The 144,179-nt window shown below is 38.4% G+C and overlaps 3 protein-coding genes across 4 annotated transcripts; 2 read left to right on the top strand and 1 right to left on the bottom strand.

Annotated features, from left to right (window-relative positions):
* The first annotated feature begins 172 nt into the window (after positions 1-172).
* On the top strand, positions 173-10,960 carry adora1b (adenosine A1 receptor b). 2 transcript variants are annotated; one of them, XM_053625146.1, is made up of 2 exons: positions 173-1,235; positions 10,009-10,960. In XM_053625146.1, exons 1-2 carry the CDS (start codon positions 1,171-1,173, stop codon positions 10,691-10,693), a joined length of 750 nt encoding a protein of 249 aa, XP_053481121.1. In that variant the 5' UTR covers positions 173-1,170; the 3' UTR covers positions 10,694-10,960. The 2 variants fall into 2 exon arrangements, with proteins under 2 accessions (XP_053481121.1, XP_053481120.1); XM_053625145.1 differs by having other exon boundaries at positions 1,165-1,973.
* An 8,080-nt stretch (positions 10,961-19,040) lies between these two features.
* On the top strand, positions 19,041-26,436 carry dclre1b (DNA cross-link repair 1B). The gene is made up of 4 exons (XM_053625143.1): positions 19,041-19,389; positions 23,388-23,553; positions 23,701-23,883; positions 24,593-26,436. The coding sequence occupies exons 1-4, from the start codon at positions 19,198-19,200 to the stop codon at positions 25,816-25,818; spliced, it is 1,767 nt and encodes a 588-aa protein (XP_053481118.1). The 5' UTR covers positions 19,041-19,197; the 3' UTR covers positions 25,819-26,436.
* A 16,129-nt stretch (positions 26,437-42,565) lies between these two features.
* LOC128607891 (copine-5-like) lies at positions 42,566-142,741 on the bottom strand. The gene is made up of 20 exons (XM_053625142.1): positions 142,206-142,741; positions 121,781-121,821; positions 121,203-121,249; positions 108,141-108,244; positions 106,503-106,542; positions 105,324-105,400; positions 89,064-89,127; positions 78,508-78,611; positions 77,736-77,840; positions 72,765-72,806; positions 72,579-72,654; positions 64,122-64,175; positions 58,983-59,044; positions 53,772-53,818; positions 52,920-53,101; positions 52,292-52,419; positions 51,039-51,141; positions 46,647-46,704; positions 46,216-46,289; positions 42,566-43,388 (listed from the first exon to the last, which is right to left on the bottom strand). Exons 1-20 carry the CDS (start codon positions 142,313-142,315, stop codon positions 43,200-43,202), a joined length of 1,707 nt encoding a protein of 568 aa, XP_053481117.1. The 5' UTR covers positions 142,316-142,741; the 3' UTR covers positions 42,566-43,199.
* Positions 142,742-144,179: the final 1,438 nt, after the last annotated feature.

Here is a 144,179-nt window from a genome sequence, read left to right as displayed (position 1 = left end):
GGTAGAGAGTTGGTTATAAATTGTTGATAGCAATAGATAGGCTACATCTTAATAAATATATATATATATATATAAGTGCAAGTTCATTGTGGGTGTCCCTAATGAATTGTCAACATGGTGTGTAGTGTATAACTCACTCTGCAGAATTTAGTAATAGTCTAGAAATGCCATTTAGCATTCCAGATAATAAAACAGTAGGCTTATAAAACAGCCTAACAATATGGTACTAAATTAGGGAATGTCCTATGCTAGAATTGATGACTTTCCCACAAAGATTATCCCTTGATGACTTTCCATCAATGTCACTCCCTGCACACTTTTCCCTTTGAGAAGTGCCCCTTGATGACTTTGCTCAGCTGGATCCCCACCACCACTTAAAGGCTGTTCCTTTCCTTTATGAGCTCAAGTGAGGTTTGTGAGCGATAAACGTTAGATGAGGGGTCTGTTTGTCAGTTCTGCTATCCATCCATCCATGCATCTATGACTGTTTCCCTGTCTGTCCATCCATCCACCCATCCACCTCTCACTATTTCATTCATTTGTCAGCTTTCAGGAGCATATCTTTACCCAGAAGGCATTGTAGTCGGATGTGTTTTTCAATATTAAACAGCGCTCATACTGTTACAGTTTCACAAATGTACTAAATGCTCTACTGAATGAATTCATTAGCCCCACGCTACTCCTCCTTCTATGCTAATGTATTACAGCAATATCAGAAGCATAGGAAGCGCACACCCTGGAGAAGGCTGGACCGGAAACGCTCTGTTAAACACGCTGTGAAGGAAACATGCAATATTTGCTGGAAACTGAATTTAAAAGAGTGCTGACAGTAAGCTAGGGCTCTCAGCTGGGACGGCCCTGATTTTTCCCCCTTGTTCTTCTTCTTCTTCTTCTTCTTCTTCTTTTTCTTCTTCTTTTTTTATATAATTATTCTCCTGCCCCAGCTCAGCACACGCCTCTCTGCAGGCTTCGGCTCGAGACCGTTTGGGACTTTGCTCAGCATGAAAGGGGCGTCGGGTGCGTTCATGTATTTTAATTCTAAGAAATAACGCCAATAAACGAACACAAAGAAAGGACAGACTGATCTGGGACACTGTATACGCGGTGGCTTCTGAGGACCCAGAGTAGCTCCAGGATTACAGTGGACGGATTGCGTTTTCCAGAGCAGGAATGAAGCGCTCTCTCATCCCAGTTTTGAGGTCTTGGATGGTGGGACGACTGTATGACGAATGCAGGTGACAAATGAAAGCGCAACCTAACTGTTTTCCACGGACAAAGACATGCAAACAGCAGGACATGTGCAGAAAGCGCAGGTGGATCTGATGAAGAGACGCGTTTGGGTTATGCGAATATGGTTCCATGATCGGACATTTTTATTTTACGAAAACGAATAAAAGCACACATTCTGTGATGCCTTTCATTAGATATTATTCATGCATGTATTGCTCTCTTTATACAAAGCATGCTTGGTGTGCCAGAATAGCCCCAAGTACTCCAAGCATTTTGATAGGAGGAATTTTATGGAGTGCAGCCAAGCATTTAAACGTTCCTTCTTTCTGAAACCCAACATCCATTCCAAACTTTTATTTATTAAATAAGCATTTTATTTATTGCACCCTATAGCCTACGACCATGCCAAACGACTACGACGCAGCTCAAGCCCTCTACATGGGCATGGAGGTGGTGATCGCTGTGTCCTCGGTGATCGGAAACGTGATGGTGATTTGGGCGGTTAAAATAAACAGGTCACTGAGAGACACAACTTTCTGGTTCATTGTGTCTCTGGCTGTGGCCGACATCGCGGTGGGAGCTCTGGTCATCCCGCTCGCCATGACCATCAGTATCGGACTCCAGACTCATTTCTACAGCTGTTTGCTGGTGGCGTGCACAGTGCTGGTGCTCACTCAGAGCTCCATCCTCGCCCTGCTCGCCATCGCCATTGACCGATACCTCAGAGTAAAGATCCCGACCAGGTAACACACATCCTACTCATTCTATTGTAGTGCAAAGTTAAAGTCGAAAGAAATTCAGTTTTCTAACGTGCACCGCTTAAGTGGTGCTCTCAGTTAACTCCCAGATGGCTTTTTGGGTTTAGATGTTGAGTAGGACTGTGGAAAACCAATTTTTTTTTAATCAGATTTTACTAAGTGACCTCTTTTCAAATTTCCTACTGTTTATAAAGGCATCCAGTTTAAACGTGAGCCTAAGATAGAAGTGAACTATAACGAGTGTCACATTGCTTAACTTCTTAAAATATTACACAATATGTATGTGGTAGAAGATAAGTCTCAATATGAAACCATGCACTTAAATGAAAAAAGAAAAAAAAGGAAAGAACCTTGTTTCAGTCTATAAGCGTATTGTGGCTTAGGGCCCTGGGTCATCAGGGGGACAAGTAAGAATACAGCATTTAACACATCAATCTATACAGTATATCTCTCTCACTATCTCTCTCACTATCTCTCATTCTGGCTCTCTCTCTCTCTCTCTCTCTCTCTCTCTCTCACACACACACACACACACACACACACACACACACACACACACACACACACACACACACACACGCATGCACAGAGGGGCTAGCACTTTAAAACCCCAAAAGTAGAAAAACAGCCCTGAATGAAATTTAAACTGTATTATTAGAATAAACAACATATGAATATTGTGTTGATTTGGTTCAGTGCTTAACACAGCTTTATTCCCACTAGTTCTAAAGGTACATTAGTCTTTCAGCAAATCAATTAGTCCACCAACATTTACTGTATGTTGGTAACAAGTAAAGTAAAGACCTGGGGGGAAATCCCATAAATTTCTTTACCATATAAACACATTGGCAGTAGATATTCACCTGTGGAAAAACTCTTTTCTTGTTTGCAAATTTGTTTGCACACATTGCCTCTTGCCTACCACACCATTTGTTTACACACATTTCTTTTTACTGCTGCCAAAATACCACTAAACTTTTCTTGGTAAACTTTTTGATATGAGGCGCCGATTAGGGTTTAAGTCAAACTTTACTTACGCATACATATATGAAACACTTTCATATACATATATCAATTACTCACACGTACATATGTACTATGGAATCCTCAGACAAATACATATGAGATACCCATAAATACACACAAACTCCATACATGCATATACACTTATAAAACACTCACGCCTACATATAAACTCCATACATGAATATACACTTATAAAACACCCACACCTACATATAAACTCCATAAACCCAGCAGACTTCCTTTACCACAGTAAAGATTTATATTGGCTTTATGTTGGACATTCACTGTACATTCAAACTTCTCTCTTCTATTTCTCAAGAAATAAACACACAAAAAGGACAAAATGTCTTGCTACGGAATGGGCAGAGAATCAAGTACAACAGAACATATTTAAACATTTTCTCGCGTTAAAGCCAGCTGAAGCTAACCTTTCACAAACGCAGGTCATCAGCATTTTATAGTAATGGAGTCAGTAAGAGACCGTATGTATCAACAGACTGTATCATATTGCAATTGGTTTTACATGTGTAACTTGTATAGTCAAAAAGTTGTTGAATTTTTATTTTTTTCTCTATAAAAATTAAAAATATTAAAAACAGAGTTTTAAACCATGCATTTGGTTTCACACTCCTTAAGATTTTCACATTAATAAAGATTTCTAACCTAACCTAAGCAGTATCATAGTACATTTGCTTTTAAATATGTAACTTCTACAAGCAATAAGTTAATGAATTTTGATTATTTTTTAAACCCCTTGATTATTTTCAAAATAGAGTTTTTTTTTATTAGAAAAATGGAGTATAATATAGTGTGAATCATAAAATTGAAGTTTAATTTCTAATTGTTTACAGAGACATTTTTAGCAATGAAAACAGTGTTTTGCTGTAACCCTGGGTTTTATATGGCACAATAAGTTTATATGTGTAATAAAAATGTACATTAATAATCATTAATAAAATATATGCTATAAAAATAAACAAATACTGTATCTATACTGTACTGTATACTAACACTGCAATACATTAGATATACTGTGAAGTAGACGATTATAATCTTGGTAGAATCTTATACAGTTGCCCAGATCATGCACTTTTTTAGACGGTCCCTTACTGACTCCATTACTATAAAGCACTGATGACCTGTGTTTCTCAAAGATTAGCTTCAGCTGGCTTTAATGTGAGAAATTTTTAAAATATGTTAAATTATACTTGGTTCTCTGCCCAGTCAGAAAATAGACATTTTGTCCTTTTTCTGTGTTTATTACTTGAGAAATAGAAGAGAGAAGCTCGAACGTGCAGCGAATGTCCAATACAAAACCAACTTTACCACGGTACTTCCTTTTACACTGACGCGACTTCCTTTTACACTGAACCAACCTCCGATTACTGTGAGCATTTCTAGCACATTCACGTATAAAACCATTTGCATATATACACAGACTTTAGAGTCTGTTATGTATGCGTGAGTGTTTTATAAGTGTATATGCATCTATGGAATTTATATGTATGCGTGAGTTTTTATAAGTATATATGCATGTATGGAGTTTATATGTATGCGTGAGTTTTTATAAGTATATATGCACGTATGGAGATTATATGTATGCGTGAGTGTTTTAAGTGTATATGCACGTATGACGTTTATATGTAGGCGTGAGTGTTTTTTAATAGTTGTTATTCTTATTAACTTTTATAATGTTTTATTTTTTTCCGTGTACTGCTTATTTTGTATACAGCACATTGAAAAGCTGCTTTTAAAGGTGCTTTATATAATAAAGTTTATTATTATTATTATTATATTATTATTATTATTATTATTATTATTATTATTATTATTATTATTATAAGGGTATATGCACATATGGAGTTTATATGTACATGTGAGTGTTTTATAAGTGTGTATTCACTTATGGAGTTTGTGTGCATGTATCGGTGTTTCATATGTATTTGTTTGAGGATTCCATAGTACGCATGTAGGCTACGTGTGAGTAATATACATATGTGTATGCAAGTGTTTCATACAGTATATGTATGCGTAAGTAAAGTTTGATTTAAACCCTAATCGGCGCCTCATATTTTGATACAAAACATGCTGACTGCTGTGATTTCTTTAGCAGCCATTGATATAAACTGAGTCTTATCTGCTCCAAATATTCTGTAATTATCTGGGATATTCCAGTCTCATTTAGTCAATCAGTTACCACATGCTACTCTCTTCCAAAAACAAACTCAAGCATCTTCAGTTCGCCAGACACTACTGGAACGTCAAATGGGATCGGGTTATATGGTCAGATGAAACCAAAATAGAGCTTTTTGTCAATAAACACCAGAGGTGGTTACACAGAGAGGTAGCCATATGGAAAAGTAACTCATGCCCATGGTTAAATATGGTGGTGGCTATTTAATGTTTTGGGGCTGTTTGTTAGGATACATGGCATCAGTGACTACGTTTACATGGACAGCAGTAATCTAATTATTGACCTTATTCTGAGTAAGGCAATATTGTGATTAAGGTGTTTACATGAGTCGCTTTTAGAATACTCCTTTCATGTTCCCGTTTTACATGTTATAGAACATAGAGCGATTATTGGCACATGTCATTACGTCACCACGCCACGCCGTCCGACGTTCCCTCCAGAATTTCACGTATCAACATACAGTTGGTCTTCGTTATGGTACCGTATACAGTTTTGGGTGTTTTTATTTTTAATTTTTACGAACGCTTGAAGTGCGGTTAATTATTTGTCATGCTGTAGGTGCAAATAGACAACTGCTTGAAACCGTGGGCTGCGTCCCAAAGCACGTACTTACCTACTATATAGTAGCTGAGATACATGTATTTCACCTACTATATATTAGGTAAGTACGCGGTTTTGGATGCAGTCATGCTCTCGTGTTTGCTGTCAAACGGTTGAGCACTGCCGTGTGTGATCGTGTCCTGTCGCAATATGCGGTGAAAAGTCCCACACGACGTTAATGGTGTGATTAAGGTGTGTACATGTCTGTAATACACGTCGATAATGCGACTAAAACAGGAGTACTCCACATGTCTTAAATCGATTTGTGTTTACTTCGAGTATGACTTTAATTGGATTAAGGTAATGAAAAATTGCTGTTTACATGGTAGTTTCGTAACCAGAGTATTGTCGTAATCGGGTTAATATCAGATTATTGTTATCCATGTAAACATACTGACTGACTCTATCAAATATCAAGATATTAAATGAAAACCTGACTTCCTCTGCCAGAAAGCTTAAAATGGGCCATGGTTGGATCTTCCAGCTGGACAATGATCCAAAACATACAGTATCTCACAAAAGTGAGTTCACCCCTCACATTTTTGTAAATATTTGATTATATCTTTTCATGTGACAACACTGAAGAAATGACACTTTGCTACAATGTAAAGTAGTGAGTGTACAGCTTGTGTAACAGTGTAAATTTGCTGTCCCTTCAAAATAACTGAACACACAGCCATTAATGTCTAAACCTCTGGCAACAAAAGTGAGTAGACCCCTAAGTGAAAATGTCCAAATTGGGCCCAAAGTGTCAATATTTTGTGTGGCCACCATTATTTTCTTGCACTGCCTTAACCCTCTTGGGCATGGAGTTCACCAGAGCTTCACTGGTTGCCACTGGAGTCCTTTTCCACTCCTCCATGACGACATCACGGAGCTGGTGGATGTTAGAGACCTTGTGCTCCTCCGCCTTCCGTTTGCGGATGCCCCACAGATGCTCAATAGCGTTTAGGTCTGGAGACATGCTTGGCCAGTCCATCACCTTCACCCTCAGCTTCAGGTGTGGTTGGGGTCGTTATCATGCTTTAATACTTCCCTGCGGCCCAGTCTCCAAAGGGAGGGGATCATGCTCTGCTTCAGTATGTTCACAGTACATGTTGGCATTCATGGTTCCCTCAATGAACTGTAGCTCCCCAGTGCCGGCAGCATTCATGCAGCAGCAGACCATGAAACTCCCACCACCATGCTTGACTGTAGGCAAGACACACTTGTCTTTGTACTCCTCACCTGGTTGCCGCCACACACGCTTGACACCATCTGAACCAAATAAGTTTATCTTGGTCTCATCAGACCACAGGACATGGTTCCAGTAATCCATGTCCGTAGTCTGCTTGTCTTCAGCAAACTGTTTGCGGGCTTTCTTGTGCATCATCTTTAGAAGAGGCTTCCTTCTGGGACGACAGCCATGCAGACCAATCTGATGCAGTGTGCGGCGTATGGTCTGAGTATTGACAGGCTGACCCCTCACCCCTTCAACCTCTACAGCAGTGCTGGCAGCACTCAAACGTCTATTTCCCAAAGACAACCTCTGGATATGACGCTGAGCACGTGCACTCAACTTCTTTGGTCGACCATGGCGTGGCCTGTTCTGATTAGAACCTGTCCTGTTAAACCGCTGTATGGTCTTGGCCACTGTGCTGCAGCTCAGTGTCAAGGACTTGGCAATCTTCTTATAGCCTAGGCCATCTTTATGTAGAGCAACAATTCTTTTTTTCGGATCCTCAGAGAGTCCTTTGCCATGAGGTGCCATGTTGAACTTCCAGTGACCAGTATGAGGGAGTGTGAGAGCGATGACACCAAATTTAACACACCTGCTCCCCATTCACACCTGAGACACTAACAAGTCACATGACACTGGGGAGGGAAAATGGCTAATTGGGCCCAATTTGGACATTTTCACTTTGGGGTGTACTCACTTTTGTTGCCAGCGGTTTAGACATTAATGGCTGTGTGTTGAGTTATTTTGAGGGGACAGCAAATTTACACTGTTATACAAGCTGTACACTCACTACTTTACATTGTAGAAAAGTGCCATTGCTTCAGTGTTGTCACATGAAAATCAAATATTTACAAAAATGTGAGGGGTGTGCTCACTTTTGTGAGATACTGTGTGTGTGTGTGTATATATATATATATATCCACCCATCGATCAATCCGTTTTCTATACAGCTTATCCTCTTCAGGGTCACAGGGAAACCTGGAGCCTATCCCAGGAAGCATCGGGCACAAGGGGGTGGACAGGGTGCCAATCCATCGCAGGGCACAATCACATACACATTCACACACTTTGCACATGCCAATCAGCCTACCATGCATGTCTTTGGACTGGGGGAGGAAACCGGAGTACTCGGAGGAAACCCCCGCAGCACGGGTAGAACATGCAAACTCCGCACACACAGGGCCACAGTGGGAATCGAACTTACGACCCTGGAGGTGTCAGGTGAACGTGCTAACCACTAAGCCACCCATATATATATAGGCTTAGGCTTATCTTATGTTATCTTATGAGACTGGTGTACTATTTAATTACTCTATGTTGTAGTAGTGTGCCCTGCGATGGATTGGCACCCTGTCCAGGGTGTACCCAGCCTTGTGCCCGATACTTCCTGGGATAGGCTCCAGGTTCCCCGTGACCCTGAAAATGAGTAAGCGGTAGAAGATGGATGGATGTTGTAGTCGTTACAGTGCACTCCACTAAAATATATATATATATATATATATATATATATATATATATATATATATATATATATTTTAGTGGAGTGCACTGTAACGACTACAACATAGAGTAATTAAATAGTACACCAGTCTCATAAGATAATATGACCATATTACCTCAAAATATTACCTCTTACACTGAATACATGTTGGTCATCATATCTGCTTTTAAAGAAAGTTCACAGATCTTGTTGTAGCATGCAGTTTCTGAATTAGGTTTTACTTCATTATTAAACACTTCACTGTGTGTTGATGAAAAGTGTACATTTTGTAATTTACATTTTGGCTTGACATGAACTACATTTCAGATGTAGATGGAATTAAAATCTGAATAATTAAAATTCAAATAGGGCAGCACAGTGGGGAAGTGGGTCACAACTCCAGTAACCCCCATTTGATCCTGCTCTGAGATTATTGCCTCATGTGGGTTTCCTCTGGGTTCTCCGGTTTGCTCGCGCCTCCCAAAAAACATGCCAGGTGGTAGATTGGTGACTCTAAATTGCCCCTAAGCTGAATGAGTATGTGGATGTGTGTGTGCATAGTGCCCTGTGATGGACTAGTGTACCATTCTGGGTGTATTCCTGCTTCATTCCCAGCCAGCCTGACCAAGATAATACAAGTATTGAAGATGAATGAATGAGTAAAATCCATCCATCCATCCATCCTTCCATCCATCTATTTTCTGTACCACTTATCCTACACAGGGTCGCGGATTTACGGATGAGTAAAATTGTAACATAATATTTCATACCGTGAATCCAAACAGGATTAAAAATGGGGTTTTTACAAATGGGGAATTTTTTGTTATTCGTTAAAATGAGGAATTGTCCTGATAATATAGTAAGAAGAAGTAATGGCTTTTTGTATTCAGCTCATATGATTATAAGCTCAAAGTAATTTATTTATTTATTAATTGATTGAGGCTAGTAGCTCAAGTGGAACATGTTAGAGTTAATAACGCACAGGTGCTTTTGCAGACATAATTGCACAAACCACTGGTAGTGGAAAAAGTACATAATCTAGAAATAACCCCAGGACCAGTGATCTCATCTCCACCCGGATACAGCTCGATTTAGTGAAGTACATGTGTGATTAAATTTCCTGTGTGATGGTGCTCTGTGTTTTTTTCTGTAGAATTGGAGAACTGATTAGAGGAAGATACCTAGTGGCTGAGAAAGAAGCTGTTTAGCCCCTATTCTGCAGACTCAAATTATATTTCCAGCTGTGATTCTGTCAACTATGCTTGCAGCTGACCCTTAAAAGGGCAGTGGAGTTATTCAACAAAATGTTTCATTGTTTATCGGGCATTAAACTCAGACAGCCACACCATATTTCATATTTTAGAGACTAAAATATAAACAGTTGTGCTGATCCAAAAATGGACAGCCACTGTATCATGCAGATGGTTTGATTTCTTGTAAATAACTGATCATACTGATTGATGGTAACAAAACTAAATAATGTCATTGAATATTGTTGCAGTTACAAACGGGTGGTCACTCCAAGACGAGTGCGATTAGCAGTGGTCGCATGCTGGGCAATCGCCTTCATAGTTGGCATGACTCCTATGCTCGGCTGGAACAAGTTACACAACCTCCAGCAACAAAATGGCTCTCTCAGCAGTGACTTCATCATCACCTGCCAGTTTGAGAACGTCATCAGTATGGAATACATGGTTTACTTCAATTTTTTCGGCTGGGTGCTTCCACCACTACTCCTTATGCTTGGCATCTACACAGAGATCTTCTACATGATTCACAAACAGTTGAACAAGAGAGTGAGCACGAGCCACAATGACCCAAACAAGTACTACGACAAAGAATTGAAGCTGGCAAAGTCACTCGCTCTCGTCCTCTTCCTGTTTGCTGTCAGTTGGCTCCCGCTTCATATCCTGAACTGCATAACACTCTTCTGCCCCAAGTATGAGAATCCTATATTGCTCCTCTACATCGCCATCTTACTCACTCATGGCAACTCAGCAGTGAACCCTATCATCTATGCTTTCCGCATTAAAAAGTTTCGCATTGCATTCCAAAGGATCTGGAAGCAGTATTTTTGCTGTAAGGAGGCACCTCCCATCGAAATGCAAATGAGTGAACGAGTGGATAAAAATGATTACAGCCATGCTCCTCCACCTGCATTGCCAATGGAACACAATAACATTTAACTGGAAGACCAGGGACTTACTGAGCAGGCTGGCATTCTGTCACATATGAATGTAATATGAATGTAAATCATATGCTGACTGCAGTTGTCAGGGTGTGCCCCCATTCTGCAAATCAATATTAAACATTATTGTCACACTGGAATGGAAACAAGGGAGGGAAATTTGGATCATAAAGAAGGGAAGTATGATGTGTTGTACAGGAAATAAAAAATGTTTTATACTTGTAAAGATGTTTACTGGGTGATCAAAGGCCAGTGAAACCACAGGGAAAGTACCACACAAGTTTAAAAAAATAATAAATAATTATATATACATACATACACACACACACATTCATATATATATATTCATATATATATTCATATATATATTCATATATATATTCATATATATATTCATATATATATATATATATATATATATATCCACACTGGATCATTTGCATCATTGTGCTATACAAAATGTGCAATACACTCTGAAATGGTGCACCATCTCTTACACAGATGATATACAATTATATGAATGAACGTGAATGTTTACAGGAAAATGTAATTTGATATACTGAACACTGAAGCACAGATATCGTAAGAGAATGTTAGGAATGATAAAGAAAAGGAATTGTATATATTTCAATTTATTTATATTACCATTTAAGTAATAGTCACAAAGCAGCTTTACAGAAATCCTGATCTAGGCTGAAGCAAAAATGGTACTCATGAAGAAAACCCCCCAAATAAGGTTAAGCCCATTTCACACCAGACGACATGGCATGTGCAGCAAGCCACGATGCTTTTTAATTCACACTGGGCACAATTTGAGCAGCTGACCAGAAGTGAAATTTGAAATGTTTGTTTCTGTACTTTCTCTCCATTGATAATTAAATATATCATGTAACTGTCTGTACTGATCATCAGAGTATTATGAGCATGCATTACCACTGTATAATTTATTAACCCAATGAGAGTTTCACTCCTATTTAGAACTGTACAACAGGTTTCACAAGGCAAACGTAACATAGACTGAGGCAGACATCAATCTGCCAACCGGACATTGAACAAGTTTAGTAACATTTAGTGATGGTGATGTACCAATAAATGACCAGATAATAGATAATACCAATACCCAATAATGAAAATAAAAACAGTACTGGTAACTTGCTGGTCCTGATTCTAGATTCACACACATTTATTTATTTAAATAACATTTCCTCACTTTCTACTGAATAATATCGTGGAGAAATAATTTAATAAAAAAAGTGGAACTTTCATATATTCTAGATTCATTAAACATAAGGTGAAATATTTCAAGCCTTTTTTTGTTTTAATCTTGATTACAGCTTACAGAAGTGTCGCCGTGTTGCATTTGTAGTGTCAAGCCACTCCTGAACCAGAGACAACGTCAGAAGCGTCTTACCTGGGTTAAGGAGAAAAGGAACTGGACCATTGCTCAGTAGTCCAAAGTCCTCTTTTCAGAGTTTGCATTTAATTTGGAAATCAAGGTCCCAGAGTCTGGAGGAAGAGTGGAGAGGCACAGAATTCAATTTGCTTGAAGTCCAGTGTGAAGTTTCCACAGTCAGTGATGATTTGGGGTGTCATGTCATCTTCTGGTGTTGGTCCACTGTGTTTTCTCAAGTCGAGAGTCAATGCAGCATCTACCAGGAGATTTTAGAGCACTTCATACTTCCATCTGCTGACAAGCTTTATGGAGATGCTGATTACCTTTTCCAGCAGGACTTGGTATCTGCCCACAGTGCCAAAACTACTAGTAACTGGTTTGCTGACCATGGTATTGTGCTTGATTGGACAACAAACTCGCCTGACCTGAACCCCATAGAGATTCTATGGGAGACACCAGACCCAACAATACAGATGAGCTGAAGACCGCTATCAAAGCAACATGGGTTTCCATAACACCTCAGCAGTGCTACATGCTGATTGCCACCATGCCACGCCACATTGATGCAATAATTCCTGCAAAAGGAGCCCCGAACAAGTATTGAGTGCATAAATTAACATACTTTTCAGAAGGTTGACATTTCTATATTATAAATTCTTTATTCTAATATTTTGGGATACTGTATTTTTGATTTCCATGAGCTGTAAGCCGTAATCATCAAGATTAAAACAAAAAAAGGCTCGAAATATTTCACTTTATGTGTAATGAATCTAGAATATATAAAAGTTCCACTTTTTGAATTAAATTACGGAAATGTTTTCAAAAATTGAGATTCACCTTTATGAAGCATGAAAAAAAAATGCTTTCCTGGTGTATGCAGAGTGCAAATATTTTAACTGAAAGAAACTCTTGCATAATGACTTAAGTAGATTGATACAATAAAGAACCGTAAAGCTTAGCATTTTCACTTTAGCATGGAATTAAAATGAAAATTATATTATATGTATGCGAGAGCAAATCCCTTTACAGTGACAGTTTAATTTTAATTGCTTCAATATTTAGCATTGGAATGCCTTCAAATATTAATGTCTATTGAGCATACAAAATGTGTTTCTATAGCAAAAAAACACAGAAGATGAAAATTGCAATGCTTTCTTAAGTGAAGAAAATAACCAGAAAGCGATATAATGATTTTATCATCATTTTGACTGTTTAAGATTTGTTTTTATTTATTTTTCCCCACAGAGTTCATTCAAATCAAAAATGGCTTGCTATTCATTTTATATGTTCAATAAATAGATTGTGACATAATGGTATTGTCCATTCTAGTGCACTATATGTCTAATAGAAGGCCACATTATATGCATTTACTGAAAAATATTCAGCCATATTTAAGATTATCACTGATCAGCCAGCAGATTTCAACATTGAGGTATTATTCAGATGGTCAGATGATGAACTTCTTCTACACCTCAACTGCAAGGGTGTCTGCTGATGCAGCAGGACTATAAGTTGAAACGTGGCTTATATGCTGTTGTGATTATTGGTTGAAATACATACAATATACATGGCATGAATATTATATTTTGTAGTGTTAACAAGGTAGCTGGCTATGCTCCGTAGGACGTGAAACTTACATGTATAAAAACAGCAGCAAATCTGCCATGCACAGAAATATGTTTAGATCATGCACTCCAGCTCTATACTTTATTAATTTTATTTGAAATCGTGATCTGTACATTATAATTATGTGACCTGTGGTTGCAGAGCAAATTGAGCAGAAGTGTTAGTTCTGTGACTGTAAGTGTTTATTTCTTTGCAAAAAAAACAAAACAACAACAACAAAAAAACATATATATATAATAAATATAAAGGAACATTAATACAAAAAGGCAAAATTGCAACAATTTCTTGTACTTTCTAAAATAAAAAATAAAAAATATTGTTTCAGATGGCCCCCTTGGTATTTGTTCAAATCGAGCACCAGTACATCTTATTCACCGTAATAGAAACTGGGTATGTAAAAAACAGAAAATCCAGTGAAACAGCTAAAAAAAATATCTGATGAATGATAGCTGAAGGTAATTATGAAATCTAGTTAAATGCATTCTAAGCATCTGGCATCAAAGCTCATGCTTCAGCTGTGAGCAGACGTCTTAGAGAAATTATTTTGGAGGACAGTTTGAGCTAAATCTTTGGCAGAAAGGCATTGCAAAGTTTCATGCAGCAATTGTGATATTAGGCATTATTAGGCATGTTAGAAGGACGTGTAGGTGTTAGTGTAAGGCTGCATGTCTATAGGTTTGTATGAAACACATTGACAGCCCTGTCATGGTTTGGGGTATATTTTAGTTAATAATGTACAGGGCCTGGTTTAAAAAAAAAAGATGAATGTTCACAAAGGAAATACAATTTTGACTCGGTATAACGTACGTTTGGCAAAACAACAGAGTTGTAAAAGCTCTCACCATGATAATGACTCCACACCACAAACACAATTAGGACCTACTTACAGCAGTAAGTCAGATAAGACAATTAGAGCAAAAAAAAAAAAAGGTATAACAACCCCTTAAGGAGGCTTGGAAATACTTAGCACTGTGCTAACTACTGTGCATTAAATTATATCACATATATCATAATATAAAGGAGGAAAAAAACAATGTTACACTTTCTTTTTTCAGGTTGCAAGAATAGTATTGTATATTCTGGGTGGACATAGGATTTTAAAAAAATCTGGAACGTGATATTACAGTCAGTGCTGCGTGTTAGAGGGAGGGAGGGTGCATAGGGGTGAGAGAGAAAGAGAGAAATGGGAAAGGCACTTAACCACGTTTCTTTTTCAGTCTCTCTGTAGTTACTCAATATTTTATAGTTGTTGCTTAAAATATTTTAAAGAGGCAGGAATTAAAGGTTATATAAGGTCTATAAGACAGCAGGGTCATTGGTCATTTCTTTGCAAAATTTACACCCATTTAATTTAAGGTTCAAGGTTCCTCCAAACCAGTATTGTGTATATACACTGTATTATCCATTATTATAAAGGGAAACCTGGAGCCATGCATTCATCGGGTGATATTTTAAACCTTTTCTGTGTCATTTTTTGCATACATTGTACAAATCTCTTTTGTAAACATAAATTACAGTGTTTAATAGTGTTACTCACATGACTGTATGTGATGAGACATTTGCAAAAAAAAGTAATAAAAGAATCGCTTCTGTACAACTCGTATTTCAAATTAATCACATGTAGGATTGTAATTGTTTGAAAGCAATGGTCAAACTACCAATCATCTGTATATAATTTCTCTTGCTGCATAAATGGGAATTTTAATATTATTTATTATTTAAAATCTTTATTAATCTTTATATATATTTCTATATAACAAAAAGAAATGTTTTTTTTTTTTTATAAACATTGAAACAGACATTTCATCAAAATTGCTACATAATATCTTTTAATTAAAGTAGAGGTCCCATGATTAGTATGTTAGACTATAACAACATAAAGTTGAGGTAGCACACTTTGGGTCAGTGACAGTTCAATACAATATAAAAAATGACCCTTAAAGAACAGAAAAAAGTGCATGTTAACAACATAAATAATAATAATTAAAAAAAATAAATTAGTTGTATAAGTGATATTTAACTGCGATCTACATAAACGCTTGGATTTACTCTGAGCCGACATGCATGGATGAGTCTCTTTTTTTGTAGAGGGCTTTACGCTTGCAGTGTAATTTAAGCAAAATTATTCAATAGAAAACTCTTTTCTCCATCTGCTTTACTCTGTGTGAATGAGGCAGCAGGACAGGGAGCATATGCCTCTTCTAATATACTTGCCTACTGTATGTAGTGAACTGTAATAATGATGTATATCATAAAAGGAAATGAATTTTCTTAATGAAGCACAGACACCACAGGGCACAAAGACATGAATGCATGGATGCTAAAAAGGGATAGTTCACCCGAAAATGTAAATTCTGTCATCAGTTACTCACCTTCAGGTCATTCCAAACTCATAAGACTTCCGTTCATCTTTGGAACACAAATGAGGAGATTTTTAATGAAACCTGGAAGATTTCTGTTACAATCCAGTAACCAAAACATTCAAGCTCCAAAAAGTTAATAAATGCATCATAAAAGTAATCCATGTGACTCCAGTGGTTTAATCCTAATTTAATGAAGTGATAAAATTGCTTTGTGTGTGCAAAAAAATTTAAATGAAGTCTTTATTCACAAAATATCTTCCCTTCCGCAAAGATCTCCGCTCTCGTGTTACAACCAGACCCGGAAGTCATTGCACTGTTTACAGCAGAGGAAGAGGGACACTGTACACAAACTGAATCACATCTTTGTAACAACAATGTCTGCAGATTTACCAACCGAGCCTGTGTGAAAATGTATTTGCCCCGTAGTTACTAATTCCCCAGATCTATGAAACTGCATTCATAATTGGGTTCAGCTGGACTATACGCAACCAGGCCTGATTACTGCAAACCCTGTTCGAGAAATGATGAAGGAGAAGGTGATTCAAATACATCAGTCTGGGAAGGGTTACAAAGCTATTTCAAAGGCTCTGGGACTCCAAAGAACCACAGTGAGAGCCATTATCTCCAAATGGAAAAAAACAACCTCGGCATAGTAGTGAACCTTTCTAGAAGAGGCTGACCTTCCAAAATTCCTCCAAGAGCACAGCAACTACTCATCCAGGAAGTCACAAAAGAGCCAAGGGCAGCATCAAAGGACCTACAGGCCTCTCTTGCATCAATAAAGGTCATTGTTCATGACTCTGCTAAAAAAAAAACACTGGGCAAAGAATGGCATCCATGGAAAAGTGGTGAGGTGAAAACCACTGCTAACCCAGAAGAACATTAAGGCTCATCTGAATTTTGCCAAAACACACCTTGATGATCCTTGATCCTTTGATCCTTGATGATCAAACCTTTTGGGAGAATGTTCTGTGCATAGAGGAGTCAAAAGTGGAACTGTTTGAAAGACGGGTCCCATTACATCTGGCGTAAAATAAACACAGAATTCCACAAAAAAGAACATCAAACCTATGGTCAAGTATGGTGGTGGAAGTGTGATGGTGTGGGGATGCTTTGCTGCTTCAGGGTCTGGGCAACTTGTAATAATTGAGGCAAACATGAATTCTGCTCTCTACCAGAAAATCCTAAAATAGAATGTCTGGTCTTCAGTCCATAAATTGAAATTCAAGCGCAACTGGATTGTGCAGAAACACAATGATCCAAAGCATAAGAGTAAATCCTAATCCTAGACATAAGTGAAAGACTGATCTCCAGTTATCAAAAGCATTTGGTTGTAGTTATTGCTGCTAAAAGTGACACAACCAGATTTTAAGTTTAAGGGTGCAATAAGTTTTTCACAAGTGATAACTTACTTTGCTTCAATAATAAAAAAAAAAAACTGTATTGTGTGTTTATTCAGGTTGCCTTTGTTTTATGTTGTCTTTCATTTGAAGATCTAAAACTATTTAATATGAGATATACACAAAAACAGAAGAAACCAGTATGGGACAAATACTTTTTCACAGCACTGTATGTCGTATGTACAAAAACAAAACAAACAAAAAAAAAACTTGCTGTCTGGAGACTTACTGATATGCCTTCATTAGTACACAAACCTTAAAGCACAGTCTTCAAAAAATATTTTGGTGAGTTACTATCCTGACATCAGATATACTGTACATTGAAATGACACAACACTTAACTTCTGTCGCAACTTGCAGTTCTTATGGAAAGTTATGCAATCATATTCTCATTACCACACCATTTATATATTAATATGATTGGCGAGAAATTCAGCTGTGTTTGCTAGTCATGTGCCAGAAACGCCCAGGTCAAAGTCAACCAACTGACAGAAGGTGACCTTTTCCTAACCCCAGTTGCATTCAGTTAACAATATGTCCCTATTACAGTGTCATTGTGGCAGAGATACAAATGGCTCCATACTCCCTATATATAATTACACCACATAAGGTATAAAATAACGACGTTTATACCTTAATTAGCGCACTATACTGTATATACACCAAATAGAGTTATTTGGAAGGACGCATTCGGCGCTGCTCTTATGTCTTGTCGCCCTCTTGTGGTTACTGCGAGGATTACCATACTGCAACATAAATATCACATATTATTTGGTAATTGGTTTAAATGGAAGATAATGAATATATATATATATATATATATATATATATATATATATATATATATATATATATATATATATATATATTTAAAAATATAGGCCAGTTGTGTTTTACAATGTGAGTTTATTGTCAGTGGAATGCATGAAGTATATCATTATAAAACGTCTCATATTGTTTTGTTTACCAGCTGTCACACACTGCCTTAACAATTCAATAACAAACTGTTTTATTCAAAATTAAGTCAGTAAATAATCAAATGTAATGAATTATTTAATAGCTCAGCTTCTATGTTACCATGTGGACTTTTAGTGATGATGTGCCTTTAAGGGCTGCATCAGCCAACGGGAAATGTTTCATTTTTTTCTTGGCGGCCCAAACAAATCAGTAACGCAGCGAAGCGATGTATTTAGTGCTTCTTATGCACCGGGATTGTGCTTTGTTTTAAATAAAACACTGTAACGATAACCGGATGCTTCAAACGTTAGACTGCGAATGCATGCTTATTGTAGCTGGCTAGTTTAAACCCGATAGACAAAGCTGGATTTTCACCGTACTGCAATGCTAAGCTAGTTAGCACAGTAGCACCTTGATCTGTCCAATGTCATAACTTAAAAATGCGGTACTAAAAACACATAATATTCAGGCGTAACACATTTTTTGTTGTAAGTTTGTAAATAAATACACAGAATGGCATCACAGTTAGCCTTCGCTAACTACAGCTAATGAGAAATGGTTGATGTTGACTAACTGAACGGCAAACCCTGTATACACTGGAGGGTTAAGTCTATATCTTTATGACAACGCTAGAGAAGTTTCTATCTGGTATAATCATTGAGATAACTAAACGGCTGCAGCAAATGCTTGAATAAATGCTCTCTACTCAGCAGCACAAAATTGCCCTTTTGAAAGTCTTGAGGTTTCCCCAGCAGAAGAAGAGATGAATGGTAAAATCATTCCTCACACCCCTCTGGCTGTGGACTGCTGGCAGCTTAGAAAGTGCAGCCATGTCCGGCTTTTCTTCCTCTCACACATGCACTCAGATCACACCTGTGGCCTCACATCCACCTGGAGCCACCGGCCCATATACTGCTCTCCTCTCACCGCCAAGCTCCTCAAACTCAAACTACAGGTGAGTCCTGAGTTTCTGCATGGGGTATACTCTCAGACCTGAAAAATCCAGTTTAGTCCTCTATCAAATACAGACCGAGTTGTCAGACGGGTAGACCATCTTTGCCAGCTGGTATGTGCTTGTAGAAGAGAAACAGATTTGAATTACAGTTGCTACTGCCATGTCATGCACTCACTTTAATAAGAACACCTGTACTCCTGCTCATTCAGACAACTATCCAGAACTGGACAGTTGAAGACTGGATAAAGACCAGATGATGTTTTTGTGATCGTCCACTGGCTGACGTCCACCTCAAGGTTCAACACGCTGGCTGTGCATTCTGAGATGATTTTCTGCTCACCACAGTAAAGAGTGGTTATTTGTAGAGATGCACCGATACAAAATCTCTCAGCCGATAGTTCTGTCTTTTATGCCTTCTTTTTACTCAAATTAACATTAACATATTAACTAAATTCTGAAGATTAAAGTAAGATTTCTTAACTTATTGAATGTTATTAATTTATATTAATATTGACTGAATTCTTAAAAAAAAAAAAAAAAACTCCTGATAGTCTTCACATTCACTCACCACAAACAAAAGCATTTCTACTTCATCATTGAACATCAAACTGGTAATATATAATATGAACTTTTTTTAAATGATATTAACTCAATATTAACATTAACTAGATAAGAAACATACTACTTTACAAATATATTTTTCTGTAGAATATATACCTTTTTTTGTCAACTCATCTTCATTTAAATCTTTCAACCGTGTACTGGCGCTTTAATGCAGCGCGGCAAAAAAAAAAAAAAAAAAAAAATGACTTGACAGCAAAATTCCCGCTTTACTGCTGCAGCATCCAGTGTAAAAGCATTCATTAACATGCACGCCGAAAAAAAACGCACTGCTTCTGTTCTGTTGCAGCACGCAGTGTAACATTTTAACATTGCAGAGTTTACAAACTGCAGTGTTGTCGTCATTGTCACCCAATTCAAAGTAATTCCACACAAGAGACATCTTTACACACAGCAAGAATTCCATATGTTTTCCCGTCCTCTTTTGATTGACAGGATATAATCGGCCCTGATCGGCTGTTTTTAAAATATCGACAGATGGCCGAGAGCGTGAAAAATTGCCTTTATCGGCCGATACGGATTATTGGTCGATACATTGATGCATCTCTAATTATTCGAGTTGCGTTACCGTCCTGCCAGCTTGAACCAATCTGGCCATTCTCCTCTGACCTTTCTCATCAATAAAGCATAACCCCTGCAGAACTGCTGCTCACTAGATTCATTTTTTTTGTATGTATGTTTGTTTGTTTCTCTAGACAGTCCGTACAGAATTTCACTGGAATTTTTCTTGTAATTGTTGCGACCAAAAAAGCTTTTTTTGCTTTGCTGCTGCTTTTTTTTTCTAAATTTGTGATCCGACTTGCAGATTTTTTTGTGCTTTTCTTGAATTGGCAAAATTGCAGTTGCACAAAATTGTTTTGCACGGTCTTTCGCAGTGATGTTTGTTGGTAAATGAGTCCTTTTAGCTGTACTCATGTTCGACACATATGAATCGAAGAGGGCTTTGGGTGAATGCGTGTTGTGATGCCGTCAAACAATGCATCTTGGCCATAATCTGCGGTAATATTGAGAAATTGCAAGCTCCTCCGATAATTGCGGAATTGCTTGATTTCTGCAATTGCAAAATCACAAAATGCTAGAGGGATTGACTAGATACTTGTGCATCGGTATCGGCCGATAAAGGCTATTTTTCCTGCTATCAATAGTTTAAAAACATCCGATGGTCAGGGCTGATTATATCCTGTCAATCAAAAGAGGACAGGAAAAAACATTGATTTTGTAAAGTCGATGTTTCTTGTGTGGAATGATGACAAAACTGCATTTTGTAAGCTCTGTAAGCTCTACACTACTAAAAATTTTACATAGGAAGTAGCAAGAGTGAAACCAGTGAACCCCCACTCCCCCACCTGCCACTACTAGCATTGCTCGTTCTGAATTAAAGGGCCAGTACACCGTTGAAAGATTTAAATGAAGATGAGTTGTAAAAAGGTATATATTGCACCGAAAAAGATTTGTAGAGTAGTATATTTCAAATGTAGTTAATGAGTTAATATAATTTAAAAAAAGGTTTATATTAGGCCTATGTATTACCAGTTTGATATTTAATGATGAAGTAGAAATGCTTTTGTTTGTGGTGAGGAAATGTGAGTCTATCAGGAGATTTTTTAGAATTCAGTCAATGTTAATATGAATTAATAACATTCAATAAATTAAGAAATCTTACTTTAATCTTCAGAATTTAGTTAATGTGTTAATGTTAATTTGAGTAATGTGTTTTCTGTTTATGAGACCAGTGACTGTGAAACAACTTGTTGAAATGGAGAGGATGAAGTTTTTATTTGCATTTCCTTCAGAATTGTGGAATTAATTATTATTAATTTAAAAGAAGGCATAAAAGGCAGAAGTATCGGTATCGGTCGATATCTCTCTCAATAATCGGTTATTGGTATCGGCTGAGAAATTTAGTATCGGTGCAACTTTAATGAAAACTCCATGACTTAATCAGCGTCTGAAATACTCAAACTCAAAACATTGATTGATTGATTGATTAATTGGAAGAACAAGAAAAAAAAACTGCATGAATGTGCTGGTGTTCCTAAAAAAGTGGATGAAGAAAATGTAAGAAAATAACATTAAGGCGATTAGAAAATCTCAAACGTGTATTGATTTCTTTAATCAAATTAAAAGGAAGCTACAAAATAACATGGTCTACCAGTTTGTCCAACTCAGTCTGTGCTTTAGCAGCTGGCACCTGGTGAGACTAGGCTGGATTTTTCTGCAGGGTTATGAATCCGCTGTGGGATTTTTCATATATGATATTATATTCTCTATATTTCTATAGTTCTCCACTCAGTCCTGTAGGTCCCCTTCTATGTACTGTACATTATCAAGTTTTTTCTGCTTTCAAGATCTTTTCCTGAGCTGACACTAGCACTGTTTCGGTTTAAAAATTTTACAGTATGATAACCTAGTCTAAAAATGTCATGGAATAAATTGACCTTTAAAAATACAGTAAAAAAAGGAATTTATTACAAATTCATGGACATAAACAACAAATAAAGAATCCAATCCCCTAATTGTTCTTCTTTCTTAGAGAAGATATTACTGTGAACAGATTTTCCATCAAATCTCTTACATGGTCAGTATTTATCACGTTGTTATTACCAGTGAAAAGAGAAAGTGGCTGCATGGAAAGACGGTGTGCTGAGGTCAGAGGAAATTGATTGGCCAGATTGGTTCGAGCTGCCAGGAAAGATATAGCAACTCAAATAATCACTCTTTACAACTGTGGTGAGCAGAAAAGCATCTCAGTATGCACAAGACATCGAACCTTGTGGATGAGCTACAGCAGCAGAAGACCACACTGGGTTCCACTCCAGTCAGAGAAAAGAAATCTGAGGCTATCATGCAGACTCACAGAAACTAGACAGTTGAAGAAAAAGAATCACCTGGTCTTTTTCCAGTCTTCAACTGTCCCATTTCAGTGAGTCTGCATGATAGCCTGAGATTTCTTTTCTCTGACTGGAGTGGAACCTAATGTGGTCTTCTGCTGTTGTAGCTCATCCACCTCATGTTTTGATGTGTTGTGTGTTCTGAGATGCTTTTCTGCTCACCACGGTTGTAAAGAGTGCTTATTTGAGTTACTATAGACTTCCTGTCAGCTCGAACCAGTCTGGTCGTTCTTCTTAGATCTCTTTCATCAACAAGATTTTTCAGCCTGCAGAGCCTGTGAAGGGTCACAGGATGTTTTTGTTTGTTTGTTTTTCGCACCATTCTGCTCCTTTGTGCTGCTGCCACATGTTAGGCTGATTAAATAGCAGCATGAATGTACAGTTGTTCTTAATAAAGTGGATGGTGAGTGTATAAACATACAGTGTTGTTTCTTCTGATTTAAGTTTTCCACAGTGTTGTTGCATTTGATGTTCTCTGTTATGCAGGTGAACGAAAAATGGATCCGGCCTCTGGAGGTTGGTGAGCCGCACCTGTTGCCCCTGGATGACATTGGGAAGGAAAAATTGACCGTTACCCTAATTGATGCCAACCACTGTCCTGGGGCTGTTATGTTTTTTTTCGAGGGCTACTTTGGCACTATTCTTTACACTGGTACACTTTAGTTTAAGTTTAATTGAACACTTGAATTGTTGAATTGTTTATGTGAGAATTGTTGAATTGTTTATGTGAGTAAAGCAGTCTGTAAAACAGAAAGCTTATTTGTACTCGGTTCTTAACCATTTTTCCACTTTTTACCAGGTGACTTTCGGTACACTCCGTCAATGCTGCGTGAGCCGTGTCTCAGAAATAATACTACTATTGATGTGCTTTATTTGGACAACACTAACTGTGACCCCACACGTTTGATTCCTACTCGCCAGCGAGCCTGTCAACAGATGAAGGAGATCATACGAGACCATCCAAACTACACTGTGGTCATCGGTGAGATTCACAGTTTCTAATCTTTTAAAATGTGTCATATGCCGAGTTCATGCTGAGTTGCACCTTTTAAAGCTTCATTAGTTAGGAGCTTGGAAGAAAAAGAATAAGATTGTAGGAAAATGCAAAAAAATAAAATAAATAAAATGCAATATATTATATACACACCATGCACTTAAATAGGAACACCTTTCACCTTTGCTCATTTATGCAGTTATCCAAACAGCCAGTCATGTGGCAGCAGCACAATGCATAAAATCATGCAGATACAGGTAAAGAGCTTCAGTTAATGTTCACATCAGAATGAGGAAAAAGTCTGATCTCTGTGACTTTACCTGTGGCATGATTGTTGGTAACAGGTGGGTAGAGTATTTCAGATCCACTTTTGGGGATAGCTAGATTTTAAAACTCTATAACATAATGAGATACATGTAAAACTATCTCATTACATACATGCAAAAGAAAAACCTGTACTTTTTAAAATGTTTTACATATAGAAGAAAATAGCTAAATTTGATCAGGTGAAGGGGTTTTCTAGGCCACCACACTATCTTGTTGATGGAAAGTCTGTGATGAATAATACATGTTATGAATAATAAAATTTTATGCTTCAGCTGGGAGTTCATTTCTCAGGTGGATACAGGCTGAGGTTAAGCAGTGTAACAATTTTTAATGTATAAAATATGAATATAGTATTTTTTTTTGCACATAGGCATGTATGCTCTGGGGAAAGAGTCTCTGCTTGTAGAGTTGGCGAGGGAGTTTAAGACCTGGGTGGAGGTAGACGTGGAGCGTCTGGAGACCCTGCGAGTGCTAGAGCTGCCCGATGTGTTCTGCACAAAGCCAGGCTCGGGGCGTCTTCGTGCCGTTGCTCAGTCTGAGGTCACTGCATCCAACCTGTTGGCCTGGAATAAGGAGCGGCCTACCATCGCCATACTGCCCACCAGCCGCCCAGTGGTTTCCTACCATCCTAACGTCCATGTAGTGCCCTACTCAGACCACTCTTCCTACCAGCAGCTGGAGGAATTTGTTTCAGCTTTGCGTCCTTTGTCCCTGGTGCCAATTGTGGGCAGCTGCATGCCAAACTTCTCCTCTCTTCTGTGCCAACGCAGGAAGCGACACGAGGTGGTGATACCCGAGTCGGTACAGCGCTACATGATGGCAAAGCCTAATGTTCAGCCTTTTACTTTCACACGAAACTTTCTTCATCGTTCTTTGCACACAGTGCCTCGAGGGGTTGTGTTCGAATCACCTGGAAAGAATCCCAGACTCCCTAGCCATAATGATGTTGAAGATTCAGATGCTATGGAGGCAGAAGATGATGTAGTGGAAGTCGATTCTGAACTGGATGGAGACTCTCATTGCATTCTGTTAGACATGAGCACAGCCCTAACACATGATGTTAACACTCAACACCCTAAGAGTCTAAATCTGATTCGGGTCACATTGGAGGATGCAATCATGATTGACAGTCTCCCTCGAGATGAAACTGATTCCCTCATTGCCTTTGAAGGATCACGGTCGCCTAATGTTAATGGCACAAGAAAAATCACACCTTCACCCTGTGATGGCATTACTGCTGTGACCCATACCAAAAATCCCACTAAGAGGAGCCCCCAAATGGGAAACATTAACTCCAGAGTGATGTGCTCATCAATGGACAGCATTAGTCTCCATGACAGGAGCTGTGTAATGGCTTTGGCAGCTTTAACACCATCTGAAACAGATCCTGATTCATCTGATGCATTTGATACAGTTGAGAGAGAGGAGACAGAGCAGTGGCTACTCAACAACTTCACTATCCCAGAGGAAGAACTCGCATGTCAATACAGAGCCATTCAAAGTCTACACAAGGTGTATCCACTCGCGCCAATCAATATGCCAAAAGCCGAGGGTGATCCGTTTGAGGCTGCAATACAGAGATTCAAATCCAAATAGGTTATGAAAACATTTAGGACAATGACAAAACCAAGACATATACTGCCCATCATCATTACAAGTAACAGAAATAGTCAAATAGTGTATAAGACATTAATAGTGAAAATGTGATGTAAATGTATTCTAGTAATTATACGCACTGTTTGCCTTCTTCGATTCAGTTCTGGAGAAAGCTAGGGTGGCAGAACTTCTTTCTTCTGGCTTAATCTAAGCCTTTGTGTTGATTTTGCCACAATAACAACCACTACACACTCAAAAGCTCTCTAATACAACTTGCTTAATGTACAGCAGTTTTTACATGAAGTGTTAAAACTCTTCTGTGGTGTGTTCCGTATTTTTCAACTTATTATGACGTATCATGATGTAGCACATTTTAGACTGTTCTTTCCTACTGCAACATCATGATTTAAATTGGGTTCTTATTGTACTTATTGTCAAACCAAATCCATTATGTGTCTTGTTATTGTACCTAAATGGGTGTTAACTGAAACTGTCTTTTCAACAGTATGGAAACCATTATGGTATTAGCATGTTATGCTTTTGCTCTTGTATAAGTTACTTACTATATATAATGTTGAAATTGTATGCACACAACGTTTTTCACAACGTAACCCCCCCCCCCCCCCCCCCCAAAAAAAAACCTTCAGATTGAATTGTAATAAAATGTCTTATGTTTTTGGTTGTCATTTCATCATTACTGTTGGTCACATGGTCAACATCAGAGGAATATTATGTTGATTGTGTGTATTGTGTTGTATGTTATATTAACTCAATCATTTACAACAAATGAACATAAGGTGCAAAGCTGTAACTTGTTTAAAGACGTGAATTTCTAAGAGGTGAATTTCAAATTTCTTTAAGAGCATGACGTTTTTAATTCTAGTTCAGATTCTAGTGAATTTAATTTTACCCTATCATAGACATGGAAAGGGAAGTTATTTCATTCATTCATTCATCTTCAGTAACCGATCAGGGTCATGGCCTATCCGAAGTCTGTCCTTACACAGTAAAATCCCTAGTGTTGAATTAACACCCAGAGTGTTATTTGAGTCCAATGGACTTATATAAACACTGTAGGGTGTGAATTCAGCACTGTGGGTGTTAAACCAACACTGATGATTTTGCTGTGTATAACACTGGGTGCAAGGCTGATGGGACACCAGTCTATCACAGAGACATTCACTCCTAGTGGCAATTTTGCATAGCCAATCCACCTAACTACATGTTTGTGGACAGTAGGAGGAAACCCACATGAACACGGGGAGAACATGCAGCACTACACTCAGACAGTAACCCACACTCAGGATCAAACTGGGAACACTGGAGCTGTGAAGCTGCAATGCTAACCACTGTGCTGCCCTAGGGATGTTGTTTATTTATGTAAATTGAGTTATGCATATATCTGGAAAAGTGCAACAAACTTGACTTTAAATCAGAGGTTTCTCAATTCCAGTTCTGCAGAGTTGTTTTGGTGAAGGGTTACAAGCAAAGGGGCGAAGTGTGGGTTTTTTTCTATGCACTGTTACTTTTTTTTCTCATTTAGTTGAAAAATCACTCAGGAGGTTTTTAGTGTCACGTGTTATAAAATAAAAACAAAAAATAAAATGGATTAACAGACAAGAAATATATGGTAATGCTTACTTAGAATTGGATTTAAATCAGTTATTAACAGCCCTATTGTGTAATTGTGCCAAGTATAAGGTGGGGGTGGATTATAGAAATGTACTAAATGTATAGCATATTTAAAAAAAAAAGTCAGATTAACACTAGTTAAGTACCTTTTTATGAGTTAAAATTATAGAACAAGCAAGAGAAGACTGGCCAGATTTGAATAGTAGGGAGAAAATTGAATCTTCTAAATATTCTACATTTGAATTAACATAATTTTCCATGATTTTCAACTTTTGCAGCCAGCAACTTCTTTTTTTGTTGTTGTTGTTGTTGTTTTTTGGCTTGAAAATCTGTAAGTGTAATGGTTTGTCAGTAGATGGCAGTAAATAACAGGCAATGTCATGATTTAGTCACCCTTTTCAGTCTCTTCCCCTTCTACAAAGAATAGATAAGTGTCTACATATTCTGTTCACCCCTTAATTATTTGTCTGCACATTTCACACAAGCATGTGAATGGTTTTTGGACACTAATTCCTATTTAGTGAAAAATAACTGTATTTAGCTGTATTAGCTCTATTTAACTAGGAGGACAGACAGCAGGACAGACAGTTTATAAGCACTCCATGGAAACACCCCCTCTTTTTTTTTCCTGGCTTTCTAATGGATGTTTCATAATGCGTTCATTTAGCACAAGGCTCATTTACAGTTGTGCAGTGCTTTTGACTTCTAACAACATCAGACACTAAGGAGTCTTTAGCACAGCAGGACAACAAGCTCTGCACAAGTAGTCCAAAATAACACCACTTATCTTTGGGTTTTGTTTTTTGTTGTTGTTGTTGTTGTTGTTGTTTGTCTCTTGTCTCTGTCTCTTATCAGCACATAACTAGAAATAGTGTGTTGTACTTTCAGACTATGCAAACGCTAACGAGGAGCTTTGTACTATAATTTTTCTTGTCCAACGAATATACAATACCATTTGTTCATTACTGTATTGTGCTGTATGTTTGTGTTGTAAGTTATATGCAGTTATGCATATACTTGATCAGGGATTAGAAGTAGACTATCTTTGTCCATCATTGGCATTCTGAGTTAAAATACACCATCCAGTGTTTTAATATAGCATCAATAATACATTTACAGTTTTTCCTGCTGAAGATATTTTAACTTAAAATTTCACATGCAGACAGACTTTAGTTCAGAGTTTGTCGACTTGTCCCTCATTCCCATGCATTTTATATGCGCTGCTTATAAGGCTCCAGCACAGTCCCCCTGTGCTCATAAAGAATGAATGTGCTGATTCTGTCTTGGAAACTCTTTGCATTCTCTGTGAAGTCGCTTTCAGATTAACACACAGACCATACTTTGTGAGATCAGCTCATATATACAATGATATGCAGGGTCCATTTTATGATAATGTATTCTACTTGTGACACAGTATATGATTATCTTTTACTATTACCAAATGTGTACATTCAAATTTAAGTTTAAAATATACAATCACTGGCCACTTTATTAGGTTATGTAATAATCTAATAATCCTAATTACTTGGCAGCAGCACAATGCACACAATCCTGCAGATACAGATCAAGAGTTTTAGTTAATGTTCACATCAAACACCATGGGGAAATGGGGAAAATGTTATCTCAATGACTGTCTGGTGCCAGACAGGACTTTTTAAGTACTTCAGAAACTGCTGATCTCCTGTAATTCCGTTGAAACTGGACATCTTCAACTGTCCAGCTGCTGTGAGCCTGTATACTCTACTCTCTACAGTAGCACAGTAGATTCCTGTTGTTGGCAGGCAAGTGTGATGTGGTTTTCTGATGTTGTAACCCATTTGCCTCAAGGTTTTTACATGATGTGCTTTCCGAGATGCTTTTCTGCTCACCATGGTTGTACCATGGATTTGCCCCATTCTGCAGACTATTGTGTGCGAAAATCCCAGGAGAGCAACAGAAAACCAGTCTGTCTGGCACCAACAGCCATGCCACAGTCAGAGTCAGTCAATGAGATAATATGACAACCCATGCAAGTTCTCCCATATCATCACAATGCACCAAATTGGACCAGTCCCCACTGGTGCACCATGTTCTTCCGAAGCCTGTAGGATGGCTCGACTTGACACACCATTCCTCAAGGTACAAGGAAGACCAAACAGAGTCACTGGTGTCATCAAACAAAGACGGAAGACCTACATCTTCACGAAGCACTTAAATGAGCACTAATTTAAAAAATAAATAAATAAATAAATAATAATAATTGAACCAATTTAAAAGCTAATTACAAGAATCTTTGGCTCATTGTATCTCTTCTCTCTAAAAGGGTTTAGATTGATAGTATTAGGTTATGAAGCTATGCTTTTGTTGGCCTCAGTATAAGGCCATCTGCTAAATAATACAAAGGTCACTAGTCATAAAGTTATGTCAGTTTTCTGGAAGAGCTTATGTAGGTTTCATGTAGCTCTATGAATGCTGTCCTTAAGTGAAGTGTTACCCCTTTTTCTATTTTGTGTACAGTATGCACAGAAAGACCAGTCTGGAATACTGCAATCCATGGAGGACTAGATCTTGCGATACTATAGTATTATGAGAAAAGATCAAATATCTCAAATTGTGAATTTTGGCTTAATAGTTTTGTTGCTTTATTGAGAATAGTTGCTTTCAAACTAGTACAGTAGTATTTAAAAAAAAGTTCATCAGCACATACTGTCTTACTGTTGCTGCTTATTATATATTATATTGACAAACAATTAAATGGTATTGTTATTAAAGATTGTTTAAAAAAAAAAACACCCAACATTCAACCAGGAACCACTATAAATTTTTTATCTATTGCAGAGTGTTTTTTCATCACTTGTACTACACTGTTCGGAAGCCTACAGCTGTGTTTCAGCCACAGCATAACTCACTTCCACAATGATTGCTTTCTAGGCAGAGTTAGACATCTAAAGGTGTATTGGAGAAGTGGAAGATAAATGATGGCAAACTGCAGATATGGCTTTTATCCACAGCAGGGCAGCAGGGTGAAACCTAATGGCTTTGTTTCAAACCATTTTACTTTTCCCTTATTTTCATAGGCTGAGGGCCCAGCAGTCTGAATGCTTGGGGTGGGTGTGTGCCGGGGGAGGAATCCTTGCTAAATTTCAACCAAGCAAAATTAGCCACCAGAAAAATCTGATATTTGCTGAATATGCTGCAGATATGCTGCATTCGAATGATGTCTCCTGCTCCTGTAGTAAAATTTCCATCTGAATTATGAATCCAGACTTCAGTATTCAAATATTTTTTTAATTATATTTTTATATGATGATGCAGCAGAAATATAACAGCATCCAAAAGTATTTTTGCAGACTGAATTCCTCAGTATTATTCTGCCTATGTGTATGCTTCAAAACTTTACATTGCATATTTAGAACATTAATTTTACCAACACTGCAGCACTGACAGTCATTATCTGTACAGGGACCTCTGTCTGATCTCTAATTAGAAAATAATTTCAAGTGTCAGAATAACACATCGGCAGTGCTCATCCATGCATCGTCTCCCACCCCTCCTCTTTGCTTTGACAGGCACAGCGGCACCATTATCACACCCAGAGGTATGCAACTCAAGCCTTCTTCTGAAAATAGAACATCTTACAAAGCTAAAGTTGGGAGTGTGTTTATGGGCATATCAATAAGGCATAGAGCAGTGGCTCACTTCACTGCAAAGCCCTATGATACGCTGTATACTAGGGGTTTCTACATAGCATAAATTAAGACATAATACATAATGAGCAAGGATGCAAAGAAGGAAAAGGGGAGAGAGAGAGAGAGAGAGATCCAAAGGTGCTGCCCAGAAAAAAGCCTTTGAATGAGAAAAATGAAGACATTTATGCACTCATTATTAATGGCATTATTAAGGTCAGCATATGTTGGCACATTCTTTCTACTAACATTATTTATTAACCAGTGTTGGGTAAGTTACCCAAAAAAAGTGATCCGCTAAAGATGACTAATTACCACTTTAAAGTTGTAATTTGATTACATTACTGATTATTGCATGTACAAAGTAATCAGATTACTAATTACTTTACTTTCATGTTACATTCAAAACCTATCAAACCTACAAAAACACTACAAAGTGAAACTCATAGTTCTTTCAGTAATTTTAGCATGTATTAATGTACAACATGATCAGAAAAAATTGGATTTATCAAAAAACTTGCCTTGGGTGTTGTCACTGTTTGTAGAACTACCAGACTGACAAAATATAAAACTTTTCTAAAACTAGGCTATTTGGTGTCGCTAGCCAAGGGGAGGCACAGCTAAGCTATGGGTTTAGCTGCTACAGTGCTATGCAAAGCTCTGCTCATATCATATTCACATAAACTGGAACTCATACAGACATTTACCTTGTTTTCCTGCTCAGCATCAGAGGATGTTACTGTTTCAGTTTCAACCCCTTTACTGGTTTAAAAAAAAAAAAAAACATATATCCATTTTTCCTGACACTGACTGTGAACTAGCGTTTGTCGGAAATTGAGAGCTGTCAGCCAATAAGACACAAGTGTTTCAACGTATTTTCCTGTAAACCTTATCTGACTGGTCTCACCTCTGTTCACTGAAGATATATATAGTGACAAACCGCTCCAAGTGGAGAATTATTCAAGGCTAATGAATCTTCGGCTATCATCTTCTTTGAGGCTACAGCCCCCAATGGCGAGGCCAGGTTATGCCCCTAGCAGCCGGGCAAAACATCATTTATTTTAAAAATGTGTTTTACTTAATGTTGTTTTCTTAACAATACATTTGTAATGCAAGTAATGTAATTTTATTGACATAAGTAACTGTAATCAAATTACATAAATTTAAAATGTAATGCATTACATTTACTGCGTTATGATGAAACATAATTAGATCACAGTAACAGTTACTTTGTAACACATTATACCCAACTCTGTTAATAACTACAGTGAAACTAATAGGTAAAGTGTGTTGTTACATTGGTGACTCACGCAAAAAGGTTTAATTTACAATTTAAATCAACAATATTCTAATTATATATAAATTTCTAATTTCAAATCAAGTATAAATTTACTTTTCAGTAAGTTTACTTCTAAGTATAAATTTACTGCTCAAACTCCAGCTGGACAAGAATTGTTGAGTTATGTATCTTGCTCAAGTGTATGGTTACAGTACCATGCACCTGTAGATGCATTGTACATTATCTAAATTTACATCTAAATTGGTGCTACCTCCAGGATTTGTATTAGCAACTTGGCAGATTTCAATATCTACATCAGCAGCACACTACAGCACAGCTTTGATGTAATCTCCTCCAAGCTCAGCAAGTTCTACAGCATTTCTATTCCCCAGACACACTGCAATATCATAACAACATTGGGTGGTCCTCACCCACTTCTATAAACAAACAAATAACTTCAGGCGACAAAAAAACACAACAGATTTTAATATGTAGTCATTTCCCCCCAAATTTGAAATTCACCATTCTACAGTGAGAAGGATTGATTACAAATGGAGAGCCATTAAGAGAGTTGCCAATCTTCTCAGGAGTGAGTTTCCCAGCAAATTCAGTCCAAGGTCAGACCAATTAATGCTCAAAGATATAAAGAACAACTCAAGAGCTACATCATGTAACCTACAGGCCTCTGAAAACACATTGAATGTTAATGTTCATGAAAGCATAATCAGAAAAACATGGAACAAGCCTGGCTTTCATTTAAGAGTGTGTTGGAAAAAGTCCTTTCTTTTCAAAAAGAATATAGGGCATGACTTAGGTTTGCAAAATTGCAATATCCTTTGGACTGATGAGAACAATGTGTAGAGTTTTGTTTATGCACAGCGCCATGTTTGGCGAAAACCAAACACAGCATATCACCACAAACACCTCATACTAGCTGTCAAGCATGGTGGAGGTCGGGTGATGATTTGGGCTTGTTTTGCAGCCACAGGACCTGGGAAACTTGCAGTCATTGAGACACTTTATTCCAGAATATTCTTGAGACAAATGTGAGGCCATCTGTCCAGCAGCTTAAGCTGGGCTGAAATTGGGACATGCAACAGGACAATGATACCAAGCACACCAGCAAATCAACATCTGAATGGCTAAAGGAGAACAAAATCAAGGTGTTGGAATGGCCAGTCCAGACTTGTTTATAGAAGTTGGTGAGGACCACATAATTGTTATTTAGGCCCTGATAAATAAAAACATAGAACTGAAGGAGGGTGTACTTTCTTTTTCTCATACTTTCAAAATGATGTACAAAATTATTTTTGTTTGTTTGTTTGTTTGTTTGTTTTGTTGATGATTCTATAATTTTTTCCTCAATATTGAGTGATTCCCTAATTTTTTCAGAAAAAAAAATTATCTGGAAAAAATATGCCATTAATTAAAAGTATTTAATTTAATTAGTTTGATGTATGTTTCATGAAGCCAGAATGTTCATATATTTGAAAAATTGTTTTGCGTCATATCTGTGATTTCTTTATTTGCTACGAAGTAAAAAAGCCAGGTGAGCATCCTTTAAGTGTGGTGATTCCATATTTTTTGCCCAGCATGATATTTGTAGACATATCATGTCTTTATGCCTAATACAAACTTTGCTAGCTAACTTTACTAACCTTACATAAATGCTGAATCTGTCCATCATTGTCATGAGAATCTGGGGTGGTCACTAATTCTTTTATGGAAAATTTACTAAATTGTTTACCAATTTATCAACTGTGTAGTTTGGATTGCATCATTCATACAACTGCAAAACAAGCAATTATGCAGGAATAACAGAATAATTGGTTACATAATTTAATGAACTAGTAAAATAATATTCACTGGTGAAATATCTGTGTCAATAATATGAAGCCTTGATATCGGTAATAAAGAGTTTTTGTTGTTGTAGATAACACTATGAAATGGTCATCTGTCTATGGGGCAGAGCCAGACCTTATTGATATTTTCAAATATAAAAAGTATTCAGATTGCAAAGCTAAGCCACAGCAATGTTTTTGATTTAACAAAGCTTCTTTATTCTTATGTTTTAATGTCAAGGGTTATTCACAATGTCTGAAAGGTATTTAACAATCCAATATCTTCATTTTATGAAGATTCATATCGTTCAAAATATCAGTATCAAATAAAATAAAATAAAAACACTGATTAACAACTACTATTAATGTTCCAGCTGTACCATCTTCTAAACAATACTACCATGATCTCAGTTTCACTAATTACAGTTGACTTAATGGACTCTTACAGAGTGTAGCATACAGTATATTCATGTAGTTTATGTTAGACTATGAAATCAGCACTCTCACATGCCCACATAATGCATCATTAGATTTATCATTATTCATAGACCTGACAGTGGCACTGCATTGCACAAAATGTATTTGTCTCTAGACATCATTATTTATTATTTAGATGACTTCTTATTACATTTTTTTATCATTGAAATGAAATGGATTTTAGCACCTATATTTTGAACTGTTTTGCGCTAAAACATTATTTGATTATATGTAATGTATAGATGTGCACTAGCCATACTTCTACAAAGCATAGTTGTCCACTTTCACATTATTAAACATATTCTAGGTACTGTTATTGTTCACATTTATTTAACCCATATCGATCGTGTACACCTTATTGTTATTCAGGTCACCTCTTGCCATTTTATACCCTATTACACAATGAAATTGGTATCTGAATTAGAGTAATTCTTCTGTGGGTTGCAGAAAATGAGTGTGCTGCTGGGCCCCATACAAAGGTATTGCATATCCAAACCCATCAGCATACACAAAAAAAAAGCAAAAAAAAAAAAAACCCCACATGTGTGAAAGATGTCACCTGATCTTCAATAGCGGGAGGCTGATTATCAACTCAAACCCACTACACTGGCAGATAAAAGGTACTTATAAGAACAGTGCCCGTTTGGATGGAAAGAAAGAGTCAACAGATGTTCTCCAGAGCATCACTGTCTCACATTTTAGCCACCGGATTTCATTTTCATCAAGCAACACCACCCAGAGCCTGTCTGTCTGTCTGTCTGTCTGTCTCTCTCTTGCCTCCTGCTACAAGATGCATAGGGTTAACACATCAGGCAACATCACATTTTTTAAAAATTAGACAAAGGGAGACCTTTGAATCACAAGGTACTATTTGACTAGTATTATGTACATGGTACTCAATTTATATATATATATATTTTTTTAGCAAAATACTGCTTAAATATAATAAATATAAAGTTTATATGTTGCAGTTTATATATACTTTGAAGTTTTATTAAGAGTCACATTATCATGGCTTAGTATCTTAAAATCACAGATATCTCAGATATAACCTTATAGAACTTAAAGGTTTTGAGTTATCTGCTTAGTAGTCTTGCAATTGAATTGTCAGAGAAATCCATCCACCCATTTTCTGTACCGCTTATCCTACACAGGGTTGCAGAGGAGCCTGGAGCCTATCCCAGTAACTCAGGGCACAAGGACGGGGTGCCAACCCATCACAAGGCACAATCGTATATATATTCACACACCCATTTACACACTACAGACTATTTGGAAATGCCAATCAGCCAGCAACATAACACGTCTTTGGACCGGGGAGGAAATTGCAGTACCCGGAGGAAAGCCCCAAAGCACGAGGAGATCATGCAAACTCCACGCACACAGGGTGGAGGCAGGATTAAAAACTCCAACCCCAGAGGTATGAGGCAAGAGTGCTAACGAAGAGTGCCCCCTTGTCAGAAAAATCTCTTCAGTTAATTTTGAAATTGTGTCACTATATTCATCATTAATTCTGATTATATTATCTTTTTGTATCACAAACATCTTATCCTTCAAATTTTTCAGAACATACTTTCCACTTTTTAAACAACAACAACAACAACACCAACAACAACAATGCAACAGAATAACAACTGAGCATACACGTTGAGTTGATCAATGCAGACATTTAAACTGAGAGATATTTATGAGTACAGGAATGAGGTTTGACAACATGTATTACAGAGGGTTTAAGACATATTATTAATGTTTATTTTTAGAATTAGATTGCCCTAGATCCCAGTTTGCATTGGCCTGTTTCTTCCCTTCTCTATCTTTGAGTGCTTTTCTTTATTGTGCTTTAAAAGCACTAACGGCTCATGGGCATTTTGATAAGGAGCATTAGGGTTTTATGACATTGTGTATTGTTTGAAATTCTCCCCTTTAGTAAAACTAGCTAACTGGGCCATGACACTACAAATATTACAGGCTTAAATAAATGTCAGTATTTCATATTTGCAAATACAGTGTTTATGTTTTGGTGTAGACAATATCACAGATCACAAATTAAATAAAAACCAACATAAAGTATTTTAGGAAGGTGTTGAGACACTATGAGCCATTAGCAATTAGAAAGCTTAATGTGCTGTGGGTTCTGAAACTGTTTTGGAGGGTCTAGCGTGATTCTTCCTAAAGATATTCTCTCAAAGGTGGTGGAAAGAGCACCCAACAGTTTAATTGGATTGAGAACTGGTGGCTGTGAAAGATATGGCATACAATTTATACAAAACAATTTATTGAGCCACCATGTCCTGTAGATCTGGTTGCTGGGACTATGGTTGCTGCTATGGCTTTGGGACTGCAGTTACCACATGCAGTTTTGTACTCAGGTCTCCATTGGTGAACAGAGGACTAGTTCAACAGACTTCATGTAAAACCCATAATGAACTTACCCAGATGAGGATGGGTTCCCTTAGGAGTCTGGTTCCTCTCAACGTTTCTTCCTCATATCATCTTAGGGAGTTTTTCCTTGCCACCGGCTTGCTCAATAGGGATAAATTCACACACTTAAAATCTGTATCCTAGTTTCTGTAAGGCTGCTTTGAGACAAAGTCCATTGTTAAAAGCGCTATAAAAATAAAATTGAATTGAATTGAACTGTAGATGCGGAAGGGGTCATGCTGCAAAAGACCACTCCCATAAGGATAGACATGTTTCATCATAGTGTAAAGGTGATCAGTCAGAATAACTTTGTATTGATTTGCAATGACTCTTGCCTCTTATCTCTTGTTAACAAAAAATCTGCCCCCTACAGCATAATAGAACCTGGAGGTTTTATCTTGCGACTCATATATAGTATATGGGTTAATGGCTAACTGTTTATTATTTGCATAATTGATAAGATGTAATCTATGCAATGTGGTTGTCATACAGTATCTCACAAAAGTGAGTACACCCCTCACATTTTTGTAAATATTTGATTATATCTTTTCATGTGACAGCACTAAAGAAATGACACTTTGCTACAATGTAAAGTAGTGAGTGTACATCTTGTATAACAGTGTAAATTTGCTGTCCCCTCAAAATAACTGAACACACAGCCATTAATGTCTAAACTGCTAGCAACAAAAGTGAGTACACTCCTAAGGGAAAATGTCCAAATTGGGCCCAAAGTGTCAATATTTTTTGTGGCCACCATTATTTTCCAGCACTGCCTTAACCCTCTTGGGCACGGAGTTCACCAGAGCTTCGTAGGTTGCCACTGGAGTCCTCTTCCACTCATCCATGACAACATCACAGAGCTGGTGGATGTTAGAGACCTTGTGCTCCTCCACCTTCCGTTTGAGGATGCCCCACAGATGCTCAATAGGGTTTAGTCCATCACCTTCACCCTCAGCTTCTTTAGCAAGGCAGTGGTCGTCTTGGAGGCATGTTTGGGGTCGTTATCATGCTGGAATACTGCCCTGCGGCCCAGTCTCCGAAGAGAGGGGATCATGCTCTGCTTCAGTATGTCACAGTACATGTTGGCATTCATGGTTCCCTCAATGTGGTTCCCAGTGCCGGCAGCACTCATGCAGCCCCAGACCATGACACTCCGACCACCATGCTTGACTGTAGGCAAGACACACTTGTCTTTGTACTCCTCACCTGGTTGCCACCACACACACATGACCCCAGCTGAACCAAATAAGTTTATCTTGGTCTCATCAGACCACAGGACATGGTTCCAGTAAAACATGTCCGTAGTCTGCTTGTCTTCAGAAAACTGTTTGCGGGCTTTCATCTTGTGCATCATCTTTAGAAGAGGCTTCCTTCTGGGACGACAGCCATGCAGACCAATCTGATGCAGTGTGCGGCGTATGGTCTGAGTACTGACAGGCTGACCCCCCCACCCCTTCAACCTCTGCAGCAATGCTGGCAGCACTCATACGTCTATTTCTCAAAGACAACCTCTGGATATGACGCTGAGCACGTGCACTCAACTTCTTTGGTCGACCATGGCATGGCCTGTTCTGAGTGGAACCTGTCCTGTTAAACCACTGTATGGTCTTGGCCACCGTGCTGCAGCTCAGTGTCAAGGTCTTGGCAATCTTCTTATAGCCTAGGCCATCTTTATGTAGAGCAACAATTCTGTTTTTCAGATCCTCAGAGAGTTCTTTGCCATGAGGTGCCATGTTGAACTTCCAGTGAGCAGTATGAGGAAGTGTGAGAGCGAGGAAACCAAATTTAACACACCTGCTCCCCATTCACACCTGAGACCTTGTAACACTAACAAGTCACATGACACCGGGGAGGGAAAATGGTTAATTGGGCCAAATTTGGACATTTTCCCTTAGGGGTGTACTCACTTTTATTGCCAGCAGTTTAGACATTAATGGCTGTGTGTTGAGTTATTTTGAGGGGACAGCAAATTTACACTGTTACACAAGCTGTACACTCACTACTTTACATTGTAGCAAAGTGTCATTTCTTTAGTGTTGTCACATGAAAAGATATAATCAAATATTACAAAAATGTGAGGGGTGTACTCACTTTTGTGAGATACTGTATATCTTCCCTCATTCTCATCAAGAGTTTATTCAACATTTTTCAGATGGACAAATCAACCTGGCAACATTTCTCGCTTGCATATCAGGCTAAAGCTTCACAAAATGGTGTTGAAAAGGGATGCTTTTTGGAGCTTTTTCCGTAGATAAACAGTCGAGGTAATTATGCATGAATATCTGAAACTGCTTGGTTTTGACCTTTACACAATGCTAATCAAAAATTTTAGCCTTACACAGTATATCAACCACACTGTGAACAATAAAGTGTGATTTGGATGAGCTTCTCAATACAGAACATCTGCAGAGAGACTGTGGACACCGAACTGCGATTTACCAACAATAAAGGCAGCTCACCATTCACTCAGACCTGTCTCTATTCAGAATAGTTTGACAACCGGCTGTCATCAAACAAGTTTGCTTGTGCTTGCCACTCCGGGGGGGTCGGGGGGTCATGGAGAAAGATAAATAACTTTTTTTTCATCAACTGTATTTGGTGCAGGGTGCATGTCCAAAGTGTCCGTAGTGTATGAATGGGTGTGTGAATGTATGTGAGTGTGTCCTGCGATGTATTGGCACCCTGTCCAGGCTGTACCCCACCTTGTGCCCGATGCTCCCTGGGATAGGCTCCAGGTTTCCTTGTGACCCTGAAAAGGATAAAGCGGTATAGAGGATGGATGGATGGATGGATGTATTTGGTGCAGCAGTGTTTTTTCTCTTACTTCTTCAGGTAAAGAGGCTGACATGAGAACTGAACCTTATTACATCCTGGAAGACAAGGAGATGATGTGGAGGAGGGGGCTCAGACTGAACAGGAAGATCACACTAACATGTTCTGAGGACACTACTTAACAATAATCACTGACATTAAACAAAAAGAAAAAAATGCTAATAATAATAATGTATTATGCTTTTCAAAAGTGGACTTAGTTTTGAACAATTCATTACATTTTAGAACATTGCTTCAAAAATTTCATTTGAAAAACGTTCAAAAGCATGGTAGTGGCATCAAGAAGCACTAGTGTTGTTTTGCAGAGCCATTTTGTTAAAATGTCTTTTGATACCAAACAACTGGCACACCACATCTGAAAACCAGGCAATCCAATAAATAAGAATGAGACTATATTTATTTGGGAGACAGTGGTGTGATCCAATTTATGTTCATGTCTATGCATCAGCAGTAGCTTTTCTCAGTAAAAACTCAATTTTACAACTTAGCATGCTAATAAATGAAAATAGATTGAATGTATTGTACATGTGACACATTTATCTGAGCAGCTTAAGCAACTAAATATTGATTAGTATTGATTGTTGCTGCCTTATTAATGAACACACAACCAGTATTTATACCCTTGCAAAAGTTGCCACTTTTTTTTTATTCCTTGTAAGGTAATCCATTACAAATTTCACAAAAACCATGGAAATGACAACAGCAATGCTTTAAGTTTGGAAAACTGTTCATCATGCATATTGACCGAGATCTAGAGAGGTGTAAAAGATAAAAAAAGCACAGAAAAGGAAAATCAAGTCAAAACAATGAGTTGGGTCATGCTGAAAAGCTGCACTTTATGACCTCTCACTGTAGTGCTGCACACGAGAAGGAATAAGCAGGTTTTACAAAATCCTTCAGATTTTTTAGTCCAAGCATGCACATTTCATAAAACAAGCAATGGCACTTGATGGGTGGCACCTTGTCGAGGAAAAACTCTGGTACTAATTTGTCTCTACATGAAAAATCTCTTGTGTAAATTTTCAGTTCCTTATCTCCTCAAGCAGATGTTCTTGGTTTGAAAAGGATGTGACTAAGTTAGTATCTAGTGATGAAAGAATTGTTTGCTCTTATTAATTATGAACTGAATCTAGTATCAACCAGCATGTGAATTTATACAACAAAACTCATAAAAATCAAATTATAATACAACAAATTTGACCAAAAAAACCCCCCTCCAATAAGACTAAATTCAAAACAACCAAAAATGAATCCAACAAAACAAACAAATGCACTGAAATGAATAACGATTCATTCATGCGTTTCCCATAGTAAAGGTTTACAAAAATAATGTGCATGACTGCTTAGTATCAGTTGTCCAGGTAAGTCAAAATACTATACATGCTCACTGTGACTGAAATGATACAAAATTGATTGTTGAAAAGGTACCCTCAAAAATAAACCTACCACTTTGATCAAACACACTTTCTGAAGTTTACCAGATCATTTTCAGGACTAGGCTAACTGCAAATAGTAACAACATAAGGCAATTTAACATGCATATCCTTAATAAACATTTATGAGACATCAATTATTGCACCCAATTTATATCAAAACATCAATAAAGATCATCACATAGGGAGGGGGAAAAATCAGCCATTGGGTCAGGATGTCAAATGCACAGGTCACTCTATCAAGCAGACCTTTGATTTAATGGGCTAATTGCAGTCCATGAAATCAAAGGCCATGCTAAACCATAAGAAGCCAGTGTTGAATGGAATTGGGAAAATTCCACGCAACTAATTAAATTATCATAATTTATGTTCACTAATAGATTGAGTCTAGCTTTCCATAAGTCAAGAAAAGAGCCTCTGTCCAATCTCACAGTCTGTCTCACAGATAACACTGAGGATTTTAATAGAAAAATAAGAGCTCAAAGTTTAAAATGCAAAAAAATCAGGGGCAAAATTCCAGAATTGTTGGGGATGCACATCAGAATACGGCAGTGAAAGCGATTAAGCCCTGCTGTTCACCAAGAGTGTTGATGCACCAATGAGTCACCTAGTAAGCACCTATTCTAACTTAACACTGATACTGTATACTTAACTGTCAAAAACTAGAAATAAGAGTATTAACAATTATTACAGTTTGCCTAGTGAATTCAACATGGGCCTTTGAGTATCCTTAAAAATTTTAGATGAAAATGGCCAAAGATACCCAGAAACTGCAAGATTTTAGTTAATCTGAACTAGCTGTGCCTCTTGAAGCATATTCTTTGATTTATAAGGTTATATGTATATACTTTATATTTATGTTGTATGTATATTTATGTTGCTTCAGACATAAAAAATAAAAAAACGTGTGCTTTTCATGCACTTGGGTTTATGGGTTTTGAAAAGGAGAGAGAGAGGTCAGGGAAGAGGGAAAACAAGGGAAAACTTCCAAAGAGGTTTTGTTAAATGATCTTTTGATACCTGAATGCATTTCCATATTTCTCAAAATTGTAAACTAAGTCTGCATTGAGATGGCACTTGGAAAATTTTACTCATAATTTCCCAAATCTCAGAAACACCATTCCCCAAATGTGTCTCCAAATTAACACACTGTGAACAATCTACTATTTTGCAAGCCTATCTAGGGCATTGTACAATTAAAATCATCTGACATGACATCTTTTTGCAACCACTAGTGGTTATCTAAATTATTCTCTTCATGGCATATATTTACAAATCCTATAGCTGGATGAAATGCCCTGGAACAGTGATATTGTAAACCTATCCTGATGCTGCTGTGATGTGCAAGCAAAATAAATAAATAAATAAATAAATAAAATAAAGAAACAAGGCAATTGTCTCTAGAGAGTGTCTCTTATTTAAGCTATACATACTCCTAAAAAGAAGTCTATAAGTCTCAAATTTTGTAGAACAGGTAGTGAACAAGCTCTAAAATGACAAAGTAAACTACACTCAAAAGAATATCCAGGTCTTGTCCAAGTATTGACATATTTTTAAAAATCCAAAGGTGTTCTTACCACTGAAACAAATCTCATAAACTCAAATAGAGTGTCACTTGTTGTTGTTCAGACTCTGAAAGGAGTGTGAGCCATACCCTGTGGCCATTGCTTGATTGTTTGTGCTTTATAGCATGTTCACCTGTAGAGATACTGCTGGATTGGTTGTGAAAATATCCAGATGTGGAGAGGGAAGCCTGTGACTACAGCCTGTTTTCCCTGGTCTGAACTGAGCCGGTATAAACTCAGATAGTAGAGATTGGGCTAAGCACAGCAGGGCTACAGTCTGGTGGAGTCTGGTTGGGTTTGATGCCTCTTGATTTCATATAAGAGATTAACTGATCGGGGATCTCCGCCAGGACATCTTTGGCTAGCCGCGCCATGCTGAGAACATGGTTCCCTGTCCGGTCCATGTAGTCCCGGAATGGCACAAACTGTTGTGACACAATAAACATTAAATGCAGTTTATTCCCACATCCCTGAATTCAAATGAGCAAGGGCAATGTGGTTGGATTTTGTTCTGCGTCTCAATTCCCCTACTATTTATCCTAAATTGTATCCAAGATTAGAATTAATCCCAAATCGTAGTATGTTGGAATGAGTATCCCAAAGGTACCTGGATTGTCTACTATTTCTGGTAGATTTTCAATGTGTGGCTCTGTGGACACTTTTTCAGCTAATATTGCCCACAACTCCATGTGCGAGGGAAGGAGGAGGAATTTTTTGACGGTTTGCGTCACCGGATTCAAGGACGCATTTTAGAGAGGTATAAATGAAATGTGGAAAAATAAATCAAGGGAATGATATATTCAATTATAAAGTATAACTTTTATAATGAATAATGAATAATGAGGAGCTTGTTTACGGTGACAGTGTGCGGATCTACGCAACAATGTTCTCTTCCTTTACACAACATGTTAGTATGTCCCAGTACTTGCATACTCTTTTGCTACACACTCAAAAGTATGTACTTTTTCTTCACAAAAAGAGTACATACTTTTAGTGCATAGTATAAGTAGGCGAATTGAGATGCAACATAAATCTTAAGCAAATAACAGAATGCAAACCCCACCCCAGCAGCTGAAGGTATTTTTAATTGTTAAAGGCAGTGGGCACAAAAAAACAAAACAAAAACAAAAAACTTCATTTGATGTTTCAAATGTCGTATGCCTAAGAGGCCCCATTTACACCTGGTCATTTGTATCCTGATTGTAACCACATGCATTTACACTTGTAGTCAAATGCATTTCTGGTCAGCTTGACTGAAATTCAACAGCTGTACATTATTTAGCATTGACATGCAAATGATCTCTTTATAATCTAACAGGTGGCATCACCTACTGTGAGGAGTCAAATGTCACTTGGAGATACATGGAGACAGATACAGTATAACATGTGACTAAAATGCATCTCAGACCTCAAAGTGTGATCAGATTTAAATCTCTTTCAAATGCACTATGGGTGCATTTTCTCTTTCATTTTTATGTGGATATTCTCTATTCTGATACAATCTTGTTACTTAAGATGCAAGAAATGATCAGGTGTTAAATGAGACAAAAGCTTACACTTAGAAAACATTGTATAACCCTGCTGAAAGACACAATAGAAACTCTCATAAAACGTGTGATGGTTTTAATTATTATAATGGGAATTATATTGGTTTTAATGGAAAGTGTTACGGTCCCTGTGGGTCTCTACTAGTAATTTGTTGAATTCTATTGCTGGAATGTCTAGTTGATACTATTAAAGACCAATAATGGTAATGGTTTAAATGGTTAATAGCTGGTTTGTAATGGTATTTGTAGTGGAAACCATTAGAATTTCATTTTGTTTCTGTTGTTTTTTTCAATAGGAAAGTTTCATAATGTCATCATGGTCATGATAATTTCATTGGTGTAATTTGAGGGCTGTAAGTATATGTGAGTGCATTCTGTGAATCTTAAAAATAAGAAAAAAAATGGGGGGTTATTATTATTATTATTATTTTTTTTTTTACTTATTTTTAGACTTAAATACAGGTTCTCTGACAATTGACTGACAAGTGAAAGTACGCCTGAAGCTGTCATTTAAACTTTTAAAACCACAACATATTTAAATTATTTCAATATTGTCTTAAGAAATGTTAGAAGAAGGTACTAAAGCCACATCTTTATCTTGTAAAATATAAGGATCTATGTATATGCATCAACATGCAAACTGGCAGCTTCCTTATGTCCTCTTTTTACAACAATTCCAGCCTACTAATATGATTGGTCGAGTTCCAAGATTGTCTATATTTCCTATAACCACACTGAGACATTTTGCTGTGTGTATCACTCCGCTCGTGTGTGCTCGCCATGTAAATTTCCACTTCAGTCAGTGGACACGGCAAACGATACTTTTCAGGAATATAATTTTTGAGTTAAAATATGAAAGCTCATCAGATGAAGATGAAAAGGAAGAAGGGACACCAATTTTGCCAGAAGCACCTTTAAACGGGAATGTACAAATCAATGTGAGCTAGATAGCGAGCTAGCCAACATGGTATAAAGTAAGTGTGGCTTCTTCGGGACCTATTTCCGCTAGTGGAGCAAAAATAAACATTTGGTCAAACTGTGTCTGAAATGTCACTTACTCGCACATACATTTTGGAAATGCCAATCAGCCTACAACATGTCTTTGGACAGGGGTAGGAAACCCCCGAAGCAGGGGGAGACCATGCAAACTCCGCACACACAGGGAAGAGGTGGGATTACAACCCCCAACCCCGAGGTGCGAGGCAAACATGCTAACCACTGAGCCTCCATGCCCCCCTCCAACTTACATGTATCATAAGTGAAAATGAGTAAAGTTTCATTATCTGAGTCCTAATTTTACATTGTCTCAGCAGTTTATATAAAATATCCAAAACCTTTATATAATGCCTGAACTGTTAATATTACCAATAGGTATGCAAGCTAGCGTTTAAGAACATTTAAGAAGCTAAATTTTCCCAGTTACCATAGTGTTATCCTCTAGTAAGTATCGTATTTTACAAGGCATTCAACCTCTTTTGTGAAAACACAAACGCTCATATGCAGTTCTCCCTAATTAATTTTATATGGAAGTACTTAGAGTCAAAGTAAAATGAAAAATTTATGCTTCCTTTTTTTTTTTTTTTACACAAATAACTATCTATCTATATAGAGACAAAATAGCATCCAAGAGGAGTTAACAGTTTCAAAAAAGCATATTTTCAAGTGGCTTTATGTAGTAGAAACTACTCTATATGAGCAATGCTACCTGAACAATGTCCCTTTCTGCCAGCTTCCCTCTTGAGGATATTCGGATGTCATCACCATCCAATTCAACCATGGCTGAAAAGATAAGATTATTTGTTATCATATTACCATGTCAACATTATTCAAATTTAAAAAAGAAAAATGCATTTTTCTCCTGAATGTAATGAAAATGAGCACTGGAGGCAGATGCTCAGATCCATGCTCATTACATTCAACATCTGTGAATAGCAGGTTGACATCTGCTTATTTGCCAAAACCCTCAAATCTCCACAATTAGTGGATATCTAACCCCCAAAATTCGTCTTTTTTTTTGGCTACAATTGTGGGAGCATGACTGCAAATCTCAAGTTTTAGCTTGGAGTCCTAAACTTTTATTGAGACTAATGTCTGAAGTGACAAAATTTAAGGATGCAAAGGGATCTTCATTCTTACCATCAAACTCAGCCTGGCCAACTCCAACAATTATGATGGACATTGGGAGTTTAGCAGCCTGTAAGGGGAAAGAAATTAAGAGTGACAGAAATGTACAGGGCAAAAACTGTGATTTAAGGCAACAACTATATAAATGGTAATAATTTTAAAAAAGAAATAATCATTAGGAAGATCCAATTGAATTCTAATATAAGAACACATTTTACATTGCTAGATATTTATTAAACAAATTGTTTAATCGGTAGTTGGTCAATGTTACAATCAGTGCACAAAATTTAGCACTGTAACTATAAAGTTAAGATGTGGATTATAAAAGGTTGCCAGATTTTTCTTGAGTAGAAGCATCAGAAATGGGGTCTTTCAATAGCATCTAGACCACTGCATTTAAACACAAGCTCTGGCCTTTAAGCCCAAAATATTTTGAGAGATAAAACTATTTCCAGATGTAATATGATGTAACATAAAAGCAAGAGACAAATTATAAATAAAAAAAATAAAAAAAAGAACAATACAGTGATATATGAATGATAAGAAACAAAACATTGAAATAAGCACCTAATAAGAGTCTAGGTTGCCAATATATTACTTCACAAATAGTTCTAGTTATATTTATGACATTAATAAGCTTACAAAAATCCAGCACATCGTATTATGTTGCATTTTAATTTTTTTATGTAAATAAGCTGCAAGATACGAAATCCAGTTATGAAATCGCAATGTGTACCTAGGCTATTTTATCATGCTTTTAATTCACTATTTTAGTTTTAATATTATAAAAACAATACCAATGTTTTGGTTAATTTGATGCATTCTCCTGTAAATAAAATGTGATTCGAATGATAAGCAGACCTATCATCTGCTATGCTTTCAGCTCACTTTAAGTATGGTTGTGCAACTTCTATCATCTGAGGAGAGCTGAAAAAATCCATATGGAAACTATACACATAGATTCCATTAGCAATTTCCCCATTAGTATTGATTCTGTTGGGAATTGGGGATTGGGGAAAATCCCATTAGGAAGGTTTTTTTTTTCAGAAGTATTGTCACTGATCACACCCGTGCTGAGCGTTCAGAGATCTCAATATATATACCATTGACAAAAGACGAATGTATTGAAATAATTCTCATGGCTGGATTGGGAAGCTGTCTCAAGGTTGCGATGGACTTTAAAAGGAAACATGGCTAGCATATCACACAAGACACTGTTGCCAAACTGGGAGCCAAAGTTGGGAGAGATGACAGTGTGGGTTTACAAAGACATGTCAACCATGTAGCAGATGTTTTGAAAATAAAGCTACATTTTGCTAAAAAATGTTCAAGAGCTCTCATAATGTACCATTTTGTTAGAAAGAATCAATAAATAAATCATTAATAAAGATTAAGAATAGCAGTTGTCATAGAACTGAACTGTAAAGCACACCATGTAATGTGTGCATGAATATTGGGCTGGGGTTGTCATTATTAATATGTGCAATTTGCTCTCTATTAAATGTTATTTATATTTATATATGACATACTATAAGTAACTATAAATACTAACCAGTAAATGTAATACTTCTTTTAATAATAATAATAATAATAATAATAATAATACAAATATTACTACTACTACTACTACTACTACTAATAATAATAATAATAATAATAACAACAACAACAACGATACTACTACTACTACAACTACTACTACTACTACTACTAGTAATAATAATAATAATATGAGGAAGAATAAATGTATAGGCCTATATAAATAAATGCTAACTGCATGAATTATAGTTTGAACTACAGAAGAACTAATCTCAGTATATGCAGAGCTGCAGAATTTTACAAGGTACAGATGATTTCCAATTTCCAGACCATTTCAGATGAAATAGCTATTATGCTTCTTCACAATTATGCTTGAAAGCTTGCAATTACTTCTAAAAATGATAATTGACGGCCAATAAAAGAGAAATTATACAAACCAAGTATATGAGCGGTCATAAGAAAATTTAGATATATGCCCAAGTTTTGGACTGGAGTTTTACAGACATAGCCAGAATACTTTTTGGCAAATGAAACAAGAAATTATGAGGGTTGAAGTAGGTCAGTGTTCTTGGAAAAGCTTTCAGGGGCCAGAGCTCAACACAGAGAGAAGAAAGCGCACACACATACACACACACACACACCCACACCCACACCCACACACACACACACACACAAATAATCTTTTACTATGGCAATGCTACAAGCTTTTTCATTGCTCGAGCTATCTTTTTCTTGGTATTGAAATTCTGAATCTCACACAGTGAACTTTACACATCAAAGTTTCAATTCATTTACACCGTTCGTACAATAAGTATAGAGTAATAAAAAAAAACAACAACATTCGAATCATGACCATGGTATTATAATGTATTAGAATTCATTCTTAATTCTTAACCCAGATAGAGTCTTATAATACTAAGGTTGCCAAATCTAAAATACTGACATTTACATGAGATACACAAAACCACGATTCTGCTTATTCGTCTGATCAACTGCTCCAAGCTCATCAATAAATGAGCACAATGAACAAATGACAGCAGAGCAATCCTTTTAAATAGGTTGTGAAGCAGCAAGGTTTTTCAATCTTAGGAATATAAATGAATCCTTGGAAGAGCGGTCTCTGTGACATGTGGGGAAGTGAGAAAAAGAATGAGAGAAAGAAATAGGAGAAAAAGAGAGAGAGAGAGAGAGAGAGAGAGAGAGAGAGAGAGAGAGTGAGAGAGAGTTTCCAACTGGAACAAATGAATTAGGGTGCAGTCACTGATTCTGTCACCTCGGACTGTCAGGTCAGGAAATCCGTCTGCATAATTTAACCAACAGCTGTGGAGAAGAGAACAGCTTCACACAAAGTGCCCAATTTAATTTACTCTACATAAAAAAGACTTGAGAAAGGAAGAAGAAAAAGAAGAAAAAGGAGACAAATTTTATTAAACGCTTACAATCTTAAAAATAAAGGTTCCAGTTAGAACTAAAAAAGGGTTTTTCAATCTGATGCCATAGGAGAATCCTTTTATGTTGCACAAAGAACCTTTTACTCTCAGGTTCTTCAGAGAACCATCTATTTACTGGTGCTTTAAAGAACCCAAAAATGGTTCTTCATAACATACATAATCATGTTGTCATATGTTCTCTAAAAACCCTTATTTAATTATTTAAGGAATCAAAATAAGGTTATAAAGAGATGTGCCAGGAGAATCTTTTCAAGTTACACAAACAACTCACTCAAAGGGTTTACTTTAACCTGTTAAGGTACAGTAAGATACCTTAAAGAACCAATACACTGCTCTGAAGAACCAATTTAAAAATCCCATAAAGAACTTCTTTAATCTCCAAAGAATCATATAACTCAAGAACCCTATACAAAGAAAAATGGTTCTTGACAAGAAGAAGGTTCTTTGCAGAAGAAGTGTTGTGATGGGGTATTGAAGAACCTTTATTTTTAAGAGTGTAACATATTCAGAATGTGATCTGCCCTGATCTAGGAACATTGAAGCTGTTTGTTATATAAACATAAATATAATCTAGTGGCCTAATTTAAACCACCAGGCAGTTAATAAGGATTGCCACAGTTGCATGTTAATGAACACAATCTTTGTTCCACAAACTTCATGCTTGAGCCTGCATCACAAGAAAATGAAACTATTGCTCCACTCATGTGACTTTTTTGTTCCCACAGGATCTAGCCTTAAATTAAATTAAAGCCTTAAAGTAAATTCCATTTCTAGCATGCTTTCTAAAATAAAAAAAGAATAGTTTGCCTACTATTTGCATCTGTATTTGTGTTTGTTTAGGATGCATTAATTGTTCAATCTGAATAACATACTTGTTTCGGTAATATCCTTTATTGGAAATGTTCTTGCTCAAATATAAATATTTAATATGTTATTTTAAAAAAAAAATCTGATTCACCATCTTTCAGATCTATAAACCTTAAAAATGCATGGATCTGTTCATCAAGGATGGTATTAAATTCCCTAGTCTTGCAGAAAAGCAAGGTTGATGGATGTGAAGAGAAAGAGCAGCAGACAAGATCTTAAAAGGAAGGTGTGGCTGTTCTAATGGTTTGACTAACAGTCGCAAATTCCCTTTAAATCCAGTCTGCTGGGTAACTGATGGTAGGGTAGCAGTTGTCGTGGCAGATGAGCTTCTGAAGATGTAGAAGTTGAGAGGGATTTCGATCCTCCCAAAGATAATTTGGTGTAAAGGCCTTTTTTTTTTTTAACATAATGCAATAAACTCAGAAAACACTGACAGTTTGGTAAAGAAAGAGAAACAGACAGACAGAGGTGTGTGTGTGTGTGTGTGTGTGTGTGTGTGTGTGTGTGTAAGACGGAGATATACACGTGTAATTAGAAAGATACTCACACTGACGATGGCTTCTTTGGTCTGAGCCATGTCTGATATAACTCCATCTGTGATGATTAGGAGCACAAAGTACTGTGAGCCATCTTCCACTACTGCTGCATATCTAATACACACACATACACACACACACACACACACACACACACACACACACACACACACACACAAGAAAACAAGCATCAGCACACTCCAAAGTATAGCAATCTACCGCACCTAAAAAAAAAAAAAAAGAAAAAAAAAGTGAAAGACTTAAATTGCGTAACAAATGTGTTTAACACCCGAATGATTAACCATTAATAAATCACATGGACAAAAAAGGATCATGAAAGAAACCAATGAACAGGGTTATAATCTATTTTTGCAGGCAGCCTAAAACCCATGCATTTCCTCTTGGATGCTTGTTGATCTCAGACGCTGTATTGTTTTATTATCATCAAATTCTCTAAACCACTTTGTGATTCAAAACGGTTCGTGCAGATTACAAAAAAATAACGGATCATACTGTAGATTAAACCTCTCTGGTGTCACAACTTATGGCAGTGATTTTGTCTTATGTGCTTAATGTAAAATCAAGCAGCTAGGTTTGATATGCATGCTGTCATTTGTTCCTTGTGCGTTAAACTGAAACGAATGCAACTCAGAAATAATGTCAGCTTGTCTCATTAGTGTACAATAATGACCTTCAAAAAAATGGACACTGGGTCCCATCAAGTCCCATGGGGTAATATCTTTTCTGTCTTGTCAAGGACTGGCACATAATGGCATGTTTAATTAAAAGCTAGACAAGAGGATTAGGCACTCTCATTCCCTCACAAGCCTCTCTATTTTTCCCTCTTTGAAGGTAATGAGACATGCAGTTTGTCAGGTTACAGAGAAAACGTGAATCTCAAAGTTCTCCATCCTGAAGGCTTTCCTGTGGAAAACTTAAACAAACAGCTTTACCTCTTATCTGACTGTTAGAAAGCACTGACACTGGAGAGCCCTTCCAAAAATCTCTTCAGAGAAAGCTGCACCATTTTACTGATTACATACATTATTTCTTAACCATCTATGTGGAGCATCTACAATAAAAAGTCCCTCTGTAAGTCATTACAGAAAATGGAGCAATAATATCTTCTTACTAGCGCATTAATTTAAACCTTGCAGCTGGAATTACTCTCAGAGATGCTGTTTGAGAAAATTAATCAGTCATAACCAAGCATTTAACAGCACTATGGTATAAATTGCTGTAACAGATTTTTTTTTTAACTCACCTCGCTACATGATTGATGACTGGGGCAAAGTTAGTTGGTCCATAAAGCTGAACCGTCTTCAGACTCTGGTGGTATGCCTCTAGAATGCCCTCCATGCCATTACAGTATGGGTTATCTACATTACCGTTCTTTAATTAAAAACAAGAGATCAAACAATATCATAAACTGCATATTAGGTAAATAATTTGGAAAGTGAGTTAGAATGTCAATCATTCAAGTTAAAAGTAGAGTAATGCACTGTGAGTGAATACAGATATGAGCATATTAAAAAGTGCCTGGAATGGAGCAAATGATGGTATAGTGAAAAGAGGGAGGGAGTGTATTAGTTCACAGATTTGAAGAATGCTGCATTGAGAGTACTACGCAATATACTGTAAGGGATTTTCACAGAACTGTACACATACATTAAAGATAAACGAAGAAATGCAGTCCTATAAAGCAGTAGATTAACATACATATTTAATAAACTGCAACCAAAATCTACAACATCAAACATTAAAAGATAACAATGGCATGGAAACACAAAAATTAGACTAAATGTACAAAATATCGTGCAACTATGCAGGGCTGTAAACATTACATTTTAATACTATGGCCATAAAGTAATGATGAGCAGTGCAGCTCTTACCAGGGGGAATTCATGAGACACTCTGCCATCAGGGGGGAGTTTGGCTCCAAAACCCAATGCTGGGAACATCTTGTCACTGTCATAATCCTGGATGATCTCCCCGACAGCCTTTAGTGCCATAGCATAGGCGTTCATCTGGTATGGGTTCATATAATGCAGAGATGTGGACTGAGATGGGTTCCCTTAGAGGAGAGAAATGAGGGCATGTTCTGTTTTACAGAGAATAAAAACTTGCAGAAAATGGCGGAAATACACACCCCGATAATAGTATTATTATTATTATTATTATTATTATTATTATTATTATTATTATAATGCAACTGTCTGCCAGTAATATGACATCTTTTTAGAATGGAGTCACAAAGAGCACACATCATTATAGAAAGAAGAACCGATAGAAACCAGTGATATCAAGTAGCAGCCACATCTTTGCACAATTGTATGATCCTTTGTAGGTTGTATGCATTTTCTATCCAAACTAAAATACCTTCATGCATATTTATTAACTAAATGAAAGTGACTAAGCTGTAACAAAGGGGAAATAATTCAGCATAAATCTTCTCAGACAGAGAAAAACCATTAATCATCCTTTCTTCAGTTAAATACAATGTATTACATCTAAATTTGCTCACATGCATTCTTTTGTTTTTTTGTGGTGTAAGCCTGACTCAGCATCATTAACAGCGCTTAATTAACCATTCTAAGTGCTTGGTCATATACAGTAGATGGACATTTGCCTAAAGAAAATTACTTATTATCTATAAAGCTGCACATGAGTTAATGAACACCATTAATAAGTAAATCTAGAAACAAGTAAGAAAATACTATAAAAACACAAGAAGATATTCTCACCATTGGAAGCTGTGAAATCAATAGCCACGGTGAAATGGATCTGAGTGCTAGAAAACAGGGAGCAAGAGTTGGATAAAAAAGAAAAGAAATTACCAGAAATAAAAAAGAGAGAAGAGTTCATAGCAAAAAAAAAAAAAAAGAAAAAAAAATCCTTGAAAATGAGCATTAATATCAAGATCTTGCAGTCCAATTCCTCTGAAAGCATAAACTCTCCAGACATCTCTTCGGCACGGAGGCCATCTGATTGAGCAAACTAGTGCAATCAGAGGCTCCCTGTGGACCTACATTGTGTTAGTTTGTTCTCCCGCTGTGCATTCTCTCTTTGTTCATCTCTGTCCTCTCATCCTTCAGAATCTGCTTTGGATTTAGGACAGCTTTCCCAAACCAAACCATTATTTAAGCTGTTTTGATAGTGGCTGCACAATGGATTCCAACCAAATCAGCCTGCAAAAGGCAGTCTGTATCAACACCTGCAAAATCTTCTCTTTCATTCCAGCCATCAGGGCACCAGTGTCAGGTCAGCAGGAGCTACTGATTGCAGGTGCTTGTCCATCATTTATTCCCATCACCTGTCACAGCTAGCTGCCCACATACTCCTATAACAGGCCATTATAAATGTATGAGGATGTCAGAGCTCATGGAGACAGAATACTGCTGATGGCTGTCCAAAGTGCAAGCCAGTAGTGATTAGACCTGTAGAAAGAGTCCATGTACCTCATAACTGCAGTGTTTTTATTTGTTGAGAAAATGTTTCTGACTACAAGATGGCTGCTATTTAGGTTTGTTAGGTCCATTTGTATAGACAGGAGTGTATCATATCAGAAACAACACAAGCAAGTCTATTTGAAATTACTTAATACCTCAATACAGTTTGAGAGGAGTGTGTGATAATTTAGCCATGCTCTTTTCATGATGGTAAACCAGAGATTATAATCTTCTTTTACTTGCTAGCTTTAATAGCCTTGTACATAGGGGTAACATCTGCTGAGGCATGGTGAGAACTATTTTCTGATATGCCCAGTTTTGTCCCCATGTGTTTTTTAAAATCTTTTATATAATAGGTTGGGAGTTCAATTTCGGCCTCCGCCCTGAGTACACGGAGATAGTATTTTCTCCCCATGCTTCAGGGTTTCCTCCAGGTACTCCGGTTTCCTTCTCCAGCCCAAAGACATGAACTGTAGGCTGATTGGCATTTCCAAATTGTCCATAGTGTTTGAATAGGTGTGTGCATGATTGTGCCCTGCAATGGATTAGCACCCCGTCCAGGGTGTCCATGTGCCAAAAGGTTCCTTGGGCTAGGCTCCAGGCTCCCCATGACTCTGTTTAGGAGAAGTGGTACAGAAAATGCATGGATGGATGGATGAATGGATGAATAAGTTCCAAACACATCATAAAAAAAAATCACATCATAAAAAAAGAACTATTCATGTTTGTTTCTTAGGGTGGTTTATATATAGTTCAATGTCTTCTCAGTAATAAAACTCACACGACTGGACAGCTTTAACACAAAAAAAATCAAGTATCAGGATTCCTTTTCTGCAAGTCCATATATCTGTGTGATGTGATTGCTGTATCACATTTTGCAAAACAGTCAAATGGTATTGCAGCATATATAAACAAAATTAAAGTGAGGCTTTATATTGGCTGTAGCTCATTATACACAGTAAAATCCCTAGTGTTGAATTAACACCCAGAGTGTTCATTTGAGTGCAATGGACTTATATAAACATTGTAGGTGTAAATTCAACACTCTGGGTGTTAAATCAACACTGGCGATTTTGCTGTGTACTGGGCTATTTAAGCATCCCATGCTCTTTACTTCCTTTTTTAATCTAACAGGCACATGTTAAGTTATGGAACTAGATAATCCACAGACCCTTCATTATGGTCATGATCCAACTATTCAAATATGAGGCTCAAATTTGTTTATTAAACTTTAGTAACTGCAATTTGGATTAAACCCCTTCAGTGACCAGACAAATAGGCTAATAAATATACAAACTCAACAGTAAATATAATGACTTTGATAACAGTGGATTGATATTTCTACCACTGTAACAAAATTTTTTAAATCGTGGAGCCTCTGGTTATGTTGGAAGTCACATGCTGCTGCTAAGGATGGCCCCACATGGTGCAGCCAGAGATCATCGAGATTACTGAGGGTTGTACAACTTAAAAACCATAAAGATGGCTTTGGACCTCAATTCATATGAACCATTATGATATGATGGCTAGGACTACAATTGCTATGACAGCTTTAGGACTGCAATTACCACAAACAGTTTTGCACTCAAGTCTCCATCAGTGAACAGTGGATAAGTTCAACAAAATAGACTTCATGCAAAAACTGTAATGAATTTTCCTGGTTACAAAACTGCACTATTTGACCATATAGTATTGGCACATTTATAGAAGGGATTTATTTATTTATGTGTCACCCAGTTGAGGATGGGTTCCCTTTTGAGTCTGGTTCCTCCTCATATCGTCTCAGGGAGTTTTTCCCTTGCCAACGTCGCCTCTGGCTCACTCATTAGGGATAATCTATATCCTGAATTTATATATTTCTGTAGAGCTGCTTTGGGACAATGACCATTGTTAAAAGAGCTATACAAATAAATCTGTTAAAATGTTTCACCCATTTTACTTGGAGAATCATGGGTGTTGGTGTTGTAAAGCATATTTCAAAAGACATCTAAAGTATCCATCACTTTCTGAGTGCCTTAAGTGCTTTAAAAGCTGGTGCGCATTTAAACACTGTTTGAAATTAAAGGGGTTTTTTTTCTTCATTAACCATAATTAATACAGATGACTAAAAAGTAATTGGCTCAGTATTTCATTGATCATTCAAGGTTTCCCATCACTGTTTCCTGTCAGCATTCCTGTTCCTAGCACATTTGAAAACAAAGTTACTATTGTGGAATTGTAGCTCTTGTACAAAACAAAGATTTGGCTGATTGGCTATGTTTAGGATTAAAGGGTGGTTTATTTTGCCCCTTCCTCAGTGCAAAGCAGTTAAGATGTGATGTTAGCAAAATGGTGTCTACTTATGGTATCTTTCTTACTTATCTACAATTCTAACACTCAGCCTGCTTCAAAGTTTTTGGGTTATTTTGAATTTATTACAACAGAGAGTTCACGCTTGTGTATTAATCTGTGTCATCTGCAGCTACCATCAAGCTGCTCTGAATGAAATGAATTGTTTTAGGACGTGGCGCTACTAGAATCTTATTATGACATTTATTTCACTGGGCTTATTTATGAATGTCACATTCTGTATAAGCTCAGCACCAGTTTAACACAGAGCTTATGACTGTGATGTTGGAACAGAGTAAAGTTTTATCTGTACAGAGCTGCCAGAGAGTTTTGGAAAAATGTACACGAGATAAATACGGGGATAAGGAATGACCTCGACTGCCTATTCGTCATCAATCTTTTAGAAACTGGAGGTTGAAGTTCTTACACATAACTCTCTCTCTCTCTCTCTCTCTCTCTCTCTCTCTCTCTCTCTCTCACACACACACACACACACACACACACTTACAAACATACATAATACTCAATTGGTTCAGCTTTATTGTGCACTTGTCATCCATCCAGTTTGCTTTCTGAACAAATTATGATGAATTATGAGTACAGATCACAGTACTCAACCTCCGTGTATGTGGTTTCTGAGCCCTTTTGACCTACATTTTACCCACCTCCTTTTCTCAATTTACTCTACCACCTGGTTGAATGAGAATTATTTTAACAAATTGCACTGGTTTGGGTAAAATCCAATATAGAAAGAAATTCAACAGCATTTTTAACACAAATATCAAAGGTCATGGGAATCAGAAAAAGGGGATACAGGGCAGGAAGTGGTTTACTAGCGGATTAGATCATGTTCAAACAATGCACGTGGGCGACATCAGTCCGTAATGGATTGTTCGAGCCTGAAAGGTCAATCGTATCACTCACAGTCAAATTTCTTTCGTACTGTCACACATTTCTCAAAACTCCCTCCCACATCCCATTTTAAAATTGACTGAAAAAATGAGAGCACAATTCTGTCATTAGGTGAGGTATAACTTTGAAATAGCTCCAGACATGGGTTACAGAAATCAGGACAACTGTTGATCATTAAGGAAACACATGCAGCACTGAGATAGCAGAACCATTATGGCACATTAGAGCTGTTATCAACTACAGTAATGTAAGGCCAGTCATCAACCGCATACTAATTAAGATAAGGTTGGTGTGTGGTTTGTGTACGTGACTGTGTATAATTAATTTTCTTTGTTTGTTTTTATTACACACTGCAAAAAATCCATATAGTCAATATAGTCAAACTTTAGTATTTCCTATTATAAGATTATTGTTAATATAAAGCAAATGTTGTTTTGGTATATTGGCAGATTTTTTTTCTATTTTTTTTCAACAGCATCTAAAAACAGGCTGAATAATCTTAAATTTGACTTATAATAGTCTCATAATAAGAAATATTAAATACATTTGCCCATACTGAAGCTATTTTCACTTGCTAAGATACCATTTTTGCAGTGCAATACCACTGGCAGGTGTAACAATTTCTAGCTCTTGTTAAAATCCTGCATATTACAAATAATACAATTTGATTATTCTTGCTTATTATTTATTCAGAAGGCACAGGTGAAGCTAGGCCATGGCATATTGTGAAACGAAAAATGACTACATTGCATTTTAATGTATTGTCTTGTTAATGTCTAGTAGAAAATGATGTTCTACATAACACTGAGATGTAGGAAGGTGAAGGTGGGTAGAAAAAAAAGCAGCATAGCAAATAATAGAAATTTCACAGCACACCAGTGTGTTAGGAGGTGTGAGGCAAACCGATTAATGTTTTCCTGTAATCAAGGCCTCTATTTTGAAAGTCTTTTCATCTTTTTATAAGGGCAAGATAAAGAAGACCTGGCAACACAAAATGATGATAACTGTACTAGTAGTAACAGCTCTGTTTGTTGTGTCTGGCCTTGCAATGTGTCTGCTCCTTATCAGGGATATCCACACAATGTCAGCTATGTCAGTGACCTTCAGCTATGGAACTATTGTATAAAAGTAGAAATGAATATGTTGGGTTCTTTATATTCCACCATTAAAGGGTGGTCTTTTAAATGCTCACACCTGTAAGAAGACAAAACTACGGATTTTATTTCCTCAGTATGTGCATTTGTTCATGTGAGCATTTGTACTCACCCTGCTTTGATGTAATCTAGGAAAGTGTGTTCCGCCTCAACAGAGAATGAAAGCAACGTCACCTTGGGAATTAGAGAAATCAGAGCATTTACAAGACCTATGGATACCATATGCTCCACACTGCACACCTGCTTTATAACATGCCTTCAATCAGTAAATACACAGACACCTCTAACTATCACAGTAGTGCATTGTTGCTCATTAGTATAAGAGCTGCATAGTATATCTTTTTTTCGATCATTATTACAGAAGGCTGCAATGGTTAAATGAATCTCCTAGCACAGCTAACAAAAATATTTTCTGTGCTTTGAGAATTCTAATCAATCTCAAACAAAACAGATGCTAGCAAAATCCTGGCATTCACCTTATGATACCAGATAATTTTGCTCAAAATAATCTTTAGCCATATCACATTATGGGTTTTCTGGTGTATTTTAAGGCATCTCAGTCTCTACCAAGAAATGATAAAGTTGGATTTTTATTCATTTTGTGCAGCTTTAATTAGTATGGTCATGATTACGAAGGGAGCCACAAGGTTACTATGCTACTGTAAAGCCAGATGATGGATTACTCATGCGTATAATTATACAGTGGCTTTCCCTCTTTCAGATCAATGCAGGGATTCTAACTGGATTAACAGCCTAACCAGTGAAAACTAAACAAGAGATTTATTACCCATAATGAAGGGGTAGACAAATCATTAACCCAGGCGGGACTTTACGTCCAAGTGGAATTTATATCAGGCTAGTAGTTTTTTATTTGTTGTTGCCTGACTGACAAATGGGTTTAACAAAAAGAAAGAAAGAAAGACAAAATACTACTGACTTTCTTAAAACAAAATTTTTCAAACAAGTTTTCATGTCTACATTTAAACTTAATTCATTTCATGGTGGTGCGACACACCTATGTGTATAGCTCATGCTACTGATTCCTAATCCCAAAGCCACTACACACATTGGCTAGCACATTCTGGTTGATGGCAGAGCTTTTTTTTTAGTAGGTGGATTAATTAGCTTGCATGATGACAGATGACCTTTTCTGTATCAGGAACATGCAGATATGTCAAAACCATCACGAAACTGAGCAAAATAAAGTTGGATGCAAAGCAACCATATAAATCTAAATCTGCTTAATACATGAAGTCACACTGTGCTTGAACACAGCAAAAGAAATTTAACATGCTACTCAGACTCGAATATCATTTACATGTGATTACAAGAGAGAATACCAGTTTTCAGAGCTAAAACCTTAGCCAATAACTTGACGTGCGACATTAGAAACTTTGTTAGACATGGATAATAATTGTACTGATTTGTTTCACTTTGTCTGTATTAATGCAGTTAACAATAGTCTTGCTTGAAGTTTGTGAACCCTTAGAATTTTCTATATTTCTGCATAAATATGGCCTAAAACATCATCAGATTTTCACACAACTCCTAAAAGTAGATAAAGAGAACCCAATTAAACAAATGAGACAAGAAAATATTATACTTGGTCATTTATTTAATAAGGAAAATGAGCCAATATTGCATATCTGTGAGTGTCAAGAGTATGTGAGGCTTTGCTTTCAGTATCTGGTGTGACACCAGATGATGTATCTATTGTGCAGCAATAACTGCAACTAAACATTTCCAGTAACTGTTGATCAGTCCTGCACATCAGCTTGGAGGAATTTTAGCCCATTCTTCAGTACAGAACAGCTTCAACTCTGGGATGTTGGTGGGTTTCCTCACATGAACTGCTTGCTTCAGGTCCTTCCACAACATTTCTATTGAATTAAGGTCAGGACTTTGACTTGGTCATTCCAAAACATCAACTTTATACTTCTTTAACCATTCTTTGGTAGAATTACTTGTGTGCTTAGGGTCTTGCTGCTTTTCCAACTTTCTCTTGAGATTCAGTTCATGAACAGATCTCTAGACATTTTCCTTTAGAATTCACTGGTACGATTCAGAATTCATTGTTCCATCAATGATGGCAAGCTGTCCTGGCCCAGATGCAGCAAAACAGGCCCAAACCATGATACCACCACCACCATGTTTTACAGATGAGATAAGGTTCTCATGCTGGAATGCAGTGTTTTCCCTTCTCCAAACCTAACACTTCTCATTTAAACCAAAAATTCTATTTTGGTCTCATCCATTCACAAAACATTTTTCCAATGACTTCTGGCTTGTCCATGTGATCTTTAGCAAACTGCAGAGGGCAGCAATGTTCTTTTTGGAGAGCAGTGGCTTTCTCCTTGCAACCCTGCCATGCACACCATTGTGGTTCTGTATTCTCCTGATGGTGGACTCATGAACATTACCACTAGCCAATGTGAGAGGGGCCTTTAGTTGCTTAGAAGTTACACTGAGTTCATTTGTGACCTCACAGGCTATTACACGTTTTGCTCTTGGAGTGATCTTTGTTGGTCGACCATTCCTGGGAGGGTAACAGTGGTCTTGAATTTCCTCCATTTGTACACAATCTGTCTGACTGTGGATTGGTGGAGTCCAAACTCTTTAGAGATGGTTTTGTTAACTTTTCAAGCTTGATGACCATCAACAACTCAGAAATTGTCCTCAGAAATTGTGAGGTCCATAGAATTTGTGATACTCTTCCACAAACATGTGTTGTGAAGATCAGACTCTCATAGATCCCTGTTCTTTAAATAAAACAAGGTGCTCACTCACACCTGATTGTCATCCCATTGATTGAAAACACCTGACTCTAGTTTCACCTTTAAATTAATCCTAGAGATTCAGATACAGTGCTCAAAAAATTAAGGGAACACTTAATCATCACAGTATAACAACAAGTCAATTAAACTTCAGGGATATCATTCTGTCCAGTTAGGAAGCATAAGTGTTTGTGAATCAGTTTAACCTGCTTTGGTGCAAATAAAAGTTACAACAGTGCACTGGAGCGGCAACAGCAAGACAACCCCCAAAAAGGGAATGGTTTTGCAGGTGGTGGCCATAGACAATTGCTCTCTCCTTATCCTTCCTGACTGATTTGTCTCTAGTTTTGTGTTTTGTTAGGGTCCTTGTCACTACTTGTAGCTTGAGGCAGTGCCTGCAATGCAATCAGGTTGCACAGGTAGTCCAGCTCCTCCAGGATGGCACATCTATACATGCCATCGCAAGGAGGTTTGGTGTGTCTCCCAGCACAATTTCAAGAGCATGAGTGAGATACCAGGAGACGGGCCTTTACATGAGGAGAGCTGGACAGGGCCATAGAAGGGCAACAACCCAGCAGCAGGACCGGTATCTGCTCCTTTGTGCAAGGAGGAACTGGAGGAGCACTGCCAGAGCCCTACAAAATGACCTCCAGCTGGCTGCTGGTGTGCATGTTTCTGACCACACTATCAAAAACAGACTCCAGGAGGGTGGCATGAGGTCCTGAGGTCCTCTAGTGGGACCTGTGCTCACAGCCTAGCACCGTGCAGCTTGATTGCCATTTGCCAGAGAACACCAGAATTGGCATGTCCACCATTAGTGCCCTGTTCTCTTCACGGATGAGAACAGGTCCACACTGAGCAGGTGACAGACGTGAAAGAGTCTGGAGATACCATGAAGAATGTTATGCTGCCTGCAACATCATCCAGCATGACCGGTTTGGCAGTGGGTCAGTGATGGTCTGGTGAGGAATATCCTCGGAGGGTCACACAGACCTCCACGTGCTAGCCAAAGGTACCTTTACTGCTCTTAGGTACCGGGGTGAAATCCTCAGAGCCTTTGTCAGAGCCTTACGCTGGTCCAGTGGGCCCTGGGTTCCTCCTGGTACATGACAATGCCCGGCCTTAGGTGGCCAGAGTGTGTAGGCAGTTTATGGATGATGAAGGCATTGATGCCATTTACTGGCCCTCATGTTCCCCAGACCTGAATCCAATTGAGAACCTCTGGGACATTATGTATCAGAGCATCCAAAGCTGTCAAGTAGCACCACAGACTGTCCAGTAGCTCACTGATGCCCTGATCCAGGTCTGGGAGGAGGAGGACACCATTCACCATCTCATCAGGAGCATTCCCAGATGCTGTCGGGAGTGCATACAGGCACGTGGGGGCCATACACACTACTGATGACATTATGAGGTGCCTTGATGAAATTCATGCAAGTTGGATCAGCCTGTAATTGAAATTTTTTACTTTGATTTTTGGTTTGATTTTGAATCTAGCCCACAATGTGTTGATGATTTTGGCTTCCATTGACCATTGTCACATCATATTGTTCTCAACGAATTACACGATGGATGTAAGTAAAGATTTTCAACTTGAATATTCCGTTCATCGAGATCTAATGTGTGATTTAAGTGTTTCCTTAGGTTTTTGAGCAGTGTACTTTTGCCACTCACAGATATGGATAATATAATTATAATATATTATTATTATTATTATTATTATTATTGTTCATTCAGGTTCATTTGGTATTATATGACATTACCTACCACTTTTTGCCTAGTCAGTTAGGTTTCCAGACAACCAAGGGCCCACCCATGTATAAAAATAAACATCACATCCTGGATATAAACAATTATATCTAAACTGTAACACTGACAACAAATTGATGCAGGCCAATGCTGACAGTGACCATAAACCAATGTAGTTTGTTGTTTATGTGTCATATTTGCTTCCTTTTTCTAACTAGAAATACTGGATCTATTTAATGATGTTGGTCTTGTGTTTAGAGAGCAAAAGTATGGTTTCCTAAAAGTCTCCATACATAGAGGAAATTAACACTTTTAAGCAAAACGTCTTCTAAAAATGTTCATACTTAGTTTATATATAATTTTCAGATAGCCTTTAAAAATCCCATTGACAAAAAAAGAACATATTGAAATCATTCTCATGGCTGGATCAGGAAGCTGTCGTAAGGTCGTGATTACACATGATGCTGTTGCCAATATTATTAACAAATTCAAAAAGATTGGAAGTGTTGTGGCCGAACTGAGAATTCTCTGTCCACAAACATCCACTGACAAAGGCACAGCTGACATGGTGCTGGTATACAGTCTCCTACTGTATGGAGACTTTTGAGACACCCTGTACAACAAGAATCAGCAGCTACCAAAATAAATGTATAGTTGTTGTAAGTAAGTATAAAGAAATGTAAGTATAAAGACAAGAATCTTTAGACATTTGCAGGCCAGAGACTCACTGTTCCAGAGTTTATGTATCGTCTCTTCTTTGTTTTCTTTTTGGCATTCACCACCTGAAATCCCAAAATTACAAAATTTCAAAGTTATAATCGTTAACAAGAGATCAAACAAATTATATTACTGAATACAGCAAGAAAACAGAAATAACATGAATCTCTACTGAAAGAAAATCACAGATGTAAGACATGGCAGAGCTCAGAGTGTGTTGATCTCTCTGGTCCTGCTGGGACTGTCACACTCCATTACAACTGCTTTCACATCCAACATGGCCCCATAGGGATAATACTGTAGGATACCTACTACACATACTCACATGCTGCCTCTTTTTCGCCATCCTTGTGAACTGTTTCACTGTTTCAAATTCTGATATTCCCAGCCTTCAGTCTTACTTCCTGCTTCCTTTTAAATGTATCTTTTCTGTATGCTTTCAGATAAGCTGAGAAAAATTCACCAGTTCTCTAGCTTGTAATAGTGTCTATGGTCTATTTGTTCTTATTCAGTAATTTTCTCTCTCAGGCCCTGTATTAAATGTTTGATTTTGTAAAAATATTAACAAACTTGATAACACCTGAAAAAAATTAGCAAGCTTAGTTACTAACAGGGTCTGCAGATGATTGTGTTTTTCACATGAACTAGCATGTCTCCAATTTTTATGCTTGCTTAATGATGTATTCTGGGGCATTTCAACCATAAAGCTGCAATACATAACTTTTTTTTGGTTAAAAATGTACAAAAATCAATTATGTATCAATTATACATAAAAAAAAAAAAAAAAATTCAGTGTTTGAAATTGTCTCCTTAGCTTACCCTGATTCACAACAGTAAGCTTATAGTAATGATTTATAAATTGAGCTGTCGGGTCAGATTTTGCGGGAAATGTAATTCATCTTTGCATTGTTATGTCACATTCATAAACAGATAGAAGAAGAGCTGGTTACTATATCGCATGTGTGGGGGCTGAGGATGGCGGCGTGTTTGTAGCTTGCTTTTACAGTTGCTTAGAATTTAAACTGGTCATCTAGATGGCTGCTTTAATCTGGATTGTTCTAAATGCAATCATCACTGACATCTGGGGAATCAGCTGTTGGCTGTTGTGAAACCCAAGAACTTCGAAATATGAAGGGATTGAAGAAATGGCTTTTTTCTGCTGAACAGGTAAGATATTTCAGTGGCTCAATAGGTAGCTAGATAACATTAGCACACTTGTTTACTTGATTCAGCTAGGTATTGAGTTTCCTATGTTTTTTTGTTGTTGTTGTTGTTTTGCTATGGTCAATGTGGTAAATTGCACTTATTTTTGCTAGCTATGAGAGAGAGCAACCCACCTCTACTCCAAGAAAACCGTATCCACCTCCAGCTCCGTTGTCAAGTATTGGAGCTAATATATACATACGAATACCTCAGTGTTGCCAACTCACGCAAGACAAATAAGCAACAGCTTCAATAACAAGCCCAAAATTATTATAGCCTGTTACAGCCTCAATGTAAACAGACTCAATAAATGAGCCTGCAACATATTAAACTGAACTTATTTTATTTTAAAAAATCATTGAACGGCAACAAAGCTTATAAGGAGGACAGACACTTTTCACTCATCTTATATCACCTGCAGAATATGATTGGAGAGATGGAAAAGATTACATTAAAACCATAGCTACTATTAGTACATATGAGTATGTTATGTATTTTTTGTTATAACCTGTAATAAGTGTGAGAGGGGCGAAATACCCAACAGCAGTGATATTATTGTGAGACTGTGAGTATAAATGTAAAAAACAAACAAACAAACAAAAAACAATAAAGCAGCTTGTCAGATATTCCTAACAAGCAACCAAATTTTTTAAAACAAGCCCAAAAAACAGCAATTCGCAAGCCGTGATTTTTTCAAGCAACTTCAGAAAAAAAGAAGCCCAAAGTCGCTTATTATAAGCGGACTTGGCAACTCTGATGAGTATACCTCAAACCATAAGATTCATCCACACATACGAGTAGTATGTGTAATATGCCGAACCACAACCAACGTAAAAACCCACGTAATAATAACTCCGCAAGTAACTTGCAATTTTATGTTTCAAACAGAGATGGCGATGGAGAGGCAAAAGTTCGGTACTGCAGCTTTAACCTTAACACTTTTCATTTCAAGTGAAAAACATTTGGTATCAATGAGAATCTACTAACATTACACCCAAAATGCAATTTACTAAGCTTGAAAGTTACTTTGGTAACTTTGTATTTGTGTGTGCAAATTAAAATTTTTGAGCATATTTTTTAATTTGTGGAAAGGCCATTCCTGTTTGTGTAACAACCATTTACTAGGAACTTGATATAAATTATGGCATTTTAAAATAAACTGAGAGTGTCTCAAAATAATAACTTAATATTCCTATGGTGAAATTTGTTTATTAGATATTCATTGCACATTTGCACCTCTTTAAACAGAACCTTAGAAGTCTTCACTGACACATGCCTTATTAACATAATACACACTCATGTCGGCACTCTTTTATTCATTTATTCATATCATATTTTTAACAGGTTTTCAACCTGTCATTCTGCCTTAAGCTGGTCTTATACTTGATTTTCAGTTTCAATTTACTTTTCAGGGAGCCTGCTTTACATTCTAGATATGCTTGAGGCCACACAGGCCTTGATTGTCACTTGTCCTAGCACAATGATGGTTAGAGTTTTTTTTGTTTGTTTGTTTTTTGTTTTTGCCTGACTTCAGCAAATTCCTCTGGTGCTAAGTGACCTCATCGAGGAGTTGAGGGAACAACAGATACAAGTGCAGAGTCCTCAAGGAAAAAAAAAGTTCCTTTGACATCTTGCAGTGGTAGGAACAAAAGCAGGCAGAAGACACCACTGAGTAGTCCCACTGAAGAGAAGACAGTGCTTTTTGATGATTATAGGAGCTAGCAGTGGAGCCAAATGCAAGAGTTGTTAGCAGGAAAGCAACAATGCATTGAAGTATGGAGCTCAATGGAGCCTAGTAGAGCCTCCTCACATACAGAGACAGCCCCTGATTTGCTATCAGTGTGTCTCATTCTCTAAACTTAAGGCCCTTTTTGGCAGAGAGCGCTGATAGCTGGACAGCAGAGCAGACTGAAGATTGTAATGAAAGGCAAGAGCACATCTCAGCATCAGCACTGAATGTGGTAAAGTCCCGACAAGTGCCTAATCCATTTTGTAGTACATCTGTAATACATATGGATGTGGCTGAGCGATTCCCTAATGCACTGATTTCATTGATTAGCTCTATGCGTACTGAAAAGGGCAGGCATACTGGCTGCAATGACAGATGCAGAAACACTAGGCTTGAGGTCAGAGAGACCTATTGCCTTTTTTGCGGACAATTTTCAAAATCAATTGCAAACTGTATTTGCAATTGCGTTCCTAATTGTGGACACATAAATTGTGACAATGCAAATGAAAATGCAAATCGTGTATTACTATTGGCATCTGCTAAATTTCAAATGGAAATGCAAAGTCCATTTGCAATTGTATTTCCCATGTCTTATGAGTTATGATCCTGTCATATCAAAATAGCAATTGTAATTACCCCAATTGCTATTTCACTTCCTCGGGGTCGCGTACAGAGCTTGCCAAAATTGTAACAGAATATCAAATTCCTTTGCATTTGCATTTCCCATGCCTTTCACAGAAACCTGCCAATCAGTGTTGGGGGTGGGAGTATACTATGGGGCGTGTTTGTATTTGGAAGTGACGTCAGTTACAGTCGTATAGTGTACAGATGATTGTGCCAATGCTTCATTTTAAGATAAAGAAGGATAAATCTATCATCATAAAACTAGAGATTTCAGCACAACACTGTTCGCATAAAGTATTTCTAATAAGTTTACTGTTGCACTTGCGCTCTAAGAAATACACATTTCTTGAATATTGTATTCAGGATTAATTACCCTTCAAAACTCAACACGTGTCACATCAACATTCTTATCTTTGGTATTTTTTTCGCAACTAAGGGAATCCCCAATAAAATTTTCAATGAAAATTATATTCTTCTCAACACATTTTTTGTTAAATTTGGTCTAGTTTCTATGCAAAACATGCTGCTTATTCTACACAATACATCTGTGGGATGAAAAGTTGTGTTTAAAAGCCAACTTCCATGAGCCTAAGGCCTGTTCCACACTGGATGTGTGAGCAGAGCAGAAGCAGCGTGCATTTGTTTTGGTGCCTATGGGTAATTGCTATTGCTATTTTGCTATGACAGGATCATAAGACATGGGACGTGCAATTGCAAATGGACTTTGTGTTTCCATTTGAAATTTGGCAGACACTGTACATTCATGTAAATGAAAACGCAAACACGATTTGCATTTTCATTTGCATTATGTCACAATTTATGCATCCACACTTAGGAAATGCAATTGCAAATACAGTTTGCAACTGCTTTTGACAATTGTCTGCAAAATACTTCCATATTAGTGTACTACGGGCAGATAGTTAAGAATGAAAAGCTGCACTGCGTGTACACTGAATGCTGGTTTGAAAGGATATGATACATGGGTGAATACTGCATAAGTTGCATCTTCAATACAGTGGTATACTTAATACTGGCCCCAAAGGAAACAATCCATGCATCAAACCATGGGAGCCACAGCAATGGCAGCACATCACTGTGGCTGTTTACACAGTAGAAGAGACAAGTTTCAGTCCATACAGGAATTTGCAGATTTTTTTTTAATGATTGTTACAGATTGTTTAATGATCTTTTTTGCAGAAAACTACTTGAATTGACAAAACTGCAGTTGCTTGAAATTGTATCTTTCACAATGATGTTTGTTGTACTCTGTTCAATGCATGTGAATCGAAGACTGAACGTGCATTGTGATGACGTCACATGATGTGTCTTGGCCAAAATCTGCAGATAATCTGTGGTAATTTTGACCTCCAAATATTGCGGAGTTTGCTTGATTTTGCATTAATTTCTGTAATCGCAAAATCGTGATATCCTGGAGGGACTGCAGTTTGGTTGGTTTAAATTCCATTGTTGGAGCTCGGTACAAACATTCTGCACCAGCTGTCATTAGTACCTACTGTAGACAGGTCTTTGGTGCACAGGCTCAAAAGGCATTAAATGACAGCCTCATGTGATGCAACAGACTTCACTTAGATGCTGATCTGCACCGGAAGATTATTCCCATGGAACTGGGTTGCAAAGGCTGCATCAGCAAATGGAAGGTGCTCAGGGAACACATTGTTGCTGCTGCAGCAACCCAAAACACAAAGGTGGTTTTGTGCCAGAACACAGCATGATCAACCCTTTAAAAAAATCATGATTTACTGAAACTGCCAGAGGATCACGGCATTTGTTTTGAAATGACTCAGCTAATGGTGGAATAGATTTTCTCTCTGCAACTAGAGAAGTAGAGGTTAATAACAACAAAGCAGTGGCTAGTGAACACACTGTCCACAGGGTATCATTCACAGTTTTCACTATTAGCCAACATCAAACAGACAAAGGTTCTAGATCCAAGCTATTTGGTTATTCTGACTGTGGAATTGCAGTTGCTACTAAAAAAAAACAGGCAAAATAAATCTTACTTTTGAAATAGGATTTTACATTGTACATTTATTTTGTAAATAACTGTCATTCCATATGCAATGCATAACAGATGTGAAATGAGTGGTGAACAAACATGAGTGGTGAACAAACAGATCTGAAGGATGCAAATTTCCATTTTCCAATTTCTTTGGAACACAGATGATTTCTCTATTTGCCCATAAGCATAGAGAGGCAGAACATCTTCATTACTGAGTACAAGTCCAGCCACCAAGACTTACTGCTGAGAGAAATGTATTCCTTTGTTTATATATATATATATATATATATATATATATATATATATATATATATATAAAATTAGACATTATTTATTTGAATTGTTGCTGCACATTACATAAGTATTTTTTTACATAATTATTACATAATTACATAATTACGTAATTATTTTTTATTGTATTGTTTATAGGACTTAAGTGTACCCTGCATGTAATGTAATGCAAAATAAATCAATTAGAAATGTAAATGAAATGTTGCAATTGGTTGTGGTGTTTAAAATTACACTGTAGTCTTTGCAATTTTACATTGAGGAACATTATTCTGAAATTGTTCCACAAATTGTAGACGCAGTTTTTCACAGATTGGTGAACCTCTACCCATCATTACTTCTGAAAGACTCTGCCGCTCTAAGATACTCTTTTTATACCCAATCGTGTTACTGACCTATTGCCAATTAACCTCCAGCTGTTTCTTTTTAGTAACATTTACTTTTATAGCCTTTTGTTGCCCAGTCCCAACTTTTTTTTAGACATATTCCGGCCATCAAATTCGCAATTACTGTACCTTATTTTTTCCCTTAAAATGGTACATTTCCTCAGTTTAAACAGATATGTTTTCCATGTTCTATTGTGAATGACATATGGGTTTATGAAATTTGCAAATCACTGCATTCTGTTTTTATTTACATTTTACACAGTGTCCCAACTTTTTTGGATTTGGGGTTGTATTCATTTGCGTCCATAAATATATGCAAAAAATAATTTTTAATCTTTTTTTTTTTTTTCTCACCTGTCCAACTTGACAGCTGTCTTCATCTAACTGCAACCAGTTACTCTCGCCAACACTCAAGACAAGGTGCACCAAAACTCAAACACATCTAGTGTTTCCTCACCCAAATGTACGTGTGATATAATTCACACAATTGTTCTTTGCTAATTATTTGCAATTTATCCTATAGCACACACAAATACAGTAAGTGCACTTTATATAGATTCAGTACATCAGAGCCTCAGTGTATAAATCATAATGTATTAAAAGATAATGAAAAAAACTCACGCTCTGTATAATCTTAAACTAACCTTTTATTGTACAGTCCGTGTTTTTGTATGGGGTTGTACGCAAAAGTTGCCCTTACAAAACCCAACTAATACATTTTTTCTGTCGTGTCAGTGATACAGCAGTGCCGGTTCACCTAACCCCTTTTACAAACACACACACACACACACACACACACACACACACACATAATTTTCACTGATGTTCTGTCAGCTATTGAGACATGACAGTGACAAGGACCTCCTTCACCACTTAATCCAGTGACACACTCTCTAATGAGTCTGAAATAGTGCCGTTAAAGGAAGAGCAGGTATTATCACACACTAGCCTCTGCACAGCAGTGAAAGCTGCTTTAATTACACACCAACCGAGCCCTGTCAATTTAAAAATTTGACTGTATTACAGTTTAAAGGTGTGTTAGTCAATATTAGTTACAATTTGCCAGGATTAGGTGGATTCAAGGACGTTTAAATTATTATTTTTTTTCCATTTGAAAAAAGAATGAATCCACTCCCATTTCCAGCACATAAACAAAGCTCCGCCCCAGAACCTGGCTTGTAGCGTTCAATTAGCATTAGTATGCTATCTAGAGAAATCATTAGCATGGACTGTCTTGACATCACTTTCAAGTGCACTCAGCCATTAAGCTGCTTGAACACCAGAGTATAACACTATAAACATGGAAAATTCAGATCATACTGATTCATGAGAATGGTCAAGAGTGTCTTCACTGTCTTATTTTTCTTATTAATGAGGTTTTGAGCTTTAAGCGCTGTTGGTAGCATTGTTAGCATCGCTTGATAAATGATGGGCCATTCACCCACTTAAAAGCCAAGTTATAACACTATAAACATTCAGCTAATACTGATTTATGACAATGATCTAGAGTGCCTTCGCTGTCCTGTTTTTTTTTTAATGTAATAGAAACGTTATGTAAAGCAGGTCATTCAAACGATTCAAATATTGTCGCGACGGACCAACTGCTGCGCTGGTGCTGAAAAGACGGCCCCGCTTCAATGTTGTGGACAGTCAGGAAGCACCTGGCGGTGGGGCGGAGCCGCCGACACACCCTTGGCCGATGAATGGTGTACCGCACGGGAAAATTCCACCATCCAGCAGACGAGGGGAGAGTATAAAAGGCCGCTCTTCTGCTCGACAGGGGAGAGTCCTCTCACGTGACATGTGCAAAAACCTCATTTTTGCAACGTTACAATGGCCTCCTGTGTGTCTGTGCTCCACCCACCGCTGGCTAATTTCCTTACAATATATATAAAGCTATATTTTCGGTTTTCTCTGCCACATAATGTGCTTTTAAACAATTATTATTTAATCCTGTTCTACGCATTTTCCAGGTTATTTGTAGGTAGGAAATAAAAACAATAAACTGTTGCACCTTTAATATAATTAAGAGCATTATAGAATTAAATGGAAGAAATGTCTAAAATAGTAAAAAAAATAAATAAAAATACAGTGTTTTCCAAATGATGACAGCGGGACACATGAGGGTTTTTCATGGTAGCTGAGCAGCACTTGACCTTCCTTCATCAGAAGATTACATAATACCTTTGAATAGTAAATAAACTGTAATTCTACTGACCTCATAAACATTGAACTGACTCTGGCCCCGTGACAGCTCCCGGTAGCTAGTGGAAAATTCTCCAATGAAGTCATGGCTGAAAGGCAAAAAATTATAATAGCTTTATGTAAAAATTGGTACTTTAATTTCATTTATTCATTCAGAGAGAAATAAGAGACATACCTTCAAGAGAAAAAGGAGACATACCTGCCATCCCTGTCCCAATCATATATTTCCACCTTAATTGACCTAGAAGACATACAACATGGGTTTCAAGAAACATAATTAAAGAGCAGGAAAAATAATGTATTTGTGTCATTAGCTGCTTTCCAGACACTTTTAAAACTGAAAAAGCATGATGAGGGTGTATCAGGCTATATACAAAACCACATAACCATACTAAATAGTAATAGTAGTATTAGTAATGTTGCCCTAAAACCAGCCAATTATCCCATTAGGTAGAATGTTCAGAATTGCTCAGAAACCAGTGACTGGCTTGAAACATGGTTTAATTACATTTCATAATTTATTATTATTACACTTTGAATAATTAAAATCACATTCTTTTCATGGAGCAATAATTTTGCCAATTACACAGAGACACTCTTGATTTGTAACCTTGTTACTGCAAATAGGTAATAATCAAGCACATGCCATTAAGTATCCAACAAAACAAGCCCATTGTGATTTGCAAGAACTTGCAGAACAACAAAGAAACAAGTTGGGAGAGAAATCTTGCTGCATTCTGTCTGTCAAGGCATGTTAAATTCTTTTTGAAGAATTATCTCAAAATAGCCTCAGGGTATGTGAGGAAAGTCAGCAATATTTGAGAATTAACGGAGCATTTTTGAAGTGAGAAGTTAGCAGCCTGAACTGGGAAAATCGTGTGTCGGGTTGTTTATACTTTCCGGAGAAACTTGACACATGAGATTAACAGGAACATCATAGGTTTTAATACATAAGCAATTAGACTGATTGACAGAGTTAACCACTGTGCCAGTGTCTTGCTGGGAGACACATTAGCATCAGTGCACAGAATAAAATGGTTGCCAATCAAATTAATACATACAATTGATATTAAAATAAAATGTTTTATTAAACAATCAGAAACGTTTTAGGGAAAATAGGAAAAATAAAAAACTTACAAAACCTTGCTGCATAAGTGTGCACACCCTTCTATAATTGGAAATGTGGCTGTGTTCAGAATGAACCAATCATATTCAATCTCATGTGCGAAAGTAATTATCATACAGCCGTCATTGATTAAATTAATCTGATTATGACCAAATAAAGACCAGATGTTTCTGTAGGATTTTCTTGACATCTTCTTGGTTACATCTGACTTCTGAAGCCATGGTCCGCAAAGAGCTTAAAAAGCATGTACGGGATCTCTCTTGTTGAAAGATATTGATCAGCAGAGGGGTATAAAAGAATTTCCAAAACATTAGATGTAACATGGAACACTGTGAAGTCCATCATTCACAAGTGGAGAAAATGGGTAACCACAGTGACATTAGCAAGAACAGGACATCGCTCAAAAATTTATAAAAGGACAAGACAAAATCTTACCAGGGAGACTGCCAAGAAACCACCAACAACATTAAAGGAGCTGCAGGAATATCTGACAAATACTGATTAATCTGTAAAATAAATCACTCCAAACCATGTGGCAAAATGTTTTATGGTCTAATGAGACCAATTCCAAAAGGTATATTTGGCACAAAAACATTTCCACCAAAAGAACACCATACCCATGGTGGAGGAAGCATTATGCCTTAGGGCTGCTTTTCTTCAGCTTGAATTTGAGCTTTTTTTAAGGTTGAGGGAATCATAAATAGCTACAGTACAAATATCAGTTGATTTGAGTGTAAAACATTCAGGTGTCTGCTAGTAAGCTGAAGATGAAACGGAATTTCACCTTTCAGCACAACAATGACCCAAAGCATACATGCAAATCAACAAAGGATTTGTTGATACTTCATTTATAGAAGTAGGTTTTACACAACAACAGAAATCTGCAGCTAAGTCACAGCAAGATCTGAAAATGACAAAAGCCAACTCAAGAAAGATTTCAAGCTATAATCGAAGAAAGATCAAGAAAATATCCCAGATGAGCCTGCCAGCAGCCGAAAAGAATCAAAACCAAATCCAAAATCCAACCTACCAGCTACTGATCAACTGACAATACAAGACCGAGAAAGTGCAGGCTTCTGTAACATCACACGCTTCAGTGAGTCAAAGGGCTGAGCAAGAGAATCAAATCACATCTAAATCAAGATAGAATCTATGAAAGTAATAAAAAATCATTCATGCTGAAATCTCCTGAAAATTAATGGTGCATTGTATGCCCTAAGACAACTTTAACTTGGATTGCATTGATTAATTCTAAAACCATTTGAAAAATAAATGTAACCCAGGTAGGGTGCTATATAGACTAAATAGTTATGGCTGTCTCTCTGCTAAATGATTCTACCTTCATGTTTCATCTAAGAGGTTTTTCATTTGAAGTTTGAGCAGTAAGTGTAAGTGTTTGGAAACTCCTAAAGCCTTCTGAAAATGGTAGATGATGGTTAGAATAAATACTGAGCACAATGTAAATGAATACAGCATTCTACAAGGCTTTGTTTGATACTGCTTTATAGAACTGTGTTATGCTGCTGTTTACAATTGCTGACATTTGCTGTTGCACTGTTCTATGTTTAACACACTTCTACTTCTTTATGGCAGTGGCTGTTTGATTTATAGCTGTAATATATTCTTGTGTGTGTGTGTGTGTGTGAGAGAGAGAGAGAGAGAGAGAGAGAGAGAGAGACTATCTTTGCACTGAGTCAATGCCTATGTTCTACTACTTCATGTTATTTTTGTACTATTGGGAAATTTTTACAGTGCTCAGATGTAATCTGGGGTTATAAAAATACACATTTGCTGTAATCAAGCTTAGCGCAATTACAAATGCAACTCTGGAGAGTTTGTGAGTAACACCTATGCCATCTGCAAGTAACACCTACACCAATTCCATCTGCTACTGTTGGACAGAAGGTGTAGAAAGGTGTAGACGTCAGAATTTTCACTTCATTATAATTCATCCAATATATAAACATGGCACAACTCTTCCCGCTGATATTGATTACCCTGACTATTTATGCCATCACAGCCTTTATGTGTTCTGACCAGTAAAGTAATTTCTACATGAAATTAGTTTACATGCCAGTTATTTGATAGAGCATATTGGTTGATATCTGAATGTACATCACACGGGTTATCGATGATGTCTACACAGAACACTGCACAGGTAGATCGATACCTTACTTGGAAGTAACAAAAGCCTGATGACTACACTATACTAGAAGCTGTAGTTTGTTTTTGGACCCATATCCAACATTAGTATAGCAGCATATAGTTTATTTGTCTCTGTAGGACTTAAAAATCACTTACAACTGTCTTATCATTAGAGGTCATCTTTCATCCTCATCACCATCCATACATGTTCAGGGGTTTCTGCTTTAGACGATTTAGTTAAAGGTACCAGAGTGGTACAACTGAACAACGTTTACTCTATTGTACAGATATCCCAACAATGCCACAGCCATCTGTGGCAAGGAACCAAGGAAACAAATGTAGCCATGCTCTCTAGGTGGGAGAGATGGCATACTCTCTCTCCCGTGTCAATCACAGTGATAATAAGTATTCATGGGCATCTGTTGGCCGATGTAGGCTGTGTTGGGCAGATAGCACTTTCCTCAGAGTGTGTTATGCTACCCTGTGACACAGCACGAGTAGCAGTTTGAAAAAATGCAGTTGGCTGGCATCACGTGTCTCAGAGTAAGTATGTGATTATGTGATAGTGTTCAGCCTCCCAGGTTGGTAGCTGTCATATGATAGAGCAGAGCTGGGTGGAAGGTGGGTATTGGCAGGTGACCAAATTAGAGAGAAAAGGAGGGGGTGGGGGGTGGGGTATTGGAATGACAGTACTGTCAGCATGTATAAACCCCAACACACACACACAGACACATACACTATGGGTTAAAATGTATGATTTAACCGATTATGACTTTGTACTTGTTGACAGACAGCATTTTAGCCATTCAAGATAATTTTCTTTTGATTTTTTTATACATCGGCCAACAGATGCCCATAAATACTTACATGGTACATCAACTGCTTTTGTGTAGCAAAAGTGTTGTGTTGTCTTCCAATCTCATAGATTAATAAATAAGATGCTGCAGTGCAGTATAAAAATTAATGTTGTTAATTTATCCATTTATAATGTTCGATATTATTTGTGACATAACTATTCATTTACTCAATTTTTTCTTATTGATTCATGAAGGGCTTTAATTGTAATCATTATTGTTTTAGATTTATTCATACATCATTAGTCTTAATAGTGAACATTAATTAGTCTAGTTTGATTTAAACGACAGTTGGGCAGTAACAAATCTAAATCAATACTGTATGTCGAGTGCCTGAAATGTCTTGACTTGACCTCTGACAGTCTTTGCCACATGAGTTGTTTAGAGTTACTGATGTTTAGAGCTACATGTCAAATTGTCAGCCTGATCCCATCAGGAGCAGATAAATGAGCTGTACTCAGAATCATTCTGGTGTAAGGGGTATGAAAACTTCTTGCCATGGATCATCTGTCCATTTTTAGAAATCGTTTGTGTACAGTATATAAGAATCCTACATAGCATGCCAGAAGAGCAAGTATATGGATTAGTATGTACACAAAGACACACAGAAATGGGATGGAAAGCCAAGTAGGGATTATGAGGCAGGTGTCTCTGATAGTATCGGACAACACACAGCTGCCAGAGTGTCTGTAAGGTTTACCTGAATCACAAACCCGAAAAAAACACATTTTGGCTTTTTTTTTTTTTTTTTGAATCCCTTTCCAATGTGTCTCTCAGATATAATGGCAGATGCAGCTGGTGCATTTAGTGAGATATACATCAAGAGCAGGACTGTTATTTGTAACTATCAATCAAAAAAGACCTGCTTTCTCTGCAGGAAGCCGCATAATACCTCCCCTTTACACTCTTGGATACAATAACACTCACAAATCATTACTGCCTGGGGCATAGGCATTTGAGGATCATCATACTGCCGAAATTATACATACCAGGCTATTGTTGGTAGGAAATAATCCTGCTGTTGAGTGGCACTGTGTGTGCATACCTATCATAGTCTCCATTGCAGAGGGCTCTCACAGGGATGCTGAAAGGTTTCCACACAGGGTTGAGTGTGTTTTTCATCACGTCTGTCTTATGGCAGATAGTAAACCTGAATACAGAATAAAAACAAACATGAGATAATCTCTCCTGTTAATGGGCTAGTTATACATAACATATAAATATCAGGATGTATATCCATCCATCCATCCATCCATCCTCTATACCACTTATCCTTTTCAGGGTCACGGGGAACCTGGAGCCTATTGCAGGGAGCATCGGGCACAAGTTGGGGTACACTCTGGACAGGGTGCCAATCCATCACAGGGCACAATCACATACACACTCACACACCCATTCATACACTATGGACACTTTAGACATGCCAATCAGCCTACCATGCATGTCTTTGGACTGGGGGAGGAAACCGGAGTACCTGGAGGAAACCCCCGCAGCACAGGGAGAACATGCAAACTCCACACACACAGGACCATGGTGGGAATCGAACCCCTGGTGGTGTGAGGCGAGCGTGCTAACCACTAAGCAACTGTGTGCCCCAGTATGTATATCCATATATATTAATGAAACCAAACATAGTATAAAAACAGGCAGGCTTTTCCCCATGCTGTGATACTATGCAGAGATGAACTGGCCTGCAAATTTAGTCTTAGTACATTTTAGGAAGTATCCTCTGTACACTGTAAGAGATCTCTGATGTGAATAACATATTCAAAAACACTCACTTAGTACTCAGAGTGAACATGAACTGACTAACTCACGTTCCGTCCTCATTACTCCGGTAGAACACCATGAAAGGGTCTGAGCGACCAAAGAAGTCTTTCTTGTCCAGCTTATTGGCACAGAATTGCATAGTGACACAGTCCTGGGGGAAGTTGAGAAAGCAAGAGGTTGTAAATCCAATAGGATTATAGTTACAGCTTGCATTGCTACAGAGAATCAGCTTGTGTAGACAGAAACAAGATTATCACATTAAAACCAGACCTTGTGCATGAAAATTTCCATCTTAGTTTCACATAAAATAATATTTAGGGTTTCCAGCTACAGCATAAGGACACAGGATAATGATTTTTTTTTGTTGTTGTTGTTGTTTTTTTTTTATCTTTGCCTAACTTACGTTTATGTGCAGAAGACCAAACAAAAACAAAACAATGTGTCTTAATGTCAACTGGAATGGGTGTGATTATATATATATATATATATATATATATATATATATATATATATATATATACACACACATCTGTGTGTATATGTATGTGCACTGGGGGATCCTTTCTACAATAATCCTTACAGCAATAATGATGCATTAGCACAGTGTTACGGATATTACTACAGTTTATAAGGCATTTCCATGTTTCATTCTCATCACTGGCACAATGAAAATGCTATGAGTCCATTAAAGCATATGATTAGATTGAGGTCTGGAGCAGAAAAATGGAGAAGGATTAGGAGGGGAGAGATAGAAGGATAGAGGGAAATCAATGAATGAGAAGAAGCAGTAAAAAAGGGAGAGATGAGGTAAAAGAAGGGGGGGGGGGATAGAGCAGCCTGCCAAAGGTCTGAGCTAAATGACAGTTTCACGCATGTTAAAGAGACCTTTATAATCCAGCACACTTCACTAGGCAAGATAACTAGCATTCTTACAGATGCTACTCTTTTAACAGAGTGTAGCTGCCATATAATTCCTTTGAGATTGCCAGAGGTTTGAAGCTGCACTTGGGAGTGACAATAAAATAGGGATAAAGTTTCACTTGTTAAAATATGGACTGCATCAAATGTAATTTCAACAAAGAATGAGTGTTCATAACATGTATATGGGAGAGGGGGGAGGTGATGTAGTAAAATTAATTTAATTTTGGTATGCAAAAACAATTACACAATCAAAGTGTAATATTTGAACATTGCAATTACACTTAGTGTTAGAACCGTTGTGCAGTGTCACCGCAGCTGAGCTCTGTACCACACACAAATCTAGAAACAAAACTGTAATACTACAAGCATTCAAATACCATTTTCTCTATTATGCACAAAGATGAACTTTGCTCCGCCACAATAAATTAATACCTGCACACTTGTCTGCATTATCTATGTCAGCTTTCACTTAATATAGCACACATTCCGTCTGGGAGGAAACAGGAATATATTTTGGCACACAGAGTACAAAAAATTCTGCATAATAAAACCACCTTTTTTTTTGTCTTAACATCCATATGGTCTAAGCAGAGAGACTACAAAAGTCTTTGTGTCATAGAGTGCTCTGAATCTGTGTCTTACTGATCCCTGGTGGACTATAATGTTCTCTCAGCTGCAGAGTTTTATTGAATGTCATAACACTGGTGTGGCAGTAAATTTAATGGGACAACCGGGAGAAATTGGACTTATTTTCTAGAACATTCTAAGTGAGAAAATCTTTCTTCTTATTATTTGGTCAGAGACAATCTAGGTTCCCTTTCAAAGGGAACTTCGACGTTGCGTTTGCATAACACTATGGGGAGCGCCTCTTGCGCGACCGGCATCTGAAGTTTGTGTAAAATCATGCCTATTTATAGGCCTGCCATGATCATGTGATGTGGCAATTAAGCACGTCAAGTGATATAAATATGGCACCTATGAACCGTGCCATCAGCCTTTATTATCTTCAGCAAAAAACTGCATGTCAGTTGTTTGTGTAAAGAAACAAAAAGACGCTTAATTTTCTCGCTATCTTTTCTCAAAATTTCAGAACTTTCCTATCCCTTTAAAAAAAAGAGAAGAAAAAAAAAGGGAATGAGTGAGAGAGACAAATATGAGTGAGAGAATTCAGGAAGTGTGTTACGGCTTGCTCCTGTTTCATCACGGAGAATAGTGCACACTTTCTGGATGAAGTGTCTAGGGGTGTAGCATGCGATGGCAACCTCGAGAGGCTGCGCATAGTAATGCCTACATTAAGCAGCTCGGCTCGTGACTCGCGCTCTTCACGGAAGCCGAAGCGAGTTGGTTTTAGAGCCTCACGGATCTGGGCCGGCTGCTGCCGAGGCAGCTAGCCATCTCAGGTTTGCGGGATCTCTTATGGATCCGGAAGAGGAGCCGGAGATGAGCGCTGCTCTATCTCTTGCTCTGTCTTCCGGGTTCGGCTCTCTGCTGGATTTTGGAGCTCACATCGCGACTCCTCCTTCCGCTATGGAAAGCCAAAAGGAAAAACCACACACACACACACACACACACACACACAAAAATAATAGTAATAATTCCTCTCTGACTCCGAAGAACCAGAAGGATGTGCTAAAAACTGAGAGCAGCATATGAAGAGCTGCTTGAAGTGATTACTAAGGCTGGATGAGCCTTTTTCTCCCCAGTGAAAGTAAATCCCTCACACTGGAGAAACTCCACTTCCTTCTAGAAGTGCATGACAAAAAATCAGGCTTCTTAGGGAAAACCATGCATAAACCGTATTTATAACCCCACGATGTTGGATTATTTGGCCATTGTCAGGAATGAACGGCATGGATATTTAGCTCTTGCGAGCTACCTCTCTCCATCGACGGCAGGTAATTAGGGGGGCCGGCTTTGCCATCCAAGTCACCAGGCATCCATGAGTGGAGCCCGGGCCAGCACTATTGTGAGGGAGGCACAGAAGGTGAGTATAGCAGCCTGCCAACCCCCGCAGACAGCCAGGGGAACCAGGCGGCCACAGTCGCAGCCTGCTACTAGGCCTGATCTGAGAATGGTCATAAAGGCCAAGCAGGCAAAGAAGAGTGGTCCTGAGGGGCCGTGGAGGGACGTATCAGGGGACATGAGGTTGCTAGGGCAGTTAGCCCCCAGTGCTACTGTAGGGCCTCCCCTAGCCAAGGCGGTCCCAAGTTTTCAGTGTTCTCTGGTCAGCAAAGTTGTAACAGGGCAACGGAAATCTGATGCTTTCCCTCCAATAGAATGTGGAATAGTTAACGTCACTAAAAGACCGTCTGGAAACGTGGAAACTACTGCCAAATGTGTCTCCATGGGTTCTGTCTACTGTAGAAAAGGGTTACCATGTCCAGTTTATAGTTCGACCCCCCCGGTTCAGAGGTGTGCTCTCCACAGTAGTCAGCACAGACCAGAGCCCGACGTGAGCGCAGGAAGCAAGATCCCTCTTGGACAAAGGGGCCATAGAACATGTACCCCGTTCCCTGAGGGAGGGAGGTTTTTACAGCCGTTATTTCCTGGTCCGCAAAAAATAAGAGTATGCGGCCAATTTTAGATCTGCGTCATCTGAAGTGTACTATTCGGACATACAGGTTCAAGATGCTGATGCCCAAACTTATTGTACCACAGATTCAGTTTGAGGACTGGTTTGTGATGATAGATCTAAAAGGTGCATATTTCCACATAGAAATATCGCTAGCTTTATCCCCTCGCACCTTCACAAAGTGCATGGATGTCACTCTGGCTCCATTGTGACTCCAGGGCATCCGTGTACTAAACTACCTGGACGACTGGTTAATTCTAGCACGATCCAGGGAACTGGCGGTTCAACATCGAGATGTTGTTCTCACCCACATGAAGAGCTTGGGGCTCAGGTTGAACCTCAGAAAAGTATACTTTCCCCAGTGCAGTACACAACTTTTCTAGGGGTTATAAGGATTCTACTACGATGAAGGTGTTTCTATCCCCAACATGCGTAGGGTCAATCCTATCAACACTGAGCAAGATAAAGCTGGATCTTGGGAGACTATTGGCGCTTATGGGCCTATTGCACAGAAGACCGTTCAGTGGTGGCTGAGAAGTTGGGGGTTTCGTCCGAGGACGAAACCTCTGAGAATAATCAGTGTCACACGGGGATGCCTACGTACTCTGAGAATTTGAGTGTCCCCGGTTTCTAGCCTTGGGTCACACTCTAGGGGTGTCTCCTCCATGCAAGACGGTAATGACACACACCTCCCTCACGGGCTGGAGCGCGGTCTTAGACAGCTGTCCAGCTCACAGTCTCTGGTGCGGCCCTCATCTGGAGCGGCATATAAATTGCCTAGAAATGTGGGTCATATTTCTAGCACTGAAATTCCTTCTTCCTCAATTGAGAGGTCACCATGTGTTTACAGACAACACACCGGTGGTCTCACTGTATTGACCACCAGGGAGGATTATGTTCGTGCCCCCTGTCAGGCAGGCGCAACTAATTCTTCTCTGGGCAGAAGGAAAGTTTGTCAGTGAGTGCAATGCACATTCTGGGAATATGGGGCAGACATCCTGTTGAGGCAGGGGCTGAGGCCCAGGAATTGGTGGCTCCATCCACAAGTGGTGGAGTCCATATGGCGAGGTTTGGCCAAGCGGGACTGCATGTGTTCACCTCTGAGGAGACAACACACGGCCCGCTGTGGTTCGCCCTCACTCCTCCTGCACAATTAGGGCTGGACGCCATGGTGCACATGTGGCCGAGGTCACATCTGTACGCTTTTCGCTCCATCACTCAGCTCCCACAAGTTCTAGCCAGAGTTCGCCAAGACAGTCTATGTCTGCTGCTAGTACCACCTTATTGGCCAGCTCGAATATGGTTCTCAGAGATAATATCCCTGCTAGATGGCACTCCTTGGGAGATTCCTATCCGCAGCGATCCACTGTAGACCCAGTGAACTGCGCAATAGCTACAGTCCTGGAGTTCTTACGAGAACAGTTCTCAGCGGGGTGGGCTCCTTCTACAATCAGGGTTTACGTGGCCCTCATTTCGGCCAGCCACACCCCTGTTGATGGAGCCTTTGTGGGGCAACATCCTCTATCTTCGAGGTTTATGCATGGTGTCAGGCGGCTGAGGGCCATCTGCAGGCCGCGCATACTTTCCTGGGACCTTTCCGTGGTCCTGGAAGGTCTGTCAGGGGCCCCATTTGAGCCAATAGAGTGGATCTACTGTCTCAAGCCGGAGGGCTGATTTATCACCCTCGGCCAGAACTATGGAAACTGTGGGTCTGGCCCCTGAGGGGCACCAGCTCATAGATTCTGGTCTCACAAGTGAGGTTGTAGAGACCATGTTAAATGCTAGAGCACCATCCACAAGGAAATTGCATGCACTCAAGTGGCAGCTTATTGTCTTGTGGTGTGAGGAACGTCAGCTAGACCCAGTGAACTGCGCAATAGCTACAGTCCTGGAGTTCTTACAAGAACGTTTCTCAGCGGGGTGCGTTCCTTCTACAATCAGGGTTTACGTGGCCGCCATTTCGGTTAGCTATGCCCCTGTTGATGGAGCCTCTGTGGGGCAACATCCTTTAACTCCAAGGTTCATGCATGGTGTCAGGCGGCTGAGGCCGATCTGCAGGCTGCGCATGCCTTCTGGGACCTTTCTGTGGTCCCAGAAGGTCTGTCAGGGGCCCCATTGGAGCCCTTAGAGTCAGCCTCTGAGAAGCTTCTGACTCTAAAGGTAGCTCTTCTGCTGGCCCTGACATCTCTCAAGCGAGTAGGAGAGCTACAAGCTCTCTCTGTTGCCCCTTCCTGCCTTGACTTTGCCCCTGGATTAGCCAAGGCCTTCCTGTATCCTATGCCGGATTATATTCCTAAGGTGCCTACATCGGCTGCCCACCCTGTGGTGTTGCAGGCTTTCTGCCCTCCTCCATTCCCCACACCGGAACAAGAGAGAATGCACCTGCTGTGTCCAGTAAGGGCTCTCTGTACTTACGTCCACCGCTCCAGCCAGTGGCGTAAGTTGGAGCAGCTGCTGGTCTGCTTTCGCGGCGACAGTAGAGGTGATGCTGTGTCAAAGCAGCGCATCTCTAATTGGATAGTGGAAGCAATCTCTATTGCTTATGAGGCGCGCGGTCTCGCTATGCCTCTGGGCATAAGGGCTCATTTAACTAGGGCAGTCACCTCCGCAAAGGCTTTGTCCAAAGGGGTATCCTTGTCCAAAGGGGTGTGTGCTGCTGCAGGGTGGTCTATGCCACACACATTCATTCGTTATTACAGCCTGGATATTCATTCCACCCTGGGCTCGAGTGTATTGCAGTAACCCTCGGGCTTGGATCTTTTTGAACAGGCCATACCCTCGGTATGACGTATTGGGTATTCTCGTTCCCATAGTGTTATGCTAAACGCAACGTCAAAGTTCCCTTTGAAAGGGAACGTCTGGGTTACGCATGTAACCCTGTTCCCTGAGAAGGGAACGAGACATTGCGTAGCTTTGTCATACCAGGGCAGGCCTGTGAATTGCGTCTTCACTTCAGGTAATAGAGGCTGATGGCACAGTTCATAGGTGACATATTTATATCACGCGATGTGCTTAATTGCCACGTCACCTGATCATGGCAGGCCTATAAATAGGCATGATTTTACACAAGCTTCAGATGCCGGTCGCGTAGTGTCATGCTACATAGTGTCATGCTAAACGCAATGTCTCATTCCCTTCTCAGGGAAAAGGGTTACATGCGTAACCCAGACGTTTCCTGCTCTTTTTCAGTGTGATAACAGACTATTTGGATTTGCTGGATTGTTATGGACATGACTTGAAGACACAGCCTAGTCCTTACCTAAATTACTGGAGACAAATTAACATGTCCTCGGTAATCTTATCTTGAGCTTTGTCATGTCTCATGTCTGTTTTTGTTTTGAAACATTTCCCCAAATCCAATTCCCTGAATCCTCAGCAAAGTAGCACAAACATTTCCCAGAATTCTCAGCTAGCCCATGTGCTCCAAGCCACATCACCTCACCAGTCACAAGTGCCCTCTAAGCACATCTCCCTGTTTATCAGTAAGTATCCCAAGTTCCCTTTAGTCCATGGGCACAAGCACAACCACAAAGTCCATGACTTTTATCAGAATTAGAATCCAGAATGTTTTTATCCTCCAAGTATAGAGTGTACAAGGATTTCATTTATTTATTTATTTTGGTGCAGAGGACAGCACATTGACCAAAGTCTACAATACAATACAATACAATACACTATGATACAATACAATACAATATATCTGTACAGGAAGACAGTACAAATATTTAATGTGATATGTGGATAAGGCAGATTGTTGGGGTGCAATATAATTATCACTAAGACTATAATTAGTGTTATTGTGCAGTTATTGCAGGTGTTAGTGTAATTACAACTGAATTTTACTGGTCTATTAAAGGGACTTGTGTTGCATGTCAGAGGGGAGAGATGTAGGGAGAGTTTTTATTTAGAAGAATTGTAGCTTGGGATAAGAAATTGTGCAGGTGTTGACTGGTATTGGGATATCAGGGCTCTTCTTCTGGGTTGTGTTGTGAAGGAAAATTCTGAAAAAGAAAGTGAGAGTCTGCCATGATTTTCCCCACTCTTTTCTTCACCTTGGATGAGGTCAGTAAGGGTGGGGAGCTGATAGCCAATAGTTTCTTTCTGCACTTCTGATGATGCTCTGTAGCTTGAATTAGGAGTGTGAAGTTGCAGAGCTGAACCAGGCAGAATTGGAGAATGTAACTATTGATTCTGTTGTAGGTCTGTGGAATAGGACCAGTAGCTTCTGTGACAGCTTAAATTTATTTAGCTGTTGCAGAAAATGCAGGCATTGCAGGGCCTTCTTGGTGATGGTGTTGGAAACTCTGTACCATTTGAGGTCCTGGTTGATGATGGTACCCAGGAATTTGTGTGACTCTGCTCTGCTGACTGCTGAGCCATTTATTTCTAAAGGAAGGTGTGGTGGATGCTTCCTACTGAAACCAATAATCATCTCCACAGTTTATGCATGTTCAACTCTAAGTTGCACACCTGCCATCAGATTGGACTTCTGTCCAATATGTGAACTCATCTTTGTTTGATATGAGTCGCACAAGGGTGGTGTCATCTGCAAACTTGATTGGCTTGATGGAGTCACTTTCAGAAGCACAGTCCTTGGTGTACAGTGAGTAGAGCAGGGAAGAAATAATGCAACTTTGTGGAGCACCAGTGTTGAGGTAGAGCGGGTCTGTGAACTGATCATCCATCCTCATGTACTGTTTCAGGACAGGAAATCGATAATCCAGCAGCAGGCAGGTGGAGGTATGTTAAGCTCCCTTAGTTTATCCAATTGAAGGTCAGAGATGATGTTATTGAATATGCCAAGGTTTGTAACAAGACCAATGCTTGTGCACTCTCTCCACACAGACCCTATGGCTGATTCATAGACCTGCTGTCCGACACAACCCCACCCTATGTCTATCCTCTGTTGGCCACCTAAAGGAGGAAGGAAACTGAAAGCACACAGTGAGGAGTACATCACAGGCCCTCAAGCTGAAGTATATCCCCTTCCATGGAAGCCCATGTTAGTCACATTAAGACTTTCCTAAAGTGACACCTGAAGATCCAGCTATGTATGAAATGTGAGAAATTTGAATTTCACATCCCTAAAGTTGTTAACATGGAGGTATTGATGATATTGAAGTTCAAGTTCAGCACCATCACTGGGTGGCCAATCCCTGATATTTTTCATAAATTCCTAGGCATCACCAACCCACACCTTATACTTTCCATTATCATGGAGGTTGATACCAGCAACAGGGACCCTTAAGACCCTTAAAACTCCATCTAGTGACCTTGTTTTCCAAAAGCATTTCCAGCTGAGTGCAATTATGTCTTTAGGTACAGAGAGCTTCTGGCTATAAAAATGGTGCTGGAAGAGTGTCACCAATAGCACAGTACCCCTTTGTCTAAAGTAGCTGAAGATAGCTAAGTGGTTGAACCCATGACAAGGGTGATTACTCTTTTACTCACATTTTAATTTCATGTTTTTTTTTCTCAACCTGGTTCCAAGGAAACCAACATGGACACATTCTAAAGCCTTTATCCCACTCCTCCCTGAGATGAGACCGCAAAACCTATATAGAACCTATAATTTGTGAGTCCCACTTTGTTGGTGTCATAAGATGGGACATTGAACAAGAAATAGCTCAAACACATAATAAGCAACCAGCCCTTTCATCATGCCCTGCCAGCATCTCTAATCCAAAATGACCTTATCAATACCGTAGACCACCTATGGTGCCCTCCACTAATATCGGCACCCTTGGTAAATATGAGCAAAGAAGGCTGTGAAAATGTGTGATTATTGTCATTTTGATCTTTTGTTCAAAAAATTCACAAAAAATTCTCTGCTCTAATGGATATCAAACAATTGTAAACACAACACAGGATTATAAAAAAAATCTTTGTTAAATATAGGTGTGCAACAATTATTGGCACCCTTTTAGTCAATACTTTGTGCTACCTCCCTTTGCCAAGATAACAGCTCTGAGTTTTCTCCTATAATGCCTGATGAGGTTGGAGAATACATGGCAAGGGATCTGAGACATTCCTCCATACAGAATCTCTCCAGATCCTTCAAATTTTGAGGTTCATGCTGGTGGATGCTCCTCTTCAGTTCACCCCACAGGTTTTCTATGGGTTTCAAGTCAGGGGAATGGGATGGCCATGGCAGGACCTTGGTTTGCTTCTACTCAGACATCCATGAGAAGCCTCCACCTGCATGAAGCCTCAATAATTTTAAATGTTTTTTTGTTTTTTTTTTCTATTCAGGTTCCTTCTGATCCTCATGATTTGTATAATTCATCAAAAAAAATTTCTATTAGAAGTAATTTTATCTTTTGATAAAGAGCCTCTTATCCTTCCAGCTAGTGTTGTTCACTGTGACTCTATAAAATTGCAATTACAGTAGATGCATCCATACATAGGAAATGCATAAGCCATTATACTGAATAATCTCTCCAGTAATTCTAGCTCCTTATCACAAATGATGAACGCAAGACCTAAAGCAAAAAATGTACTAGAAAGTTCTCAACGCCACATAGGTCTCCCAGGATGTCTCAGGATTCTAAACCTCTCAAGCATTTGAAATAAACTTCAGACTCAAAGTTGCACTTGAACTGACCAAAGAGGAATGCTGACATATTAGAAACTGTCCTACAAGGTCTGAAGAAACACTTTGATTAATTTTTGTTAAAGCTTTATGGCACAAAAGCAGAACTGAAAAATATTGTGCCAATCATTGTGTTGATCTTTATTGTCATGTTAATAAATACTTGAATGGCATCTCTTGGTCTGGAAAAAGTATATATATGCATCGTGTGTGTGTGTGTGTGTGTGTGTGTGTGTGTCTGTGTGTGTGTGTGTGTGTGTGTGTGTGTGTGTGTGTGTGTGTGTGTGTGTGAAAATGACTATTCTGGGGTTTTTTTTTCTGAGCCTTGGCTTGGAAAATGGCTTCAGCTATACAGGTATGTTTAATCTTCATTACATAATAGGAAAGCTGAGTACTACAGTAAAGAAATAAACTGCCTAGTATGAGCTTCACTTTTAAAAAGTTAATTGAGCATCACAACAAATTATGTTTAGCAGAGTTGTACTCTGTTACAATATTTACATAAATGGCACACTTACCCTGCAGTTTCCCAGTTCCTCTGCTGTTAAAATGATAGTGCCACATTTTTTCCCTGGAATGCCCCTAAAAACAAGCCAAAATAAGTGTATATCAATCAATTGTACTTTCTTAAGCAGAATATAGTAAAGAAATTAGTGAAGAAATTAGTAACACAGTGAATATTTTTTGTAATAATAGGGTATATCAAATATATTTAATATACAGCTAATATATTTATCATATTGTGTTTTATAACTATGTCACATTTATTGGAAATCAACAATAAGAGGATACTGCAGCGACATATCAGATCCCAGCTGAATGTACTCTACATTATTATTAAGTTAGCATTTATAATAAATGCCTCCCTACTGGGGCTGTATTTGCTTTCTCCTTACAAACACACAGGCAAAAGTAATGGATAGGATGAGAATTGCATACACTGCATACATTGCAAGAATCAAATAATACAGAAAAATAAAATAAAATAGAATTAAACAGTGAAAAACTAATTAAGTCATTTTAAATCAGTATTTGGTGTGAGCATCTTTGTGTGTGTTTTTAAAATTGCAATAGTTTTCATACGAACACCATTGTGTAGTTTTATAAGGAAATTGTCCAGTAGGTTGTTCCAAGAATCTTGGAGAAATTGCCCCAGCTCTTCTGCTCTCTTTGTTCTTTCATTTGTCTCTATCTTTGCAGATCCAATCTTCAATTATGTTTTTGTGTGAAAAATTCAATATACTTTTGTCTTTTATGGCATACAAAAAAATTCTCTAGTGTGTTTTGAATGTTCAGAAATGGTAGACCAAAGTGTTTGTTTCAAATGTTTGGAAATATGAAATTAGCTTTTTTCCCGCTGGACACACTAATGCAACACTGCAGAATACATAAAATATCAACAAAATTTAAATTTAAGGCAAAAAGTATTATAACATTTTAAAGAGTTCACTAAGTCCTGACCCTCGTGAAGAGGTAAGGGATTATAAGGGTATGGTTTATAAACAACTGTGAATATAGGTTAACCCGTTTCCTCAAGATCCAACCAAGAGGCCTGAATATTGCACCCTAAGAAAAGTTTCAGTGATAGGCCATAGAAAGTAGCTGTTATAATGACGAGAGTTATCACAAAACACTGAATCCTCAGTCTGATGAATGTTCATTGTCAAAGAATACAGCTACTGTAACTATTTCCTTCACATTTTGAAGAAATATGAGTTCACAATTTAAACTCTGGAATTATCACCTAAAATTATTAACCTTCACTGTAGCTAACCTGTAATTGAAGGAAATGTCTCAGTAGTTGAAAAATGAGCTTCTGTGATACTGCATTAATTCACAGAAAATGCACCATTTCCTTCTGATGGGACACCAAAATCTTGGATGATGAAACCACTCGAAATGACCCATCTAATTTCCTTTTACAACCTCCACCAGTGAATTGGGTTTTTTATTATTGATGTGGCTTTTACTGCTCTCTGCTCCCAATGCTCCCCAGCACAGCCAAACAGAATCAATCATGTTCACACATCCCGTGTCCTATTTCCAATTGATTTGCATGTGATCAAACATCAGAACTCCCACTGGCCTTGCAAGTGTTGTGTAAAATGCTAAATAAATAAATCTTTAAGAAAGTGTTTTTTTAATTATTATTATTATTTTTATATATATATATATTTTTATATAGTACGGCACACATGCAAATCAAACTAGTTAATGCTGTGTATAGTTTCAAATTGCAAGTTGAAGACCAGAGTTTCCTGTCTGTCTGTGGACAAACATGAGTTGGTCAAGCTCAGTGAAGTTGTCGTTCATGAGGAAACTCAATAACAGTGAGTCAGGAAGAATAATAACAGTGCAATACTGGAATAGTTACTGTATGTCATAACTAAATTAGTGATTTGTAAATGGAAGATCATGTCCTCTATGGAGGACCAAACCTGCAGAAAAATAAGAATTTTCAGCTGACTGGAACTTCTTAATTATTATTTTGTGAAGCTCAACAACATTTTGCTGTACATCACAGCTATATTCCTTGGTCTTACCCATTGTTATGAATGACTATTGGCCTATGTGTTACTTAATATTTATATCCCTATGAAACAGGAAGTCATCGTTGAACAATTTCCTGTTCCTAGTCACCCAGGTGGACTGAAAGTTTTTTTTTTTTTTTAATATCAGTGGGAATATACTTCAAATATATTTTAATCATATCAATTCATAGGGGTACCAATAATTGTTGCACACCTGTATTTAACAAAGATTTTTTTTGATAAACCTGTGTTGTGTCTGCAATTGTTTGATATCCATGAAAGCAGAGTATTTTTGTTAACTTTTTTAACAAAAGATCAAAAGGTTAAACAATAAAGACAATTTTTCACAGCCTTCTTTGCTCATATTTACCAAGGGTGCCAATATTAGTGGAGAGCATTATGTTCAACTGCACAAAAGAAACACTGATCAAACAAGGTTTTAACAAAGCCTGCTAACCAAGCCAGAGTCATAATGCACAGGGTAGAATATTTTTACATACTAATCACACATGAAAGTGAGGAGAGCAAGTCCAGAGATGTGATTCAGTAGTATGCTTGTTATTTACCACCACTATTTACAGAGCTTTTTTCCTTTTGGGCCAGCCATGCTTTAGCATCTAATTTTGTATGGGCAGGCTGATTGTAGATGAGGATGTGATTTATGACGGCACTTCTGAGCCTAATAAGTTGCACTCTGTTTGTGTGGCAAATTTTGCATTCTACATCAGGAATCATTTAAATTCTGGCAGAGCTTTGGGCAGATCCTGGGATTGCAATTTGGTTTCTGCTCAGGCATGTCCTACAATAGGACACAACATTAAGTTCCAGGCAATAAAAAATGTTCCAATTAAATGCAGGGTCAAGCAATGCTTTTTGCTGCGCGTTGACATATCCCACAACGTGCAGATAATGTCCTCCTCTGTGACTTTGGGGGAAAAAAAATAAAAAAACAAAAACATAATGCAATTTAACTGGAAACAGCATTGTCATATGAAACGTCAGGGAGGGGGAGGCATCTTGGGAGGTGTGCACATGTACTCATTAGGATGAAAAATGGTGCTGGTATTTAAACAAGAGTGCAAACTGTCATGTGTCAGGTGCAGGAAAATTGGTATTTGGACATACAGCTCAGGATGTGATGCAAGAAGCTCAAAGCAAACATCACTATTAAGGTCATCAATATGCCAATGCCCATCAGATTTCACTAAAATACAAATGGGAAATGGGAAAAAAGAGGGGGAAAAAAACATGTTTATAGCCAGAGTCAGGAACAACAGCAGTGGCAGAGTGATATAGAGGGACATGGAAACTCATGTGTTTTCAGGCAGGCAAAGGGTCTACCAGAATGTTCTGAAATAAACACCAATTTTTCAGTGAGATAAGCTGTGCAGTCACAGACCGTTGGTCCATCAGAAACATTAAATATTCAGTTTAGACCAGAAATAAATGAAAGAGGACATTTGACTCATCATGTGAAACTAAGACAATTAAAGCTTTTAGTGAAATTTGCTGGATGACAGCTATTCTAAACACAACACATGGCTAATCACAGTGACAGCATTAAGAAAACTCTATCAGCATAGAGTCAGAAACATAATCATGTTGATTTTCAACACAGCCACTGACAGTGATTATGTATAGTAGGATATAAAATAACCTGATCTTTCATATTGATTTGTGATTTCAGTGCTTGCAGAACTTGCATGTTATTTTTGATAGTTCACTTTAGGCTCTTTATGAACCATCGATAGACTGTCCTGAAACAGCCTTGAAACTAATTCTCAACAACATGTCAAATTATCTTTATCTATCTTTCCACAATATAAAGTGTATTACTAAATCCCCCTGAACTGAATGCAAAATCTTGATAGGGCTAGGAACCAGCTGATATAGATCTGTCTATAGATGATCTACTCTTTATCAAGGTCTATATACTGGGCCAACCAAATAAAGTGAAGTTGATAGTCTATAGAATTTGTATAGATTTTCTACTAAATATCTACAACCAAAAAATGTTTGGGCTAGCTGATGACAGTCACCTGACAGTTTGTTATTTTGTTGACTGGTATAGTATAAATTGTGACAGTAAGATGATGTTGGACTGGTCAGATTAAAATGATCCGAAATGTCATAAATCTGGTCATCTAAATTATGTTTAAGTAAAATATTCCTCAGGTAAGCAATGTGGTGACATCATAAGATATGATAACATGATCATATGATGCAAGTTTACAAAATAACGTTTACAGTTTACGATTCTATATTTTATACTTCACACACACACACACACACACACACACATACTGGGACAACCTGGTCCACACGAGAGACCTTTAGACACGGACTCCACAGACTCATTCTCATGAACAAAATTAACATGCAACACCTTATGGTGAGCCTACCAAGCTGGAGGTCCATCCTGCCATAAAACACATTGTGTCTCTCCCATTTGATATTCTGGTCATTATACATTACACAAAGAGACTCAGGGGTATAAAAACATGTAGCAGAGATGCGATCCCATCTGCATCCTATGCCGGCGACTCAGTCCATTGACTTTATAAGCTCTCTCTATTTTTACTTTCTGTATATTGTGTATTTGTGCTTTGGATAATAAACCCAGTTATTACTGTATCCCTAAATACTGAGTAGTTCTTCTGAAAGAAAGTATATTTCATTAAGAGTGCATGATTTGTATGATTTATATGGTAAGTTTTAGTGCGTTAGACGTGCTTGAAAGCGACCTCTGACAAGCTATTATAATAGGCTAATACTTGCAAGTTTAAATAAAAACCTCTGACAAGTAAGTCGGAAAGGCCTAGGTTTGCATGTTGATAGAAACCTCTGCACTAATAGAAAAATTGAACACGGAGATATTACATTACTAGCACTGACTAAAAGATTATTCTTTGGAATCAGGTTACCTAGCAAATTGGAGTCAGATAATTACAGTATCCCACAAAAGTGAGTACACCCCTCACATTTTTGTAAATATTTGATTATATCTTTTCATGTGACAACACTTAAGAAACGACACCAGTATGAGGGAGTGTGTGAGCGATGACACCAAATTTAACACACCTGCTCCCCATTCACACCTTAGACCTTGTAACACTAACAAGTCACATGACACCGGGGAGAGAAAATGGCTAATTGGGCCCAATTTGAACATTTTCACTTAGAGGTGAACTCACTTTTGTTGCCAGCGGTTTAGACATTAATGGCTGTATGTTGAGTTATTTTGAGGGGACAGCAAATTTACACTGTTACACAAGCTGTACACTCACTACTTTACATTGTAGCAAAATGTCATTTCTTCAGTGTTGTCACATTAAAAGATATAATCAAATACTTACAAAAATGTGAGGGGTGTACTCACTTTTGTGAGATGCTGTAAGTTAAGAGTTATTATAAATTGGAGTCTTTAATTAAATGTGTCATAGTCAGATATTTAAGTCATACAGTTAAAACATGCATTTAAGCTTCAGCTTCAGCAATTTCCGCCCTTGATCATAAGAGAGCAGTAGACTAAGATAGCTTTTTTTTTCAATCCTACACTGGACAGTGCCTTGAGTGGATTTTTCAACTAAGATGTTGAAAAACAAAGTTTACTCTGCCTATGTGAAAGGATTATCACTTATATATAACACTTACTTACTAATAATTACTTATGAATGCTACTTATGCTTAGGATGAACTATGTGAGATGGTAATAAGTCGACCACATCCAACCTCAAAAGAAACACCAACACATTTGCTACGACTCCTTGTAAAATACATTCACAAAACACATTGATGCCACTGTGCTAGTCATTCACCCCATGATCTTAATGAGTCCTCATCTAATGCATCCTGAAATACTTTACTGTTAAATGAGCCTTACGCATATTAAAATGCAGCAGCATAATTTATTATGGAAAAATGCACTTATTAGATTTCTATTTAAATTTTAGACAGAGCTAAACTGAACCCACTGGTACCAGATCTCAACCAAGGGACTAGAATTAATTAATAAATTAGGAGTTAAATTGTAAAAGGCAGTGGTAAGGCTATTTTTCATTAATGCTTCCTTTAACTGTGAAGTCCTGCATGGCAATGAAATCAGATGCTCTGGCCCCTTTGCTGCCACTGCTGCTGGGTATAATGGCAGTTACCATGTACAGTGAGTGATAACATTCATATCTGTAATTCTGTTATATATCCACTTAGCTATGAGCTTCTCCAGTGACTCTAAAGCTCATAAGGGTTTAGCTGCACTACCACAGCTAAACACAAACTGCACAACAAAACCCACTTACATTTACAATGAGGCTTGACCCACTATAGAGGTTACCCCCCAAACTGCCTGCAAGTTAAGCAGATTAGCTAATGCTGAGGTGGCAATAAGAGTAACACACTTCTACCAGCATTTGAACTCAGTAATGCAGGGTTGATTTTATTGTTGTTGTTGATTTAAAACTCAGAGCACATAAATAATTGTGTACTTTAGGAAAATAAGCAGTTTTGTTTTAAAGAAAATAGAGACATTAGATATTCATAGAATGTGAGCAAATATATCTTAAAATGTCTTAAAAATTAAAATGTCAACTTGTGGAGGGCATCTCTAAAAATCCATAAAGCACCGAATCAGTTTATACATTTGCATAATATGGGACCCTGATAAATTAAAAGCTAACCTTTGTGCAGCACATAAATAACATATGCATTTTCTTTATTCTGATGATCTATTCTTCTCCTGGTTTATATAATCTTTATACTGGTCCTTTCAGTTCCCATAGGTTAGTATGGTAATACAGTGCTTTTAAACATACATACAATATTGTAAGGGTCTATTTAATATATTTAATTTTTAATAAGATGGTGATCATATGGCACAACTAAGATGACCATTAAATGTGTCAGGCGGGTTCTATCAATAACCACAAGGGGCAGTGAAAATCTCCTGGATAATGAATTCCACAATGTCATAAGGAACCAACCCACTTTATGACTGACTGGAAAGGTGTTCAAATAAACCCCACACTTATGCCAGGGTAAAGTTAACTCTGTAAAACTCGAAGAAGGTTCATGGTTATGCCCATTTAGCAGCACAACCTTAGAGTGTTGTGCATCTACATAATGCCCATGAAGCAGAGATGGCAATTGTAGAGTGGCATGTCACAATGTAGGCCATAGTGTTGACGTCTTCATCCAGTGGGCCAGTCTCTGTATAGACATTGGAGCACCCCAGATATTTCCTCCATGACAGACAAACAGTTGATCTGGTGATCAGATGGCAGCCATTCAGTCCACAAAGTACCATAGGGCATGTACTGGCCATAACAGGGAATGATCTGCAGGTTCACCCTCATGAAGGCCCCAAGATCAATAAGTTGCTTAACAAAATTGAGTGATATTACCTGGGGCAGAATACCTGGCTCACTCAAGCTCACTCCAAAATCATCGGTCATCTAGTGCGCAAATGGTGGTCTTAGTGCCAAGGCATACAGTTCCCTCACTCTTTTTGCTTTTGTGATTGCTACCCAATGGCAGTCTTTAGAGAGACCCGTTTCAATTTGGCATACAGCATGGGCTCATAAGGAGCAGCCTTAAAGGGCTCTAGAACAAGAGGGAGATCAATTGCCAGGCTTTAGGAGAAGAGGCAAATCAAAGCACCTTGCCTCCAGCAAGACACCATCAATGGTACTGTGATGCATTACAATGGCCATCACATACATCTTGAGCATAGTCCCTGCATTAAAGCTAGTACTCTAGGAACCATGCAGCACACTGGATCCAATGGATGGGGTGCACACCACCTGAGAAAATAAAAGCCCTGTGTATTGGGGCTCTTGACTTCATGAGTGTTTCCTAGACTGTTAGGTCAAAGTAATCAACTTAACTTTCACTCCAAATGGCCAAACCAGGAAGTAGATAGGTGGCCATAATGTGGCTGATAATCGCTCTGTCCATTTGGGACAACAAATCGCTCTGTCCATATGGGACAACAGATCTTCTCAGGGAGGAAGTGGTGTTCTTACCACAAGTAGTAGAAAGAAGCAGTAGAAACAAAGGCTTTGATGGCTTCTTTTTAGCCACAAACAAGACCCTGTCGCCTAACTGGTGAATTCTCTTGAATCAGTGCTAGAGGTAGAGACTGTCAGCTCACTGTAAGCCTTGAAAAATCCAGAAGTCACTGCAACCAAGGAGATAATAGGACAGGATAAGAGTGTATGGTCAGCTTTAGAAGACAGGCTACCTGTAGCTCAGACTACTTCTATAGTGCTACGGAGATAGTTCTATAAGGTTTACACAAAGTCTGACATGTGTACAAGGCAAGAAGAAGAAAGAGAAAGATGGCTGTATCACAAGAGTATTTATTACAAATACTATATCATATCTTCACTACATGACCTTGTTGTGCAAGGTATCCATGTGATGTGAGCACACTTCAGTCTCATTGTAAAGAACATCATGATGTGTTATAAATAAGAATGTCTTTATCTTTACTCGGGAATGAGTCAATTAGTGTGAACTTTAGGGAGTGCATACACACTAAGTTTTCTCAGTGGGGGAAAAATGTATAGAGTTTTTATAAAATTGTATAAAGCTGGCTTTGTAGTTCCAAAGCTTTTTAGTTCCCTTCATTATTCATTTTAATGTGAAAAAAATAAAATCCTTTGACTCTCCCACTCCTGTCATTGCTATATGACATTAATAGCTGCCTAGAGCCAAAGTATATTTGTTCACTTTAATATAATACTTTTGTCTGAGAGATAATGACTTGGTTTTACATGTGCATTAATCCTTTCACCAGACAGTGTGAGTTACAAAAACTACAGCATGTAGATTCTCAGTAATACAGTTCAAACAAAATCAATATAACTGGGATGAAAAACACAGTGTATATCACAGGTAGGGCTGAATCTGTGCTATGAATGTACATATGTTAGACATTTGAGCAAAATATCTTGAAAACTGTTAGAGTCCTATGTGCCTATGTTTGCAAAAAACAAGAAGTATGAGTAGCACTAATTATAGAGAAACAGATATCTAAATAAGGGAAATTTAGCTGTGAGAAGACAGCAACAACAATGCTATTTGCCTTTATTATTCCCATGACAATTGAGTACACAATGGAGTTTTCCAGCAGTTTTATCAAGTGCTTGCAGAAACAAAGGCCAAAACTCTACCCTGTAATTTGTCATTTAATGACAGTAAACAAAAAAAAAACCAAAACAAAACAAAAAAAACCACAAACAGACACTAATGAAGAATTCACATTGTGTGTGTGTGTGAGAGAGAGAGAGAGAGAGAGGGAGAGAGAGAGAGAGAATCTGGTTAATAATTATGTCAATAGAAGATCCTTACAAGGGGTGTAACCAAATAAAAATACATTCTTCAAAATGACAGATAATGTGTTCCTAACAAATACAAAGACAGATATGAATAGCAGGGATATTGTTTTTTTTTTTTTTTTTTTTTATAGAGCACTTGTCAGAAAGGGTCATCACAGGGCATCTAGTTGAGAATAAAGGTGTGCATAGGGACTGGGATCCCATAGGATGCAACAAAAAAGTTATTTGAGTAGGAGGTTTTTACTTTCATGCAGACACGTGCACAAGCTCAGACATGAAGCTTAGAGGACAAACAAAGACCACCGTGCATGATGCATTTCCAGCATTTAATTATGGTGTGCTGATAGTGCTGACCAGTGTTTTCCAATGTTTCTGGGAGCATGATCATAGGGTTCATATTTAATTAAGAAAAACCTTTCTCATTTAGGCCAGGCCCTTATGGATTAGGGGTACACCTCTAACTGCTACAAGGATAGCAAGACAAATGTGTGTGTGTGTGTGTGTGTGTGTGTGTGTGTGCATGTGTGTGTGTCTGTGTGTGTGTGTCTGTGTGATGAGTTAGTAAGCTGACAGATACAGTATGCTCTAGGAGAGTAGGTCATTCACTGTGCTGAGAGTGAGAGAAGGTTCATTTAGAGAAAACTAACAGATGTGCACAAGCCTCCAGATGCCCTTTATTCTCCTCAGTCTCTTTGCTTTAAGGCACTTACCTACATACACAAGCAAACAGTACACACATACAAACACATACAAAGCACACCTCCCTTGTTCATAAACAAACAGAGAGATGGCTAGGCACTAGAAGGTGGATCTGTACAGAATGTTGTGGCAGTGAGGCTGAAATCCCCTGCAAAGCTCTTAAATTCCTGTAAGGTCCTTCAGTCTGTCCCACCGGTACCCAATCACACTCCAACAGATGAAGGGATTTCACACATTCCCAGCCAGAGTGGGACAGAATTGACTTTTGTATTGGATCAGTTGAGATGCACACCCACACATACTGTACACACATACAAACACAATCCCATGCCCTTGCAACCTATCACAGAACCTTTCCATCTAATTTTTTTTTCCTCATTTGCTGTTGTGGTTCCACCTTGGCCATGATCTCTGATCATTCAGTTAGCAACCTGCACATATGACTCACTTCTACTGTATAAATGTGCTATACTGGAAGTAACGTTATAGTCATTTGTCACAGCTATGAGTGGATTTGGTCTGAATTTGCATTGTGAAATACTCAGCGGTTTATTTAACAGCAGAAATCTGTCACAATATATACATTAGTGATAAATATATAAGTTTATCACTATCATTAGCTAATTACCTTGCTGGCTAGGTTGGTGTGCAGTTTCTGTGGCAGTTTCTACAAGTTGAGGTCACTTATGATCCATCTAACCAACCTAGCTAAAAAAAATATATAATAAATAAAATAATAAAATAAAATAAATAGACTGTTTGAAGCTGCTAATTGTTGGGTCAACTCCGTCCATGGACTCAGTTTCCCAGAACACACTGCGGCCGACAGACATGGCCACCCCGGACTACGCTTTCCCAGAATCCATCACCATTAACACGTTCGTAATCCCCAGATTTTTGTTTACACTTACCTGTTCTCAATCACACACAAATAAAAAAGACTCTCACTCGCAAACACATTGCGAAGTAAACACTCAGTTGGTTCGCTGCTTCTGACAGTTACCAAGCCATATATTCCAGGGATTGTTGTTCTGGTTTGTCGACTTTGTTAGCGTCTTGGTTTTCAAGTTTTTGTCATAGCCTTGTTTACCCTGTTTATGGCTCGCCTGTCCTATGTCTGTTTGTTTTTTTATTCGGAACTTGCCTAACATTTTTTTAATTGTCTGCCTGCCTTTTATTAAAATAACTGCTCAACTCTAACTTTTCAGCCTCCCTTTATATGACACCAAACCCATTTTGTGAGATCAAATTGACCTTATACACAGCACTCCCTAAATAATTTATTATACACAGATTAGCTATAACTTTAAAACCACCTGCCTAATATTGTGTAAGTCCCCTTTGTGCCATCAAAACAGCTCTGACACATCGAGGCATGGACTCAACAAGACCTCTGAAGGTGTGCTGTAGTATCTGGCACCAAAACATTAGCAGCAGATCCTTTAGGTGGGGCCTTCATGGATCGGAATTGTTTGTCCAGCACATCCCACAGATGCTCACTTGGATTGAGATCTAGTGAATTTGGAGGCCAAGTCAACACCTTGAACTCTTTGTCATGTTCCTTAAACCATTCCCGAACAAGTTTTGCAGTGTGGTAGGGCTCATTATACTAAATGAGGCTGCTGCCATTAGGGAGTACCGTTGTCATTCCCTAATGGGAATGTACTTGGTCTGCAACAATGTTTAGGTAGATGAAAGCCACTCTATAGCTGGGAAAATATAGTGTATGGACCAAATGGTATTTGTGTTTGTTGTATTCCACAGTGAAACAGAAGCAAGATGAAAGCCACTCTATAGCTGGGAAAATATAGTGTATGGACCAAATGACCAAATGTACAACAGACACAAATACCATTTGGTCCATACACTATATTTTCCCAGCTATAGAGTGGCTTTCATCTTGCTTCTGTTTCACTGTGGAATACTGGAAACACTGTTTCTTTACAGTGTTACCATCTGCAGTCTGCGTTCATGTTTTAGATGAGTGTGAATGTTAACGGAGCACAATCAGACATGTCCACTCTACAATTAGTCATCTGAGCAGCTGTTTATGCCCCCAGTAGCCATGCTCATAGTTAAGAGAAGGCAAAATGAAGGCATAATAGTCAAGCCCAACGTTTTGAAATTGTGTTCGATATAAATTCACGCGTTACTGGATTTTTACAGATTAATTTACATTAATCACTTAGAAAGGTTTATTGAATGCACCGTTAGTTATTCAGTTTTGTTTTGACCCTAAAAGCAGGTGTTGCAAAGGGTTTTTAATTAACTGTAAGTGCTTGAAAACCGTATATATAGGTGAACAGTCATTTACGCAGTAAATGCTTACCTGGGGAAGAGGTGGCACCAGGACGCACTATGGGAAGAAGACAATCTGGCGGAGGAAGTGTGATGCTCTGGGCAATGTTCCTGGCATTCATGTGGATGTTACTTTGACATGTACCACCTACCTAAACATTGTTGCAGACCAAGTACATTCCCATTAGGGAATGACAACGGTACTCCCTAATGGCAGCAGCCTCATTTAGTATAATGAGCCCTACCACACTGCAAAACTTGTGCTTCATAAATAAAATAGGAACAATGTGTTTTGGTATAGGAAAAAAAATAACATTGAGAATAGGATTATGTAAGTGGGTTATGTGCAATGTATTACGTCTGAAATGTTGTAAATGTTTCTGAGTTTGTTTGCTCTGCTTGGCTATGCTCTATTGTTGTGGGCTGTTCCGTTTACATCAAGTGTAACAGAGATTTATGTGACGCAGCAGTTTTAGTATAGCAGGACTACATGGAGCAACAGTTTTTTGACCATAGTGCACTGTACTGAGCTTACAGTGGTGCTTGAAAGTTTGTGAACCCTTTAGAATTTTCTGTATTTCTGCATAAATCTTAACTAAACTTCAACAGATTTTCACACAAGTCCTAAAAGTAGACAGCAAGAACCCTATTAAACAAATGTGCAAAAATCTCATACTTGGTCATTTATTTATTGAGAAATATTATCCAATATTACATATCTGTGAGTGGCAAAAGTATGTGAACGATCGCTTTCAGTATCTGGTGTGACCCCCTTGTGCAAAATGCAAACTCCACACACACAGGGCCATGGCAGGAATCAAACCCCCAACCATGGAGTTGTGAGGCAAATGTACTAACCCCTAAGCCACTGTGTGCCCCTTAATAAATAAATAACCAAGTATAATATTTTTGTCTCATTTGTTTAATTGGGTTCTCAATGTATACTTTTAGATTTTCACTTGTGTGAAAATCTGATGATGTTTTAGCTCATCTTTATGCAGCTATACAGTGGGGGAAATAAGTATTGAACACTTCAACATTTTTTTCAGTAAATATATTTCCAATGAGGTTATTAATATGAAATTTTCACCAGACATCAGTAATAACTCAAGAAATCTGCAAATATAACGAATTCACAACAATAAAGTCCATAAATGCACTTATGTGTAATAAAGTGGAATGACAGGAAAAAAGTATGGAAGATGCTAAGAAAATCAGTTCTCCAAAGCAAGGTATGGCAAGGAACTAGCTGAACTCTGTAAGTAGTTAGAAAGTAATTATACCTCATATCTGTGCAAATTAATATCAGCTGGGTTAGTAAATTGTTGGACTATAAAAAGGCTTTTCGTTACCAAGGTGTCACACAAGAAGCATCTCATGATGGGTAAAAGCAAAGAGCTCTCCCAAGACCTTCGCAACCTTATTGTTGCGAAACATGGAATCAGATACAGACATATTTTAGGGAGCCAGAAGAATACTCAGAAGAGTAGCCCAAGAGCCAAGGACCACTCAAAAAGAGGTACAGAAACACTTTGAGGCAGCAGGTACCATCGTCACAGAGAAAACAATAGGCAATGCACTCCACAGCCATGGCCTCTATGCACGCTCAAGAAAAGGCACCCCGCAAGACTCCAAGAAAAGGCATGTCGAAGCTCGTTTAAAGTTTGCTACAACTCATTTAGACAAGCCTATGAAATACAGACAAGAGCAAAATTGAACTTTTTGGCTGTAATACTACACACCATGTTTGGAGAAGAAATGGCACTGCACATCACCCTAAAAACACTATACCAACAGTGAAGTTTGGAGGTGGAAGCATCATGGTGTGAGGCTGTTTTTCATCACATGGTATTGGCAGGCTTCATATAATTGAAGGAACGATTAATGGAGCCCTTTACCTGGAGATTCTTGAGAAGAATCTGCTGCCATCAACCAGGATGATGAAGATGAGACGAGGATGGACATTCCAGCAGAACAACGATCCAAAGCATACAGCAAAGGAAACTCTCAGTTGGTTTCAGAGAAAAAAAATCAAGGTGTTAGAATGGCCCAGTCAATAACCTGACTCGAATCAAGTTGAATATTTGTGGAAAGAGCTAAAGATAAAGGTTCACAAGAGGGTCCCCTGGAATCCTCAAGATTTAAATACAATATGTAAATAAGAATGGGCCAAAATCACAAATGAATACTGCGGCCAATTAATTTCTTCATACAGGAAGTGTCTTGAAGCTGTTATTACAAGGAAAGGCTTCTCCACTGAGTACTAAATACATTTCAATTAGCGAGTTCAATACTTTTTTCCCTGTCATTCCTCTTTATTACACATAACCTCATTTATGGACTTTAATGCTTGGATTTATTTATATGTGTGGATTTCTTGAGTTAATACCAAATTCTAGTGAAAATTTCATGTGAATAGCCTATTAGAAATATATTTACTGAAAAAAATGTTGACACGTTCAATACTTATTTCCCCCACTGTATAGAAAATTCACAAAGTTTTCAGCACCACTGTAAGTTCTTTGCAGTTCATTATACACTTAGCTATAACATTTTTATTTTATGTGCATGCAGCTCTTTGTCATGTAATATGTTATTTTATAGGAATAAATTAACCTGTAAGCACCATCATCTGTCTGTTTATTGAGTGGAGATTCAAGCCAAAAACACACTATACTTTTAGTTATTTAGACAAAGGGTCTTCAATCTTGTCCACAAAGGACCGGTGTGGCTACAGGCTTTCATTACAACCAGGCAGGAGTTAAACGTTTCCTCTTGTTTAATCAGTTCATCTTGGGCTCCGATCAACTATAAAGTGTGCCTCCTATTTGGCTGGAATGAAAACCTGCAGCCACACCAGCTCTTTGTGGATAGGATTAAAGATCCCTTCTCTAGACCTCAAAAAATGATTACTTTTGCTAATTTATTACAAAACAACATTTCATACCTTTAAAAAAATGTATAGTTTCATTCAACCTTGTGGACATTCACAAGAGAAGTTAGTTCCTTGTTTCACTTTTGTTATAGCAGCTATAAACAAGCATTCCCTCCTCTCACAAGTCTTTCATTTGTTTCTCTCCGTGAAGTTAATAAGACAAAAAAAAAACAAAAAAAAACAAAGCATAGTTTTTCATGTCACTGAGAAACCGGAAAGCACAACCTCCTCTGTCCCAAAGACTCTCTCCTGACAGAAAACCTACTGACTGTTACAAAGTGTTGACTTTCAAAAATGTTAAATAAACATCTTGTAACAGAAAGTTTTAACATATCAATGATTAGACATTATTAGGTTATTATCTGTTTATCATTACTCTTAAATTGTGCTCTGCATTTGCCACACAAGATCCTATGAACAAGCTTTTACTAGAGAAACAATAACATATTAGAATGATTCCTTCTGTTCGAATTACAACCAGCTCTACACTCAGAACCAGTTACCAGTCAGAATCAAGAATTCAACAGTACTATGGTATAAATGCTCATATTCATGTCTAAGAGTAAGCTGTGTAAACTCATTATATTGCTTTGAATTATGGAATTGGGGTTAATTTCCACCTTGTTCAACATGTACTTCATTTAAAATGTTCAATGACAAATTAGTTCAGAAATACTAATTCTATGCAGCATAGCACCTTGAATAAACTGTGCTTCTATATAAATTTGTGAATATATCCAATGTGTTTAATCACAAACCCAATCAAAGTGGAGGCCATGACTTTCAAAAGTGGCAAATGCATGAATTGCTGTCTGGTCTCCTTCTCCCTTTAGTTGTTGATTCACTCAGACCTGCATTAAAGAAGGCAACCTCATCTGTTCCACAAATTCATTTCAATACATAATGCAACTGATGTAACCTCTGCCATTGTGCAGCAAGCAAGCATGTGCTATAGTTCTTAGTGCATTAGTTTCTTACCCCAGAGGCTTTTCTAGTCGACTGGCTGGAGATCCCACTATCTCACCCAGAGTGCAGAACGTCTGACCCAGGAAGTCCTGCAGAGGTTTGGCATGAAAAGAAAAAAAAAACAGGACCGGAGGCGAATCCGGAACACAGGAAATGGAGTGGAGAGAGAGCACACTGAGTCAGAGCAGTGTTTTACCAAGAAATGGGTTGTACAGCTAATAAAGTCAAGGAAGGCATCCACGTACGTTCAGTTCGGAGGGCTTCCAGAAGGGAGAACGGGCAGGCACCATCATTAGCAACAAAAACAGAGTACATCATGTAACAGAAAGGATAAAAATGAGAGAAAAAAAAAATAAATAAAAAACAAGGCTGCTATAGTCAGGTATAAGAGATGGTGGAAAGAAAAGACAGAGTGAAAGCAGGAGAGAGAAAGAGAGATAGAACAAGGAGTGGGGCTGAACCACCGCCCTCGATAAGCTGTTTGCACACATTAATGTGAATACCAAATCATATATCTTAATCTGAAATAAAAATGGAAATGAACATGTTTTGGTGATATGCAAACCCATGGCAGAGGTTAAATAAATCCTTAACTAATACCCAGGGGTGAAAAATAACAAACTATCAAAGCTTCCACTTCTGAAATGTTATTAAAGTCCCCCAATTTTAATAAAGAGTTGAAAAGTCTTAGACTTAAGTGTCATACTTATTTAATCCTTTTCCACCTTTTTCTGGCAAAGCAAAATAAAAACATTTTTGTTAAAACAAGCTCTGAAAGCTTTGATAAGGGCATCGAAATATGGAAGATTTCATTTCCTGTAGAAATGAACTTGCACATTATGTGTGTATCGTGGGCACACATAAATTATGCTAACCACACATTCAAAATGAATTGCCATCAGTAGAGAATAGTTGGTTAATAGTGATGAGCAGATGTTACTTCATTAGTTAATAGACACTGATCCAAAAAAACAGTCATCTTTGTGCACACAGCAGTGTTATTATGATTTAAAAGCACATTTCACCATGTTGATGAGTGAGACTCATTTGCATAAAACCAAAGTTAAAATGGGATGCATGCATGTTAAAATAGATGTGGTCAGTATTTGAAGCACAAAGGGGATTAAATGCACTCTGAGTCCATGTTTGCCAACAAGCACATGCACATGCAGAAGTATCTCACAAACTTACATGCTTGGCCAGGTCAGGACTTTTGGAATCAATGTCATATCTGAAATCAGGGAGTTAAAAACATCGCTTTCAAATATAGATTACTAACATCCTGATGTACTGTGATTTTTCACTCTACTATTTGACTAAATGATTCACAGAGGACACCATATGCAAATATGAAGCCTGTACATGCCGTTTGTGGGTTAAGAGTGAATATTAAATGTCCAATATATATTAAAAGTATGTATGGTCATTATGACTCTTTATGATCTGTTTGAACCATCCTAATACGAAAATCCTTCATGTTAAAACATGTCCCATGTTTGACTATCAACTCACATTCAGAGAAAATACATTCAAAGCTAGCATTCTGCACTTTATCATTATAGAAGTATAAACCAATTTGCTGGAGAACAAAACATTTAATATTTAAATTATCGAATAACTTACGAACTCAAGGTATTAGCTGTAATATTTATTTTAGCTATTACTTGTACCTCGCTAATGACAGGATAGCTAGTCAATCATAGAGATGAGTCTGAGTGAGATTCAAGGGTCTCTGAGGCCCCTGACAGCTACATATGCTTATAATTAAAACTTAATGACAGGAGCCACAGAATCATAGTGTGGAGAAGCGTGATATCTACAGATCTATTCTAATGCCCTCACTCAGGCTCTCAAAGTCCTCTTATTAAGCCATTATATTAGTCACTGAATCCCTGCGAGATGAGCATTAATAACTCACAATATTAAAAAGTTGAGTCAGATTCACTAGCGCAGGAGGTCACACAGCCCTGACCATATGTGCCTTGTTAAGAAAAATTCTCTCCCAAGAGCCCTAGTGTGATTCAGAGGCAAGTCTCTGAGGTTAGCAATTATATCTCACACCTCTGGTCATGTGTATGTGCTTTGCCCCTTCAACTGAGAAAGAGCTATTTAGGGAAAAGAAAGTGAGATGGACAGATGGGTGAGATTAGGAATAAGTGTCAATGTCTTTTGCTGAACACTGGTGAGAAGAATGAGAATTTTTATAAGGATTTTTATCACTTCTTTTATCAATCTGACTTGCACGTATACACATGACTATCTGGGTATATAACAGGGGGCCCGGAAATTTCCTGAATTTCCTAAAATTCCCGGAATTCAAATGTGGCATTCATTGAAGTGCTTAGGCGTCTATGGGAAAGCACTGGAAAAAATGTCTGGAGAAGATGGTACACCCAGAACTGAATCTTGCACCACGACAATGCTCCTGCACACACTGTGTTGTCAACCAAGGAATTTTTAACCAGAAACAATGTGGTTATCACTTCACATCCACTATATTCAATAGATCCTGCTCTTTGCGTCTTCTTTTTGTTCCCGAAATTTATAAAAGAGACTGAATGGGAAAAGATTTGCCACCAGAGAAGAAATCCAGAAAAATGGGTGAAACGCTGGGACAAATGTATCGCATCACAGGGAGAGTACTTTGAAGGGGATTAAATGAGAAATGCTGTAAGTTTTATAACACTAGTTTTTTCAATTCCAGGAATTTTTGGGTTCCCCTTGTATGCATTAATAATGACCAAGAGCAATAACAGGAAAGAAAGTAAAAAAGAAAGAAAGAAAGAACGAGTCTATTCCTCTGTGTAAAGGTCAAAGAAATTATCTTACATGTCAAAACGCAGATTTTGCTTCTCCTCAAAAAAATAGTCCAGAATGTACTTCCTCACAAAATCTGGGTTGAGTGTGTTGTCAATCACTTCTGTCCTCCCAAACTATGAGAGAGAGAGAGAGAGAGAGAGAGAGAGAGAGAGAGAGAGAGAGAGAGCAGGGATGTGGGGATCATGGCATTGGTTAAAATCTCACAAGAAGAGGCGCTAGACACATATCTATTTTCCACTCCATCTTTTATGGTACTATTGACACAGAGAAGTCCTCAGCAAATGGAGAAGCATTAGATATGAAAATACAGATAAGAATAGGAGGCACACTATGCTTTTTTTTTTTTTTAAAGAAATGTTTACAGGGCATCTGATTGAGAATAGAATGCTTCATGACACATAAAAAATTTGTGAGAGCAAGAGGTTTTTACCAGAGGCATTAGCTGGAATGTTAATGATCCGGGGGTGAGCCCCGATTCTTCTCCACCAAAAAACTTCTAAATAGACTGTTTCCAAGCATTTTTGTCTTGCATGTGAGGTCTAATTGCTTAAATGTGAAAATTGGACAAAAAGTTGGATTTATCATAAAACTTATCATAACACTTTTTGCAGGACTACCAGACAGATAAAATATAACACTTTTTGGCTATCTAAAATGAGACTAGGTTAGTTTGGTGTCACTAGCCAAGTGGAGGCACAACTAAGCTATCAATGTATGGGTTTAGCTGCTACAGTGCCATGCGAAGTATGTTAGCTGTGTTGGTGAGCACTCGCTATTAGCATATACAGCAACCTCTGAAACTATTGGAATGGCAACGTCAATTCATTTGTTTGTGCTATACACAAGACCTTTCTTTCTCCACACTTTGGCCTTTCCAACACTTTCCAACACTTTGGTAGAGGTTCCAGAAGTTTTTTGGCTCATCTCTGTATTTCTTTGCAAATTCCAATCTGGCTTTCTGATTCTTACTGCTGGTGAGTGGTTTGCATCTTGTGGTATGGCTTCTTTATTTCTGCTCTCGAAGTCTTCTTTGAATGGTGGATTGTGATATGGTCCCCCCTGCCCTGTGTCGGTTGTTGGTGATGTCACTGACTGCTGTTTTTGGGATTTTAGATTTTACAGCTCTCATAATGTTTCTGTCATCAGCTGTTGTTGTTTTCCTTGGCCGAGCCATTTGGTGTCTGTTGCTCAGTATACCAGTGGTTTCTTACTTTTTCAGGACATTCCAAATTGTAGGGCTATGCCCAATGTTTGTGCAATGCCTATGATTGATTTCCCCTCTTTTCTCAGCTTCAAAATGGTATGCATTTCTCCCATAGCCAGCTCTCTGATCTTCATGTTGGCTTATCCTTTTTAACAAATGCAGTCTAACAGGTGAAACTGAAGGATGTCAATCTCCAGAGCTAATTACTGTTTAGAATTTCAGTTCTAAAAATCAATCTAACAGGACACATATGGGTAACAAGAAAGATCTGTCAGTCACAGGTTCCAATATTTTTGCTCAGCTACAAATTGGGTAGTCTCATACACAATGTGCTATGTTCTATGCAATTTAACACATCTACATGTAAATACCAGGAAATAAAAGCTGAAATTCTAAACTCTCTTCACATGTTAATCTTTTGATCTCAACCCCAAATGTCTTTAGTCTAACGCAAAAAAAATTATTGGCCTAGCTGTTCCAATAGATTCAGAGGGGACAGTATCAAACCACAAAGTTCTCTGCAAAAGTTCTGCATGTGTTAGTTGTTGTATATTAACACCCCTTGCTAATGAAGTTCACGCACACAATGAATGCTCTAATATTTCTGACACACTGTGTTCTCAGCTTTATTCTGGACTTACACCTGTGACAAAACATATGCTCTTCTGTGAAACTTTCTGCCTACTTTGCCACCTGGACAAGCAAACAGTGTAACAGCTTGGAGAACATATTCAGGGTGTTTGTCATCTACATTGTACAACAGTCACTGTGTAGCAGCACCAACAAATGCGAGGCACCTCAGAATGCCACATCTAAAGCCAACCCTTCAGTCCTTCAGGCTACAAAGGACTCTCTGCTGTTATTAGAACACAGCAGCTTGCCACAGCTCAGAGCACTAAACTCTGTGATCTCTGTCTGCAGGGAAAGTGAGAAAGAGAGCAACAGTAGAGGGTGTGCTGCTCCCCCCTCAGGAGCTTCTTGCCAAAAGGTGGCAATTCATTCCCTCGTCTAATTGTGTTTACCATGAATAATTCAATTTAAAGAGCAGCTTTTCAGATCTGCATAAATAAAATATCTCTCACAAGTGTTAGAGTACAGTGACAGTGTGAACTTCTAGTCAAAGGTTTTCGATTGTGTTGAGGAGTAGAGTTGAAAATGGAACACTGAAGCTGCAAGGTCTGACGGGAACCTAATGATATGCTTCTTACGTTGCAGATTATGAGGCAGCTCTGAGCTATTCATTAGGATCTTCTGGATAATTTCTACTCTGTAAACTATGAGCTAAGTCAGTATGGTTTGATATATGCTAATAGTGTTTCTCATTTATTATTTATTCAGCCTATAATGAAGCACTCTTCAACTGCTTAATATATAACACATCGCCTGAGCTTAGTTTGATTACCATTTAATTTGTGCCATGATTTGCAACAGGTTCAGAATTTCTGTTTATATATACAGTATCTCACAAAAGTGAGTACACCCCTCACATTTTTGTAAATATTTGATTATATCTTTTCATGTGACAACACTGAAGAAATGACACTTTGCTACAATGTACAGTAGTGAGTTTACAGCTTGTATAACAGTGTAAATTTGCTGTCCCCTCAAAATAACTCAACACACAACCATTAATGTCTAAACCACTGGCAACAAAAGGGAGTACACCCCTAAGTGAATATGTCCGAATTGGCCCCAAAGTGTCAATATTTTATGTGGCCACCATTATTTTCCAGCACTGCCTTAACCCTCTTGGACATGGAGTTCACCAGAGCTTCACAGGCCACTGGAGTCCTCTTCCACTCCTCCATTACGACATCACGGAGCTGGTGGATGTTAGAGACCTTGTGCTCCTCCACCTTCCGTTTGAGGATGCCCCACAGATGCTCAATAGGGTTTAGGTATGGAGACGTGCTTGGCCAGTCCATCGCCTTCACCCTCAGCTTCTTTAGCAAGGCAGTGGTCATCTTGGAGGTGTGTTTGCGGTCGTTATCATGCTGGAATACATGCTGGGATCATGCTCTGCTTCAGTATGTCACAGTACATGTTGGCATTCATGGTTCCCTCTGAGGTATCTGTGCCACCATATGACAAAAGTGAGAGAGATCCATTGACAATAGGTGTTCATGTTTGAAAAACCCAGAATGGATTGGATGGGGGGTGTGAAAGCAGAATTCTGCTTTATCGCTATCAGCACACAACACTTCCTCATTTCTGGGAGAGGATCCCACCTAAGCCCAGCCATGCCACATGCATAAGCCTGCTGCCACTCAGCTCCATTCATCAAACCAGCAAACCATCAAACCACACCATTTCAATATGTTTTCTCTTGCTAAATGCACTCACCCGCTGCTGTTATTGTCTTGTTGTCATTTTGTTTCCATGTTTTCCCCATTTTATCTTTTCGCCTCACACACACAGTGTCTTGTCCCTTTAAATGAAAATAAATGCCTCCATGTTCTAATAACCCTGGTTTTGTATGGATCTCTGTTATGACAAGAGCATACATATTTCCCTGTGGTTTTATTTAAAAATCATCATTCAATTAACAGCTACCCTTTGAATTAATGGCAATTATAAATAAGAGAAATAAGAGAAATTCAATTCTTCATCTGTAATTTTACGTTATTTGTTGATTATTTAACATAAGCAACAATGTTAAAACAGACTTGTAAATAAAGTTTTTTTGTTTTTTTTTAACGGTGTAATTTAAATTGGTTTAACCATCTTATTATGTTATGGGTCAATTTGACCCATTCCCACAATTGAGATGTCTGAAATACTGGTTAATCTCTCCTTTTCTCTTTGAATTTTTTTTACTTTCCTCATTTAGGCTCATGAATTTATATGCAAATATTTCTTTTTATGGCTTGTCTCGGGCAAGCCATAATAAAAGTTTACTGTTTTAAGCTGTTCTTTGCTGTTTTTGTGTGTATTTAAACTGTGGAAGTCATTTTGACCCAAAGTATAAACTTTGCTATTTCACTCAAATCTTACCTAGAATTATTAGATATTCCTTAATATAGAAACTCTGTCTTAACGCAGATATAATATTCTATTCTGATCATTCTTCCATGAGTGCAATATAAAACTCATGATAGACATATATAGATTGAAATATAATATAGTACTTTAGATTGTACTTCACACCCCTGTAAAATAGCAGGTTTTGTGATAAATCATGTCAGATATTTTACACCTGTAATGTGATATAGCAACCAACCAAATTCAAGTGAAAACAAATAGAAATGTGTTAGGGAAGAAAAAGAAAAAAACACCACTTAACTAATACTTAGTTGTTGTTTTTTTGCTTGCAATAAAGCACTCTTGTAAATTGATGATGTGACTTCAGAATTCATCCTGCTACTTCTATCAGCAGTGTATAGAGCAATACTTTCTTCAGTTCAGTCAAATGGCGCAAAACTGATAGGACGGCGCTTCACAGTACAGATGGATAATGACCTAAAACGTATTGCAAAAGCAACCCAAGAGCTTCTTAGGGCAAAGAAAAGGAATGTTCTTAAATGGCCAAGCCAGTCACCTGATCTCAACCCATTTGAGCATGCTTTTCACTTACTGAAGACAAAACCGACAGCAGAAAGACACACAAACAAGGTGCAACTAAAGGCGGCTGTAGTAAAGGCCTGGCAAACCATCTCAAGGGAGGAAACTCAGCATTTGGCAGTAAATGATTGCAAAGGATTTGCATTAAAGTCTTAAAAGTAGCTCTAATATTTATAATTATGATACTTTGTTTAATTACTTTTGAGCCTGTGAAACTGGATGTACAACGTAAAAAAAATGGCTGTAATTCCTTAACAGTTTTTGTTAAACCCCTTAACTTAAAGCTGAAAGTATACACTTCAATCACATCTTGATTGATTCATTTCAAATCCAATGTGGTGGTGTACAGAGGCAAAATGACAAAACTTGTGTCCATGTCCAAACACTTATGGACCCGAGTGTATCTTGGTTACATTTTCTCACGTCGCAAAATTATGACACATGCATAGTTACAGCCTATAAAAGTCCAAGACTATTTGCTCATCTTCTACTCAAAATGTCGCACTGGCATCAATACTATAGTGCAGTTCCTGTAGGGGCTAAGTTACATACACTAAATCTTGCAACCATTAGGTGAAATGTAAGAAACACAATCCTGCTAATTTGAATGGACTAACTGTACTGCAAACCTGGCATCAGCCTCCTGCTGTGGTGGATATTTTCAGTGCAAGTGCAATTTCACATTTTGTCAGGGCACAAACTATAGTGCTGATATGTATGATTTCCTGCTTAGAGAAATCTAAACACATAATGGAGTAATAATGGGGTAATAATTTCAACCCATTCTTTTGTGTTCTTTTGCAATATTCCAGAGCAGAAAGTTTCTTCTTGGCATCACTATGATGCTATAAATTCAGTGTTACCCACACTAAAGTTTTACTAAATCTGATGTAGATACACAGAATTCAATAAACACAAAGTCTGAGGATGCATCCAGATTGATTGGACAGTTATAGCCTAGGACATATGGCTGAGTTAAGATTTGATGTTCAATATTTCACATTTAGGGTCTGATATTAGTTATGTAATGTTTGTTATGTAATATTATTGCTGTTCATTGGAGCTGAATATAAAAAGGGGGGGGGGGCGCAAATGAGAAATGAAAGCAATATTATTGCAATGGGATAATTTGTAATCTACTAAATTAAAAGCATTTCTGATATAGTGGCAGAAAATATGAGAAGAGAAAAGAACAAAACATAAGGAAGATTGGAGAACATCTGGTCTGTCAGGCAGTCTGTGGTTCACACAGTTTTAATCGTTAGCGTTGGAGTAGCAGAAGAGATACAAAACTGTGATAGTGGATGAAAATATTGGACTATGTGGGCTGTGGACATGTCTTCCTGTCTCTGAGCTAGAGCAGCGTAATTAAGGAGTTTCAGTGCCACAGAGGGAACGCTGACAGTATCTACTCCTGCCTGGACAAACCTCCTTTCACCCTAAGAAGGAAACCTAGCTTTATCATTCCCACACAGCTTAAAAGCTCTTACTGCTATCACATAACCACCTCTTGCATGGCAGACACAGTAAACCAAAGTATACAAGGTTGATCTGAGGAAGCAACTTGTTTCGCATTGTGTCAAATTGCCTCCTTATAAAAAGTCACACTTCCATCTCTGAAAAGAATCATGCTGTCTGTAGGGTCTTTCGTTAACAATACTGTTATCTGATATGGTAGGATTTAATTAAGATTATATTCCATGGATTATGAGCACACATAAAATGGTTAGGATAAATGCATATGCTTATCATTGCAATAGATTCCTACCCAATTTACATTCTCATATTCAGTGGTTAATTTTTGCTTAGCCATCAACTTGGCTGAACTGGATTCCCCACAGGAAATGTGTTGGCTAAAGGTCAATTGATTTTAATGCTAATCACTATCAGAATGTGTACATTCATCTCAACAGTCAATCACTGGAGCAGGGCTGAGGGTTAAGACATTAATATTCAGCAGTGAAATCAATGGTAGTTGATGGACATATGTATGATGGCCATGCCTGGAGAGAAAGAGAGCAACAAAGGAAAGTAGACTAATGTCTAATGGAGACTGCATGACTTCATGAAATCAAAATCTCAGTACACTCTCGGGATCTCTCAGCCCACTTATGAGCATACATTGCCTTTGAGGCACAAGCATGGCTCGACTTGACCCACCATCCCTCAAAGCAAAACTAAGACAGGCATAAAGACTGTCCTTGCACCCAGGTGGTGGAATAAACTTGGAATGGTTTGAGCAGCTGAGTCACTGACTGTCTTTAATGAAAGACTAAAGATCCACCAATTCACTCAACATTTAAGCAATAATAAAACTCACCTTTGTTTATGTTGCTGTACTAACTCCATACCAGCTCCTCTCTAACAGGAGTTTAGCTTAATGGCATTCCTAGAGCCTGTCTTATCTGTACTAAGGCATGTCTGCCTTATCCTCCTGAAACACCAATTCCCAGAATACCCAGTCCAAAACCACACCCATGTCAATAGTTTCCTTTAACTACAATTGCTCAAGATCTCCTGCATTCTGATTGTTTACTCATTGGAGTACAGTGTAATGGTATTTGGATACTGCTTTTGCTCACCATCTTTTATTGTTTGGTGCTGCCTTTTTGGATATAAAGCCCTGGTGTTTAACTTCACCCTGCACACATCTCCATTCAACTAGGATATGATTTAGACAGAGGCTACAAAGCACTTCTGTAAGTCAATCTGATAAAGACAGGCCCATTCAGAAACCAGAACTAAATCCAGTCTAAAAACCTGTCAAATGACTTGAAGAGAGATATGCAAGGAGAGCCCGTTGTAATTTAAAAGATCCTCAGTATTTTTACAAGGAAAAGAGGAATATCTTTGCCAAATCAAGATGTGCAAATGTCATAGACTCTTACCCAGAAAGACTGAATGCTGTATTACAAGCAAAAAGTGCTTTAACAAAGTATTAGATAAGGAGTTGCACACTTGTGCAACCAGATATTTTTCAACCAAGTTTTTTTTCACTGTTTTTCATTTGTATTTAGTTGGTTGTTATGTCATATTAAAGGTGGGAAAAGATCTGACATGATTTATCTTGGTTTAATTTTGTTACATCACAAAAGCTTGCCATTTTAACATGGGTGTGTAGACGTTATATCCACAGTATGTATTTTATTCTTTTTTAGAATAGCATGTACTTTTCACACTTCACTTTTCACATAGCATTTAACACGTGTGATTTCTTGTCTGTTCAGTATAGCAGTGCAGATACTACATGATTACATGATGCTCCACCGGGAGGAATCCACAAACAAAGAGCAACTAATTCCTAAATCCCCTTAGCTTACAGAATTAAATTTGTGGATTGTTCATGTGACTATAATGTGATCAAATGGTGCCTGAGAAACTTAGTAGTTGTGTATGCATTCATCTGTGAAAAAAGAAAGTATTAAAAAATATTTATGGGCCATATGATTGAGTCTCATGGTTTCTCATGTCACTGCTATTCTGACGACACCCAGCTCTATTTGTCCATCCAGCCAGAAGATCCATCCATCTAAGCACGCATGTCTGCCGGCCTGCCTGACATCTCGAACTGGATGAGGGAACGCCAACTTAGGCTCAACTTGGCAAAAACGGAGCTACTCGTCATCCCTGCCTGCCCCTCAATCAACCACAACCTCACTGTACAGCTTGGCCAAACCACACTCAAACCAACCAGGACAGCCAGAAACCTTGAGATGACTTTCGATGACCACTTGACCTTTACCGACCACATTTCAGCAACTGCACAGTCCTGTAGGTTCATTCTGTACAACATCAAGAAAATCAGATCCTATCTTACTGAACAGGCTACACAGCTACTAGTCCAGGTGCTTGTTATCTCAAACCAGGACTATTGCAACGTACTACTCCTGGTCCTCCCAGCCAGCTCCATCAAACCCCTTCAGATGATTCCGAATGCAGCAGAATGCCTTGTTTTCAAGCAGCCCAAAAGAACCCATGTCACACCCCTCTTCATCTCCCTCCACTGGCTTAATGTAGCTGCCTGCGTCAAATTCAAGGCCTGGATGCTCATGTACAAGCAGGGGCGACATAATGGGAGGGAAGATTAGGATGATTTAAAGGGCCCTGGTCAGACAGGGGGCCCAGCAAAACCATATATTTTCCTGTATGATTTTGGTATTTAAATGGCCTCTTTGCACAATAATCTATTAAGGAGCATGCTATAATGAATGCCCTCAGACTGTGCCAAGTGCATGTGTGTCTCCCCTTAAGATGTTAGTTGATTATTCAGAAATGCGGCACTTCACAGTTGTTAGTCTTTACATGCATCAGGTAGATGGCAAGAGATGGCGCAGACAAAATCGGGATACCAAAAGAGGAAAAAGAGACATGGAAAAGAGGAGAGAGCAAGACAGGGAAGACAGCCCAGTATCCATAGTGGCACCCTTGCTTACAAGACATCGTATGGAACAGCACCCACCTACCTCAACACTCTCCTTGAAGTTTATGTTCCCTCACACAGCTTGTGATCAGTCAACAACTGATGCCTGGTAGTGCCTACTCAGCTAGGCATGAGGTTCCGTTCCAGAACCTTCTAAGTGACTGTCCCACAGTGGTGGAATAAATTTCCAACCTCATTCAGGACAGCAGAATCTGTCAATATCTTTAAAAAACGGCTAAAGACCCACATCTACCATGAACTCAGAACTAGGGCTTAGTGGTTAGCATGTACGCCTCACACCTCCAAGGTTGGGGGTTCGATACCCACCACTGCCATGTGTGTGTTGAGTTTGCATGTTCTCCCTGTGCTTTCCTCTGGGTACTCTGGTTTCCTCCCCCAGTCCAAAGACATGCATTGTAGGCTTGTCCATGGTGTATGAATGTGTTTTTGCCCTGCAATGGATTGGCACCCTGCCCAAGGTGTACCCCGCCCTGTGCCCGATGCTTCCTGGGATGGGCTCCAGGTTCCCTGCAACCCTGAAGGATAAGCGATATAGAAAATTGATGGATGGATGGCAGCACTACTATTGTTCTCCGCTTGATATATCACTTGGCTTGTATTTCCTCATGTGTGAGTCGCTTTGGATAAAAGCGTCTGCTAAATGAATAAATGTAAATGTTAATGTATGAGAGATTGGGGCTTTTTGTACTTAACATCAAATCAGTAATCATCTTCTTGCCATACACTGTAAAAACTTAATCATTGCAAAATTACAGTGATTTACTGGTAGTAATTTCTCAAGGAATTTGCTGTTTCTCTTTAGTACTGAGTGGATCCCAGAGAACAAGGTTGAATATGCCTTCCATGTCCATGGCAGCCACACACACACACACACACACACACACACTCATTCACTCATTCACATGTAGACAAAATTTAGGAAAACAGACTACCTACAGTAAACCCACTTGGTCATAGGGAGAATATGCTCTAGGGCTTTGGTTCAAACATGAGGCAAACAGTGTATTTGATGTTTTAGTTGAGGCTTAGCTTTGTTGGGTGCCATGAAAACTCGCATTGATCATAGAGAAACCATTCAGGACCTCTTTTTCTGCTAAATTTCCAGGAGTCAAATGCTTTTTAACAGGTTATAATAATGGCTCAAAAAATGTGTGCAGCAGGATCACTGATATTCCCATAGGTTTAGAAAATTTCCATATGGGGAAACCACTTGTTCAAGGATGCACTAATTTGTCTCCACTGTCATATTACAGGTGCAAATTACGGGTACTTACTGTGAAATCCAATATTTAGCTCTGTGTCACCAGTGGATTTTAGCTGTTGATCTCCTCAGAGTCTCCTCTTTTACTCTCATTGACCAATGCTCATCACTGTCCATACAACTTATTGCAGATAACACAAAATATAAAAATTTTATAAAAAGATATAAAAGATTTTATGTCTCTCTCCCATGTCACACCACACAGATAGAAAAAAGAACTTGATGTCAAGAAGAACATTCTGAACATACTGAACGCCGGTAGAAATGTTCAGTAAAGTTAAAGCCTCCACATTGCACTTGAGACTGTAGTGTACCTGCTTCCATGTCCCTTCAGTTCTTTAACAGGGGAAAGGAGAAAAAGTCTTGTGCATATCTAAATTTGAGAGTGTGATGAATGGAAGACTGCATTCATAACAACGTCAGGACACGATGAATATTTAATAATATCTTATAATCCAGTATTTCAAGTTATCATTACTACAGCCCTCTGAGAATTAACAAATCTATTTGTAATTGTTTACATATGCACCATTCTGATCTTCTCTCCCTCAGAAAAGGAACGTGTCGGTCACATTTGTCAAGGGTTTCAAAAACTAGTAGATAACAACCTTTTCATCAAACATGGAAATATTAATTTCATCAATATTCCACCATCCTGACCTCTCACTGCCCTTCATCATGAAGGTGGATGCATGTTCAAATGGGATAAAAGCAATCCTTTCTCTTTGTCCTGAAAATTCTCCAAAGCTATATCTCTGTGCTTTTTACTCTCAGAAACTAACTCAAGCTAAAAGAAACCACGACATCAGAAACAGCAAGCTGTTACCCATCAAAGCTGCATTGGAAGAACAGAGACATAGGTTAGAAGGTGCAGATTATCCAGTTTTAATCCTCACAGATCACAGAACTCTCAAGTCAGCAAAAAGGTCGAATCCTCATCAGGCCCAGAGGCCCTTTTCTTCACATGATTTAAATTCACACTCACATATTGACCAAGATCCAAGAGCACAAAAGCTGGTGCCTGGCTGCATGAAGGAACTCAGGAAGGACAATCTGGTGAACCTATTCTTCACAAAAGTAAGAACCTACAGGAAGAATAAGAACCCACATCAACAGAATATACTCCAGGCAAAACATTTGTTCCCCAGACCAAGAGAGAACTCAAGCAGTGGGTACATACATCATCCTCTGGATGCAACACACAGTAAATTTGGTGAGCAGCAAATTTTGGTCAGCTTCACTTGGCATGTCAAGGCGTGTGCTGTCTACACACAATCTTGAATCTTGAGACTCCTACCCACAGGCTTGCTAGAGCCCCTGCCAATACCGTGTTGTCCATGATCACACATCTTTGTCGTAAACAATGACTCTTGTCATCATCAATTGCTTTTCAAAGTCCTGCATCTTATCTAGTCCCTCTGCTAAAGCTCCCCACATCCATGTAAACCATATCAGTAATCAGTGGTATTCAGACACTATGATATGAAAGAGGGCATTGTATTGGACAGGAGAGTACAGTTTACCTCATGTACTTTCAACAATTTAACATCAATGTGAATTTGTCCTCAGGTTATCATCCACTTGTCCATTGGACTGAGGATTATAACCTGAGGACAAATTGATTTTGATGTTAAATTGTTTCATCAACAAACTGGAATATTCTTCAAATACCACTATCCTTATTGACTGATGCATCCAGGATAGATGGTTTAGCTCTCCACCCAAGACTTTTCAAGACCAAGGTCCTTTCAATATTTTAAGACAAGTTAACCTTGTGTTTGACCATTGCTTGCATTTTTTATTTTGATATTGGATTTTGTTTGGGATTTTGTAATAAACCTCTCACACATCGATCATCACACAGTTGTGCTCATTACAAAACCATTTATAAGAAATAGCAAGTACAGTGATGAATAATAGCTAATGAAAGTGAGAGATGGTAAACTATCAGGAGACAAGATGTAAACATCCAGAATAACAATCACAACAAAGAGCACAAAAGTTTATTTGATTTTTAGTCTAAAATGCCATAAGCTCTCTTCCATAGTCACATGATAAACAGTAGTCATGGTCTGAAATGGTGGAATTTTCAAATAATATATGATCCTAATGTCTGCTTGATTGCATAGTACTGATACCCACTGCCAAAACAACAAATCACAAGCAATGAGTGTTCTGTAATGTGAGAAGTATCATCAATCAATCCATTTTCCATACCGCATATCCTATACGGGGCCTGGAGCCTATCCCAGGAAACTTGGGGTACAAGGCAGTGGACACCCTGGACAGAATTCCAACCCATCGCATGGCACAATCGCACACAGTTTCAAACAAACATATACACACTACGGACAATTTGGAATTGCCATTCAGCCTAAAACTCATGTCTGGACTGGGGGAGGAAACGGGAGTACCCGGAGGAAACCCCCGAAGCACGGGGAGAACTTGGAAACACCACGCACACCACGCTATGAGCAATATATAATTTTTTATGGATTTCCAATATTATCCCATTATTTAGCATACAACATGGACTGTCTGCAAAGCATAACAGCAATGAAAAAGGTTTAGGACAAGCTGATTCTGAATTTGTCATTCACTCACCTCTCGCCACTGCTTCGACTCTGCTCCCTGAGTATACATGATACATACTGTTGGAGTGTGAGAGAAAGCCAGATAAGATTTATACATTTTTTAAAAACTTTACATTTTTATCATATTAAAGGGAAAAGTAAAAAACATCAAAACTGAACAATCACACTCAATTCAATATATCAGTGAATCAAGTGAATCAAGTTTAAGAAAGTGTCCTTCTTTCTATGTCCTGAGGGGAACACAAACCAGTTATTACTGATAAACTACAAGATGCATGTGCCACAGATTCAAGAGCATCTCCCTAAGCTCACATTAATATTCAAGAGTCCAGGTTTGGGCCCTGAATACATTATGGCATTCTGTTGATACTGAATAAAACCTGTCACATTACTATGCAAATGTGATGTGTTGAGGGAACTCTCTGAAACAGCTGAGTAGACCGTTTCAGAGTGTATTGAAAAGTGCAAGAAAGTTAGAAGAGCACATGAAAGAGACCAAGCCAGAAAAATAGTCAGTGCTGATTTTCTGTCCAGACCAGAAAACCTATCTGCAGTATTTGAAAAGACAAATAAGTCTATTGTACTTACATGGATCCGATTTGGAGAATGTATCTCGATCTAGCAGGTTTCTGCAGAAAAGAAGAAACATGGCATATGTTATTCTAAACATTTTATATGCACAGCATGAGGAAATAAGTTTTCAGACACTTTTGTTTTTGTTATTTAATATGCTTCCAGAGCATAATGTATATCCACTTCAAATTTACACCCATAATGAATTTAGACTCTGTATTTATACATATTAACAAAAAAAAAAGTATGTATTCATAAGCAAGGATATTTTAAAAAATGACATTTGTAGGGAACAAAGTATTTGGAGAACACAAATTGCCAATATTAGTACTTAGTTGCAGAACCACTTTTAGCAATTACAGCTTCAGCACATATATGGTAAAAAGTAATTCGCATTTTGCAGCAGAGTGGTTCAATTTTAATCCATTTCTCTTGACAAATTGTCTTTAAAACCCCAAGGTTATGAGGGTTCACCTGACTGACTTGCAATTTCAAAATTCTCTATAACTTCAATGGGTTTCAAGTCAGTAGATTGGTACATGATGCAAGACCATACAAGTTATTTTTGCTTCATGCCCATCTTCTCCTCAGATTCAGTCTCTTTGCAAATGAGATTAAATTCTCCTATATTAAATCTTCCCATCCAATGGCAACATCTTTTATAATGACCAGGTGAAATCTGTTTTTTCAGCATTTATATCCAGAACTATATTGCTATAAGTACAAAGTCAAAAGACCTTATATGTGTAAATATGAAGTGGATATATGCACTGGAAGTATATTAAACAACAAAAACCAGGTGTCTGAATACCTTTTTGTCCCTCACTATATATAGGACATACAGTGTATAGGACATACAGTGTTCCTCAGTATGACATAGTGATGATCATAAACCATCCATATATTTTTAGATTTCATAAACTAACACATACAGTATCTTTACAAGACCAATATACTGAACTATTCTGTAATGTGAGTGCCGCCCTTGTGTTTTGAGTGTGTGTGTGTGTGTGTGTGTGTGTGTGTGTGTGTATGTGTCTGTGTGTGTGGGTAGGAGAATCTTTTCTTCTGGGGGGGATTGCAGACAGTATTGCATCTTCTCCACACTTATTCTCTCAGTTACACAAGCACATTGCTGCTGTGCTTCATTAACTCTAAAGATAAGTGAGACAGAGGACCAGGAATATGAATAGCAACACCCAAACGGCGCAACACCCAAACTGCAGTCCAAACAACAGCACAGGCCAACTTTATGCATTGGAGTTCTGCAGGCATCCTTATCATTCATGTTAATTGTAAGCACATGTATCCATGTCTAATATATTGGTATGATTCACCTCACTGAGTTCATGAAGAAGTGTACCTGGGAGCTCCCAACTGCTAATCCATGGCTCCCCCATGGAAATAATGACAGACTGCAAGTTTCTAGGAGTGAACATATCTGATGATTTCACCTCACACGCATCTCAACATGTCCCTAGCCAATAAAGCCCAACAGTGTCTCCACTTCCTGCACTGACTGAGGAGAGCTAGACTCCCCCTCCCGATTCTCACCATATTCTACAGAGGCATCATTGAGAGTGTCCTGACCAGCTGCATCACTGTCTGGTATGGGAACTGCAGAGTATCAAACTGCAAGTCCCTGCAGCAAATAATGAAGGTAGCACATAACATTATAGGAGTCTCTCTGAATCCAATATAGGATCTCTATCAAAAACACTACCTCAATATAACCATCAGTATAGTGTCTGACCCCTCCCACCTCTCCCATTAACTCTTTGTCCCTCTGTCATCTGGCTAGAGTATCCAGACCAAGTACAGCAAATTCCATAACTTTCCACAAGCTGCCAGGACCCTCAACAACAAATTGTCTCCCACCTACCTCCCTCAGAATGAATGGGGGTTACAAAACCTGTCAGCATGCCCTAGCCACATCCTTCACTATTCATACATCATATCTCATTCGTTATTATAATTTTTTTTTTTTTTTTAAATACATTAGGTTACTCAGGAATGTAATCATGCACTGACCACCTATACTAATATTGCCTGTCATCCAGGAACATCACAATAGACACTTTACTGATAACACTCAGGGAATGTTAATAACTGTATTCATAACACTCAGGGAATGTTAATCACTTTATTCATAACACTCAGGGAATGTTAAACGTGTTACTCATAACGCTCACGGAATGTTAAACACGTTACTCATAACACTCGTGGAATGTTAAACACGTTACTCATAACACTCATGGAATGTTAAACACGATATTTATAACACTCACGGAATGTTAAACACTTTACTAATAACACTTAGGGAATGTTAAACACGTTACTCATAACACTTAGGGAATGTTAAACACTTTATTCATAACACTTAGGGGATGTTAACCACGATACTCATAACACTTAGGGGATGTTAAACACTTTACTGATAAAACTCAAGGAATGTTATATACTCATAACATACTGTCATGTCCACTCCGTGTCACAACTACAATCACCAGAATGCCCCGCCGCCTGCAAACATGGTAGAAACAGACTACAAATCCCAACTCCGTGCACCAGCACTCTCTCAGTCTCCAGAGTACTAATGACTATCAGCTGTTGACAATGACAATCACACACACACATACACACACACACACACACACTACCCTTTAAAAAGGAACTTAATTCACAAAGACATTGCGAAGTAATGCTCAGTTGTTCTCACTCTGGCTTACCATGCCATTGTTTATCTTGCTATTCTGGTTTACTGATTTTGAACATATCCTGGTTTTTGTGCTCTGGTTCTCCCCTGATATCCTGTTTGCTGATTGCCTGACCCTTTTTGCCTGCCTTGACCTTGATACTGCCTATTGTATTGGATTTGTTTGCTGGACATTGTGTTATTAAACTGACTCAACTGCACTTGCATCTGTCTCCGCCTCTCCATCATGACACATACAAGGAATGTTACATTTAGAATACTATAAAATAAAATACTTTGTGTTGCTAGTTGTGGTGATAATACTTTACTCATCACACACAATTCCACTGTTACAACTGTTGTGTTGTGTTATATTTATTGTGTTGTACTTATTGTACTTCTCTGCTTTACATTACATTACATGTTGCCTAGTTATTGTCTGGCACCATACTATTGTCAATTTCTATTATACTACAGTATATTGCACCTTGGAGGCCTTGGAGAATGCTATTTCATTCTAGTGTAGTTGCATATGATTGAAAATAAAACTCTGTACTCTACAAGATATGATTTGAAACGTAAGGTCTATAGAACTGATGGGCATCAACCAGGCAAAAGAATGTCACTGTTCATTGTGTCACATAACGTTAACTGAGGCGGAAGCAAGTGCAGGTAAGAATAACAAAAACACAAGGGGCAGGCAGAAATCGTAGTCAAAGAACAGGCAGAGGTCAGGCGATCAGGCAAACAGGCAAAACTAGGCAAGGCAGAGAATCAAAGTCAAGGTCAGAATCAGAATAGCGATCATGTAAATCAAGGCTTGGATAATGACAGAGAGTAGGTAACCGAGCATTTACTTTGCAAATTCGTAATGCTCCAAAAGTCACTTATATGCTGTGTGTGTGTGTGTTTGTGTGTGTGTGTGAGATTGGCTGCAGGTGTCTCTAATTAGAACTCAGGAGATGGTGCACGTGTGCGTGTGTGGGAAGTATAGTCCTTGTTGGCCATATTTGTAGTTTGTGTTGTATTCTGGGAACTGTAGTTGCTGGTTTGCTGTGACATGACAGAGTCCCCCCCCAAAGGGCTCACTCCGGGAGCCGAGTTCTTTCTAGGTCTTCCCCTACTCCGGGGTCCTGGTTTATCTGGATGAGCAGCATAAAAGTCTCTACACAGACCTGGGTCACCTGTTTGGTACTTAGGGTGTTCTCTCCGGTGACGATCAGCCTTTCATTTGTAGGTGCATGTGGCTTGCACTAGGTGTTGGTGTGTGCTTTCCCAAACCTGCTCACGCCTACGGAACCATCGGTCGACCGACAGCGAGTCGGTGGGGTTGCCGTTCCATGGAAATAACGGCGGCTGGTAGCCTAAGATGCACTGGAATGCTGTAGGGAGTTCTGAGCATATTCCACCCATGGGAGAAATCGACACCAATCCTCTGGGTTCAAGGCACTAAAAGTCCAGAGAAACCTTCCTATTTCTTGATTGGCTCGTTCCACTTGACCATTAGCTTGTGGGCGGTAACCCGAGGTGAGGTTGACGGTGATACGATGAAACGTAGGGACTTCGAAAATCGATCGACGATCACTAGGATGGTAGTGTTCCCCTGCGACTTTGGTAGGTCAGTGATGAAATCTATGGACAGGTGGGACCATGTGCGTTCCGGTATGGGTAGGATCTGAATCTTGCCGGTGGGCAGGGTTCGAGGTACCTTAGCCTGAGCGCACGTCGAGCACGAGGACACTACCCGCTGCACCTCCCTTGACATGTTGAGCCACGAGTATTTCTGTTAACAGGCGGTAGGTACGGTGTATTCCTGGGTGGCCCATGGCCACCGCTGTATGGGCCCAGGAAATAAGCTCCCACCGGTGCTGCTCTGGAACACTCTGCTTAATGGGTGGACATGCTGCAGGGATTTGCAACCTCAGGATGCATGTCAGGGCCTGATCCAATGCCCACTCGATGGCGCTGACTACACAGGAAGGTGGCAGAATGTAATCCTCATGGTTGACTCAACTGTCTGTGCTGTGAAGCCGAGACAGGGCATCGGCCTTGGTATTCTTGGACCCTGGTTTATAGGACAAGGTGAACTGGAATCGGGGGAAGAAAAGGGACCAATGGGCTTGACGAGGCGTTAGATGCTTGGCAGTACGTAGATACTCCAGGTTCTTATGATCCGTGAAAATGATAAACGGGTGCCTGGCTCCCTCCAGCCAATGTCTCCATTCCTCCAGGGCTAGTTTGTCCGCCAAGAGTTCTTGGTTCCCCACATCGTAGTTGCGTTCTGCAGGAGACAATTTCCGGGAAAAGAAAGCCAAGGGGTGAAACTTTGGTTTGTCTCCGAACCTCTGCGAGAGGATGGCTCCCACTCCTGTTTCCGAGGCATCTATCGCCACTACAAAGGGCTTGGAGGGATCGGGGTGCTTGAGGATGGTGAAGCAGTGGTGAGTGCGTCCTTGAGTTTATTCAATGCTTCTTGGGTGGCTGGGGTCCAGGCTAGGTGCTTCAGCTTGCCACGTAGTAGGGAGGTTAAGGGGTGTGCTATGGAGCTAAATCCTCTGATGAGACCTCGGTAAAAATTGGCAAAGCCTAGAAATCATTGCAGTTCCTTGACAGTTCATGGAGTGGGCCACTCCACCACTGCCTGTACCTTGCTTTGGTCCATGTTGGCTCCCTCCGGGCTGATAATATAGCCCAAGAATGAGATCGTGCGTTGATGGAACTCACACTTCTCTGCTTTGACATAAAGCTGCTGCTGCAGGAGTCAGTGTAAGACCTGCCATGCGTGGACGACATGCTCTTCAAGGGAAGCAGAGTAGATTAGAATATCGTCGATGTACGTGATGACACTCCTCCCCAGCAGGTCTCTTAGGACGTCATTGATAAGGCATTGGAACACTGAGAGGGCTCTAGAGAGTCCATAAGGCATGACCAGGTATTCATAGTGGCCAGAGGTGGTACTGAAGGCCATTTTCCACTCGTCCCCTTCCTGGATGCAAACGAGGTTGTAAGCACTACGAAGGTCCAGCTTAGTGAAAATGGTTGCTGACCTTAGATGTTCGAGGGCTGCAGGTACAAGTGGCAAAGGATAACGGTACTTGACTGAGCATTGGTTTAGGCCCCTGTAATTGATGCATGGTCTGAGGCCGCCACCCCTATTCTCCACAAAAGAGATACCAATTGAGGCGGGGGATGTGGAGGGTCTGATGTATCCCTGTTGGAGCACCTCCTGAATGTACTCCTCCATGACCTGCTGTTCGGTCTGTGAGAGTGGGTAGACAGAATTCGAGAGCATAATCCACAGCACAACGTGTACCCTGCATCATGGTTGAGAGTTCCCATCCCATCTCCCATACGTCGGGAGAGTGATCAAAGGCATGCTGGAAACATGTCGTAAATTGCTCCAGAGAAGAGATGGAATTGCCGTCCTGCTCCCACATCGCTGTAGCCCATAATAGAGTTTTTCCCGGTTAAGAGCTCCAAGAAATGGGTGATCTTATGAGTCTCCAGCATGTCCGGGTAGCTAGCGAAGAACTGGGAGCACTGTAGCAGGAACCCTTTACATCGTGCCAGCTCCCCAGCATACCTTTCCGGCCTCGGCAGCGGAGCAAACTGAGCATGGGAACGCATGGCGTGCGGCACGGGCTGAGAAATATGAGTAAGCTGCTCCGTTAGTGATCACTTAATCAAGGCTTGGATATCAACAGAGACTAGGCAACCAAGCGTTTACTTTGCAAATTCGTAATACTCCAAAAGTCACATATATGCTGTGTGTGTGTCTGTGATTGGCTGCAGGTGTCTCTGATTAGAACTCAGGAGATGGTACGCGTGTGGGAAGTGTAGTCCTCGTCGGCCATGTTTGCAGTTTGTGTTATATTCTGGGAACTGTAGTTGCTGGTTTGCTGTGACATGACACATTGATTATATTTTCCTTATACAATTTTGATTTCAGACCACTATATTTATTACAAAAGTTTTACTACAAACTGTTCAGTTAACACCCCCCCCCCCCCCCTTAAGCAAACAGAATTCTTAACACTAGTTGGCTCGTGCAAATTCTTACAAATTTGCAATCGTGAGACCATGTTAGACATGCCACATTAAAACACCCCATTTTGCAAATGTGCCTCTTTAAGTCTATAAATGGTCATTTACTGTAGAAAAGAACACAGATCTGTCCACCCACAGCCAAAATGGCTTTTCACTTTCAGCTTTACATCTTTTTCTTTGATGTTGTTGTTCTTTTTACTTAACTAAATACTGCTATTATTTTTAATTAGCAGCTTTGGAAATGACAACTCCACATACATTTCTGCCCCCCAAAACATTGCTGTCTGACAAGCCAAATTACTGTGTATAGTGGACTAGTGAGTTAGTTATACTAGGGCTATTCTGCTATTTCTGTTATTCCAGTGTTCAAATTACAGACTCAAGAGGACCTGCAGCTAATTGTAACAGTAGAAGATAAGATCTATCTCAGCCTATCATGGCCACTGCATTCGAGTTTATGGAAACATTCACCAAGTAGCATCATTTTAACATTAACTTTAAGTTATCTTAAGACTTACACTTACTTTCTAGATACAACATCTACTATAAATCAAACTACTCTGTACAAGGTGCACCATGTGCAGTAAAACATGCATTTTAACTGACTACAATAACATTCTTTTCTTTATGTAGAAAGTATTTTTGTGGTCTATGATTACTGGACATGACCACCTCACTAAAATATATTGTTTGTAGCAGGACATATACGTAAATGTAAGTGGTCACAGGAAACTTCCTGGGATATGCAAAGAAAAGTGTTTCACTGTACTGTAATGTGTATGTGACAAAATAAAGGCTTTTTTTCCCTTGCTTGAAGAAAGCAAACACAGAAGAATGGACACTATCCCTGTGTCTTGATCATGGATGTAGTATTTGCTGTTCATGTAGGATTGTGATTTTGATTGGCTGGTGTGAAAAAGTTTGATCTTTAATCACTTCATGCACTAGTAGTTGCAACATAGATCAAATGTCTGTGGTGTAATAAAATTTCAACACTACATCTCACTAAACTACCTACTCGCAAAGTATGGTTTAGTAATAACATTACATCTTGATTTATAATCAAACTTACATTCAGCTGCATCTGGCTACTGAAGCTCTACAGCGGAAACAAATAAAAACTAAACCACAGGGGTCAGAAAAATAATATTATTTCAAATGATTAATGAATTAATGACAATATATTAGTCATTATTAATTCACATAGAAATAAAACTGAAATGAACTCCAGTGGGTTATCTCTCACAAATCTCTCTGTTTCTCTAAGATAGAGCAGTCACTTTTTCTTGGAGAGTCTATTCTTCAAATCGTTATAATCTGTTCAATGAGAAAATACAAGTGTGGAAATGTACTACCAGAAGCCGGTCTCACAGGGTTTGTTTATGAAAAAATGTCAAAGCTAGTTAAGAAATCCGAATTCAACTTTGTTATCTACTGCAGCAGGTCAAATGTAAGCACCAAACCTTCAGCACTTATGGACCCATAAGCAGAGCATTTTTGAACAATTGTACCCATACTTACTGTAAGCTCATAGGTACTGTGTGTACATCACTATATCACCAAAAGCATGTGGACACTTGAAGATTACACCCATATATGGGTCTTCTCCAAACTGTTGCCAGAAAGTTATAAGCAGACAATTAAATAGAATTTCTTTGTATGCTGTAGCATCACAATTTAACGTCAGTGGAATTAAGAGGCCTAAACATGTTCCAGCATGACACTGCCCCTGTGCACAACGTGAAGTCCATGAAGATGTGGTTTACCAAGGTTATAGTGGAAGAATTTGTGTGGCCTGCACAGAGCCCTGACCTCAACCCCACTGAACACCTTTGGGATGAACTGGAATGCTCACCTGACAGCAGTGCCTGACCTCACTAATGCTATAATCGCAAAGAGGAACTAAATCTATGGGTGTGATTTTCATGTGCCCACAAACCATTGGCTAAATAATGCAATAATATTTTCCAAATCATTACATCCACTAGTCTTTACCTTCTGTAACTTTTCTAAAATACTGTTAAGTTAAAAACACACAGATATTTCTAAATACATTTTTCCATTTGTTGTGCACAGAAAGCCACTCTTTGAAACTGTGTGACAATATTCATTGGACTCTTTTTTTTTTAATGTATTTTTATGCCCTTGAAATACAGAGAAGAGATATTTTATTGCCATCTTGCCACCCCCAAAAAGCCAGAGTCTAATTTGAACACTGCTGTGTATTATATTGCAAGTAAGCATTATAATAATTATGGACACCAGGGAAATTTGCAGGAGGTACTGCAAAGTCAATAATCGCATTCTGTTAAATCTTGTTTTAATGCATCTAATTTGCATTGCTTTATTGATGTTAGAGAAACGAATTTCCCATTTTTCCCTCATGTAACAGTGCTGACAAAGGAGAACATCAGCTATTCACTACTTTATCAACCTGTCAGTCTTAATCTCTTCGTGACAGACACTGATGGAAACAAAGCCCTGTCACTTCTCCCTTAAAGCATTTTAAATACTTTCAAATACTTTCTTAATTCTTCCATATTTCACTCACAGTTACACGCAGACAGTGCAGCAAGTTCATCTTCAGATGGAACCAACTGACATTTTAATGAGAAACAGAAAGCACTGTAGTATTTCAGATTTGAATTGCAAAGAATACTAAGTGAATATTTTGACTGACTGAAGTGTCGCAGACCATTACATAACTTGGATAAACATACCTGTCATTACATAAACACAATAAGTGTACATTTTGTAACATTTTTCAATAGTAATTCATTAATAATTGTGATAATAGTCACGGATGAATCATGAATCAGTTTGAATTTGCCTTTATTCATAATGCTCGCTCGTTAAGCCTAAACCAAGAGATTTCTGAGATACCAATCAGACATTATTAATTCATAAAAGATGAGTGCCTTCAGGAGCAATGCGTAAATTAACAGATACAGGAATTAACAATTAGGTTGTTTTTTTTTTTTTTTTTTAAATGAGCAATCAACATTACATGTCTAACAGATAATATAGTCACCTTCCTTTTCATTTCATTACAAAATAAATCTTGGACACCACTGAAGATTGCATGTTAATTAAAGATTAACATGCATGTCATGCAGAGTGGATTTTCCTTTAGAATTAAATAATAAGCATAGCGATAGAACAAAAATCAATCAAAAAATAAAAAAACTAAAAAGTACAACTCAAGGTAAGAAACTTAAACTTATAATCAACAATACAATTGGCACAAATTTCTTCTCTGATGTTTGTATCTTATTTTGACCATATAAATTATTGATGCCAAGCATATTATAACATATTTTGGATGTTAAAGGTGATTTTTACATTTTTTTTTTTTTTGCAAAGCAGTTCTTTTTCGCTTAACAGCCTGCAGTTTCACACCACTGGACCTGCTATTCAATTCCCCTCTCATCCACACTCTCCAACAACCCAGTGGCACTGTAATTGGTACCCTCACACCGGAGAAGCTATTTCAGCCAGAGAGATCAAAACAGACTCCAACCTTCTCAGCATGCTGTTGATCTCTCATTGATTTAAAGACACATAAGGCATTATTTGAGAGTTGACCAGTTAGGGATAGCTGCTCAAAGCCTAACCAGCTGACAGGGAACTTCTAGAATCAAGTACAGCAGAAAGTCAAAGGTTAAGGTGTCAGAGTGAGAGAGATTCTATTTCTTGTCTGGAATTAAATGCTATAATAATAATAATAAACTTTATTTAATATAGCACCTTAAAGCAGCTGCTCAAGGCACTTTACACAATAAAAAAATTACAAAGAATAAATACACAAATACAAGAATAAGCTAAAAAAAAATTAGTTTTAGGTTAGATTTAAAAATGCTTAAATTCTGTGCATCTTTAATATGCACAAATACTACAGATGTTGCCACAGAGAGATTCAGCAGAACTGGATTTGTCACCAAACTGATTTGATCAATATTGTATGAATTGTAGAGCAAGGCTTAGGCTGAGAAAGCCAAATAGAGTGTTTCCCCAGGGGGAACACAGAGGATGAACAGCCCAGCACAATTTTGAGGCGAGTGCTATCATTTTGTCAGAATGTTATTAAGATATTTTAATGGGATGGCAGTTTCTTTTCCACTCTGGCAGAAGGGGAATTCCCATTATAAGGTTTCATTAACTAATATGAACAAGCAGTGTATTGCCTTGGTTTTCAGTACTACAGTGAAACAACACCATCAGCATTTCATCAACTAATCAACAACAACAGAGGTACTGTATACACAGCGCAATTAAAATGTAATCACCAGTAAACAGTAGCTTAGTTCATATTTAATCAGAAGATAAAAATGTCCATTGTTCATTATCAATTACCATGTTTTATAAAACTGCATGCTCGTGAATATAAATGGTATCAAATATGGTGATGAATTATTCTTAGAGCGATATTAATAAATATTCTTAATATAAACAATTAGGCTACTGTCATGATTTATCTGATGAGTGTGCAGTACTGGGGTTAAGAGTAAGACTTGTGGTCTTAATGGCTTAGAGGTAAAATAAATAAATAAACAGTTAAAAGATTATCATGGGAGTGAGAAAGAGCTAATGACTCTAGTGTAATGTATAAGCTTAGAAGAACCATAATTTATCTGAAGACACAGATGAGTGAGTAGTTTCACCACCATCCCTGATGTTTTCAATTTTCAATATTTATCTCTAAATAAGCAGACTATTTTGACATGAGTCAAAATGAGAAAACAGTGGAGTTTCAACCAAAATCAGGACCGTAGATCAAATATTCATTTGAATTCTCCCAAATCTACTGTTGGGCCTGTCAGGATGTGCACCATTTAGAAGACTTCACATAGGGTTGGTACAAAGAACCATCATTAATTAAATATATCTGAAGCAACACACTGTTGGATCTAAACCCATGGATGCACAAACTCACATTTGCATTCAGTGTGTTCACAAATGAACACACACATACAATCTGTCAGCTCTATTAACGACTACCCCAGCCTCACCCCGCCCATCATTTCTTCCAACAGATGCTTCTTCCTACCATCTGGCTGTTTACTCACCATAACCTAGATGAGTGACACTCATAAGGGAATCAGACAGATCCACAGCTTACTAAGTGCCAGAAGTCAATATCTAGATGTAATTTCCTTTAAATAAAGCAGCTTTGTCACTCTGGGACCTGTTTCATGCCCTGCACAGTGTGAGGAGAGAACTCCCATAATGTTAAATAACGTTACGTTTACTGACATGCATTCATCTTATATACATATTGGGTGCTTCTCAAGACTAAAGGTTTCTTTAATATTGTTCTAGCATTTTAAAGGGATACTGCTTGAGACCTTTTCTGAAATGGAAAAGGTTGTGCCCTCTGTAGAGTTCTACATAAAACCCCGGAGAAACAAACCAGAGAACAATTTAGGTTATATTATAGAGTGCTAGATGCAGCCTTTTAACAATGACTATAACATATACAGTATACACTCAACATCCAGTTTGATTGGAACACCTGTACACATGTACATTTATGCATTTATCCAATCAGCCAATAATTTGGCAGCAGCAGAATGCATAATGTCATGCAGACACAGATCAAGAGCTTCAGTGAATGTTCACATCAAACATCATAATTGGGGGAAAAGTGTGATCTTAGTGACTTTAACTGTGGCATGGTTGTTGGTGCCATAAGGGTTGGTTTGAGTATTTCATAAACTGTTGATCTCCTGAGATTTTCACACAAACAACAGTCTCTAGAGTTCACTTCCTGTTAGCTCAAACCCAGACTGGAACCAATCTGGCCATTTTCCTCTGAGCTCTCTGGTGTTATGTGTCAAAGTAACATCCACATTAATGCCAGTACCCAGGGTTTCCCAGCAGAACATTTCCCAGAGCAAACACTGCCTCTGCCAAGTTACGTTTTTCCCATAGTGTTTCCCAGGTAAGCGACACACACACACGGAAAAGTGTGTACCCTCTGTAGAGTTCTACATAAAACCCTAGTGAAACAAACACTTTAGGGTGCATTATACTATAGGGTGCTAGATGAAACCTTTTAACATTGACTACAGCAAATATACAGTGGTGTTTGAAAGTTTGTGAACCCTTTAGAATGTCTATATATATCTGCATAAATATAACCTAAAACATCATCAGATTTTCACACAAAAAATTTTCCTAAAAGTAGACAAAGAGAACCCAATGAAACCAAATGAGGCAAAAATATTATACTTGGTTATTTACTTATTGAGGAAAATGATCCAATATTTCTTAATAATGTGTAAGTGGCAAAAGAATTTGAACCTTTTCTTTCAGTATCTGGTGTGACCCCCTTGTGCAGTAATAAGTACATCTAAATGTTTCCAGTAACTGCTGATCAGCCCATCTTGGAGGAATTGTAGCCCATTCCTCAGTACAGAACAGCTTCAGCTCTGGGATGTTGGTGGGTTTCCTCACATGACCTGCATGCTTCAGGTCCTTCCACAACATTTCTATTGGATTAAGGTCAGAACTTTGACTGGTCCATTCCAAAACATTAACTTTATTCTTCTTTAACCATTCTTTGGTAGAACGACTTGTGTGCTTAGGGTCGTTGTCTTGCTGTGTGACCCACTTTCTCTTGAGATTCAGTTCATGAACAGATGTCCTGATATTTCCTTTAGAATTCGCTGGTATGATTCAGCATTCATTGTTCCATCAATGATGGCAAGCCGTCCTGCCCAGATGCAGCAAAACAGGCCCAAACCATGATACCACCACCATGTTTCACAGATGGGATAAGGTTCTAATGCTGGAATGCAGTGTTTTCCTTTTTCCAAACATACAGTGCCCTCCACTAATATTGGCACCCTTGGTAAATATGAGCAAAGAAGACTATGAAAAATTGTCTTTATTATGTAACCTTTTGATCTTCTGTTAAAAAAATTCACAAAAATACTCTGCTCTCAGGGGACGCACGGTGGCTTAGTGGTTAGCACATTCGGGGGTTCGATTCCCACCGTGGCCCTGTGTGTGTGGATTTCGCATGTTCTCCCTGTGCTGCTGGGGTTTCCTCCGGGTACTCCAGTTCCCCCCCCCCAGTCCAAAGACATGCATGATTGGCATGACTGGCATGTCCAAAGTGTCCATAGTGTATGAATGGGTGTGTGAGTATGTATGTGATTGTGCCCTGCGATGGATTGGCACCCTGTCCAGGGTGTACCCCGCCTTGTGCCAGATGCTCCCTGGGATAGGCTCCAGGTTCCCCGTGACCCTGAAAAGGATAAGCGGTATAGAAGATGGATGGATGGACTCTGCTCTCATGGATATCAAACAATTGCAAACAAAACACAGGTTTATAAAAAAAAATCAAATATAGGTGTGCAACAATTATTGGCACCCTTTTAGTCAATACTTTGTGCTACCTCCCTTTTCCAAGATAACAGCTCTGAGTCTTCTAATATAATGCCTGACGAGGTGGGAGAATACATGAATCTCTCCTTCGAATTTCGAGGTCCACGCTGGTGGACTCGCCTCTTCAGTTCACCCCACAGGTTATCTATGGGGTTCAAGTCAGGGGACTGGGATAGCCATGGCAGGACCTTGATTTTGTGGTCAGTAAACCATTTTTGTGTTGATTTTGATGCATGTTTTTGATCATTGTCCTGCTGGAAGATCCAACCATGGCCCATTTTAAGCTTTCTGGCAGAGGCAGTCAGGTTTTCATTTAATATCTGTTGATATTTGATAGTTGATAGATATTTAATATTTGATAGTCCATGCTGCCATGTATCCTAACAAAATATCCAGGATCTCTGGCTGAAAAATAGCCCCAAAACATTAAAGAGCCACCACCATATTTAATTGCTACCTCTCTGTGCGCCAAAACCACCTCTGGTGTTTATTGCCAAAAGCTCTATTTTGGTTTCATCTGACCATAACTGAAAACTGAAGATACTTGAGTTTGTTTTTGGATCAGAGTAGAGACTTTTTTTCTTGAAACCCTTCCAAACAACTTGTGGTGGTGTAGTTGACTTTAGATTGTAGCTAACTTCTGCAATTCTCCAGCTGTGATCCTTGATTTGTTGCCCACTCGAACCATCCTGTTCAAAATGTGTTGAGACAATATAGACATATGTCCTCTTCCAGGTTGATTCATAACATTTCCAATCAACTGGAACTCCTTAATTATTGAATATGGCAAAAGTATGGTTCACATACGTTTGCCATTCGCAGATATGTATAATTCCTCTATAAATAAATGACCAGGCATAATATTTTTGTCTCGTTTGTTTAATTGAGTTCCCTTTGTCTACTTTTAGGACTTCTGATGATGTTTTAGGTCATATTTACGCAGATATATAGAAAATTCTAAAGGGTTCAAAAACTTTCAAGCACCACTGTATGTCCTCTATACTAGTGATCAATATGTATGATTGGTTAAAAGAAAAGCTGGGACAGTGTAAAAATATCATAATTGAAGCAGCATATTAGCACCTATGTAGCAAACTGCTGTCCCTACTGAAAACATCACCACTGAATTTGAAATAGGAAAGTCTGTCAGTCTGCCACTGTCCCTTTCTCATGAATCCCTAGATGCTTGCATAATCACTTCCTCCATTGCCGATTTAAACACTACTCCTATGACTCTGTACTCTAAGACTATGTTCACATTACAAGCTGCAGATCTGATTTTTGCAGACACACAAAATACTCATCTATTTTTTTTCTACTTGTTCTAAACATTACAGGTTGTTAATTAATCTCCAAATCAAATAATATGTTCTTCTTGTTTATTAATTTTACCACTGCAATGATGTATTGAAAAATATTTTTATTGTTCAGGACGTGTGTGGAAGATGCATGTGACATTATCGATCAGACCACTGAAGATCAGATATGAACAAAAAATCTGAAGGCTTACAATGTAAACGTATATTGAATATTCCTAAAATTGGAAGTGATATTTAGTTTATTCTTATCTTGGTAAAAAGCAGATAAAAGACTGTTACTATTAACAGCAATGTATGAAAAGAATGTGAAAGAAAACAAGAGTTAAGATCAAAGACAAGTGCTGAACATGAAATGTAAACTAGTCTGAGTGAAATTCAGCGTTGCATCAAAGAACAAATTCCCTTCACTACCATATCTTTAGAAAGTACTGGGGCACAAACAACTTACATTTTCCCAAGCCCCAAGGATACTTTAAACCAATGCCAATGTTCAGTGACAATTTGATTAAAAAATTAGCCCCTGAGGAAAGACAATTGCTGTCAGTCATATATGGGAAACAACTAATGACATTTTATTTATTCATTTTGCATAGTGCCACTGTATGTTATTAAACCAGAGAATAATTAGCACTTTCACTGTATCAAGCTCACAAACAAACAGAGCCATAGCAATCTGTCAAACAGGGTATGTACTTTCTCAGCTGTCACATCAAATTCATATTCATTACACAGATAGAAGTGAGGAGTAAAAAACTACTTATAATGTAAGGCAGAGAAGACATTTTGGTAGAGGCACAGCACAGCACTGCAGTAACAGTAAACAAAGTAAAGCAGGAAGAGGAGGCAAGCTCCCTGATTCTTCACACCTGCAAGGTCAAGGCAGAGGCAGCCAAGAGGCTGCAGTGCAACTGAGGAATACCAGCAGACACAAGAATCTGCCAGAAGATGTACTGAAATCCCTTAGCTGTGTTGTTCAAACTTCCGCTGTGATAATAACAAGTAAATAGTGTCAGTGTGGTGCCTGTAGTCTCTTTTACACAGTATTATTTTACCCCTAATAAGAACTTTGACACTGAAGACACTATTATAATTTATGTACTTTTTTTTAATAATTGCACCATTGTAGTAGTCCATGACTCCCATCATCAATCTGGATTACACACCTATGCTTTTAACATCAGACATTTCATCCCATTATATTTTCATCTCATGACCTTTGAACATCGTTTTCATACTGATTCACTGCTAATAGGTAGCTAGCAATCAGATTTCAGAGCTGTAATGCAGTGACATTACGGGATAACGATTTACTGCTCCAAATCTATGTATATGTATCTGTATTTGGATTTAATCCTGAAATGGGTGTGGCCTGAACCACTATGCCTGTGTAAACACTACAAGACAATGTGGATAAACCCAGAGGTAAATAATGTTGAGTTCCTCAACATCAGCTACATCATTTTAGCTCTTATTTAGTCTCAATTAGTGATGTATTCCAGACTGTTTTGTTAATTCTGTTTGCACAGTTAGTATTTATGTTTGTACCTGTCTGTGATACTTTCAATCACATTTGTGGTTCAATTTCCCTATATCCGTGTTAATAAACATGGTCTATTTTTGTCCTGCAAGTTTCATATGTGACCACATACCAGCATGAAAGTATAAAATTCACATTTGAGCACAATTTTTAAGTATCTCACAGAGTCCCAGTCCTTTCTATTAAAAAAAATCATACAGTGCACCTCATATAGTGCACATATAACTATTATATTTGTATCAGCTTAGAACACATCTGTTCAATCTGAAAAATGCATTCATATTCAGTTATATCCCTTTTGCACATAATGCTATCAGACTCTGCAAAATAGGGAATCTATGGCGCACAATTTGATGAAATACTGTAGTGAAGTAACACCAGCCACACACCTTAAGGAATGTGTTTTCATTTTTCACTGCTGAGTATTTCCTAAGTATGAGTATGAGTATGTCCTAAAATCAGACAGAGGTGGAAATATTACTGAGTAGTTGAATGATCTGGGCCAATACATGACATTTTCATTTGAAACTGAAGCACTTCAACTAAAGCAAAGGGAAACAATAACATAGCTGGCAATAGACTAAAGATAAAAATAGCATTTAAAAATTGCAGTGTTTTTGTCATGGCATTCCTTTAACTGAGCTCTATACTACATGGACTTGCATGCACATGGAAGTGGAGCTTAGTCGTTGGTGGGTTGGCTCTACTTAGCAGATAGGTTTCAAGTGTTCATGTGTCGAATTCCAATTATAGCACCAAGGAATGGGGCAATTTTGCTGCTATGATTGCTGCTATGATGGCACTGGGTTTAAAGCAGTTTGGGGGGTTATCTTATGTTTCTAAATCTCTCAGATTAGCATTTTAGTTGATGTTCAAGTCATGCACTCCTACTGGGATTTTTATGGGTCCATTGGAAAGCTGATATGTCTAGTTTTTTTTTTTTTTTTAGAAAAGGGTTCTACTTTTTAATTTTCCTGAAAACAGCTCTTCAAAGAGCATTTTCCAGATGGTGCTAGATTAAAACTTTTTTTTACTACAAGCATGGGACGGTGTAACAATCCAGCAAGTCCACAGAAAGCACACATACCCAGGGTTCATCATTATATCACATTTTACATTCAGAAAAGAACCACATGTGTTATTTACTCACTGTTTATTCATTCACAGCACCAAACAGGACAGCTAGTTCCACATGAGTGCCCTATCCACCAGATTCAGCATATCTCTGAGCAGATTCATGTACTTATCACTGTCTAAAAAGAGGTTTACAAAGCTCATAGATAAAGATAACTTTAAAATATCTTGGAATGTGCATATGTTTGGCAAGCTAAGAACTCCAAACCTAATCAGAGACAAAATTTTCATGCACATCAATATTTCGATATTAATTGGAATTTGGCAATATTCTAATTAGTATGGAGTCATGTAAACGCTGCTATCTGATTCAAATTAAGACAATACACTGATTCCCCAAATTCTGATTCCTATACAGGAATATTCTGATGTCTGTACGCATATTAACCTCGTATTTGGAATATGGCTGCAACCCGAATATAGACCTTGAACGGAATTTGATGTGCATGTAAACATAGTCACTGTCTTAAGCTTGTCATTCTGTGAGAATTTGAACCTCCTTGAACCCAGAGTATAATTACTGCCAGAAAATGCCTGGTATCACTACATAACAAAATGACCTTTTGAGAATATCTGGAGGGGTTATAGTGAGCAATTTTATTCCACGTAGGCTCATCTCCAGGATCTTCCCCTGCACTAAATCAGTTACAGGAAACAAATGCATGGAATCCTGGACCCAACTGGCAAAAAATGCAGGTTTCCAGAGAGGGTGGTGTTACTGTGCAATGGCATTTTGTTATTTAGTTAAGTATGAAAACTACAATTAATATGATATATAAAGGATATGATTTTGTTGTTGCTGTTTTTGATATTCAATCAATTTTCACTTTCGATGTAAAGCTCAACTATATTTCTAAACAACAATCTCTCTATTTGGCTTGGCATATTTGGTTTATAATTTTTTAATTTACATCAAATTACATCAAGTAGCACTCTATCAGCAGCATCCCAACTGCTCAGTGTACATTAAGCTGAGTTGATGGTCAGTTTATTAGCACCTACTATTAATTTGCATTCTTATTGTTGTACTCTTGTTGTGTGGTTCAGTAATTATCATTACGTCCAACATGGACTGGAATACATAATTTACTGTAAGTGTTTGTTTGGGCAAAGCCTAAATCTGCCAGCTGATGACTCCCCAAGATGACTGAAAAGCACACACCACCAGCCCACCCCATTACGCTGAGCAATTTGTCTGACTGAGGTCTTGATGGCAAAGCAGCATGAATGAGATTGAATTTCTTATCTACCCCCATGTCTGACATTTATCAAGACTTTTAATTGAAGGTGTATTATAACCTGTAACCTATTATGGCTATTAAGGCTGCAACATGGGGTGAGATAAAAAAAATATCTAGGCAAATTCAATGCTGCACATAGACACAAGTGCCGTAGAGAAAAATAGTTTGATCTGCAATTATCTGGTTTCATCCAGTGTATGCAGATCTAATAAACAGTGCAAATATAGGACATGAGAAAATATTCTATTTCCCCTCTGGCCTGGAGTGTATTTATATTCAATGAGCCCAATGAGCTTCATGGGAAATGTGTTGTTATCAGACTCATAAATATCAAAGCCATTTATCCACACAGGATCAGAATTTAAGGATCAAATGAGAAGGGGTTATAGCTAAAAATAAATATTAATTATATGAATTATTTGCTTCCTAGACCACAGAAAAGTTTAAGAGCTTTATTTACACACTCTTTTCATAGAGATTATCCCTTTGCCGTTACTGAGTAAGAATGAACAGATATTTTGTATAGTTTAGTTTCACTCTGGTTATAGAATAGGCTAATTTATATGCTCTAAAGTGAATAACAGAATAATAAGCTAGGTTTTAATCAGGTTAAAACCAGAGGACTACATCAAAGGACATATAGTTCATTGATGCCTTATACTTGACTAACTACAGCTCCATTTACCAAAGACAGAAAACAACAAAATACATAGCACTGAAATTACACCTACCGTGTTTATAGTTCAGCTGAATGCACACTGGACTCTAGTGTTAATTAGACACTAAATGTTAATTCAGCACAGGGAATTTTGCTTTCCCTTCACCTCAAGGTAGATGTTTTATCGCCCGTGTAACACTAGATGATGAAACCATGAGGAACTAATTGCGCATACAGATACTCATTAGGAGTCCATAGTACTGAATTAACACCTACAGTGTTCGTACGAACTCTAGAGATAATTAGACATTAACTGTTAATTCAGCACTTGGGATCTTGCTGTGGAGGTTTTCCTTAAATCAATTGTGAATCATCCTCTTGAGGTAAGTGCAGCAGGAGGGTTATGGTTTGACGTACCTGCATGAGACACTGATTTCCACTTTGGTGGCGGGGATGTTGCCTGTGACTGGATCGAGCTCGCACACGGAGGCCATGCGCTCCAGCTTGTCCATCCCGTCTCCCTCCATGGGCGCGGGGAAGCTGTCTGCCTCCCGCAGCTTCACTTTCCAAACGAAGGCTTTAGCGCAGTAACACAGCGAGCAGAGATGATGCACGATGCGCTCTACAATTCCAGGCGGACTGATGGAAAGTGGGGCTGCTACAGAGCGCAGAGGATTGCGAAAGTGCGCGCATGCAGTGAGAGCTCTGTGAGCAACACTGGCACACTGGTAAAGTGGAGAAGACGAACTCCACCCCCTTTCGCGTTTTCCCACTTGCTCAGCATCGCATTATCCATGCGCGGCTACGGGATCGTTACTGCTAAAGCCACTGGTCTCACGAGTATTAACACTGCGCACTAAATGCTTAGAAATCACCACACATTGTATAGCCGAACTTTTCCTTATAGTGCACAAAAATGCAAATTAAATCTTAAGGAATCTGCCAATTTATTCCAAAAGCAGGGCTACGCCTTGCTCAGTAGCCTGCTAAAAATATGACACCTTGTTTAGTTAAAAGAAGAAAGATCCCTAAAACTGCATGGTACATCTAAACATATGACTGCAACATAACAACTAAACATCAACTTAAAGTAGGTCTAAAGGGAAATACGGTTTTGGTTGCTGATGAATATCCCGTTGTGTTCTCCGACAGTCTGCAGCTTAGTCTATTTTCAGCACCACAGGTTTGGATAGCTCCCTATCAGCTCTCTGGATAAACAGCAGTGTGAAAGCTGCTCACAAACAGCTGGCAAGTTACTGCCTGTTAGGTCCCGAGAGAAAAGAAGTTCTAGCTCGAGGCTTATGTTTAGATTGTTTTCAATCCCTTTATTTTTCCCTTTATTGTGAATAGATTTACACGATCACTGATCCTGTGAATGAGGTAAATAGCTTGTTTTCCCCTCAAGCTATGTTCAGTATGTAGCACTGACAGTGAAAACAGAAAGAGCTAAGTGTGTACAGATCAGGAGTTCAGCAGCTCAGCTGAGAAGAACAACACCCTACTGCAGTACAGAGTAACTTGCCTACGGTGAGGACCCTGGAAGAAGAGAGGAATTTGCTGCAGCTTCTGATGACTAAGATGAACTGCCTAACATAATGTGTGTGTGTGTGTGTGTGCGCGCGCGCGCGTGCGCGTGTCTGTGTGCGCGCGTGTGCGTGTGTGTATGTGTGTGTGTGTGTGTGTTTGTGTGTGCGTGTGTGTGTGTTCCCGCCAGAAAAGAACCAGGTAAAATAGGAAAACTCATTACACTTGTTAAAGAAATACCACCGAAATGGCAAAAATGTTTTAGTATTGGGTATTGCTCATTTAGATCACTGATAGCTAGACCTTGGAGCTTACACATGCATAACAGCCAACAATCCATTTATAATACCACTTATCCTACACAGGGTTGTAGGGGAGCTTGGAGCCTATCCCAGGGAGCTCTGGGCATGAGGTGGTGGACACCCTGGATGGGGTGCCAATCCATTACAGAGTACAATCGCACACACTCACATACTCATTTACACACTACAGACAATTTGGAAATGCCTATCAGCCTACAGCACATGTCTTTAGACTTAGGGAGGAAACCAGTGCACCTGGACAACATGCAAGAACCCGGAGAACATGCATACTCTGTGCCCGGAGGTTTGAGGTAAAGGTGCTAAGCCATTATGCCCCCAACCCCTCACATGTATACAATTGGTTAATTAATTAATTAATTAGTTCACTAACACTGTCTAATGCACAATAAATTCATTTTTGGTGAACCAATTGCTAGTTGGTTTGGTTAGCTTGTTGGGTAATTTGCCAAACTTGTTCAGCTTGTACTTCAGACACACCTGAATAAACTCATCAGCAATAATACTTATCTACTGTTTAGAGATTTTTTAAACTTCTTTTTTAATC

The sequence above is a fragment of the Ictalurus furcatus genome, chromosome 5 (assembly GCF_023375685.1).
Source record: "Ictalurus furcatus strain D&B chromosome 5, Billie_1.0, whole genome shotgun sequence".
Classification (NCBI taxonomy): domain Eukaryota; kingdom Metazoa; phylum Chordata; class Actinopteri; order Siluriformes; family Ictaluridae; genus Ictalurus; species Ictalurus furcatus.
The sequence above is the reverse complement of the archived record's forward strand: the minus strand, read 5'-3'. Positions and strand labels throughout refer to the sequence as shown.

Bases quoted from the DNA above. Each gene is read 5' to 3' on its own strand.
- dclre1b (XM_053625143.1), top strand. From the start codon at position 19,198: ATGAATGGTAAAATCATTCCTCACACCCCTCTGGCTGTGGACTGCTGG. The intron at 19,390-23,387 runs GTGAGTCCTGAG...TCTGTTATGCAG, and splicing joins TCCTCAAACTCAAACTACAG to GTGAACGAAAAATGGATCCG. The intron at 23,554-23,700 runs GTACACTTTAGT...ACTTTTTACCAG, and splicing joins TGGCACTATTCTTTACACTG to GTGACTTTCGGTACACTCCG.
- LOC128607891 (XM_053625142.1), bottom strand. From the start codon at position 142,315: ATGGAGGGAGACGGGATGGACAAGCTGGAGCGCATGGCCTCCGTGTGC. The intron at 121,822-142,205 runs GTACGTCAAACC...TCTTTTCTGCAG, and splicing joins GAAATCAGTGTCTCATGCAG to AAACCTGCTAGATCGAGATA. The intron at 53,819-58,982 runs GTGAGTACAAAT...CCTGTTTTCTAG, and splicing joins CTAGATTACATCAAAGCAGG to CACTCAGATCCATTTCACCG.
- adora1b (XM_053625145.1), top strand. From the start codon at position 1,633: ATGCCAAACGACTACGACGCAGCTCAAGCCCTCTACATGGGCATGGAG. The intron at 1,974-10,008 runs GTAACACACATC...ATATTGTTGCAG, and splicing joins AGAGTAAAGATCCCGACCAG to TTACAAACGGGTGGTCACTC.